This window comes from Cyanistes caeruleus, chromosome 21 (genome assembly GCF_971803275.1).
Source record: "Cyanistes caeruleus chromosome 21, bCyaCae1.hap1.1, whole genome shotgun sequence".
NCBI lineage: Eukaryota > Metazoa > Chordata > Aves > Passeriformes > Paridae > Cyanistes > Cyanistes caeruleus.
In genome coordinates, this window is record NC_141721.1 from 8,340,254 (window position 1) to 8,462,149 (window position 121,896).

Sequence of the window (121,896 nt, forward strand, 5' to 3'; positions counted from 1 at the left end):
GGGAAGGGCTGGAGATGGTGCTGGGCTGGCACAGCCCTGCCATGAGGGCAGATGTGTCAGCTCAGCCCCGTGCTGGTGTTGGCACAGCTGGCAACACATCTGGAGGCAGCACTGAGGCAGGAAGGACACGGGCAGGGCAGCAGCTCCATAAACCACGGGCTGGTTTCAGTGAGCTCTGCCGCTGGTTCCAGCACCAAGGATTCTTTGAGGTTTCTCCATCCTTGTCCATGGCTGTTTCCTTTGTGTGGGCCGGGAATGTTCCTGGGGCTCTCTGTGCTGCTGTTTGGTGCTTGATTAGGTGACTTTTATGTGCAAAAATGAAGTCTGTGATATTGTGGGGGCAGAGTGAGGTTCACTTTTAAGTTGCAGGAAGGACCTGTTTCCATGGTTTGGGTCTCTGTGTCTTAGAAATGACCCTGGAATTCAGCTGCTCCAGCGAGATTTTACCCACAGGACTCCGTGGAAAGCTTCAGTAGTTCAAGACCTGGAAAGGGAAAGCCCTTTTCCTTTTCCTAGGGATAACCTTTGCTGTATTTTGGGCACTTTCTGCTGAGTCCCCAGCTGTACATTTTCAGTGCCAGGGAAGGGGAGGTGTCCCACAGTGGGGTCAGCTGCCTGTCCCAGCCCCTGGAAGCTGTTTTCCTTCTCTACACACAGCAGAGATACCAGGATCTAATTTTTAGAGATGAGACATCTCATCTGTCAGGAGCTGAGTGAATTAGAATAAGAGTGTGCTGCTTTTTTTTTTTTTTTTTCTCTTAAAACAGCCCAAAGTTTTTATCAAGATGCCATTTATCAGCAGCGCTACCAGCCGCTAGCAGTAGGCATCCTGCCAATCATTTTATGGAAATAGGGAAGGACTTTAATGTTTGGATGCCCATCTGAATCGACTCTTGTTCATGTCAGCAGATCTGATGTGAAAGCAAAGGTGCCCCTATGCAGTCTAGTTACCATCAAACCTGTAAGTGTCAGCATTTTAAAGGCAAGGAACACAATGCTGATGGTGGGCAATGTCACTGGTTTAACCTGTTTCAAAGACATCAGCTCCTGCAGTCTTTGCCTGCTCCTTGTCTCTCAAGGATTAGTTGTGCCCGAAGTGCACCTGCTCCGTTAATCTCTGCAAATAATTATGGAGATACCTGCTTATCACCAGCTTCCCCTCTTAACAAATTCATCCATTCATCCCTGCTGGTTACCTGCAGGAGTAGCCAGCAGCCACCACGCTTGGTCTTTAAGCTCTGGGATCTCACATGATCCTTTAAAGCCGTGTTTGGATGGAGCTGCTGAAGTCACCGTCCTCTGCAGGGTCAGCAGGCAGCTCTCCCCAGCCTGGGGATGGCCCCTGAGGCTCCTGCAGCCCAAACTCCATGGGCAAGGTCCAAGTTCACCCTCAACCTGAGAGCAAACTCCTCTGGGGACGAGGTGAAGGGACAGTGCCCAAACCCGAGCCCCTCATGCCCAAATCACTGGGAGTTGGTTGAAGAGCCGGGATGGCACTGGCTGGACTGGGCAGTGTCATCTGCACTCCTTGGCCACCATCTCCCACCTCTCTGCCTCCTCCCCTGTGTGTTCTCCATTTCCCTGCTCTCCAAGCTGTGTGTGATTTAGAGCAGGGATTTCTGGTGGTGCCTAACACCGCTCTGTCAGCGTTTCCTTCTCCTGCTGTATTCCACAACATCTCAGGGACACAGGAGGCTGAGCTGGGCACTGCTGCTGTCAGGGATGGGGCTGTGTGTCCCCAGCATCCCTCTGCTCCCTCCCTGCCCTCTGTCTGCACGGCATTTCCATCATTTTGGAGGTCAGGGGTTTTTTGGAGGTGACCCCGAGGGATCCTGCTGTGGGTGGGCAGGAGGTGCAGGCAGCACAGGCAGCGTGGCCCCTCGCACAGGCACTGCTGCTGCTGCTGCTGTTGACACTCAAAGTGATTAACATGGGTAGGACAGTGAGAGGGAAATAAATAACATCCTAATCTCTGGCACCATCATTCCTTTGATGAGAACAAAAAATATGAAGACTGAAAGATCAAAATAACTGTATTAGAGCATGAAAAGGGAAATGCTCTTTTAACCACCGCTGTTCAGATATATCTCCTCAGATCTGACATGCTGTAATATATTTGTAACACAGATATATATTAGGGGGTAAAGCTAGTGATTAATTTGCTTTACCTTTTCAGAGCATATACATAAAAACCTACATTAGCAGAATTAGCATTTTACCTGTCTTTGAAGATCTTTGCTTTGAAATGTATAAAGTCTAGTTGATTTTATGTCTCTCAGAAGAACAAGAGTTGTTTTTTTCATGAAGCTTCCCCTGGCCCACCTCCTCCCTGGTTTGCCGGCGTGGTGCAGGCAGAGATGCTCGGGGTCTGTCTCTAATTACTGCATCAGCACCCTCCAGGGCATTGCTTTAGCTGCTGCCCATATTCACCCCTCTTGACTCATAATTGCTGTTGAAGCTTCTGAGACTAGAGATCAAAGTATTCATGTCATTCATGTTTCTGTCAAAGGTCTTATCGTCAAAGCACCAACTATATTTCGAGAGACATCTGCTTTTCTCAAGAGCAACACACAAACTTGGCTCTGCCTTTTATTTTTTATTTTTTGTTGTTTTTCCCTCCTCCTCACTGCAGTGCTGCTGCGAGGAAGTGCAGGTGAGAGGAGGAGGAAGCAGCAAGGGGCGGTCCAGGCTGCATCCCTGGAAATTCAGTTGTTGATTGTTAAGGAGCGTCATTCCAACCTAAACTGTTCCAAATCTCTTCCTTTGCCTGAGCTGCCCCCTGCCCCTGCCTGCTCGTGGGGGATGTTGGAACTGGAGCTGTCTCTGCAGTTTGGTGCTGGTGTTTTGGTGGTACCTCGGGAGAGCAGGGTGCCTGCTCAGATTTCACCTCCAACTAAAACATCAGAGAGAAAAACTTGTTGTTTGTAGTTTTTAATGCAAACGAAATTTGGATTCAGGCAACTTAGCAGAAACACTGACCCTGATTTGTGGTGTTTTCTTTCGGGAAACAGGCCGTGGGTCGGGGTTCACGAGGATGCCCAATGGGCAGGGGATGACCTGGGAAAACCTGAGTGGGTGCAGGGTCTGCCCCAGTGCCCCCAGCCCAGCCACACGTGGGGAGCAGCAGAGCCTCAGCACTCCCTGCCCACAGCAGCAACTTCTGATGAGTTTCTCTCCGAGTCCTCAGAACTGGGAGCAGGAAAAGAACTTTATAAAATTCTCCACAACCAGTCGAGCGGAACCTATTTTCTCTCACAATGCAATTAACGGCACCAACATTTACAAAATATGATTACAAGCACTTTGGTTAAGTAGAGGAAAGTATATTAGATAGCAGCGAGGGGTTGATCTTAATGTGCATTTTTTCGAGAGACTTGCATTTTCTTTGTGCAAATAAAGAGGCCCTAAATTCTCCATAGGCACTAAAATCAATGCAGTGGAACCATGATAACAAACACAGGCTCCACTTTTTGCTACATCCCCCAATTAATTAAGCCTTTCACGGGCATGTAATTAGGAACATTAGCAAGTCATAAAATTGCCGTGAGTCTCTAAATTATGTGCTGGCCCTCAGCAATTTGTTTTTAATTCCTTTTGAAGACAATGGCACTGCGGGGTCCCATAGATCTTCATAGCAGCCTACTGTTTACTTCTTTATGGCTCTATGAAGATCTAACTGTTTTCTACTGCTCCCAGATGCACCCGCACTATTTTCTTGTGCGTTTTCATTACCTGAGTTAGATTTAAAGGGAACCGGGCTCGGCTGCCCCGCGCCCGCCCCGCCGGCACCGGGAGCGGGGATGGAGCGGGGATGGAGCGCAGCAGAGCGGGGATGGAGCGGGGATGGAGCGGGGATGGAGCGGGGATGGAGCGGGGAAGGAGCGGGGATGGAGCGGGGATGGAGCGGGGATGGAGCGCAGCAGAGCGGGGATGGAGCGGGGATGGAGCGGGGAAGGAGCGGGGAAGGAGCGGGGATGGAGCGGGGATGGAGCGGGGATGGAGCGGAGCAGAGCGGGGATGGAGCGGGGATGGAGGGGGGAAGGAGCGGGGATGGAGCGGGGATGGAGCGGGGATGGAGCGGGGATGGAGCGGAGCAGAGCGGGGATGGAGCGGGGATGGAGCGGAGCAGAGCGGGGATGGAGCGGGGATGGAGCGGGGATGGAGCCGGGATGGAGCGGAGCAGAGCGGGGATGGAGCGGGGATGGAGCGGGGATGGAGCGGGGATGGAGCGGGGAAGGAGCGGGGATGGAGCGGGGAAGGAGCGGGGATGGAGCGGGGATGGAGCGGAGCAGAGCGGAGCAGAGCGAGGATGCTCGCCCGGAGCCCGGGGATGCTCGCCCGGAGCCCGGGGATGCTCGCCCGGAGCCCGGGGATGCTCAGCAGCCGCCAGCCAGCGCCGCAATTTACGCACTTCCATGCAGACTGGTGCGAAAAAGGCAGATAAATAAATAAATAACCGGGAATCATTTCGGGGGAAGGTTTATTTCCCTGTTATTGTGATTTACTCCTCCTTGATGAGAGCGTCTCTTCGGCAGCAGAGGCGCTGGGAAATGTTTGCGCGCTCGCGGGGTCAAGAGCGGCAGAAAGAAGTAAATAGCGGAAGCAAATTGTTTTTCCTTCCAAAATATCTTGGCTCGTTCACAGCTGAGGGGTCACCAGGAGAATACCTGGACACGTGTTGTCATAGCAGGACCGTGCTGCGGTGGGGACACGGGCACGGCTGAGGGTGTTAACCGAGCTGGGGATTATTGCCCCAGTCTGGGGGCAGTAGGAGAGGGTGCAGAGCTGCCCAGCACTGTGCAGCTCTTAGTCCTGCCCAGCTCTCAGTCCTGTGCAGCTCTCAGTCCTGCCCAGCTCTCAGCACTGTGCAGCTCTCAGTCATGCCCAGCCATGGGCCTGTCCCGCTGCTGCATCCCGGAATTCCGGCAGTCCCTGGGCAGGTGGTGCTTTCCAAGCGTGGCTCAGCACACTTGCTGCTTCCCCCGAGCGCTGGGGATCTGAGCCAATTAATGCTGCTGAATTACAAAACAGGTTTAGTGGTAATAATAATAAGCAGAGATTGTAGTAAATGAGGTGAATTCTGGCTCGTCTCCATCCAGCTGCCGTGACACCGATGCTTGTGGCCATCCCAGGACTCCTGGCTGCCTCCTGCACTGTCCTTTGTCCCTTCAGGCATCCTGATGCTGCCCTTCCCTTGGAGTGGCAACAGAACCTCTGTGCTAATGTCCTTCTTAATGCAAAGTGGAGAACGTGTTATTGCTGGACCAGGGGATGTGTCAAAAAGCAGCAACCCAGAAGGGAAACCATCCCCAGAATCCTTCATCTTCACCGCTGCTCTCACTGCCTGATTAAGCTTTGTTTTGGGGCTGGAAGAAATATCAAGCTGAGCATATTATAACACTGTGCCTTGTGGTATAAAGCAGCAGCTGGACAGAGGTCTCTGTCAGTTGTCAGCAAGAGAGGGAAAAGTGGGAAGTGTTTGCAGCATGGAATACCAGGATAGTCAGGAATAGGGTGATGCTTAAAGGATGCCCGAAGTGCAGGAAGAGGGGAGCCCAACAGCTCCCCGTTTAAAATCAGTTTGCATTTCAGTGAAATCCTGACTCTGGTGGGGTTGCAGCCTCCAGCTGGGGCTGGAGGAACAAGTTCTTCCCTCAGCTGCTGCCAGCACCTCGTGCCAAGCCTGGAGGAGGGGGAGCAGTGTGCTCCCTAGGTGGGTTTGTTTCTGTCTGCTGCCTTGGGAGCGGCACCGCGTCATGTGCGAAAATTCCAGCTTCCAACATGAAACATTTTCTGTGTCCCTGTGAATTTACTGTTTGAAGAGGGAAGATTGTGCATGTGAAGGCCCAGCAGAAAATAAACTCCAAAAACAAGACTGAGGGCCCAGTCCCATGACCGTGACACCGACTTTCGACCGAGACCACTCCCAGCTTTACGCCTTGTGTGTGCGCCCTTTGGATTTGAATGACACAAAGCCCTGGATAGATGGGATAAATGGGATAGATGGGATAGATGGGATAGGTGGGATAGATGGGATGGATGGGATAGATGGGATGGATGGGATGGATGGGAGAGATGGGATAGGTGGGATGGATGGGATAGATGGGATGGATGGGATGGATGGGATAGATGGGATAGGTGGGATGGATGGGATAGATGGGATGGATGGGATAGGTGGGATGGATGGGATGGGTGGGATAGATGGGATGGATGGGATAGGTGGGATGGATGGGATGGGTGGGATAGATGGGATGGATGGGCTGGATGGGATGGGTGGGATAGGTGGGATGGATGGGATGGGTGGGATGGATGGGATGGGTGGGATGGGTGGGATAGGTGGGATAGATGGGATGGATGGGATGGGTGGGATAGATGGGATGGATGGGATGGATGGGATGGATGGGATGGATGGGATGGATGGGATGGATGGGATGGATGGGATGGATGGGATAGATGGGATAGGTGGGATGGATGGGATAGATGGGATAGGTGGGATAGGTGGGATAGGTGGGATAGATGGGATAGGTGGGATAGGTGGGATAGGTGGGATAGGTGGGAGTGGTGCAGTGCTGTGCTCAGCTGCCCCAGGCCCCATCCATGGTGCTCCGTGCTCCTGCCAGCTCCCCAGCCCTGTTCCCAGCAGTGCCAGCAGCAGGAGCAGGGGGCTGAGCTCCTCACAGGCTCTCCTGTTATCTCAGCCTGCAGGGCCAGCCCCAAGCTCACTGAGATCAGCCTGCTGCCCACGAGGCACATCCCAGCCTGTCCCCACCATTGCTAAACACTATTTGCTTTAAAACCAAATATTTTTGTCTCATCGTGGGCAGTGACCTCCTTATAACCGGTGTGAGCAACACTGGTTTCCAGGGCGGTGCTCCAGGTGTGGAGGTGCTGTCAGTGAGCCCCGGGACAGGCAGTGCTCCTGGGACAGACAGTGCTCCTGGGACAGACAGTGCTCCCCAGGACAGGCAGTGCTCCCAGGGACAGGCAGTGCTCCTGGGACAGGCAGTGCTCCCAGGGACAGGCAGTGCTCCCCAGGACAGGCAGTGCTCCTGGGACAGGCAGTGCTCCCAGGGACAGGCAGTGCTCTCTGGGACAGACAGTGCTCCCCAGGACAGGCAGTGCTCCCAGGACAGGCAGTGCTCCCAGGACAGGCAGTGCTCCCAGGGACAGGCAGTGCTCCCCGGGACAGGCAGTGCTCCCCAGGACAGGCAGTGCTCCCCAGGACAGGCAGTGCTCCCCAGGACAGGCAGTGCTCCTGGGACAGGCAGTGCTCCCAGGGACAGGCAGTGCTCCTGGGACAGGCAGTGCTCCCCAGGGACAGGCAGTGCTCCTGGGACAGGCAGTGCTCCCCAGGACAGGCAGTGCTCCCAGGGACAGGCAGTGCTCTCTGGGACAGGCAGTGCTCTCTGGGACAGGCAGTGCTCTCTGGGACAGGCAGTGCTCCCAGGGACAGGCAGTGCTCCCAGGGACAGGCAGTGCTCCCCAGGACAGACAGTGCTCCTGGGACAGGCAGTGCTCCCCAGGACAGGCAGTGCTCCCCAGGACAGGCAGTGCTCTCTGGGACAGGCAGTGCTCCCCAGGACAGGCAGTGCTCCCCAGGACAGGCAGTGCTCCCCAGGACAGGCAGTGCTCTCTGGGACAGGCAGTGCTCCTGGGACAGGCAGTGCTCCCCAGGACAGACAGTGCTCCCCAGGACAGACAGTGCTCCTGGGACAGGCAGCCCCTGCCCAGCCACAGCTCTGCTCCTGCCCTGGGGAAGCTCCCAGGGATGGGCAGTCCATCAGCCCAGCCCGTTCATTGGCATGCACAGGCAGAAACAAAGGCACACAGAAGGATTCTGCCGTGCCTCTGCGAGTCCAGGCGCCAGAGTGGAGTTTGCCTTATTTCACGGACGCAATCCCCCAGGATAGAGGGAATGGTTATTAAAAAGCCCAGAGAGCAGTGTCTAACCTTGAGTAAGTGTTTTCTTGTTGTCATCCCAAGATCTAAAGAAAATCCTGAAGAGAATACATGGTGAAGACATATATTATAGTTGGAGCTTTTTATCTCACACATGTGACTTTGCCTATCATGAACTGTGCATTTTTATTCTCACTAGTGGGACAAAACTATATCCCACTGCAGCATATATCAAGAGGAAGAACATTGTACCTTCTTTGCATTAATATAAATAGCTGTTTAGGACCGATTCCTTGGCCAGATACTACCATCTCACCTGTCCTTTATCTAAGATATTTGGCATGTAGCTCAAGTTTGGTTTATTTAGAGTCAGGATACAGCAGCTTTTACATATTAAAGGTGCATTTTAAAAGAGCATTTTCTATTCTAATTTGAGGGGAATGGAGCTCTTTAGGGCATTCAGGGAACGATGTCCATCTGATTTACATTTCCCTTGTTGGAGCAGAGCTGCGTACGCATATTAGGATGTAAATAATAGTGATGGATACATGTATCTTTAAAAGATCCATTTTCTCTTTTGACTAAGGCATCCAGGAGAGGAAGGAGAATGTAGATCACTTTTACAGGTGGAAAATCAATCTTCTAAGACAATGTGCATGACACAGGATCCAACCCCTCTTTCCAAGGGACTCGGTGCCAGGGTAAGAGGTGCAAAGTTCCCCAAGGAGTCGTGTCTGGCATCCAAGGAGGGACATTTGCTGGCCATTTCCCTGGCCTCTGCTCTCCCAGATGCCCACCCACCAGAGTTAGGCTTGCCCAGCACACATTTGCCAGCACCACCAGCATGCTCAGGTCTGATTTGGTCTTCCAAGGGCTCCCAATCCCCATTGTCTGAGCTGGGAAATGAATTCAGTGCACAGGCAGTGAAATTACAAATTGTAATTGGGGTCCTGCTAAAGAGCATTATTTCTGGTGTTTTACTCCTCTGTGGGGGCTTGGCAAGTGCAGGTTTGTGTGCTCCCCATTTTATTTTATTGTGGCTTGAGGAATTTCCTGGGCTTCTCCCACATCTCCCTGCCAGCATCAGTGGAATGCCAGGATTCATCACATCCCTGAGGCAGCTGTGCAGCAACACGAGCAAACACAGCAATGAAAAGTTAGAGAAAAGGTTACCCCAAGAGAGGCTGAAATGGAGCACGAGTTGAGCTCTGCCCTGGCTCCCTGTTTTTCTGTGAGTTCAGCAGCAAATTGCTTGAGGAAAATGAGAATTAGGATTTCTCCTCTGTGTTGGCATTCCAGAGATGGCAACAGGAGCCGTGTAGCAAAGGCACTGCTGGATCTCTGTTCTTCTGGGAATGCTTGTGTTGTGCTGAAGGCTTTGCTGACATTTACTGACCCAAAACGAGGAGCACGAGTTCACTTCTCAAGTTTGCTGCTTGTAAAACTCCTGGGAAATGTGGGTGCCCTGGGAATGGGGGGTTGGCTGGGGTCTGATTTCAGGAATACAGGGTGGCAGGTAATCATTGGCTGCAGCAGGGAATGTGCCTCTCGGGCTGGTAGCACTTCTGCTCCCGTGTTGGATTAACCCAGAAACTCCTGCAATAAAACCTTCCCTGGCCAAGGTGATTTGTGGGGAAATCCGGAGCCTCCAGTGAACTTTCTCATTTGTCTTTGGCTCTGGCTATTTTCCCTCCAACTTCAGAGGTACCAAAAGGGGAAAAAAAAATAAAAATTAAAGTCCCTTGATCATCACAAGGGGAAATTAAACCTCTGGGCTTAGCCCTCATTTCCCTCAGCCTTTCAGATTGTCCAGTAATGGGAGCAAAGCTCATTTCCTCCGGGATCCCCTTGGAGCTGGTCCCTCCAAGCTGGAGAAGAGGGGAGGGAGCTGGAAGGGTGAGTGATTGCTGCAGGAAGGGGCGTGAGGAGATGGGCTGAGATACCGGCCTGGTGTCAGAGGGGCATGAAATTAAGCAATCAGGAGCTGGGGGAAATTGGGGCTGTTTACAGACCCAAATAAACAAACTCTCAGCTCTGGAGGACAAGGCAGGAGCAGGGCCCAGAGATTCTTTAATCTCCTTCACACCTGAGAGCACCCCCAGCCTGTGTGAGCGGAGGAGGACTCGCAGAAGCCTCACTTGGAGGGGAAAGTGCACACAAATCTCACTGATGCTGTTGCTTTGAAAGAATTTGTTTTCAAAACATCTTCAGTTCAGTGTTTCCTGCCTGTCTCTGCCTCACACCTTTTGTGGCTGGCTGTCCCCTGTCCTTGAGCAGGACCCCAGGCTCTGGTGGGACCAGAGTGGACAAAGACCCTCAGAGCTCTGCTCTGGCTGCTCTGGGTGATTGCTCATGGGCTGGGCTCGATGATCTTAGAGGGCTTTTCCAGACAATTCTGTGACTGTGAAGTGAGAGGGACTGACCAGGAGGAGAGGGAAGGGGAGGTGTCAGCTGTGTCCCAGAGGAGCAGCAGGAGGCAGGAACAGGGTCCATCCCTGCTGGTGGGAGGGAAGAGAAGGACACTGGGGAACAGCAAAGATCTCGTTCCCTTTGCTCCATGAAGCAAACCCAGAGAAGGAGTTGAGAAGGGTAGGAGAGAGCTGGGCTCGAATCTGTTCCTTGCTAATTGTGTGTACACCAATATGTGTCAGCTACAGGGGACTCTGCTGCCTCATTAACCCCTGCAGGGCTGGTTTTGGCAGCCTCCAGCACACCCGGGAAGGTGCAGCTCATTGGGGTTGGATGAGTGAGTGAATGCTGAAGCCAAGACACTCTTTCAGCTCAGTTTGAATGTCATTGTTTTCATTATGTATTTACCTTTGATCGTGCCCCAGTGAACACTTAAAACCCAAACAGGCAGCTCTCAGATGTGACTTCTGAAATCCAGCCTGGGCAGTGTTTGCTGTTCTCAGTTCCCTCCTCTGGAACCAAAAGCAGAGGCCAAGAGCTGTGGGAAGGAGGGAGTGGGATTTCAGAGCCACCTCCCAAGCCATTTCCTCCTTTCCTCCCCTGGGCTTGGTTTGTGCAGGGAAATAGCTTTGGGTTTGGGGAATGGGAAGATAAGGAACCTCAAACTGCAGGAAAGAAGGGAAAATGTGTCCCTCCCAGTGAGCAGAGCCACTGGCAGAGCCTGGTGGGCTGAGCTGGGCTGGAGCAGGATGGAGCCAGGCCGGGAGCCACGCGGGCAGCAGTGACACCAAGGCGAGGGGACATTGCCCAGGGGCTGAGTGACAGCGCCAGCGAAGCAGATCGACGTCAGGCGTGAAGGCAGTGCCTTCCTCTGCTCAGATCACAGTCACACAGGCTCTGAATCATGAGCTTTGCAACCAGCAGGCATAAATTTATACTATACAGATGAGAACTGTGCCTGGGAGACAGAACATCTATCTCCTTTGCACTTATCTGCCACCGTGACACAAACAATCAGAGATGATTCTCTGGCACAACAAACAGCAAAGTGTCTTCTTTGTCTTTGCCTCAAAGGAAAACACTATAACACATCTTTTTGGCCCGTGCTTTTATCACTTACTTTTGTTCAATAATCTCCCTGCCCAATATACAGGATTTGGCCGCGTGTGTGCGTGTGTGTAATAGGAAATCTGAGCAGCGGCGTGGGGAGGAAATAAATACACTGTCACTGGGGCTTCCACAGCCTGCACAGCCCATGGCTCAACCCCAAATCTCTGCACTGATGCTGGATTGTCTGTAGTGCCACAGAGCCTTGGCTTGCTGGGGATGTGGAAGAAGGAGCCGTAAATGACTCGGAGGAGCCGCGAGTCGGGAGCTGGGCCGGGCAGTGCGGTACCCAGGGATGTGGAGAGAGTAATTCCAGTGTCACCAGGGCACAGCAAAGGGGAAAAGCACCCACGGGTGTGTCCTGCCCATCGCTGGAGGGCGGGATGTTGATTCTGGAGCCTCAGGACAGACAGTAACACAGCTCACAGGGACACTGCTCACCCAAACGCCGCGGTGGGGCTGTGTGGGGTCGTGGCTGTGCTGGGACCTGACAGAAGGACTCTTGCTTTAGGTGGAGGGGGGATATGCAGAAATGGAGTAAAATATTTGGGGTCTCTTTCAGTTCTGCTCAGAAATGTTTCCTGAGGCTCCAGCAATGGATGGTTTGACTGGCAAAGCTGAGGAGGAAGGGCCAGGCCCTCTGGTGAGGGGTGAGCTCCAAACCCTGAGCCGATCCCAAAGGTCACAGCCGAGAATCGGAGCAGCAGCAGGCACAGATCCATGTGGAGCCTCCCAGCCCTGCATGCCAGGGATGTGAGTGGCCTCAGCAGTGCAGCCAGGCAGGCACAGCCCTGGGGATCCACACACTTAGGAAGAAAAATTGCCTTTCCATTTTACATCCTGCTGGTTTGAATAGGGAAAAGAGCTCCCCTGGCCTCGGGCAGTGCTGCCGCAGAAGGCTTTGGGATGAGGTGGTGTGGGTGCATTCCTGAGTCAGGAAAATGGTGAAAATCAGGAATGATTCCACCTGGGCACTTCTCTGCCGTGGCACAGCCCCCTGGGCCAAGGGAGCTGTGGGCTGAGCCCTGATTTTTTCAGGCATTAGCAGTAGATTTGCTGTTCTCTATTTCAAAAGAAAAAATGGAATCTGATTGCACCTTGGATGCAGACAGTCCCTCACACAATATTTCCTGCACCTCCTCTCCAGATAAGGCACCTTTTAAGATGATGTATGGTAGCACTTACCCGTTACAGTGTTCCAGCGAGCGAGGGCTGGGGAGATCCACTCCGGGTTCAGTCACAAGGAAACTGATCCATTTCAAACATAAAGTTGGATGAATGGGGCAGCGAAAATGGGAGCCAAGCTCCTAATGGGAAGATTTCACCCCCTAAAGTGTTGTGATGGAGCATTTTGGAGGGGAAAATCAGGGGAAGAACAGCCGGAGGTGGGCGGTGGGAGTAGGGGACGGTTTGCTCTTTTTTTATTTTCCCCAAAGGCAAGAAGGGCGGGGGGGGGGGAATGATTCTGGTGTTTGTTGCATCCCTTTTAGATTGAATTCCAATTTGTTATTAGCATTTTATATTTTCCCTTCAGCTGATTATGTGTGCAGATTAAAAGTGCCTTATCTGCGCGGCGCCCCAGCCCGCGCTCCGCGGGCTAATCCGGAGGGACGCTATCGTTTACACGGGGTGCTGATAATACGGAAATCTCATTCACTGGGGGCTTTATATTGTGTGCTTATTTATTTGGAGGCGCTGGGTTTAGCGCTGCTCATCATCTGCAGCTCTGTAATCTGCATTCCACCATGCAATTAGAGGGATTCTCTGTCTCTCTCCACGCCACCCCAACATTGTGCATCCATCACGCGCTTCCCGGGCTCCTCTTCCAGCAGAGAGCACCGATGCAAATCAGTCCCCTGCAACCCTTATTGATCCAAATGTTTGTTGATTTACCATGGGTTTTAACCCTCAGGAGGTCTGTGGGGCAGAGCAAGAAGGACTCAAGGTGTTTTCACTGCTCACCCTGCAAACTGCTGACCCAGCTTAGCCCTCGCACCCTGGGGCCACCCCAGGAGCAGCAACGGGCACCCCAAATTCCAGCTAAGCACACAAATGAAGGATCATTTCCTGACTTCCCCGAATCAATACCTACTTGATGGTGACTTAAAAACACCAGACAGCTTTCCTAGACCGAAGCCCTTGGATAAATGAAGTTGTCATTGACTTCTGGTGTATCTGGCTGGTGTGAGATCCTAATTAGGACAGGATCACAGTGACGGGGGGAGATAATAGACCCATTGGATCAGGTCTGTCTGTCTGCAATTGCAGAATGTCACCCCCTGGTATCAACTGGACCCCGTGTTCAGGAGGGGACTGCTCAACTCACGGGTGGATTTGGCTTGTGATTAAAAAAATGTACAAAACTACTGGAAGTATTTCCTGGGAATTTATCAAGAGGGCTTTCAGGTTCCTTTCTGGTGTTCTTTCCCTGCTCTACTAAATAAAAGACTTTCTGCTGAGAAATCCAAGTTGCTGAGGAAAATTGTGTTTTTCCACTGGAGAATGGTGCTGCTGCTGCTGAATGTATCACAGAATCACAGAATGATCACAGCACTGGTGCCATCAAACCTTGCAGCCGGGCTGCCTGGAGCTCAGAACTCACAGGAATAATCCTTGCAGCAGCTTTAGTTCAAGTTTGGGGAGGTCTGAGCTGCTCTAAGCTCATTCCTATCATCTACATTATTCCCTCAAGCTGTGTTTTGTCCCTGCATCCAGCCCAGGCTGCTGCTCCTGCCCTGGGAAGCCTCAGGGATCACCTGGAGCTGGCGATGCCCAGCAGGACTCAGCAGCCTGGGGAGCTGCTCTGTGCTGCCCACAGATGTTATTAGATGTTATTTCAGAAGCAAAACCTGCTGACCCCGAGCGCTCAGAGCCGGGTGCCCCTGGCTCCTGCGCATCCCCAGCACTCCCACCGCAGAGCCCCGGCAGCCGGAGGTGTTGGGAGAGCTGTTTATTCACTCTGCGGGTGCACAAGGCCCTGGACACATGGAAAAGACTCTTTGATTAACGTCGGCTTCCTCTTGGCACTGTTTGACGGAACAAGGCTGAGACACTCCATTTCAGTGAGCCTGTGTCGAGCAATGTGTATTAGAGAGTCCTCAATTTCACACGTGCTTACTCCTGAGTGAGTTTCGCATAAAAGGATTAAGGAGAGAGGAAGTGCAGAGGAAATGGGATGTTAGACACCTTGTTAAACGGGCTGTCAGGGTTTCTGGAGCGTTCATTCTAACTCTATTCCACTCTACATAGAGGCCAGGCCATTACCCGGGGATCACAGGGGCCTCTTCGGCGCTGCGAGGCACGAATTACTTTTAAAAAGAAGAAAGCAAAAGTAGAGCTGAAAATAGTAACGTGTGATTGTTGTCCTTGTTGTTGTGTTATTCTGGCAGATGTTTCTGCCCGGGGGGAATCTGGGATGCGATTTGCAGGAGCTGCAGGCAGCAAACCTTTAGCTGCCCTTCCCCAGTTTAGCTCAGTGCCTGGAAGATTGGCCAGGGGGAAAGGGGGAGAAGAAGCCCTGGGGCAGGTCAGGAGGGTGTCCCGAGGAGAGCAGGGGGCACCGGGGCACCTCCTGTGCCAGGCAGAGCCAGAAACCCCCTCTGCCACGCTCAGAAGTTCCCAGAGCGATGCTGGCCCAGAGGAGCTTTGCCCCTGGGGTTTCCATGCTGGGATGGGCTCTGGCAGGTGCAGCGGTGTGTCCCTCTGTTTTCCACATCTCACCGCAGCCTGTGTGCTTTAGACAAGGTTTCCATGAAGAAGGGGGCTGTGTTTCCCAGAGCAGGACACCTTTTCCAGGGCCAGAGCACTCCTGCCCAGCCTGGGATCTCTCAGGGCGGCTGTCAGGGGAACTGAGCTCTGTGCTCAAGGTTTATCAGGAATGCAGCCTCACATCAGCTTGTTTCCTGTAAGTCAGATCTGTTTTAAGAGCTGTGATGAAACAGAGCTTCAGAATCCACTCTATGAGCATCCAAATTAAAAGCTAAATAGGATGTAGCTTTCAGTTTGGCTGTATCTTCATATGTCAACACTCATTATCCTCATATGTCAGCCTCAGCAGCCTTCCCTCCACAGCTCTGCTCTCCCTGGGAGCAGGGACAGCCTCCTCCAGCTCCCATCCCACTCAGCCCAGTGCTGGGAGCCACTGGACAGTGCTGGCTCATGGCAGGAGATCCACGGCTGTCACATCTTTTTGTTCCATCCTTTTGGGCCTTGCTTTTTGTACAGAAACCCCTGGGGCTTGCAGTCAGGAGTGATTTGCCAGCATGGCCCAAGGGGCAGCAGCCTTTGCATGGCTTGTGGAGAGAGCAGCCAGGTCCTGGTTCTTCCTCCCAAACCATCCTCCTTCCCCCAAACCATCCTCCTTCCCCCAAACCATCCTCCTTCCCCCAAACCATCCTCCTTCCCCCAAACCATCCTCCTTCTCCTCCAAACCATCCTCCTTCCCCCAAACCATCCTCCTTCTCCTCCAAACCATCCTTCTTCCCCCAAACCATCCTCCTTCTCCTCCAAACCATCCTTCTTCCCCCAAACCATCCTCCTTCTCCTCCAAACCATCCTCCTTCCTCCCAAACCATCCTTCTTCCCCCAAACCATCCTCCTTCCCCCAAACCATCCTCCTTCCCCCAAACCATCCTCCTTCTCCTCTAAACCATCTTCCTTTCCCCCTCCTCACAGGTCTCCAGGTCAAGGTTGAGGAAGGAGAACAGCAGTGGGGGATTTGGGCAGCAAAGAGGAGCTCTGACTCCAGCCAACAACTTTGGGAAGGGGCAGGAATGTCACTCATTCCACATGGCTTCAGGAATAAGATGTATTGATAAAAGGTGGTGCTATGTACAGCATGGCTGAGGAGTAGGAATGGTAAAAACCCCTCAAGTGCCCCCCAAACTTCCCTTCCAGTGGGAAGAGGGGACAACTCAGGCATGGGACATCCCTGGGATCCTCCAGCATCCCAGGGCTGCTCCCTACTGCAGCTGCCCCTGTGCTGTGCTCTCCAACAAAGAAACCTGTCAGCTTCCAGGCTGGGTAGGAAGACAGAAAGTCTGGATAAAATTATCATTCCTGACTTAAAACTGGTGGTGGGGAAGAAGCAAGTTTGGCCATAAATAATCCCACACCTGGCCTTTTAATTCAGTTATCTCCTGGTCGGGAAAGTCGGATCTGCCGTGTGCTGTGGTGGTGCCAAGTTAATTACTTGAAAATGAGTGCCTGGGGTTGGACCAAGAATTTCTCATCAGCATTCAGCTCCAGTGCCATGGCGTGAGGGAGAGCCCGGCGCATGCTCTGCAGGAGGATGAAAGGGAAGGGGAGTGGGGCACTGCTGGGTTTGCTTTTCTTCTGAAGAGCCTGGAGCTTGGGGCGATTGCAAAAGCCCTGGGCTGGTGGATGCTGGGTCTGTGGGTGCTGGGTTTGGGGGTGCTGAGTTTGGGGATGCTGGGTTTGGGGATGCTGGGTTTGGGGATGCTGGGTTTGGGGGTGCTGAGTTTGGGGATGCTGGGTTTGGGGATGCTGGGTTTGGGGGTGCTGAGTTTGGGGATGCTGGGTTTGGGGATGCTGAGTTTGGGGATGCTGGGTTTGGGGATGCTGGGTTTGGGGATGCTGAGTTTGGGGGTGCTGAGTTTGGGGGTGCTGAGTTTGGGGGTGCTGAGTTTGGGGATGCTGGGTTTGTTGTCCAGGCTGAGTATGGGATATGGGACTGGTGTTGCTGGGGCAAGGCTCATTTTTGGAGTGGGACTGGAGGGTTTGGGGTCAGCAGAACCAGAGGGAGGCTGAGGTGGTTGACAGCACCCTGAAAAGCAAGAAAGGGCAGCAAGTCCAAACCACACCACTGACAATCTGCTTCTTCCTCTGGGTCTGGAAATCCCTCTCCTGGTGCCTTTTAGAGGTGGTTGTGCTGTGTGTTTGGGATGTGTGGCTCAGGGTGCTGCTCAGGGCCCTGGCAATGCCCAGCCCTGTCCTTGCCCAGCCCATGGCACCGGGGCCATCGGTGCCCTGCAGCCTGAGCCAGCCCTGGGGCCAGCAGGGCGAGGCGGGTGGGCTGTGGAACCCTGAGCCTCTCCCTCCCCCTCCCCACCCCGGAGCTCATCAGCTGAATACAAATGTGGATATTACAGGGCAGGCAGGGAGGAGAGAAGGTGCAGCTCCAATACTAAATAGCTGGGCCCTTTAAGCCATTTGGCCAGACCTTATCGTTAAAAAGGAGGAAAAAACCTCGTCTCTATAGGATTCTTTGAGTCATTGCTTCTTATGTGTAAACAGAGGGCGGCAGCTTACACAGCAAACTCAGCCCGGAATAGCTTGAGGTGATTAACAGTTGTTTGATTCCTCGAAGATTTCCACATGCTTATGCCAATCCAACTGGGAAAGGCAGAATAAATATTTTGAAATATGCCCCTTCTTTTGTAAATTAGGCATGATGAGTGCTGCTGAACTGTTTAGCTCGGAGTTCCAGCGTGGGTTTTGTTCAGCAAACAGCAGCAGAAGGGCAGCGCTGGCTGCCGGGAGCTGAGCCAGGGCCAGAGGCTGCTGGTGGCCAGGAGCCCCCAGGCCAGGCTGCTCACTCTGCCAGGGATGTTCCCTGGTGTCCACACCCCAATTTACAGAGGGAAGCTGCAGCTGGAGTGATCTGGCAGCATCCTGCTCCCCAGCACGGCTGTCTCACCTCAATGCCCCCATGATCTGGGTGCCAGCCTTGGGAGATGGTGTCAGGCTGTAAAAGGCAGCAGAGCTTTCTTTACCAGAGAAAGCTCAACCCCCTGTGAGATACCTGGGGGGCAGGAGATGGATGGATCCTGGAAAGGGCTGCTGGGGATTTGGCTTGGAGGGGTTGTTTGGGGTCACAGGACCACCAGAAAAGGGAAATGGGAGAATTAGGATGGATGTGTGTCTGGCACCTGCCTGGGCTGCTCCCCATGCTGGAGCAGGGTGTGCAGCAGCTCTGCCCCTTCCCCAAGAGCTTCCCAGCTGGTGCCTACCCAGGGCAAAAATTTAAATTTCTGTTTGTGGTAAAATAAAACTTTTTCTTTGAAATGAGTTCTGGCATCCATAGCTGCTTTTCCCTTTGCTTGTCCCAGGTGCTGGGGTGATAAACCACAAAGAAATACGGGATCACTGGAACCATGGAGGATCTGCTGAGCACTTGCTCTGTTCATTCCCATTACAGGCAAGGAGAAGAATATCTCAGATTTAGTCCCAGTTTTATAACAACACTTCCCAACCCACCTGGGGACCACAAAAACGCTTTACATTCATTAGTGAAACCACCAGTGCCACCTCTGACGGGACATTTGGGTTTTATCTCCCCTTTGCACATGGCCAGACTGGGAATCACCTCCCTCAATGGCACAGCTGGGATTTTAGCCAGTGGCTAGCGGGTGCTGGGGTCTCAAATTCCCATCCTGATGTGCCTGAAAGAAACCTATTGCTATCCTTCACTTTGATTTTAAAAGTTTTGTTTTACCTCAATCTTCCTTCTCCCGACAACCAACCTACTCCCAGCTTCCCTAAAATTGCACTTTCTTTGTGAAATCTACTCTCAAAAAAGCCTCAGAACTTCTGGACCGTACAGCAGCAGAAATATTAAGGCTGAAGGGAAGCACTTTATTTGCCAGATAAATAGGCTTGGTGACACTTTGGATATGTAGAAGGTGGTGAATAATTTCTTCTGCTTGGGCTATATATCCTTAGAGGACTCGATGAATTTTTCATTCTGGAAGATGTGTTCAGGTCATTAATTGCAGTTTGCCACAGGTCTGTTCCACTTTTGTCTGGGTAAAGCCTATCTCCTTCAACATACAACTCATTTACCCTTTGTAAGCTATGTAACATTTGCATTGTAAATTGGTTCGCTTAACTTAATACACGAGTAACCCCAGGAAACCCCTGCAAAGGATCCTACGTGTGCTGGTAGAGGAGACAGAGCCTTTTCCTGAGCTGGGGCTGGGGGCTGGGGATCCTCCCTCCCCACAAACCCCTCCAGCTGGAGCAAGCAAAGCCCCCGTGCTGAGGGTTCCTCCCCCTGGAGCTGCACTCAATTCTGTTCCCAACCCACTCCCAGCTCCCACTGGAGCTGTGCTGGGACCCAGTGCCTGGGAATTGGCCCCTAAACCCTGCGAAGTTGGTGCCTCCAGGGGATGCTCGGGGCCGTCTGGAGCTGTGGCCTCGTGCCCAGCCTGGAGTTTTGCTGGAGCTCTGCCCCAGGGCTCAGGTGCCAAGAAGTGATGGCTGGCAAGATGCAGGATGCTCCATCCGCTGTCTCAGCTGCCCAGGGAGGGGTCACAGAACCACAGGATGGTTTGGGTTAAAAAAACTCATCTTGTCCCACCCCCTGCCACAGGGAGTGACACCTTCCACTGTCCCAGGCCGCTCCAAGCCCCATCCAGCCTGATCTGGGAACACTTCCAGGGATGCAGGGGCAGCCACAACTTCCCTGTGCCAGTGCCTCACCATCCTCACAGATAAGAATTTATTCCTAATATCCAACCTAAGCCTTTTTATCAGTTGTGAGCCATTCTCCCTTGTCTTATCACGCCATGCATTTGTCCAAAATCCCTCTCCAGGTCTGTTGGATCCCCTTTAGGCATTCCCCAGGCATCAGGCAGGACTGCAGGCAGGATCCCTTGTGCTGCCCCATCCTGCTGCCTGCACTTCCAGCAGCCTCTATTGGCATAAAACAAACCCAAATAATTTAAGCTGCTCCAGTGTCACTAATTCCTCAGAGTGAGTAACATCCCCGGGGTTCCCACAAGCAGAGCAGAGAGGAGCAAGACACAAGAAGTATAAATTGAGTGAACTCCAGAGATTGGAATAAGAGCTGTGAAATATTGCTCAGGGCCCGAGAAGCTCCTTCAACCCATTTTCTGAGCTACCTGAGGGACAGGGGCCGAGACTGGCAGACGACAGCGCACAGGAGTCGGGAGCAGCTGAGCCAAACCTGCTGTCCCAGTACTTGTGGCCTCGTTGGAGGCAGGAAATTTCTCAAAGTTTCTTCGTGTGAGGTTTGCTGCCCCACTTTTTAAACAGAAGCAGTCTGCAGGGTTCAGCCAGGCAGCAAAGCTTTGGGAATGTTTCCCCTGTGGGAGACAGCAGCGTGGGGTGTTTGTCCCCCAGAGCAGAGCAGGGTGCCTGGCTGGCACCCCCGGGCTGTGGCTGTGCCCAGGGGGCTCGGTGCCACTGCTCGGAGCCAGCTCTGCCTCCTTGAGCGCTCCCTGTCACGGCAGAGGATGGAGAAGCAGCCACGCAATGAGGCTTTGTCTCCCGGATTCCCAGAGGGATCCCTCTGGATGAAAGCTGCCCAGGGAAGGAGCTGCCCACCGCCCAGCTCTGTGGTACTGCCCTGCTGGGGATGTCCTGCCGGCCCATTCATCACAAAGTGACCCATTTGTGTTCATATTTACAGAAGAATCCCGTGTGAGCACTGGCACGGGCTCCCCCCCGGTGGCAATCATCAGCTGTGCCCTCGGGGAGCCTCCCCGAGCCGGGCACGCCTGGAATCTCCTCCGTCAGAGGAGATAAAGGAACGGAGCAGCTGATGCGATGGGCCCGGGGATAATGGTTGGCATTCTCTGCCTTCAGATAAGAGCTGGGGCTGGGAAGGAAATGTCTCTGCGAGAGGTTTTGTGTTCCGAGGGCCGGAGCTGTCCCCGGGCCGCTCCTGCCTGGGCCCTGCGGCTCCGTCCTGGGCGGGGGTGGCACCGAGGTGGCCTCGCTGCTGTCCCCGCTGTCCCCGTGTGCTGCTGACTGTGGCCGAGCTCGGCTTTGCTGATGTTTGGGGCTCGCTTGTTCCCTGCCCGCGCTCCTGCACAGCATCCCCCAAATGCATCCCCACCTGGAGCTGCAGGCGCTCCCTGCCCTCCCTGCAGAGCCACGGGGAGGGAGAACACCCAGGATCCTGGGGCTGTGCAAACCCCTGTGTGTGCGAGGAGAGGTTTTCCATCCAGCACCAAGCACAGACGTGGCTCGGGAGCTGCCAGGTGCCACCACCCATTGCCAGTGCTCAGAACCAGCCTGGCTTTTCTGGGAGCCATCCTGTCCCTGCAGGCACACCTGCTCTCACCTGATCTGAAAGGTGCTTCCCTCCCATCACTGCTCAAAACAGGCTTTGTTTCCACCCTCAGCGTCCCAGGGACACAGCCACGTCCCAGCTTTCACGAATAGAATCCTGATGGAAATCAGGAGAGCTGGAAAAGACCTTGAAGATCCCCAAGAAGCAGAGGAAGAGATGGGAGCTGTCACCGGGTCCCTCTCTCCCTTTCCCTCCCTTTCCCTCTCCTCCAGCGCTGTCCAAGTGGTGACAGCACAAACCCCACTGCTCATGGCTCAGGTCAGTCAGAGCAAATCAGCCTCACAGCTCCCACCCCTAAAACCTCTGAAATATGCAGCAAAGAGCAAACTTAATGAGTATCAGGGAGAATCCGTGGGGAGCTGTAACATTCTCAGTGTGTACAAATCACCATTTAGGACATCTCAGCCCCGGTGTCCTTTTTCACCTGGATCACTGCCCGCTGCAGGAGGCTCAGCCACTGTGTGCTGGGCTGGACATGGGCTCAGTTCCTGCCACTAAACAGGGGGAAAGGGAGGATTTAGAGCAACAAAAATCTCCTAAATAGCTGTTTTAAGTTCCTTTTCTTAACACAAACCCTATAAGCATACACAGGCTGGGCAGCTGCCTTTGTTGCTTTAAACATTTTATTGCCTTGCAAACCCGAGGTGAAACAGAACCTGGATCTCTGCCTCCACAAATGTGAACTGAAACCCAGGAAAGACACGCTGCAATTTCTAAAAACTGATATGGAACCAGCAGATGACCTGCTTTGGCATCTGAGTCAGCACTGTCCCTTGCAGAGATGTGCAAATCACATCCCTGCAAAAATCTGGGAATTCGTTTTTTGGGGAGTCCTTTTCTCCTCAGTAATAGATAATTACTGAAATGCTCTGATCAGTAATTTCACTCAGGGATCCTAAAGCACTGTGGAAATAGAGATCAGGATTCCTGGACCTCTGTGGCAACCACAGTTCCCTGCAAACCAAGGGTCAAAATCCAAAGAGCTCAGCCCTGGAGCAGGCAGCAAGTCCAGTCCTCATGGCTGAGCTGATGCCATCAAATCTGTATTTGCCATGAAGAATGAGATCTCCAAGAGGCTCAGAGCTGTGTGTCCCCCCTTGCTGCCCATCCCTGGGATCTGTTACGGGATTGGGATGGGAAGGAGAGTCTGGAAGGTGGAGAGCAGGGGAGGGTGTGTTAAGTAGTACCTTTAGCTGAATAAATCAGGCAGACCAGCAGCCTGCCACAGTAAATATGCATGTTAAATCAAATCAGGTCTGCTGCAATAGGAAAGATTTAATGGTAGGGGTTTGTTTGCTCCCCACCATAAACACGGAGATGTGAGCACTTCATGGTGAGAACATCTGTGGACTGGGCAGGAGGTGTCAGGAGCTGGATCTAACATGCAAGGCTTCTCTTCTGTGGCCAATTAAACAAATTGCAGCAAAACAGCATTTTATTAGTATTTGCCCATAGCAGTCGCCTGCTGCAATAAATTTCCTTCAGGCACTCTGGAGAAAGGGGAGGGAAGGATTGGCAGGGAATGGTGGGGAGAGCTCACTGCGGCGCAGCCTCCGGGGCCGCGCCGTTCCAAAGTGCCTGTCTCCAAAAACAACTGCTCTGCTTTATCATAAACATGGTGAGTTATGAGCTGCTCTGCAGAGAGCCCTGCACAAATAATAATAATGAGGAGGAGGTGGGAGGCAGGGCTGCTTTCCCAAAGCAGTGGGACCTACAGGTCTGGGAACAAAACTTATCCCAGTGCCTCTCCGCTCCCCCTCGGTTTAATTACAGCTTAAATTCTTTTAGAATTTATCCTTGCCCATTTGGCCTATCCCATCCTCTTATTCCCATGTGCTTCTGCTTTTAAACACAACTTTTGTCTCTTTTGCAGTTTCTTTCCTTTTATTATTACTGCTTTTAAGGCAGAGCTTGTCTTTATTTTTTTCCCACGCAAACGGGGGCTGCAAAGTCGGCCAAATCCATCCCCAGCATCGCTTTTCTGGCAGTCCTTGGGATTTCTCAGGTCTGAATATGCCAACACATTTCTTGGCTGAGGGCCTGGCACAGTTACAGGCAGAAGCTGATGTTTCTCAGTGTGGTATAGCCGAGACACCTTCTGTGTCTTACATTTATTGGATGATGGAGAGCTCGAATGAGCGATAGATTTGATTTTTTTCTTTTCCCCTTTCCCTTTTCTCTCTTTCCCTTTTCTATTCTCTTTCCTGGGCCAAAGCACCACCATCCAGTTGATGGATGCCCCATCCCCACTGATAACCAGCCCTCTCATCTCTCTCACACTCCAAGTGAGGAAGCACTTCAGAGCAAACCATCCTCTCCAGAGAGGTCCTGGGACAATGGCAAGCACCAATAAATACCCCAAATCGCCGAGGTTACAGCAAACAGATGGTGTTCTGCTGCACAGACACTCTCTGCCGGGGAAGTGCTGCAAGAAATGACCTATTTGTTGCTTGGTTATCTCCATATTTTACGTTGGAAGCACCATTCATATCTAAGTAGTGTCACCGTTATCCCGGGAATTCCTCATTTCCCGGGGAGTTATGGACAGCCCCCGTTCCCAGCAGCCTCCTGTTGCTGTTTGCTCTTCCCCTCCCAGCTCTCCAGCCTGATCAGGTGAAGAGATAAATAACTCCACCTGCACTGCTGATTGATAGCAAATTAATGTTCAACAGTCGCCTCCTTCAAAATGCACCACCTAAAAACCACCTCAAAATACAGAGGTTTTCTCCTTTTCCTTTCTCAAGAACAACAAAATCAAGGCAGCAGGTTATCAGTGGACATTAATTATCTATTTTTAATGAATTAGCTGACCAGCCTGGCTGCTGATGGATTACACCTATGAAATTATATTGCTGTTGAAATACAGAATATGTTTAGATGGCATCAGCCTCTTGACTTAAGGATGGATTTGATTTATACTTCATTAACATAATTCCTAACACACTGCTTCTTTGGGAAAGAAAATTAGTGTCTAACCAGGAGCTAACAAGTTTAATGGTTTGCTTGAAGGAAAACATAACCATTGACTGTGAATAGGCAACTAGAGCATTAATATGTTGTTGTTGTTGCTCTTGGGTTTATGAATCTATATTTGGGAACATTCCTGCAGTGCTGCTGTGGATAGATGGGAGAGGGTGGAATTTCCTTGTGTGTGTCTAGCTTTGTGTCAGGCAGGGAGGTGTTGGTGTTGGCCAGGCTGCTCGGGGGGCAAAAAGAGCTCCCCAGTGCTTCCCAGTGAGCTGTGGTGATGCCTGGGATGGGAGGCCACATCCAGCATCCTCTTGGCTTTGGGTGACAGTGGCTGGATGTGGAGAGGGAGGCCTTGGGCTTCCAGACACAATTCTCGTTTATTTCCATTTTGCAAATGCTGGGTTTACTGCTGATTGCCTGCTCAAGTTTTCTATCACAGAAGGCTTGGTTAAATAGCTGCTGAGCCTCTCCTCTCCTCTCCTCTCCTCTCCTCTCCTCTCCTCTCCTCTCCTCTCCTCTCCTCTCCTCTCCTCTCCTCTCCTCTCCTCTCCTCTCCTCTCCTCTCCTCTCCTCTCCTCTCCTCTCCTCTCCTCTCCTCTCCTCTCCTCTCCTCTCCTCTCCTCTCCTCTCCTCTCCTCTCCTCTCCTCTCCTCTCCTCTCCTCTCCTCTCCTCTCCTCTCCTCTCCTCTCCTCTCCTCTCCTCTCCTCTCCTCTCCTCTCCTCTCCTCTCCTCTCCTCTCCTCTCCTCTCCTCTCCTCTCCTCTCCTCTCCTCTCCTCTCCTCTCCTCTCCTCTCCTCTCCTCTCCTCTCCTCTCCTCTCCTCTCCTCTCCTCTCCTCTCCTCTCCTCTCCTCTCCTCTCCTCTCCTCTCCTCTCCTCTCCTCTCCTCTCCTCTCCTCTCCTCTCCTCTCCTCTCCTCTCCTCTCCTCTCCTCTCCTCTCCTCTCCTCTCCTCTCCTCTCGTTTTTTATAATTTAAATTATACCTCATGAGCAGACAAACAGCATGAGAAATCAAAGCAGTCCAAGACATCCAGGCTGGGTGCAGGAGTGAAATGAGCTCAGCCAGTGGGACACACTCAGAGGAATGAGCACTTGAAATACTGGCATGGAGAGGGACAGAGGGAGGAAGAGGATGGCTGCACTGAAACCAGAAATCACAAACCCTCCAGAACTTTGTGCTTTAGACTGTTGGTGGTTTTTAGTTTGTTGGTGATATTTTAGGGAGTTTTAATTGCATTTTGTACCTGTCTGATCCAGAAGGTTCTGGCTCTGGAGGACCTTTCCACTCCCTGCCAGGGCCTGGCAGGTTCTCCTCCTGTGTGGCATCCTGACACCTTGGGCAGTGATTAATGAGGTGCTCTTCCCTGCGCCGTACGGATCCCTGTTAGATTTGGTGCTTATTAATTACAGCACAGCACCGTCAGCACATTTCCAATTGGGGTCCCTGCTTTTCTAATTCCCTTCTTATTTCACGTTCCTTTTTCCCCGGTTCCCTCTCACCTGTGTCTCCTCCTGCTCGGGGCTGGCTGATGGATGAGGTTTCAGCAGCAGTGGATTCCACGCTGGCTGAGCCGAAGGTCAGCACTGGGAATGGCTCCAGAAAAAGCAGCTGCTCAGCAATTCCCACCTCAAATCCAGTGTCCAGCCCCCTCCACAGCCTCTCTTCCCAAGCCAGCTCCCTCACTCATGCCCAAACCCAGGCCTTCTCCACCACTGCATCCTGCAGCCCTCCTTGATCTCATAAAACCTTTTATCCTTCAGACTTGGTTCATCCTCCGAGTTAGAAAATCCATGCTCAGTGCTGGGCCCTGGGGTATCCCCAGAGAGGGGTCAGATTTTATCTGTAGTTGCTCTGCTGTTGTCACCACTCCCATTCCCCTCCTCACTGTTAGCTGGGTTGGAGGCAGGACAGTCCCCAGTTTGTATTTCTTCCTAATCCTCCTTTATCTGAAAAAAAATAATCCCTGTGATGGGAAAAAGTGAGCACCTGAGGACAGAAACCAAAACACTGATGGCTTTAATTTGGGCTGGGGCAGGTGTGGGTTGTGTGCTGAGCACGGGACAGGCAGTAAGGGACACAGTTTGGCCAGTGAAGGGCACGGTTTGGCCACTGAGGTGCTGTAGAGGCTCTGTGCAAGCTCTGGCTGTGCCTGTCCCAGCTCAGACTCAGCCACAGATGGGAATTCAGGGTGGCTGCAGCCAAATGACAGGGACCAGGCTGTGTCACCAGCCCTGTGGGCACCGGGGGCTGTGGGAGGATGGCAGTGCCAGCAGCCCCAGCAGTGGCACATGGGGCACTTTCCTGTGCCTTCATCTCTCTCAGAGGGCAGAGGTGGGGACAGATGAACACACACATCCCTGCCTGGAGTCACTCACCTGATAAACCCCGGCAGGAAGGGGCAGGCATGATAACCATGCAAACACAGCCCCCTTACTGTGGCTTTAAAACTTTTCCCTGATAACAGGATTGCTGCTTTATTCCCAGGCACTGTTTAGCTCCTTTACATGACCGAGGTAAACACCACAGTAATTTATACTGTCCTCCCCGATCAGCTTCGCCCTCTTTTACATCTTGCCTTGCAAATAATAAGGCAGTCCACAAAGCCATTTGTTTCCTAATGACAGGGGTTTCCATAGTGAGCAGATTAAGGAGGAGGAGATTAGAAGATTATACACCAGGCAGGACTCACAGGTTTATGGGGCATTGGAGATCCAACGATTAATGCATTTCATAAATGAAACTTTCCTTCGTGACAGTAGAACGGAGGGAACCGGGTGTTTTAATTGGCAAAATTTATTTAGCAATTTTCATTGAGGATGCTTCAAGCACCCAGACAAGGCTGGTACACTGTACAATTATCAGGTCCTGCTGCTCTGATGTTGATGAAGGCTGGTAGATTTTCTCCATCAAATTTGCTGTGGCTGAATCTTGGATGAGCTCTGTGAGCTGTGTCTGCCCGGGCTGAGCCTAAGCCCTTTCTTGTAAGGGTGCCAGGGTGCTTTCATTAATTGCTTTCTGTCTTCAGTGGAGGAAAGAGAAAAACTTCTTTTCCATCAGAGGAAGGAGCTGCTTTTCCATGGGGGCTGTAGGTGCCAGACGTGGTGTTGTTATTTATCGTGGCACTGTGATCGCAGCCCAGCATCTCCGTGCTGGGCAAGGGGTGCCAGGGGATGCTCATGATCAAAAATCCAGCAGGGGAGGAAATGGAGATAATGTCAAGGATGTGTATGAGGGCAAATATCTTCAGTGGAAGGACTAGGAGGTTCTGGAAACCCCAAATCCTCATCAATCCTATGGAAAGCAGCATGGCTGCTAGGGGTGAGCACAGCAGTGTGTTGGTGTCCTGGAGCAGAGGGGTGCAGGTGACCAAGGAGTGCTTGCAGGGTGTTTTGATTCCCCAGCAGAGAATCACAGGTTTGCATCAGGAAGCTGAAAATGTAAAACCTGAGAAACTGAGGGAGGGACCCAAAATATCTTTTATAGCCTTTGGCCAAAAGAAACTAAAAAGGAAAAAAAATTGGGAAAGAAACTGTGACAGTGTTCTCTTTAATTTTCTGATGAAAAATCAAAACAGCAGGGAAAGAAAAAGCACTTGCTTTCATTTCGTTGAAAACCCAATTTTCCATGAAAAGTAGGTTTCAATGGAAAATTTCCACCTCTCCCCTCTCCCTCATGAATTGTTTCAGCACTGGCCACCCTCTCCCCACCACAGCCTGTAGGAGCCACCTGGCTCCCAGGGCCACCCCAGAGCTGGAGGAGAAGGATGCAAAGAGCCATTTCCAATGAGCCAGGAGGACAATTCCTTGTGTAGGTGCCTGAAAGGGGCCGGGGACACTTTGGATTCTGGTGACCTGAGCCACGTCCAGCCAGGCCAGGAGCTTGCCTGGGTTCCTCTGTGGTGTCTGCGCTGTGGCACCAGCACCTCCCTGGCTCTGTGCTCACCTGGCAGGGCTCAGGGCAGTGTCCTGGCCTTGCTGTGGCTGAGGAAAACCTGAGGCTCAGGAAATCAGGGGCTGTCTTGGCATCAGCCCAGCTCCTCCTTGAGGAGCCGCTCCTCCTCCTGCCAGAGGTTCACAGGGAAGGGCTCAGGGCAGCTCTGACAGGCTTTGGTGATTGGGGCTGATTTGTTCTTCACCTGGTCCCAGAAAAGCCACAGATCCCAAAACTTCTTTTGGAAACCGCCTTTCCTCTCTCCCTGGAGGTTCCTGCAGCCTGTCTGTGCCAGGAGAGAACTTCTCCATGACCATCCTTCTGCTTCCTTTCCCATTGCTGAAGTTGTTTTCAGTTGCCTGTTTAAAATGAACAAAAGGGTTTAACCAAAGGCAGTCTGGGCTGTTTTAAGCCAGGGGAGCAGCCCAGAGCAGAGGCTGCAGCTCGTCCTTCCAAGACGACTCAAACAACTTTAGCTCCTGGAACAATCCCCCAGCCCTGCCAAAAGGGACAATGGAGACAGGGCTCCTGAAGCCCTGGGCTGGGGCAGCCCTGTCAGCCTGGATTACAGGAATGCTTAAGAGTTAATTAAATTACAATTTGCTATGCTGCCAGTTCACACCAAGCTGCAACATCTGTGGAGGGACAGAGGGCTGGGGGAGCTGCCCAGGGAGCTGCTGTCCTGCCTCTGGGGCTGGGATCTCCACCTGCTCTCTGGCAGGAGAGAGCACAGCATGAAAGGAAAGAGCTTCATTTCTGTTACAGTCATATCTGTGGCTATTTGCTTTAGTTTTAAAATTCTTCAAGTGGAACAGGAGCTGAATGGGGGCAGCTGTTTGCCCCAGGTCCCAGGAACTAACTGGCACATCAGGTAAAGTTCAGCAGCGCCAAATTTGTAAAATAATTTTTAAAAAGACACTAGAAAAATATTTTAAGGGACTTTCTGCATTTTCTTTAAGCTCTTGAGACTCAGTTTTTTAAAACTTTCCTCTGTGACCGCTGGTTTTACACATCTATTGAATTTTCTTATTTCCCCTTGAATCCAGGGGCAGGAGCTTTAGGAAACTTTGTTTAGGAAACACAAGGGGACAATGGTTCGAAAGTCCACAGGCAGGGTTGTTGTGTCTCTGTATCCCTGGATTTCGCTGCTTTTAAGGCAGAGGGATCTGAATCTGTCAGTTTTTTGAATCTGTAGGTCAGTCTCTCTGATTTCTCTTTCTGTTTTCCTGCTTGCAGCCAAATTATTAAAGGCTGAGAGCAGGAGCTCCGCTCCAGACAAGTGCAGGCACATGCTCACAACCTGAGGAGTAGCAGGCGAACACTTCTGTGGTAATAAGCTCCATGCTGTGCTCAAAAAGGGCACTTAATTTTTCATTCTTAAATGCTGTGATGTTCTTGTCTTCCGGCTTCACCAAAACTCCTCCATGGAGATGGATGGGCCATGCAGAACACAGTTATCAGAAAGATTAAGCCAGGACTTGTCATTTTTTATATCAGTGAGCAGTCAGGTTGACGAGTGATGTCCTCTTAGCTCCTGGGATGCGTCCGGCACCTTTAGTGCCAGTAGTAAAAAGGACTATAAAAAATACCATAGAAGAAAGGGTAATGATGAAATTTAACTGCTCCCTAGCACACACCTGGGGTCTAGTAATCTGGAAATGGGGGGTTCAGGTGCTTCATCTTTTACTGCCTTGTCCTTGTCTGTAAGTTTAAGGTCCTTCCACTGAACCATAACATATTGTGGTCACTGCGAAGAGCCAGTCCTTGCCCCCCGGGCAGGCAGGCAGGGACAGCTCGGTGCAGGCAGGGCATGCTGAGCACTTCTGCCTTCAGCCAGCTGCAGGAGGAGGGGCTCAGCTCCGAGGGCTTCACCCCAAACTGGGACATTTGTGCCAGGGACATCCTCATGGCAGCTTCCTCCCTCTCACTGGCTTCCCTGAGCGCGGTCAGAGCTGGTGGGTGCTGCCAGCTCTGCCAGGGCACCCAGGCTGGCACAGACACCTGGGCAGGTGAGTCCCTCTCATGCCTGAGGCAGCAACCCTCAAAGGCCATGGAGACAGCCCGGTGTGCTGTACATACCCAGTCAGCATTCCTCTGTCATATCTCAGGACTGCGGCCTGCCCCGGTGTTATTAATCTAAGAAACAACTGATACTAAATGATCATGCTACATTAAATTTATAGACCCTTGCATATAGCTGCTATTGATCTTTTCTCAAGCATCATAAATATGTGATGGAGTGTGTATGGCAATGCTTTCCCCCCTCTCCATTAAAGGTGGTTAAACTTTTCATCTCTGGGGCGGAAATGGGCGATGGGTCTCTGCGGGCAGGGGCAGCCCGGCCAGATCATTTGTGTTTTAATTACTGGGAGGTGCAGAAAGCTTCTGGAAGGGAAGCCTCTGAGGGAAGAGCTATTGCCTTCCTGCTTTCCCTAACTTGCCTCTTTTCCTCTCCTTGCCCAGGATCTGTCACTTTTCCTTATCCGTCTCCTGTCTCCAAAGGGATGCAGCGATGTGCTCGGTTTTAACCCCTCATTCCCAATCCTGCCCCGCTGCTTCCAGCAGCACAGCAGAGCAAGCAGATCCTTCACAGGAGCCCAGCCAGGGCTTGTCTTGGATTCGGGAGAGGAGCTTTCCCTCACACAGGTGCTGCCCAGCACCTCCCAGGTGGTGTCAGCACATGGCACCCTGCCCAGGGTGGGTGACACACCAAGGGACAGCTCCCCAAAGGGCAGGGGCTGTGCAGGGGCCTGGGACAAGGACACCTGGGGGAAACACCCAGACCCTCAGGTACTGCTGTGACACAGCCAGGGAAGGGAGATTTGCAAATCATCCTTCGGCATAGCCTGGAACAACTTATATCCTAGAGCCATCTAGGGGCGAAATCCCGGCTCCATGGAGGCGAGGGGAGCGGTGCTGTCGGGTTCAGAGGGGTCAGCGCTGGAGAAGCAGCGAGGGTGGCACTCTCACATCACCTTGTGGGTCCCCCAAACCCCTGCTGAACGATTGGTACAGTGAATATCTGTCTCTTGATGCTTCTGCTCTGGTGCCAGGGAGCAGCAGCACTCGGAGCAGGGGCTCTGCCAAGTCTGAGCTGAACAAAGGCCCTGGAAAATCGGCTGGAAATCTTTTGGCTTTCTTGCTTCTGCTGATAATTTGTGATGCTTTTCAAGTGCACATCAAGAAGTTGGTGCTTGAAAGAGCCTTGGCAGCATGAAAGGTACGAAGCCCAGAATCCGTATAGAAAAGAGTGTGTAAAGAATATCTGTAAGTTTAGAACCAAAAGAGATCCTTGGCTGAGCAAGGCAAGGCCAGGGAACCCCTCTGGCTGTGCCTGGGTGGGCAGGGGGGCAGCAGGGGCTGCCCTTGCCCCGTTCCCAGGTGTCCCTGGCAGTAACTGAGATGCCCAGCCCCTCTCTTTCCTGCTCCTTTGGCTCTTTTCCCTGCACATTCCCCGGGAGCCTGAGCTGGGATTCAGAGACATCCCACAGCTCCATTGCACTGCTCGTGCCTCAGTTCCCCGTCTGGAAAATGGGGTCAGTGGTGCCTCTGCAGAGCAGCTGAGAACTCAGCTGAGGGGCCTGGGCACCCAGGCCAGGAGGTGCCACCCGTGTGCCCAGTGTCCTCCTGGCAATTAGTTCCACTTGTGGTGGCAGAGAGGGGATAACTGGTGAGCAGAACAATACCCTCAGTCTAAATTATTCCTCCTCCTCCTCCACAAATGTCATAGCAGAGATTAGCCATCATGTGTCCTTAAGTATCCCATTTATCCCAAATGACTCTGAGCATGTTAACTGCATTTAGATTAAAATGAGCCTTTATACCCACAGCATCTTCCCAGGCTGGCCCAGCCCCTGCCTGGCCCCTCGCTCCTCATTACAGAGCTGAGGATTGGAGCTACCTGGGAGCACAGCACTGTCACAGCAATTCCATTTGCCCACATAAACATTGTTCCAGGACAACTTTAATCCCTGCAAAATTCTCTTAATTTTGATTTGCCAATCGTGGATTCCTTTTCAATTAACCTCCAAAAGCACCAATTAAAGAGAATAGTGCCACAATCACGTAAGAATAGGCTACACCAAACCCTCTAGAAGTGTTTTAGCACCAAAAATTAATGATGAGGGTCAAAAGCAGGTTGCAAGGCAGAGTCAGCTCTGAATGGGAAACGCCTGAATTAATGTAAGCACGAGCTCAGAAAGTCTGAGGAAAATTTGAGGTAGATTTAATTAAGCTCCTAATTATGCAGCAAAGTTTGTCTCTGCTAAAGAGTTTCAAACGTGTTGGAGTCTCAATTTGAAGGCAAAGTCTGCAAGTTGAACCCCAAGATCTCCCTTGGCTTGTGACTCCCTCCAGGTGGGATTTCTGGCTCCCCCTGGTCCCAGCCCCAACACCAGGCAGAGAGCAGAGGGAATCCCCGTCCATCCCAGCCAGCTCCATCATCCCAGCGGAGCATCCAACTCCCACAGTGACCCAGAGCCCAGCTGGGATCTCCCACCCTTGGGACCACCAGCACAGCACGGGGAGGCTCCCAAAGGCCACCAGGCCTCAGGGAAGTCTCGTCCCTGTTCCCTGTCCCTTCCCTGCCACCCATCCCGTGACAGCCGGGCCACGGCGCGCGGTGACGCCGCAGCTGGAGGGGACAGCTCGGTCCTGGCCACGTCAGTGCTGTGCTGGCGTGGCTGAGTCACCAGCAGCAGGCACAGAAGCAGGTTAGAGAGCGGAACGTGACACAACTTGGAGGAGCCTGCTCTGCTTTTCTCCTCTCGTTAACGTCCCCCGGGGCCCGCGGTCTCTTTAGTACTAACACAGTAACGAAGGCCACAGCCTATTAATTGCAGTGACAATGATAAAGGAAGAGTCAGAAGCAGCTATTTGTCTTTCATGTAACCTCGTGCATCATCACAAGATAAATGAAAACTCATTTTCTGCTTTGATTCAGTCTAATTTTTCAGGGCCCCCGAGGCAGGTTACAGGAACTGTGTCGCTTCATCCCCATAAAAGTGCCGGCCCTGGGGTTCAGGGGTCAGGGAAAGTGCACTGCCAGGAGCGCCTGGCTCTCCCCTGCTCCCAGGGGTGGCGTAAAAGCAGGAAGGGGTCTGCTGCTCATCATCATTAAATCCCCATTGGAAGGTGTTGTCCTGATGGATGAGCCACGTGGCAAAGGGACTCCCTGTCCCCAGCACCCCTGGGCACCCTCCCTGGGCACCTCGGCCACACCTGGGTTTTGTCCCCATGGTCATACACACAGGGCAGGGGGAGCCTGGGGAGGGATTTCAGGGAGAACACCTCATCCCAGCCATATCCCCAAAATCCCTGTTCCCAGGGATGTGGGAGGTTGGGATAGAGAGTAGGACGATGCTTTGAGGTCACTGATACTTTGAGAGTCAAACACACTCAGGGTGCTCCATCTGTGCTGTGACCTGCTTAGCCAGGGTTTGTCATTCCAGAAACTTTGGTATTCGTGTGAATGGAGCAAAATGCCCCAAATTTGCACCAGCTGCTGTCCCCATCTCTCAGCCAGTCCAGCTTTCCTGCCATTTCACGTCCCCTCTTCTCCCAGGACATCTCCTGTGGGAGCACAGAGCCTCGGAGATTCATCCTGTTGGCCTCAGGGTTTGCTCCAGGCTCGGAGCACCCTGTTCATCCTGAGTTTTGCTGGGTCAGACCCTCACTTTCCACAAAGGCTGGGAAGGAGTCTGAGTGTTGGGCAGGAAGGTTTGCCAGAAATATGGAGCAAAATATCTCATTGAGGCAGAGAAATTAAAAAAAAGATAAAGGGGGAAAAGGCAAGTTTTGTAGGGAATTGTCCCATTCTAATCCAGAGGAATCAAACCCCCATCACACATACTGGTCATGCCTCTCCTGAAAATGTTAGTGTTAACAGCGTACAGTACATTAACTTGATTAATCAGAATATAATCTTGCCTGCATGCTGCACTGACGTCTTCCCCAGCAATCCCCAAAACAGCTTTCCCCTTTTACACTACGTAACACACGTTTCCCTCCTGGTACCAGGAGAGCTGAAAATAACCTCAGCCTGGGCCTGCTGGCCCGGGGCTCGCAGTGGCACGGACAGGGGCTCCCATATGTCCAGGTTTCCCAGGCTGGGAGCGGTGGCCAGGCAGGACTCGTGGCCGGGCGCCGTGCCCGGGTTCCGGCCATCCGTCAGCACAGCTCCCGCGGGGGCTGGGACAGAGCCCTGCCTGGGAAGGGGGACACGGCTGAAGGGAAGGTGCTCGGGGCTGTAGCCACCCACCACCCCCAGCCACACACGGGCCAGGCTGATGGTCCCTCTGCCATGCAAAGAACCCCGGATTTTAACTCATAATATCATTTACTTCCTAAATGCTGGATAAGAAAATATCACCAGGGCATTTCCCCAGTGCTGATTTAGTGGTGCCTGCTCCAGCTGAGGCCAGCGAGGAGCCTAATCTGGGGGAGATTTGAATGTTATTGGCATTCATGAATTTCTGCTTTGTGATTGTTTTGACTTTTTTTTTTTTTTTAAGGCAAAACAAAACTTTGAAACATTTTAAACTCATCTGGGAGTATTTCATAGCCTGGGATTTGAGGACAGCAGCTGAGCAGTTGGGTTGGAGCTTCTCCCTGCGGTGTGGGCACACCCCTGGCCTGGAATGGGGCACCTCCAGCAGTTCCCTCTGCAATTCCTGCCCCAAGGCTCCATCAGGACTTGCCAACTCAAGTTATTTAACAGCTGTGTCCTGCATGAGAGGTGCTTTAAGGCTCCTTGCTCAGCTGAGATGCTGAAATGGTGAGTGGCACATGGCCATTCCCCCTGGAACAGGAGCTCACCTGCAGGAAGCCCCAGCCTTGTCCAGGTGAAAATCCACCCCTGCTGAAAGCAAGGGTTTCCTCTGGGGCTGGGATGTCACTCATCCATCTCCTGGGCAGGAAAGCTCTGGTTTTCTCCTGGAACCTCCCATGCAGCCCCAGGAAGGGATGTGCAGGGAGATTTCCAGGAGGCTGGAGGTCTGGTCAGGAGGAGGAGCAGAGCCAGGGTCAGCCGTGGCTTCCTGCATCCCCAGGCTGTGCCGGTGGGATGCCAGAGCAGCAGCGAGGGGCTTGTTCTGAGGTTTGTTTCTATCAAAGCCCACAAACAATTTCAAGAAGAAAGCCTAATTTCCCACACTGGCATTTCCTGAGGGGATTGTGTTTCATTTGGAGGACTTTTGGCTTTGCTTTTCACCCTTTTGAAGTTAGTTATTATCAGGGTTCTGCGGTTCCTTAATTATTCTTCTCAGAAGCACGGAGAAAGAGGCATTTTTCATCTGAAAATAAGGCAAGAGCTGCTGTTATTTGGCTTTTCTCCTTTGTAACTTTTATTTAAAGACACAGAGAGAGAAGTGGGGCAGCAAAAAGGGTGTTAGGGAGCAAAATGAGAAATTAAGACCAAATAAACACAAATTCTTCAGCAGCAGGATAGGAAATGTGTATTTCTCTTCCGTTTTCTCCTGTTCAGGAGGGAGGGGGGAAGGCTTTGCTAACACATTCAAATGAATTTGATATTCAATCAATGAAGATTAACTTGCCCAAGGTAAGATGGTTTTTACATTCATAAGGAAGTCAAATACGATTATGCATATGAGGAAATTATACAGAGATGAGTAGAGTATAATGTATGATAATTATTTGAAAGGATATACTTACACACTGATTAGCATATCTTGAAGACCAGACAGAGATGGAAGAATAGAAGGTAAAGAGATTCCTCAAGATGAACAAACTGTATAAAACTCACTCCCCAAAAATCACAGAAGTTGGTTAGAAATAGCATTTTCTTACGGATGGCAACCTTAAAAAAAAAAAAAAAAAATCCCTCACAAGTTCACCTCTTGATTAGAAATATTTTAAAAAATTATTCAAATCAAGCATGTGGAACTTGGCTGAGAATATCCCTCTGCAGTGGAAGGGTGGACACAAAGAGATGAAAGGGGAAGGCCAGTAGGACATCCACGTGCCTTTCCCAGTGTCAGAGCACACACTGAGAGCTGCCTCTGCCACTGGAATGAAACAGCAGGAATTCCTTTCCCAAGGGAAGGCAGGTCCAGCTGTGCCAAGATCCAGCACCATTGGCTCCATTGGCTGAGAATGGCCAGGTCCTGCATTTTGGCATGCTCTGGTTTTTTCCTTTGTGGCTGGTGCAATGGGAAAACAGCATTCCCATCTTTCCAGAGACAAAATAGTTCTCCCTTCTCAAAAAAAAAAAAAAAAAAAAAAAAAAATTAAAAAAAGAGAAAAAAAAATCTGTTCTCTGAATTTGTCAGCAGGTTGCTGGGTGCATGGATGTGCTGAGGTGGGGTTTGTGTTAAATCCAAGGCAAATATTGGGGCTGCTTCAGCGAGGGCAAAACACTGAGCACAGCCCCATCAGGGAGCTCCCCTGGCATCCAGGATCCCAGGACAGGAAGGATCCTCCAGGCAAAGGGCAAGGGGGCCTTTGAGCCCTCCCACCTCTCTAGGGCAGGAAAGTACATCCTGGGGTGAGAATGTTCCCGTGTCTGGGGGATGCTGTGTAGGGTGATGCTGTTTGGCGTGGCAGTGCCCTGGGAGGGGATGATGCACACCCTGTGGGACAGTGGGAGATGCTCTGACAGTGTTTGGGATTGGGGGATGTTTACCTGAAGAGCCCAGACAGCATCTGGGGAGTTGTGGGTGCCAGGGGCTGAGGACTGGCAGCAGCAGATCACCGCAGTGCCGTGGTGGCTCTGCCTCCCTGACCACAATTCCATGGACATGGAGGAGCTTCTCCCCTGTCAGCCAGCAGGACAGGCAGGACAGGCAGGACAGGCAGCAGGACAGGCAGGACAGGCAGCAGGACAGGCAGGACAGGCAGGACAGGGAGGACAGACAGGACAGGCAGGACAGGCAGGACAGACAGGACAGACAGGACAGACAGGACAGACAGGACACCCAGGACAGACAGGACAGACAGGACAGACAGGACACCCAGGACACCCAGGACACCCAGGACAGACAGGACAGGCAGGACAGGGAGGACAGACAGGACAGGCAGGACAGGCAGGACAGGCAGGACAGACAGGACACCCAGGACAGGCAGGACAGGGAGGACAGGCAGGACAGGCAGGACAGACAGGACACCCAGGACAGGCAGGACAGACAGGACACCCAGGACAGGCAGGACACCCAGGACAGGCAGGACAGACAGGACACCCAGGACAGGCAGGACAGGCAGGACAGACAGGACACCCAGGACAGACAGGACACCCAGGACACCCAGGACAGCCAATCCTCCCTGGCGTGGGGACACATCAGCCACACAAGCACAGGGATCCCCCTCCTCTGAGCCAGCCCTTCCCGCAGAGCTGGGGTCCCTCTGTGGCTGCGTCCCGAGGGGTTTGTGCCACAGCAGGTCCCGAGCATCCCTGGCCAGGGCTGTGCTCCTCCCTGCAGGTGTGTGGGCTGCTGTGGCCGCTGCATCTGTGCCGGACCTGCCGTGTGGTGACAGCTGCAGCTTGAAGGAGAACCCCTGGCTGCTGCTTTCCAGCACCAAACTTGTGTGAGGAGCTCCGAAAAGCTTCCCTGCGCTTTCTCAGCGGCTGCAGGGATCGAGCTGGGTGTTCCAGGACACAGGTGCACTGGGAGGTGTCCCAGGGCTGCAGGGGCTGTGGCACCCCGAGAAGAAAAGCAGCACATGGGGACAGCAAAGTCAGCTGGCAGCGGTCCCAGCCCAGCATCTGCCCCGGCGGAGCAGCCTCCACAAAGGCCGGCAGGGATTGCAGCCAAGGCAGGGGGCGGGGAGGGAGGGAAAGGTGATTTTATAGAACTTGAATACATTTGTCTGGCAGACATTTCCTGGATCCTGCTTCGGCTTTTAAGAGCAGCACTGTAAATTCATCAACACCACATGATTTTGTCAATTCTGACAGCTAACTTCAATGTTACGACAAATCTGGCCCCAGAGGATATTAAGCAAAGACGCATGAGCCTATAATTTTCTGCTTCCACGTGTGAGATGCTATAATGATCAAAAGAAAATGACTTTCTAACTACCACATCTCTTTGTGCTGTTTTCTCCATGCCTGCTGCACTAATTGAATCACCCCAGAGCCACTGTATCAATTCTAACTTCTGTATTAGGATTTAATCAGGCATGGGGACAGACCAGCTTGGAGAGGTGAGGGGCCTTTGTGAGGTGCCCATCTGCCTCTGACATTAAAGCCGCTTCCATTCAATGCCGAGCAACTTGAGGGAAATCAGGGATGGCCGGGGAAGCGCGGGGAGATTAGCTGGGACGTGGCTGGGATGCTCACCTCGGAGCTGGCCACACCAGTTTATCCCAGCAGCCGGGGCCAGCCCACGGGGCAGCGCTGGGAATGGGAGCCGAGGCTGGCTGGGTGTGCAGGGCAGGCAGGGCCCGCAGGCTGGCACTGAAACACAGCTCGGGGAGGGCACAGACAGGGCTGGAGAGCGAGACAATGTCCCCAGAGCCACCGACAGACGGCGGCTCCAAAGGCTTCTGCCCCAACTGCTGCGGCAGCTGCGGGGATGCTGCGCTGGGCTGAGCTCAGCTTTGCTGGGCTGAGCTTTGTTGGGCTGTGCTGGGCTGAGCTGAGCTTTGCTGGGCTGAGCTGAGCTTTGCTGGGCTGAGCTGAGCTGTGCTGGGCTGAGCTGAGCTTTGCTGGGCTGGGCTGGGCTGAGCTGAGCTTCGCTGGGCTGAGCCATGCTGAGCTGGGCTGAGCCATGCTGAGCTGGGCTGAGCCATGCTAAGCTGGGCTGTTCTGGGCTGGACTGGGCTGTGCTGAGCTTTGCTGGGCTGGGCTGGGCTGAGTTTTGCTGGGCTGAGCTTTGCTGGGCTGAGCTGGGCTGAGCTGGGCTTTGCTGGGCTGAGCTGGGCTGGGCCGTGCTGGACTGAGCTGGACTGAGCTGGGCTGGGCTGGGATGTGCCATGCTGTGCCATGCTGTGCCATGCTGTGCCATGCTGAGCCGTGTTGTGCCATGCCAGGGCCTCTTTCTGCCTTCTCAGCCAGCAGCAGGGCTGTGGTGGCCAAGCACAGCTTGGTGCGGGTGAGCGCCGCGGGCATTCCCGGTGGGAAGGGACAGGCCAGCAGGCACAGAGCTGGGACACTCTGGTGAGCCCCATCCTCATCCCCTGGCAGCGCCTGCCTTGGTGGGCAGGCAGGGCCTGGCAGAGGAGGGGAAACACATTAATATCCATTTTTTCATTAAATAAAGAGACAGGGACACACTCCCTGCAGATTTGCCCTGCGTGGGGCTGCTCTGGCCATTGCAGGAAGGGGTTTGCTCTTCAAGGCACCATGGGTGGGATGGTGGGAGCCATCCAGGGGTTAGGTACCTGCTGGAAGTGAGGCAGCCTCCCTAAATCCCACATGGAATCAGGGCATGCACCCCTTCATCAGAGCCAGCAGTGGAACGGGATCTGTGGAATGGGAACTGTGGGGTGGGAATTGTGGGGTGGGAATTGTGGGGTGGGAATTGTGGGGTGGGAATTGTGGGGTGGGAATTGTGGGGTGGGAATTGTGGGGTGGGAATCAGGCCCGTGCAGTTCCCTATCAATGTTCTGACTCTGGCCCTTCTCCCAGGGCAGGAGTGGCTGGGGACTGGGATGGGACAGGATCCTTTGGCACTGAGAAAGTGGCACAGGACACTTCACAGGTCACATCCCTTCACAGCTGGCTCCTCCCAACCAGGGGATCTCAGGTGGAAATAATCCAGAGTTTGGGGTGCTGGGGTCTGCAGGGGGACATGGCCAGAGCTGGCCCCCTCCTCCCACCCTGCCCTGATCCAAACCCCACTGGAAGCCTCTCATCAAACGGGAGCTTAACTACCTGATTAAATCTCCCCAGCCAAAGCGGGGCAGGCACTAATTTGAGGCTGGTTCCCAAACTGGGGATTGTGTTGTTACTTTATTTAAAATGTACCGATGAATAGAGGCAGGCAAGGAGGAGGGTGATTATATCTGCCTGCTCAGGATTGAGGAGAAAAGAGTGGAGAGTCCCAGACCCCAGAAACATCAAAGCCAGAACAAAAACCCTCTTTCTTTGAGAGCTGAAAACCTTCTGCTCCTGAAAGGGGCTTTAAGTGGTGGCTCCTCGTAGTTCTTTTACGCCAACAGCTTTTCTGCTTGTAAAAGGGCAGCTCTGAGGGCAGGGACAAGCCCTGGCTAAAGGGTGGGCTGGAGGGAGAGGAGGGATGTCATGAGCTGGGAGAGAGCTTCGGGAGCCGAGGAGAACGGAGTGGGAAGTGCAGCCAGGGTTTTTTGGAACTAACCAGCATGAAATTGAGCCCGAGCGAGCATCCCTGAGACGACACGAGCGGCTCATTCCCGGGGCTTCGGGGAACATGGGAGGAGGGCAGAGGGATAAAGAAAGAGCTGCACGCTCGGCTGGCTCGGGGTGCAGATGGAGCAGAGCCCTGCTCCTCCTCCCGGGCCCTGTGCAGCCCGGCTGGAACAGAAAGGCCATAAAGGGAGCTGAGAGAGCCATCACTTGCCGCTGCCCTGAGTGACAGGCCCTTGAGTGAGGCACCATATGCCGGCTCATGCCTCCCCATCCCGAGTTTTGTCAGCGGGCGCTGGCTGCACAAATTGGCACAATTCAGCTCTGGAGCTCCTCAGCTGGTCTCCACACCCCACTTGACATGGCAGCGACCTCTCCTTTGTGGGCCCCGGGGAGAGGGGAGGGGGGACCCCGGCGTGGGCACGGATGAATCGGAGGCTGCTCCCCCTCGCATTCAGGCAGCCCTCGGAGCAGGGGAGTGGGGAACAGGGAGCAAAGGTGCCCAATTAAATGCACATTTATAGCCAGTGCCGAGTAAACAGCTGATTGCATCTGGGGGAGGCAAAGCAGGGCCTGGGCACCGGCACCAGCTCCATCCTCTGTGCCGGGCACGCCAAAATGCCACCTTCACCATGGAAAACATCGTCACCGCTTTAATTCCTGTCTTTAATCAGCCCAGGCCCAGGGGCTGGCAGGGAAGGGGCTCTCTGCTCTAATGTCTGGGCTTCTTTGTGAAAGTACTCTGCAGGAAGCAGATACTTTTAGTAAAAAAACCAGTGTTTTGCGATAGAAAAACTTTCAGCAGAAAAAAATCGACTTCTCTTTCTGGTGCAACTTTGTTCAACACAAGGCTGAGCCAAATTCCCTCCTGCTGCATGAGCCCCTTGCTGTCAGCTTGCACCTATGAGAGTGCAGCTGCTGTAGCATGGACTGGTGTTTAAAGCCTCCCCAGACTGAGAATGCAAGAGGTTTGTTGGTTTGTCTGTCTGTTTGTTTGGTGGCTAAAGAGCAAAGCATTCTGACCCACTGACACCAGTCCCTTCCCTGATTCCCTGCTTGGCCCAGGCAGAGCTCCCGGCACGTCGAGCTGGTGACGGCCAGGTGATGCTGCAGTGCTGGCAGGGAAGGATTTTCCATTCCAGCTGCTCCTGCCATCTGGGGAAATCAAACAGGGGGTGGATTGGATCAGCTGGTCGCATTAAAAAACGTGAAACTTGTTTCAGCTGGGTTGTCTAATAGATTCAGCGCGAGGTAGATCAGCCACTGTTTTTGCTTTGGAAAGGAAACAGTTTTTAATGTGTTATACAATGGGAATGCCCCACGGGGGCTGATAAGTCTTGTCATTTAATTATCCTTTAGGCTCCTGTGTGTTGGTTAAAAACTCTCTTCATTTGGTTCTTTGCCATATTGTCCGTACCCATCCAGTGTGGCAGGGTGATAACTCCAAGGGAATACGAGTGTGGAGAGGAGGAAGGGGCTTGCCAGGGCTGGGTGGGTGCAAGGGGCTGTTCCTGCTTTGGCTTCTCCATCTGGGCAATGGGAGAGCAGGAGGTTTCCCCTCCTGCAGCTGGCAGGAGAGGGGCTGTGGATGCCAGGCTGGGTCAGCATCACCAGACACCCAGAGCATTTTGGATACTGGGTCTGCATTTCTGGCCTCCTCTTGGAATGATGTGCAATGCCCTGTGCAGACACTGGGCTGCTGGAGAGCAGACACCCCAGGCAGAACAGGCTTTCACCTTTCACAGAAACACCCAAAAATGTGACCAGCAGAGGGATGAGCCGGGGTGCAAGGACGTACCAGTGACCAGACTGGCTGCTCTGGGTGGGATGGGGAGAGCCGGAGCAGGGAAGGAGAGGCACAACTGCGACTCCCACTCGTTCCTGCCTGCACAGGGCTGGCTGCCAGCAGCTCCCTGGCAGCAGCTCCAAGGGGAAGCAGGCAGGGAAAGAGAGAAGGGAGGCTGCAAGCTGGTTCAGCACCCAACAAAGTGCTGGTGTGGGAGAGCGGGATGCTCGGGCAGGGGAATGGCCCAGCCCGTGCTCCGGGTGGCTTGAGCAGGATTTGCTCTCCAGCCCAGCCAGCCCTGGAGCTGTGTCCCTTCTGGCAGCAGGGAGGGAGCAGGAGCGAGGCTGCAGCTCCAGCTCGGGCCCATCCGGGGAGGGAAAGGCCTTGGCCCCGCTGCCTTTGCGGCACTTGGTGTTTGGCTCAGACAAAGGCTGTTGCTACATTCGTGGCATCTGTTAGCAGACTACTGCTGTCATTAGCTGCAAGCAGGCATCTGCTGCTCCAGCCCAGCACGGAACAGATGCCAGTTTGGAGCAGTGGGGGCAGGGAAAGCCCGGAGCTCCAATATTTCACTTTGCTACCGACGGCCCTTCCCAGTTGGCAGCGGTCGCACCTCGACAGCCCCAATGCTCAGAGAGCTCTGCCCCTCCTGCAGCCCCCTCCCCACGGCCCTGCCCGAGCTCCTGCTCCCCCCGGCCCCAGCTGCAGCCCGAGCCCATCACCCCTGACACGGATCCTTCAGATGCAAATCCCGGAGAGCTTTGGGCATGTGGTGCTCGGTGCTGGCACAATCTGAAAACCACCGAGTTGGCATCACCCTGCGCCAGGCTGGGAGAAGGGGCAGATCTGGAGAGTGAGGGCTGCTCCAGGACCAGTGTCCAGCCCCTCAGCCCCTCAGCTTTTAGGGGATACTGGAATCTGAATGATAATAATAATGGTAATAATAATAATAATAATATTGATAATGATGATGTAAAAGGAATGGTATGGTACAAGGGCTTTTTCACATTCACGTTTTCCAAGTGTGTTCTGGGATGGATGAGGAGAAAAGGGGACAAGTGCTTGTCCTGTGGGGTTTTCCCCCTAATGCCATACAAATGGGAAGATGAGGACCCTGTGCTGATGGGTAATGAGACAATATCAATGTGATGTGTTGTTAGCACCGTACCAAATAGGCTTTTAATTTTCTGGGGAGGTGTGGTGCCTCTCTGCAGTGCCAGCATCAATCATCGTCAGCAGGGCCAGGTCCCGACTCTCCCGGGGGCTTTTCATTGTAAAGGATTCCCTGTCCCTCTGACTGGGGGCTGTTCTACCTCTGTGGCGATGCCTCTCGCAGACTAATTGCTGATTTGTTCTTCTTATGATGATAGAACTCGTGTCACCACAAAGCAGAACATTAGGATAAAGTCTTTAGAGTGGCCGTGCAGCTGGAAAACTCATTTGCAGTCCCTTCTGGAAAAAAAAATAAATTTAAAAATAGCGGTGTAGGTAGCAAGGACATTGCTGGTGCCATTTGGGGTTGGGAATGAATAAGGGTTTGGTCAGAAGCTGCTCAATGCCCACTCAGAGTGGCCCCTTCCTCACAAATCTCGACTCCTTTTTTCCCAGATCTCTATTACTGACTTTTCCTTTGGTTTGCTCTGCCTCCTTGGAGAATTTCTTTTGCTGGGAGCAGAGGCTCTGCTCACACAGATGGGAAAATCCTTTCCTACCTTGCAATTCCTGATCCTTGAGTTCCTCAGCCCTGGCCCAGCTCTCCTTCCCCACTACAGGCCACATGTACCAGGACATTTGTTCTGTTCCTAAAGTGTCAGGGGCACGGGGACGTTAGGGAGACACTGTGTTCCAATGGGAATGGCCCTTGTCTTGCATGGGACCATTGGAAATCAGGTCCTGATGCCTTTGGAGCCCATTTCCCAAAGCACTGCAGTGAGTAGGAGCTGGGCCCATGGAAAAGGAGGGGATTTGGGCACACTCAGGGAGTTTGGGAAGCGCAGGAACGCCCAAGGGGGAATGATGGGCACACTGATGTTTGAGGCATCACACCTGGGAGCTCCCAGGTCACACTGATGTCACCTCAGCTGCTGCTCCCCCAAAATAAGGAACTTTTGAGGGTGATTTCTGAGCATGAGGTTTCTCAGGAGGGTTAAATCCCTTTTTCCTGCAGCGAGGTGCTGAAGTGGAGGGGAGCACCCACCCTCCAGACCCCTGGCTCTGCATCCCCATCACCCTCCCTGCTCATAGCTGGCACTGGGGACGGAGCAATGCGGGGGGAGAAGGCAGAATAAGGGAAAAAAATGTTTGAGAAGCGACTTGGGGGAAAAAAGTATCGTTAAAAAAAGAAGGTGGCCAAGCAGTGGCTGCGGCCCCTTCCCCAGATGCAATCCCACTGCTGTAATTTCTGGGGGAATTGGTTCATCTTGGGTGCAGATATATTTGTGTCAAGGTGCAGCTGCACAGATAGCCTGACTCTATGCATAGTAAGAGGCTTTCAGAGAGAGAGGTTATGCCCAGAGCAAGGCCTTATCAGAGCAAGCTGCCTGCCATTTATCTGCTTCCCTATCAAATATGAAAACAGGCCTCAATCTGCTGCTTCTATTTTCCTTGTGAAGGCTATGGGTGGAATAATAATTTAGGCCAGTTTTTTTGTTTCCAGCACCAACCTTCTGCCAAACTCCGCTGTTCCCAACTTCCCCAGGCTGGCACTGGCACATTCAAGGGAAACTAGCCGAGCCCAACCCTTCAGGGAACGGGGTCTCTGCTCACTGGGGGTTTTTGTGTTGTTTCGTGCAGGGCTGTGCAGTATCTGCCGTTCAGCAGTTTAATAGCGCAGTAATTATTCATTATTTGTATTACAGTAGCCCCTAGAGGCCTCGCCAGGGCCGGGCTGGGTCTCTGTGGGGTGGCACAGGGTGGGTGCAGCCCTCACCCCATGGCACATGTCCCCCACCCTGACCCTGCACAACTTCAACATGAGCTCCCACGGCCCCGGGAGGGCTTGTCCTGCTCCACTGCAGGTGCAGGATGTGGGGTGACCTCGAGGGTGGCACCCCTGAGCCAGGAACTGGGAGGCAGTGGCAGAGGAAAGTCTGAGGACAAACCCCAGCCCTGGCCTTGCTCCTCCATCCCTCCCTCCTGCCCACCCTGCAGGGCCTCCCCGCTGCCGTAATAAGGCCTGAAAAGCCTCTGCTTACATTTTTAATTCCATATCTGTGTCTAACTGCTGATGCTAAACTCCGATCCCACAGCTTCTGAGGGCAATGCGATCCACATGTTAATATTTTAAGCCAGCCACTAATATTTTTATGTGGGAAATTGAGATTTTCTACGGTTGCTGGATGAGCAGGCCATTTTTCCACGCTGGAGTAGGAAAACTGTAGCTGGGGAAAACATTATTCTCCATATTTGTATTTCTCATGGCTGGGAGGGATGGCCATGGCCTGGCCTGTCACTCGTCCAGCTGCCGCGCTGGGGCACGGGGATGGCATCAAAGTGGGGATTTATTTATTTCTGTTCTAAGAAAGTGGCTGTTTCTCCTCAGAGCTGTCTTTGAATGCTTTGTATTCTTAAATACCCAAGAGCAGAAACCTATTTGTAAAACTCAGGTTCTTTTTGACAAGCACAAACAGCGAGGATGCTGTGGCCAGGGCTGCTACAAACCTGGGGAAAAATCAAACTGGAAAAAAGGGGAACTCTGAAGATATTTAGCCAAAACACACAGAGATATTTTTTTTTCTCAATCACAGTTTTCAGCTTTTAAAGAAACAAAAGCTGTGGATGTTCAGTAAACTGGAAATTAAAGTGCTGGAGGAGCCAGGAGATGGAGCTGGCTCTCTTGGGGCTCCTCAGACATGAGGTGCCACAACAAAACATTTTAGGACAAGAACTTATGGAAAGTCTCCCTGCAGAGTGGCCTCATTCTGCTGCCAAACATTGGAAGCGTTTCTGGGCTGTGAGCACGCTGCAGATGAAGGTGGACAGAGAGGGAGGCAGTGCCTCTGCAGCAGTTAAATGTGCATTTTGTGTGTGTGGGCCTCGAGGAGCGCTGGCAACGCTGCCCCTGCTATGGATTACTGTGAGAGAACCTGCCAGGCCCACATCATTGTTTCAGACAAGTCCATGATGCAAATTGGCAGCCAAAGCTCTGAGCAGTCAATACAGATTAGAATTAAGTCTCTCCTCTTGTCCACGAGCAGGGGCCTTGCATTGATCCGATCCCAACGCCAGGAACCTGCCCCTTGCCCAAAGTGTGGGGAGGGAGCAGAGCCTGCCCCAACTGGGACAGGACCATCCCTTCACTCCCTGCTGGAGCTCAACCCCAGCACCCCCAGAGCCTCCCCCAGCCAGGCAGGCACTGCTGGTGCCACTCTGCAGGGAGAAGCACCTTAAAAACTCTGGCCAGGGGAGCACAGAGGGCCCAACACTGTTTTTTTACTCAGGTTGAAGATTAAACTCACACCTAAACCTGTCCTGCCCCAGGGCCTCTCCCAGCGATGCCAGAGCTGGCAGAAACACCCAGCAGTGTTTTCCTTTCCTCTCTCCGCATTTCCCAAGGTGTCCCCACTCACACCCTGCTCTGCCTCTTCCCCCAGTGATCACATTGTGGGATTTTTGCCTTCACAGAAGGGTTTGTTCCTGCAGAACCCCAGGCAGATGTGCTTGGAGGGTGTCCATGCATTGCTGCCAGCACAGGAAGGGTCTGCAGGAGGGGAATTCACCTTCCTGAGGGACCAGACCCTACCTGAGCAATGCCCATCCCCGGGGGCTCCATGCCCAGCCAGCCCATCGTGCAACTTGGGCCCACCAAAAACTGCCTGAATGCTTAAGAATAATGAGCACATTGACAAAAATCAAAGTTTGTGCCTCGTCATTTGTCTCAGAGAATGAAAGGTGATTTTTGTGGGGTCCCTCACTCCCTGTGGGTGCTTTGCCTGGCTCTCATTTCAGCTGTAGGTCAGCATTTACCTCTTCCCACGCTGCCAGCAAATACACCCAGCACTCACTGCCCACCCTGCTTTAGGGGCCACCCAAAATGAAATCAGTCGGTGTTTGGTGTTTGTGGGAGCACAGCTGGGGTGTGACACCAGCCCTGTTTGTTGAGCAGGGAGGTAAAAGGATTGGGCTTAATGATTTCTGTGGAGGATTCAGGGTGTCCTGGAAGGCCGTGATAGCAGATTTCCTCCTGCTGCAGAATTACCCCAGAAATGCAAATATCTCTATCAGTCAGGATCCAGAGCAGCAAACCCACAGCCCCGAGTGACCCCCAGCCCTCCTGCTCACAATCTCGACCTCTGGGGCATTTTCTTCTCCAAATAATTTATTAGATAGAGGCTGCATGAAATAATCTCTTTGTTTTTTCCCATTTGCGGTCTCATGCAAATGAATTCCCACGAACTTTTAGTTTCTTTATTTCCCAATTATCATGCAAAACTCATCTCTCTGAACTGTATCTCCTCTTCTCCACTTTCTGCCTTCTCCCTGAGGAAATTCCCTCTGTTATGGCCAAGGGCAAAGCTGTTTCTGCACGAGGCCACAAGCCATCCTCACCGCCGTGGGGTCTGTGGGGTGAGGAGCTGTCAGCCCCTGCTCACTGAGAAAACAGAGTTAAAAGACTCCCACAAATATCTGCAAGGGCAGAGGGTCCACAGGAGCCAGGTCAGGTCCAGCCTAAAAGCCAGATTAAACTCCAGAGCTGAGCTTGCTGAAACATCTGGGCTTAAACCAGTGGGGACAGAGTACTTGGGGCTCTGGCAGAGCTGGATTTAATTTACAGACTGTGGTCTTGGACACCCTGTGGTGTCCTTGCTCTTCCCCACTCAGCATCAGCCTTGCAACTAACCTGAAACTTGATTTTCTCAGCCCAAAATTGCAGCCAGAGAGCCTCTTTGTGGGGGTCTGTGTGTGCTATAATTTTTGAGCATCACTGAAAGTTTGGGGGTGAAAATGAAAAACACCAAATTCCTGTTTCTTTTCTGGTTCATAAAAGCAATCCATATTATGGTTTTTAGTGGGTTTTTTTTCCCATGAGGTATTGCTGTTGCTTGAGACTGGGAGCTCCTGCTTTCCATAGAACCACAGAATGGTTTAGGTTGGAAGGGACCCCAAAGTTCCTCTCATTCCAGCCCCCTGCTTGTCTCTGAGCAGGATTATTCCATGCTGGAGCAGCAGCTGGGCTGCCTCCCTGCCCTTCTGCTGACCAAGTTTACCCCATTCATCCCCTCTGGGAATAAACTACCTGGATAGGGCAGGAAAAGGTGGGAAAAGCTTCCAAGCAGGCAAATTGTGCATGTAGAGCTAAACCTTGGGAGAGCCCCCGGCAGCAGGGTGGCCTTTGTTCCTCTCCCTCGCCCCGCAGAGCCTCCCCTCTCCCCGCCAGCCTTTGAATTTTTATGCCGGTGCCTTTCTTTGCATTGACCAGAGTTTATCACATATCTCTGGTTAGGATCCTGCCTAGCTTAGCATAAGACAAAAATGGGGAGGGGAGGGGGGAAATCGGCTGAATAATAGGACGGATTTGTAGCAGCTGAGGATTTGCATTCAAATGTTCGCCAGCCTCCTCTGAGCTCGAGTTTTATCATGTCTTTACAGCCAACAGCTTGTTTATGAATAAAAAATGTGGCATGAAACCAGAGGAGTGAGTTGTCTTTGTTTTGTCAAGTGTGCTGAGACAAAATGCTCGCTCCTCACAAGTCTTCACTTCATACAAGCCTGGTGGGACGGGGGCAGCTGGCCACGGGCTGCTACCTGCGCGTTGCCATGGCCGGGGGCACCCGGGCACCCTCCATATGCATGAGCCCCGTGTGGGACCCGCCGAGGCACAGCAGCCCCTGCTTTGACAGGCAGCCACTTTATTAACTCATTAAGCTCATCTTGTTCCTTTAAATGCGGTATAATTACAAATAAAGCTGTCACACTTTGTTTGCAGTTATATAATTTAGCTAAGTGCCACCGCGACCTGGGCTGCCAGGAGGGGAGGGAGGGAGAGCTGGGGCTGCTGCAGGGGAAGAGCCAGGAAAGTTTGGGGCTGTCCTTTGTGTGGCTTTGGTAGGTCTGGGTCGGGGTCTGGATGCCAAGGAAGGGCGTGGTGGCATCATGGGATCTGGTGCATGGGCACAGGGAGCACCCATCTCTCTCTCCATCCATCCAATATCCATCCCTCCATCTATCATCCATCATCCATCCATCCATCCATCCATCCATGATTCCATCCATCCATCATCCATCCATCATCCATCCATCCATCCATGATTCCATCCATCCATCATCCATCCATCATCCATCCATCCATCCATGATTCCATCCATCCATCATCCATCCATCATCCATCCATCCATCCCTCCATCCATCATCCATCCATCCATCCATCCATCCATGATTTCATCCATCCATCCATCCATCCATCCATGATTCCATCCATCCCTCCATCCAACATCCATCCATCATCCATCCATCCATCCATCCATGATTCCATCCAACATCCATCCATCCATCCATCCATCCATCCAACATCCATCCATCCATCCATCCATCCATGATTCCATCCAACATCCATCCATCCATCCAACATCCATCCATCCATCCATCCATCCATCATCCATCCATCCATCCATCATCCATCCATCCATCATCCATCCATCCATCCATCCATCCATCCATCATCCATCCATCCATCATCCATCCATCCATCCATCCATCCATCATCCATCCATCCATCCATCCATCATCCATCCATCATCCATCCATCCATCCATCCATCATCCATCCATCATCCATCCATCCATCCATCATCCATCCATCCATCCATCCATCATCCATCCATCCATCCATCCATCCATCATCCATCCATCCATCATCCATCCATCCATCCCTCCATCCATCCATCCATCCATGATTCCATCCAACATCCATCCATCCATCCAACATCCATCCATCCCTCCATCCAACATCCATCTATCCATCCATCCATCCATCCATGCAACATCCATCCATTCCTTCTCCCATGCTGCTGCTGCAGGAGAGGGAGCACAGGAGCAGGGGAGCCCCTGGGGATGCCGTGGCCCTCCTTTGGGAACTCCTCCCTCACTCCTGTTAGCAAAGCTCTGGCACTGGGGTTCCCTGGGACAGGAATGTGCCGGCCTCTCCCCAGCCTGGTGCAGGAGGAGCAGCGCCGGGAGCGGCTGGGCCAGCGCTGCCCACCTCTGCTCCAGCCGGAATGCCGGGCAGGGCTGGAGTGTCCTTGGCAGTCAGGGCACAGCCCCGGGAGCAGAGGAGGTGATGGCGTTCAGGGAACGGGAAGGGAGCGCTGGGGGAGCCACAGGGAGAGAAACTTGCAAGGGAAATGCTGTGAGCTCTGTCTGCCTGCGGTGGGGAGGCGTGAAAGGCATCTGCCACTTCCCAGTGTTGGGAAAACACTCCTTGGAATGGGAATGGGGGCTTAGTGACAGCCAGGGGCGATGCCCAGCGAGGATCTGGAGGAGCTGGCAGCGCTGATGGAGGATATATCCCACTGAAAAGCATTTGGGCTGTTGAAGAAAAGACTTTTTTGTGTTATTTCTCTCCTTTCTGGAGGGAGGAAAGGATAAACATTACACAGGTGAGAATGAGGAAAATTATGCAAAGAGACTTTTGGACAGCTGAGTGGGATGCAGCCGCTTTCTGTGTTGGAAAAGGAGATCTTCAGCCACAGTCCTGGCACAGGCCTCTTCCACTGGCCTGGCTCTTGTGCTCCATATCTGCTCACCAAAGTGCCTTTGGAAAGGGGGCTGGTATTGTACTGGGTAGAGAAAAACAGAGGGATCAGCTTTGGGAGAGACTCCAGCCACAAACACTTAGGTGAGGTCGATAGAAAATGCATTCACATGGAAGCATCCCTGACTTCTCTGCTCTGAACAGACCTTCCCAGGCCCTGGGGAAGGAGCAGAAATCCTCCTGTCTGATCCTGGAGGTGGCAGGGAAGGTCTGGCATGGTGTCCCCAGGAGCTTGGCTCTGCCTCCCCTGGTGCTGCAGGATGAGGCTCTGCATCCACACAGACACAGGCTGGTATCTCCCCAAGGGCTGAGCAAATCAGCACCTGATTAAGGTCCCAAATGCCTTTGGGCCTGCTGCATAATCCTGCTCTGATGGAATTAAAAGGTGATGGGATGGGCCTGGTGGCTGATTTGTTCCTGGAAGGAAGAGCCCCTTTGGAGCTGGAGCAGGATCTGCATTCCCAGGGCATCCACTTGGGATGGAGCCCGACAGGGAATGTGGCACAGAGGGACAGGGAATGTGGCACAGGGACAGGGAGTGTGGCACAGGGATAGGGAGTGTGGCACAGAGGGACAGGGTGGGTGGCACAGAGGGACAGGGAGGGTGGCACAGGGACAGGGAATGTGGCACAGGGACAGGGAGTGTGGCCCAGGGGGACAGGGAGGGTGGCACAGAGGGACAGGGAGGGTGGCACAGCCCTGGCATGTCCCACTCACCTCCTCATGGCACAGCTGCCCTTCCTTGGCCACAGCTGGGACTAAACCTGCCCTCATCCCAGTGGGACCAGCGAGGTCCTGCTCTGGCTGGGCCACGTCCTGGGGGACAGGGATGGCATTTATCTCCCAGCACACAGCAGGGATGGTGTTTGCCACCCAGCACACCACAGGGACGGTGTTTGTCACCCAGCACACAGCAGGGATGGCATTTATCACCCAGCACATGCTGCAGTGAGGAGCAGCTCCTTTCAGAGCCCTCCCAGGGAAACAATGGGCTGCGAGTCATTTTCCTGCTTCCTGCAGAAACTCCTCCAAGGCTGTGTCCTAGATTTAGCTCAGGTTCTGATAAGGCTGAGAGAGATAAGTCCCAGATTGTACTGCTGTGCCCAACAGACTGGTTACATCGTGCTTGATGACACTTCAGCCCCGTTGTCATGACCCCATATAATCCGGCATCCAGGACCATCTGACACACATTTACACTTAACATTTTGTTAGAGACTCTATAAATGAGATCTCTTTGACCTTCAATCCTTGGCTAATTGCTAGTTTCATGTACAAGACCAGCCTAATTTTACGTGATAATTACCTGGAAGTGGCAATACATATGGCATTGCATGTTTGAAATGTCAGAACTGGAAAAATATCAAGTGGCTGGAGTCTTAGGCAAATGGAGGGAGTGGAAGGGTCAGAACAATATACTTTACTGCTCAGCTGATGGAGGAACACCATATATCACTGCAATCCCCAGTAAATAGGATCCATCTGTAATAAATCCCGTGCATAATGTTTGTTGAAGGGGTTGTATGGGCAGAGGGATGCTGAGGCTGTCGTAAAACAAAAAGAGATGTCGGATTTGCAAGCATTTAAGTAATTTCATCAACTTGTTTCTTTTCACCAAGGAATCCCCACTTGGGATTATTGTCAAATATTCCTGAATTTCTCACACCTTGTTTGGTACAAGTCTGATCACCCCCCACCTGGTGAGGGGTCAGAAGCCAGAGTGAGCCAGAGCTGAGGTCGCATTTGGGGAGTGTTTGAGGGAAGTTTTTGACATTTTGGGCAGTCCCAAGAGAAAAAAAAAGACCATTTTTCTGCAGGCAAGTGGGTGGCAGGGGGGTTTACCTGGCTGAGCAGTACCTGGTGAGGAGGGGATGGAGAGCAGCAGGTAAGGAGCACCCCAAAAACATCCAGCCCTTGCAAGGACACACCTGGAGCAGCAGCAGTGCCCCAGGTCCTCCCTGGCTGCTGCTCTGCCTTGCTGGAAATGTGATTATTTCTCTTGTTTGCTTACTGGGGTGTAACCACCAAACAATGTCGTGTCCCTTACTTGGGTTTAATTAATTGCTTGATAAGATTATCATTAATGAAAATAAATTAAAATCACTTCTGTAATTATTTCACTGTAAACATTATTGACAACACTTCCTAAATACTGTAAACTCTGATTTAAAGCCCTGGTTAGGAGTCCTGGGTCGTGGGATCAGTGTGATTAGAGGGGAGCTGGGACTGGATTACTGAGTACATCCTCACAGAGGGTCAGGCTGTGTGCCCATAGATAGGAATATATATGTGTCTGTATTTTGATGACATTTTTAGCCTATCAGCTTTCTGATTCCTCTTTAAATGTCTCACTGATGCTGCTCTTTTATTAAAATCATGAAAAATACATTTTCAGGTTCTCAGATGTCCCTGTCCCCCCTCCCCAGCTGCGGTTGTTCGAAATTTCACAGCCCGTTTTTAGGCACTGAATCTTGGTTGTTCCCCAAGGGGCTCTGTGCTGGTCCTGCTCCACATCCAGGCTGGGGACAGGCATTTTAACATTCCTGAATTCCAGAAAAGGTGAGGGCATGAGGCTCCATCAGCACTTCCCTCCTGTGTCTGTCTTGGAAAATTTACAGCTCTTGGAGTGGTGGAGAAAGCACAGCCATAAATCCTCCAGTTCTGCCATGGTGTGGTGCTGGGATGGCCCTTGGGGACTAAGGGAGGGTTTGGGTCACAAGCCTGGTCCCAAAGCTCTGCAGCTCCTGGATGGGTGTTGGTTCTTTGGGACATCACAGAAGAATGGGATTTGGGCTGCAGCATCTTCCCCCATCCCTTTTCCACTCTCTACCCTCCCTTGGGCAGTCTGTGATATGAGCAGTGAAAATACTGCAAAGGGGCCTCAAACCCTGGGGTTTAATTGTAGCCCTCAAATTACGGGGTGGGGTTGCAATCAGAGGCAGAGCTAATTGTGTGTCCCCACTCTGTGCAGGGAATGTTTGTAGGAGCAGGGAATGGACAGCACATGGACACAGCCCCTCGTGCTTCCCCCTCTGCCAACAAATCCTGTTTGAGACAAGAGACGAAATCCAGGGAATTCACAGCACATCCTCTCCCTGTGGTGTCTCAACCACAGCCTCTGTTTTCCCCAGTTTAGAAGCTAATCCTTTTAAAACATGTAAATTGGGAAACAGATCCAGTGTCAGCCCAGACCACGTCTCCTCCCAGGTGTTAGCTGGGATTAAGCACTGCGCTTCTCCATCCTTCCCCACAAACTGATAAGCAGTTGTTTATCAGATGATAAAATGGTAAACAGCAGAGTAAACAGGCCAGCAATCATTTCAGAGCAAAAGGTTTAGGAGAGCAAGAGGTGTTTGAACTTGAGCCTCCTGTGATGGCCGTGTGGACATCCCCAGGTCTCTCCTCGTGGCTGGCAGAGCAGACAGATCCCGGATTTCCATCCCTCCCTGGGCTGGGTGGGCTTGGGGCTGTCCTGGCAGCCCAGTGGTGGGGCTTGGGTGCCAAAGGCCAGTGAAGGACCCACTCTTTAGGGAAATGCCCTTATCAGGGACTCTCCTGGTTTTGTTTGCTTGTAAATTGGCAGAGAGAGGAGGGGTGCTGTGCTCACCTCCCCCTGCAGCACTCCCCGGAGCTCTGGCGGCCAGGGATACCCCGGGGGTCTGCAGGGCAGTGGGGGCTGCCTGGGGCTCTGTCCTGGGGGGTCTTTGCCATCACGGTGCCACTCTGCTGTTCTTCCCTTGGGGCTTCACTCCTGGCTCCAGGCTGCCAGAACAGAGCCACAGGATCCCCAAGGCTGGAGAAGACCTCCAAGTGATGTTTGAGCAAACCCCTGCACCCAGCCACTAAAGCATCACCGAGTGCCACATCTGTGTGGCTGCTGAGCAGTTCCAGGCTGCATTTCCAGGGGTGGGAGCCCAGAGCTCCCACGGAGCTGCCAGGGGAGCTCCCAGGTGCTGCCTCCTGGCTCATCCTTAAACCCTGCGTGGCATTTTGTGCTGACTGAATACAACACGGATAGTTGTACTTTCCAAGTAGCTGGCAACCCTTAATCAATGTTAATTGGCTCTAATTAGCATATGTTAATTAATGATATTTACTACAAATTAAAGGTATGAGTGCTCCCAGAGGGTTTCCTGTTCATCCAATTAGTGCCAATTAGTTGCAATTAACACGTGTAAATGAGATGCCATTGAACCCAAAACAAACAGCACAGAGGCTGCTGTACTCACTGCCAGTTGAACTTGAGCAGGGGAGGGGAGAGGGGCTGCAGAGGGCCCTTAAATACCTGCAAGGTCTCTAACATCTATTTAAGCTCTCTCATTAGGGCTCATTCTGTCTCTCACTCCGGGGCCAGAGAGTTGGAGGAAAGTTGAGCTGCAGAAAATTCCTTGGCAGAGTGAAGCTGTGGGTTTGTGGGGCTGGGACGAGGACATGGCAGTGGTTTGGGAAATGTCCTGGCTGTGTTTGCACCTTGCACTGGGGATGTGCAGCCCCAGAAGTGAGGCTGGAGGGACTCTGCAGATGTTCCAGAGGAGCAGGAGGAGCCCACAGCTCCCCCAGGAGCAGAAGCAGCTCCCCAAACTCCCCCTGTGGCTGCTTCCCCGACAGTCTCAGCTCCTTCACCCAAAGTGGCACTTTCAGGGCTGCTCTGCTGGGATTTTTGGCCTGGAGGGAAACACAACCACAAAAGTTTCCTGCCCTGGGCCTCGATTGCACAGGCAGCCTGGCAGGAGGCAGAACAAATTGTCATAATTGTGTTTAATTAAAAAGCGTAAATGGATTATCTTCAGGTAAGGATGATTTATTTAACTAATCAGTCTGATCACGGGGAATGTGCAGTCTGGAGATGGAAATCATTGGGGGGAAATGGGGAATTCCTTTTCTCATCAGTCCCCAAGTGTGGCAGGGTTTCAGCACCAAATCCATCCCAGAGAGAGGGGCCAAGCTGGGAACTGCATCCCCAGGGATGTTTCTGAGCATCCTCTCACACAGGGCTCTCACACTGGAGCTATTCTTTTCTTTTTATTTTGTGTTTTCAGACTAAAACAGCTGCCTGGGCCCCTTTCTGCATGTGGTATTGCAGCACATACCGGGTTTGCTGTGGGTTCTGTGCAGACACAGCCCCTGGACCTGCAGAGCCCAGGGGCTGGGGAGGGGAGCCCTGGCTGGGACAGAGCTGGCAGTGCCACTGGGGCTGTCCCTGCAGCGTGGGGGACACAGTTGGGACCCTGAGCCCAGGGCCAGGCACCATAAACACCAAACGAGCATAATTAATTGACCATCTGCTTGAAAAGCCAAGAATAAGGCGGCGCTGGGATGTGACTGCCACGTCAGGAGCCTCCAGAATATCCCTGGAAATTGAGAGCTTTGGAGTCTAACTCAGACACCCTGAGCTGCCCCTTGGATTTCTGTGAGTGCTCCTCGGATTTGGGAGGTGGAGATGCCCCATGGGAGGCTGCAGAGCCTGGAGCTGGGGGCTTGTCAGGGATTAAATCCCATGGGAAGGTGCCAAGCAGCCCCTGCTCATCCCCAGAAGGGTCTTTGCAGCCCCCAGTCCCCACCTAAGCACAGAACAACTCCCTTGTTGTGGGTGTGTGTTTGGGGAGTTTTTTGAAACCATCACATGAGCTGGGAAATAAGACACCTGTGGTGTTTTCTGTTATTCCTAAGAAAATTCTCCTTGTGTTTAATAGGTGATGTTTAATAAAAATGAAAATGAGCTTATCCTGAGCAGGCATGCACGCCAAAAGCTGGCATTTAAATTAGAAATTATGATTTAATAACTTGTCAAGAAACTCACCAATGTAACAGCGTGATAATTATTGAAAAGAGGCTTCATAAATACCGGAATGCCGTGATCCAGGGTGAGAACCGGACTGGGAAAAGCTGGGTGAGCTCTGCCTGGGACTGGGATTGGGCTGCAGCCCCTGGCCCTCACCAAGACAAAGCTCATGGTGAAGTCCTGACAACAAAAATGATGAAAAATTAAATTTCCAGATAGCCTTGGGAGGTCAGGATTGCTGCCTTGCACCCCTGGAGCCTCCTCTGCAGCCTGCACTGATTTGCTGGGGAAATTCTCTTTGGTGAGGCCTTATTGTTTGAATCATGGCCCATCTCCTAATTTAAGCAAAATGTTCACTTAAGGACTTCTTAATATATATTTTAAATTACAGTCCTGACTTCCTGTTGGTCGATTGTGGCTCTCAGTTGGAAGGCCATTATTTCTGCCATGATTTACAAAGCAGTCCAGGAGAAATCTGTGTCATAAATATTGAAGTGTTGTAATAGATAATTCCATGGATTTGGATGTGACAGAGCCCTCGGCACAAGGCTGGGCTGGCAGGGAGGAGGGAAAAACCCAGACAAAAGCAAGTGGCAGCCTCAGGGTTCTGCTTCAGCCCCACATCCCAGTGGTTCCCAATTCCTTGCTCAATCCTCTCCTTTTTTTCCTTACAATTCCCATCCTGGAGGAAGCTCTTGGGGATGAGTAGAGAGAGGGAAGGGAAAATAAGGAACTATGAAAGTGATGGGGAAAGATTGCTCTCCTGTTTCTGCTAAACCAATAGAATGTCAAGGAAAAACTTTCACACAGAATTTTCCAGCATTTTTCAGTGGCAAATACGTTTCCTTGGAGGAATTTCGGGTTATTCTGTGGCTAAATAGTGACTCTGTTTATTATTCTGTCTGCTGCTCCAGGACTTCAGGTTTTTTATTATTTTTTTAAGTGAAAACAACTTGAGAGAGAGAGAAAAAATCTCTTTGACACTAAAATCAAGTAGCTGCATTTGGGAGAAATTGGAACGGCCTGGGGGGGGAGGAAAAAACCCCAAACCACCTCTTAGTTGGTAATTTTGAATTGTAAAATGACTGATAGGAACTTCCATCATTAAAAAGTGCTGCTGTGGGGCAGAGGCTGCTGTGCCGGGCTTGTGGCACTTCCCAACCCCCGTGTCACCCCCTGCATCCCAGGAAGGGACCGCAGTTTGTCCCCAGCCCCGGGCGGCTGCCGCATCTCTCACCTCCCGTGCTGGGCGAGCTCGGGCCGAGGTGAAATTCAGGTCAGCCTTCAAAATTCAGATCAGCCTTCAAAATTCAGATCAGCCTTCAAAATTCAGATCAGCCTTCAAAATTCAGGGCGCTCGCCCAGCCCTGGGAGCATCCCTGGGGACCCCGCGGGCACCGGGCTCGTCCCGGGAATGTCCCCGGGTCCCTCGGAACAAACAGAGCCCCGGAGAGATGGATGGGCACCAACTGCGCCTTTGAAGGGTGACAATGGGATAAATCACCTTATCCCAAAGAGCTCTCGGGAACGCCTCCCGTGGTGCGGGGGCTGCCCTGGGGGCTGGGCCGGGCTCATGGGCACCTCTGGCCGGTGGCCACCGGTGTGTGACACCCCCAGCCCCTCCCTGGCTCCCCCGAGCCCCTCCTTGGCTCCCCCAGGTCAGTTTTCCCCGCAGCTCCGGAAATCTGGGATCGGGGTTGTAGCCCCATCCAAGGGGTTATCCCAGGATGGGATTCCCAGGATTTCTCCTCCTGGTTTTGTCCCTCTCTGCTGGGCTTCGTGGTCCTTCCCCAGCCCTAAAGTTCCTGCGGGCTCCGGGTTCCCGTTTTGCAGAGTCCCGGGCTGGAAGGGATCCCCGGGAATGATCGAATCCAGCTCCCAGGATTTGCCGCAGGATGCTGGGCTGGGGTGGATTTGCCCCTGTAAATTCAGAGCCCGAGGCTGGATTGGGCTGGGGATGGGCACAGCCCTTTGTTATCACCAAACCCCCAGCAAATGGGGCTGCCCTCCCTGCTGAGGGATTCCCAGCTTTTCCCTGGACAGGGTGGGGACAGGGGATGGAGAAGGACAGCAGCAGGAGAGGCACCTCCAGCATGGGGCACAGGTTTCACTGCGGCTCCAGCAGCAGCTCCCAGCCCCTGGAAACCCTGAACCCACAGAAAGTTCAGCGGTGCTGGAGGGATCAGACCTGGGCTGTAAAAATTGGATCTTTTTCCAATGGCTTGAAAAACAGGGATGTGGCCACTGATTCCTGCGGGTTTAGGGCCAGAGGGCTCCGAGCCTTGCACGGCCTTTCCAATAACAAAGGAGACAGCAAAGAAAAGGAAAGGAAGGGAGAAAAAAATGTGGAAAAAAAAAATGAGGAATGGTGAAATGAAGTTGTGCTCATTCAGCTCTCTCCGATGCCCAGATCTCTGTCATTAATATTAAGCAATGCCTGACAATACCACTCTGCATTTTCCAAAAGAATAACTATCAGCCTGGTAAACAAACCTGGGGCCGCACAAAATTCCGCAGGATGTCTCATCTATAGAGACTTTATGATAAATGTAACAAGGCAACAGCCAGGGGAAAAAAAAAATTATTAAAAAAAAAATTAAAATGTAGAGAATTGACATTTGGAATTGAGCTGGGATGTGCTGGGAACGCCGGAGTCTTATCGGCAAGGGGGGGCACCTGCAGCCCTTTCCTAAACCCCAACCATCCAGGCTCATTTATATGCAGTTATTCACGTGTGCAGTAAATTCCAATTATGTTTACAGATGTCTGCTTAACATTTATGGAAAAGGAACCTCAGCATGGCTGAAATATCCTTATAAGGGTTTGGACCAGGCTCTCTTTTTTTTTTTTTTTTTTTCTTTATTTTCTTTTTTTTTTTACCATCACCAATTTAATTATATTTTGCAGATTTATGAAAAAAAATAAATTCCAGCTGAGTTCTCTGATAGAAGGTTTAACATCTAATGCATATATTTGGTTGTATGGCCATTTCAGAGTTGTTTTAACTGTAATTTTCATGTTTTCATATTAAGTCAGGAGTTCTGTTGATTTTTTTTAAACACACAAAAAAAGCAGAAATGCATCAGGGCAATGAAAGATGAGCAGGTTTTCATGTGGTTTCCTGCTGCAGGTAATTTTTATTCTTTATCTTGGAATTTCTTCCCTGCCCAGGCACCCCTTCACCTGGGCAGACCCCACACTGAGCACTCACCTCCAAAGGTGCATTTCCCAGTTCCAGAGGTAATGTGGATTTCCTGATTCTCACAGGAATAAGAGAATGGGAATTTTCAGGTTCCAAATGATTTCTCCATTTCCTACCCTGGCTGTGGGCTCTGGGAGGAGCTGCCTGGCCCAGCCTCACCCCCTTTCCTGGCATGATCCTCACGGGGGGATCCCCAAGGAGAGGGATGTTAATTCTAGAATGATAAAACTACTCTTTTCAAACAGTTTTTCTCCTCTTTCTCCCTAAATTCTGAACGCTCATGGATTATTGCAGCTTGTGAGCAGCAGCCTGGTTCCACAGGTGTGTCCATGTGGGGACAGTGTGGGGACAGTGTGTGGCCAGGTGGGCACTGGCACAGCCCTGGCGTGCCCAGGACAGGGTTTTCCACAGAAACCTGCAGGGTCTGGGGGTTTCACTGGCCCTCAGCTCCAGCTGCTTTTCCTCTGGGCAGTTCCCTGCAGGGCAGGTTCCTTGTGAAGGGAAATGATTGATTCTGGGTGAGGGAAGAGCAGGGATTGTGCGCAGAGCCCGGAGCTGCTCCTGCTCACCTTGGGCACGGAGAGCTGGGAGAGCCACAAAGGGAAGGGAAACTCCTCCCTCTGTGAGCTCTGGAGCAGCTCCTGTGGTGCTGCAGGAGCAGAGATAACAGGGAATAACCTCTGCTGTGTGTCTGGCTCCCCTGGGGAGCTTGCCCTGCTCCTGGAGCCCATCGAGGACTCCCACAGGCCTGGGCTGGGATGAGGACCAAGGCCCATCACTGGGGTTTGGGGACCTTTGGGATGTCCCAGAAGGATGTCAGGCCACATCCAAGGACAGCAGGGCTCAGGGGCTGGGCTGCTGTTTGGGCAGGGCTGCGTGTCCCTGATCTCAGCACAGCAGGAGTTAATGAGGGAGTGCAGAGCAGGAAGATGATGCTGTGGGGAGAGAAACTTATTTGATCTGAGGGCGTTTGTGGAATAAATACACCAGATTCTAAAAACCAGATTTGTTTATTAGCACACCCTCAAGGAAATAAATTGTGCATCATTAGGAGCGGCGTCTCCTCACCAGCCACCGCTGCTGTTATTAATGCATTTATCTAATAACCATGTGGACTTCTCTCAGCCATTTATTCTGCAATCTTAGAGGCTTTACAAATATTGACTAATTACAGCTGTGTAGATTTTATTTCAACGACTGAAAGAGCCACGTTGGTAGGGGATTCTGCAGACTCAGTTTCTGAGCCTCAAGTTTCCCTTCTCATCCATAGGCAACATCACCAGCACAGACCTCCCAGCTCCTGCAGCTGCTTGTTCTCGGTGAAAATGGTGACATTTCACAGGCAGGAGGAAGGGACTCGCTGAATCTGTCCACCAGGCTTTAGGGAAATAAGGTTTACTTGTTGGGAAGGGAAAATCTCGGGTGCCTTCACAGTGATGCAGGTTTGGGGGTGGATGGCTCGGAGAGGAGAGGAGAGGAGCACCCCAGGGGCTGGGCTGGCACGGAGCTCCTGGGCCCCAGAACTCAGTGATGCACTGTGGAGAGCCACAAAATGCCAAGAATGGATTTTTTTAGAATAATATTTGTTTTTTAAAGTGTGTGTGACTCTCCTGTGTGGGGACTTGCCCGGGGGCACAGCATGGGACATCCACGGGGATGGAGCTCAAGCCCTGGAAAAATTAGCGGGAACGAGAGAAATTTCACATTCTAGACCAAAATGATTTGGTTTGTTCTCATCCTGAACACGGCATACTGATGCATCTCGGGGTAATGGGATTGTGGCTGTGCTGAGATGAGCTGTGTGTGCCTCAGCCACGCTTGGAGCATCACTCAGGGCTGAGGGGAAGGAAACAGCGGCTCTGAATGTGCGAGTGGAGGCACCCAGGAGTTTGCTGGGCTCCAGCTGCACTAACCCAGCTGCCCAGATTGTGTGTGGGAGAGGGAAGGGCAGGCTGGCCAGAGCCTCCATGGCCTCTCAGGTCCTTTAAAAGAGAAAATCATAGAAATAGGATATGATCCAATAGAGTAACAAATGACAGAACCTGCAGACAGAAGATCAGTCAGGACTGAGCTGACAGGTACAAACACAGCCAGGAGCTCTGGACTCACCTGGGAGGGGAGGCTGGTGCCGTGGTACCTGAGCCAGGTGATGCTGAACCCAGCTCTGCCCCTGCATCTGCATTTTTCTGCCACAGTCCTGTTTTGCTTGGATTTCAGTTATTTTTCCCAAACCTTCTGCATGACAGTGATGTCAGCACCAAAAACTGATATTCTGCTGATGACAAAAGCCCTTCTGTGTTGAGAATCCTCACCTGAGAAGGACGTGTGATGCTGCAGCCCTTTTTCCTTACGGGCGTGGGGCAGGGCAGTCCGTGTGAGCTCCTTCCTCAGCAGGGAGAGCTGCTCCTGGGGGGAAGGAAGGCGCTGCCCACTCTCAGAAAGAGCAGAAACGAGGAATTTGGCCAGGGACACGCAGCAGGGCAGTGAGGAGCAGAGGGAAAGGTCTGGGCTCCCGCTGCCGAGGAGCCGCAGGATCCGCGTGTCAGAGAGGGGAGATTGACTCTCACTCCCAGGGAAGTTCAGCCACTGTGAAATTACTGAATTACACAGGCCCACACAACTTAGAAAAACAATATAATCCTGGGGGTACTGAAATAATTAATTTCCTAATCAAGTACACCTTGCTTTTTTAAAATTTACAAATAGCACTGTGCTCTGATTCCCCATTTCAGCCACCCCAAGGACGGAATATTTTGGGCAGCGAAGCAGGGGAGAGCCCCCCAGTCACCCCGAGGGCTGCGGGGCGCTGGGAAGAAGCGGCCTCGGCGCTGCAGTGACCCCAGCGAGGGCCGGGCGATGCTTTTGGGAGAGGCTTTGCCGTGCTCCGGATCCTCGAGCTGGGAGGGAAGAGCCGGAGCCGCAGGGCTCCCGCAGAGGTTTTGTGCTGGGCTGTCTCCTGCTCTCGCTGCACCCTTGTTTGCTCTAAATCACTTCAAATGCGGAGGCTGTCAGACAAGACAATTAACATGGGGAAGGGGGAAAGTATTACCATCCATTATTTGCCATAACATGAATTTAAGCCAGGAAGTCAAATGATAAAATATGTGGTGAAAAGTGTTGGTGGTGGGAGTGCCTAAATGAGTAATAGCCCTGGGCTTCTGAGCCTTGAACTTAACGTGCTAAGTAAATCCCCGAGGTCAAAAAAGTATGAAAATTGTTGCAGCTTGGGGAGATATATTTTAACTTTGGAAAAGGTCCGTGTAGATCCGCTGTAGATCGGGGGCGGGAGGCAGGCGCTGAGCAGCCGCAGCTCCGGGAGTTGGAGCGATGGTCGGGGGATGGGTGCTTGTTTTGGGGAAAAAAACAAAACCAGAATGAAATAATGAAATGAAATCAGGCGAGGAGGTTGTGGGGAGGCGCCTTGGCCGGGCGGGATGAGCCGGGAGCGCTTTGTGGCTCCGGCAGCGGCTCGGGCCGGTCCCGCGGCTCCTGCGGGAGAAGCGATGGGAGCTGCGAGCTCCGGAGCCCGGCGGGACCCCGGGGCCAGCGGGGATCCCGGGCCGGTCCCGCGGCTCCTGCGGGAGAAGCGATGGGAGCTGCGAGCTCCGGAGCCCGGCGGGACCCCGGGGCCAGCGGGGATCCCGCTCCGCTCCGCCGCGCTCCAACTCTTCCCCTTTAAAACTCCTTCTGCCGCTCGTGCTGACCATGCGGCTGGATTTATGGAGAGAGATGTTTTAGCAGAATCCCCCCGAGTCCCCCATCAGCCCTAAATCCCCAGCCCGCGCTCCCCGGGAGCCCTCCTGACACAGAGCATGCCAAAACAGCTTCGTTTTGCCTATGCATTAGCAATCTATTTTACCTTTTTGACATCTCTCACACATAAAACCGTAAGAGAGAAATAAAATATCTGTCTCTGGGCGAAAATAAAGCTTTGCCTCCCTCCTGATCTATAGGATATAAAATAAAGCCATGGCTTTGATAGTGGCTTTTCCTTAGACCGGAGTTGCTTTTGCACACACGGAGACAATGAAGATGGATGAGCCGGGAGCGCTGCATCCTCCGGGGGTTCGCTTCACCCTCTTTTTTTATAGCCCCCCCCCCCTCGCCCCCTCTACCTCTCCACTTTTCTTTCTTTTCTCTTTTATTCGCCTTTTATCTGTCCTTTAAGGAGTGCGGGATCCCTCTCGGCTGTCCCACAGCCGCAATCCCCGCCGGGCTCTCCCCGGAGCCCCGCGCTACCCCCGGGCCCCGCTCCCGGCCGGGCTCGGGGACCCCCCCGGCCACCCCCGGCCCCTTCCCGGCCACTCTCCCGTCAGTCAAAGGCAGAGCCGCACACCTCGGATTTGTAATTATTTATTAACCATATTTCCCATAAACAATGCATGAGCTCGGAGTGTAAGCGACAACATTTAGCGACGTGGGAAGAAACCCGGGAGGGCTAATCACGGGGGAGGGGGGCAGGAAAATAAATAAGGAAAAGGAAAATAAACAGAAAAGAAATAAAAGAAAAGGAAAAGGCGAGCGGAGCCGGGTGGTGTTTACCCTCAGCATCGACCCGAGTGTGGCAGGATAAACTGGGACCTTCTAATACATAATTTAAAGATTTTTTTTTTTCTTTTTTTTTTTTTTTTTTTTCAAGCTCTTTTAAAACAAACCTGGGGATGGATCCTGTCCAGCCGTGGGGTTTATTTTGCGGGGATGTTCTACAGGCTTAATTACATCTTAACTTCAATATTTGGATAGTGCATTAACCGCATATATATTTAATCAGGCGGAGGCGCTCTTTCTGCGGGGGAAAGTGCTGGGGACGGGGGGAGAGAGAGGTGTGACCCCCACCTTCCCTGCGGGCTGTCCCTGCACAGCCTCCCCGGGAGAGACCCCCGGGCCGCGCTGCAAAGCGATGCGGAGGGGTCGGAGCTGGAGCTCGGGGCCTCCCCCGGCCCGCCGGGGAAACTCCGGGCACCGCTCCGAGCCCGGCATCATCCCCGAGCCCGGCATCATCCCCGAGCCCGGCATCATCCCCGAGCCCGGCATCATCCCCGAGCCCGGCATCATCCCCGAGCCCGGCATCATCCCCGAGCCCGAGCGCCGCCGTGGAGAAAGGTTAAAAAGGAGGGAAAAAGAAAAACAGATTAAAATGAATGAGAAAAGAAGGAAACTCGGTGCTGTCGGGGGGATGGATGTGGTGGTAAGCGTCTGCCAGTGCGTGGGAGGGAAGTTTTTGGGCGGCCGGGGATGCGGGGATGCTCCACAACCAACGGCGGTGGTCCCCGGCCAGGGGGCTCGGGGGTGGTGCAGCACCGGGACCCCGTAAAGGAGAGAGAAATCCAATTACTGAGAGCAGCGGTGGCCAAAGGGGATGATAAACAGGGTGATGTTAAACTAAAAAGACGGGAACGACACCCATAAAATGCAAATGTGAACCCGCCTGAAAGGGATTTGTTTTTTTCCTTCGGTATTAGATTTAAAATTAATTGGAGTTTGGGTTTGTTTGCCGTTTGGGGGTTTTTTACTCTTTATTTTCCCTCTCTCTTTATTTGGGTCTTTTTCACTATTTTAGTTACACTCTCTATTTTTAAAATTTTTCCCCCCCTCTTTTAATTTCCCTCCTTTTCTTTTTTTTTAGTTTTTAAATTTCCGTTTTTAAAACATCTGCTGATTTCCATCTTTTCTTTCTTTCTTTCTTTTTTTACTCTCTTAATGTCCCTCCTTTCCAGCCCTGGGACCAGCCGGGGTTGCTCTGGAACATCCCCGCGAGGTTCGGGTGGGCTCGGCCCCGCCTGGGGCCTCGAGCTGGGAACGGACCTGGGCGAATTGCAAAATACAGTGAAAAATAAAACAATCCCTCCCGTCCCAAGAGCGGGCGCTGAGGGGGCGGCACACGCTGCCCCTCGGGGGTTTTCCCCCCACCTCGGGCTCCCGGGGCTGCCCCACGCCCGGGGATGGTGGGGGTTTGATTTTCGGGTCCCGCTGGAGACGAGCGAGGGCATTTTGGCCTCTCAAGCGCCTGCTCTGGCTCGGGGTCCCCGCTGGGAGGGGCTGAGGCAGAGGGGCCACCCCTCTGTCCCCACTGTCCCCTCGGGCTGCGCCGCCTCCTCTCCCGAGCGGGGCTTTGGGGGTTCGGGGCCCCGCCGGGACCCGCAGCGGTGCGGGGGTACCCGGGACCCCGCGGGGAGGGGCTGGGCACGGCCCGAGCCCCCCGGGGAGCGGGGGAGAACCAGATGCTTTCGCTAACGCCTGGGAAAGGAGAAAAAAAAAAAAAAACGCTGTGAAAAAGCGGTGCTTGATGGACACGAGATGCTCATCTCCTTCCCCTCATTCATCCCCACCGACACATGGCACCGGGGGCCGCGGGGAGCGCTCCCCTGACGGCAGCCCGCAGCTGTCGCTTCCCGGGCGGCGGAGCCCGGCCCGCTCCGGCCCCGCGGCTCCGCATGAGAAGCGCCCATGTGCGGGCACCGGGAGGGGCGAGCCCCGGCCCCATCGATCCCCGGCGGCGGCCCCGAGCGAACCGACAGCTGCGCGGGGGGAGCGCCCGGTGCGCGCCCGGCGGGGGCAAGGCTGGCAGCGAGGCTTTCAAACCCCCGCAGGAGCTCCGAGGGGCCGGCTCGGCCCCAGGACAGCCCCGGAACCGCCTCTCCCGGCCCGGCCAGGCTTTGCATCCCCGCCGGTCCCGGCTGCCCCCTGCGCGGGGCGGGTTTGCTGCCTTCCTTTTCCTTTCTGTCTGCCAATGTATGCCTTCCCCGCTTTTTCTTTATTTTTTCCTTTTTTTTTTTTTTTTTTTTTTTTGTGTCCCCTCAAGGACGAGGAAAACAGGCGTGAAAGAGAGCGAGGGTGGTGGGTACGGACGGGGGCCTCCCCCAGACCCTTCCATCCGCCCTTCCCCTCCTAATTCCCCGGCCGGGCTCAGCCCGGGGGCACCGGGGCCGGGGCCAGGCGGTGACACCTCCCCGGAGCGGTGGCTCCCGACGGGCAGCAAAGCGCGAAGGAAAGAGAAACCTCGTCCCTCCGCACCGCCCCGGTACCGACCGGCCCCTGGAAGGTAAAAGCGAATTAATTTTTATTTACAATTTAAAAAATTAAGAAGAAAAATATAAAGAAGGTACACGGCGGTGGCCGGTGCTCCTCGGTTCCGGACGTGCGCTGCGAGCGCCGGTAACGGAAGCACCGCGAAGTTACCGGAGCCTCCGCCGTGCCCTCGGCGCTCGGGCCGCCCCCTCCCCACCGGAGAGTCCCGGGCCGCAGCCCCGGCCCCGCCGCACCGCTCCTCCCGGGAAATGCAGCCGGCCCCGGGTTCTCCTCGACTCCGGATCCCGGAGGATCCCCGCGCCCTCGGGCCCCGCCGCCTGCCGTGGGCTGAAGCGGGGTCTCGTTTGTCGCCGGTCCCCGGCGAGGCGCACGGCTCGCTCTGGGGGATCCGTGACCCCGCGGGGGTGCCAGACCCCACCGAGCGGCCGCGTCTCCCCGCGCTCCCTCGCACCTACCGCCGCATCGCGCTCGGGGGCCGCCACGGCCGTCGGCGGTCGCTCGGTCGGTGTGTCCGTCGGCGGTCGGTGTGTCCGTCGGCGGTCGGTGTGTCCGTCGGCGGTCGGTGTGTCCGTCGGCGTGTCGGTGTGTCTGTCGGCGTGTCGGTCGGTGGCTCGGCGGGCCGGCGGGCGGAGGCGGTGGCGGCGCCCCGGCGGCTCTATAAAGGGGCGCGGACGCCCCGTCCGGCGGCGGCGCGGCGGGCGCGGGGGGGCGGCGGCGGAGGCGCGGATTGGCCGCGGCGGGCGGTGACGCGGGCTCGCGGTGCATAAGGCTGCGGCGGCGGCGGCGCCGGGACCATGCAGAGCCCCTGCGCGGCCGGACGGCGGGGCCGCCCCTCTGCCCCGCGCCCTCCGCCCGGCCCGCCCGGCCCGGGCCCTGCGCTCCGCCACCGCCGGGCCATGCCACGCCGGGGACACGGGCGGCCACCGCGGGTAGCGATGCGCGGGGGTAGGTAGGACTGACGGACGGACGGACAGACAGAGCCGGGCGTGACGGTGCCGCCGAAACGTCGAGGGAGAGAAAGAGAGAGAGAAAGAGAGAGAGAGAGAGAGAGAAGGAGAGCGAGCGGCGGAGCGAGGAGCGGCGGAGCGTGTCCCCGTCCCCGCGTGTCCCCATCCCCGCGTCAGGACGCAGGGCGATGTCGCCGCGGCAGCAGCCACAGCCCGTCTGACCGCCACCGCCTCTCCATGTCCCGGCTCGTTATTTATTATTATTATTATTATTGTTATTATTATTATTATATTTTTTCCTCCTTTGATTTCTCATTGGGAAAAGCACTTTGACTCCTGACTGCTCTACCTCAGACCTTAGAAAAACTCACCACGCTCGCTTTTTTTGGCGGTTTTATTTTTAATTTTTTTAATTTTTATTTTTTTTGAGCGCCGAACTTTATAGCCGTTATTGTTTTATTGTTACTATTATTATTACTATTATTATTATTATTATTATCCGTGTGGTTGGTAGCGGCCGGGATCCTGCGGCTGTGTCGAAGCGCTGGGCAGTGGGGGTTCTCCTGTTGTACCCCTCCTAGGACACTCGAACGAAGATTTTTTTTTTATTCTTCCTCCCTTTCTTTTTCTCCTCCTTCACTTCTCCACGGCTTTTAAAACATACGTACACAAAAACAAGAAAAAGAGAGAGAGAGAAAAAAAACAAAACAAAAAACAAACATTCGCCGGTGTTGTCGTCTTTCTGAAAAAAAAAAAACAAAACAAACAAACAAAATTTGTTGTTTTTATTTTTTTTTCCTTGGTACCTGGGAAACCGCTGCCCCCCTCAGAACTAACCAAAGACAATGGTTCACTGTGCAGGCTGCAAAAGGCCGATCTTGGACCGGTTTTTGTTGAATGTACTGGACAGGGCTTGGCATGTGAAGTGTGTTCAGTGCTGTGAATGTAAATGCAATTTGACAGAGAAATGCTTTTCGCGAGAAGGCAAGCTTTACTGCAAAAACGACTTCTTTCGGTGAGTACCGGCCTCCGCCTGCCCCCGCCGCTCCTCTCCATTCGTTTTCCACCTCCATTTTTTTCCCTTTATTTTTGTTGTTTTCCCCCGTTGTCAGCAGCACCCACGAGCGCCTCTTCCCTCCCCGTGCCTCGCGAACATCTCCAATCGCGGCTGTTTCTCCCGCTGATCTCGGCCCGGGGGTCGGGCCCCGGGCCGGGCCCGTTGATGCCGTCGCTCTCCGCGTCCCCGGCCGAGCTCGAGTTGCCCAAAGTTCCCTCCAAACTCTCGACCGGCGGCGCTGGGGGCCGGGCCCGGCTCGGGGAGCACGGGCAGTGTCCCGGGCCCGGTGCGGCGGAGCGGCGCTGCCCGGCCCGGAGCCCGGCGTTGTTCCGTGCGGGGAAGGCCCGGTGCGGGCTCTCCTCGGGTCCAGCGCATCCCGGCCACCGGAGCCGGGCCGGCCCGAGGGCAGCGATCCTCCGCCGGTGGATGGGTGGATGGATGGGTGTGATGGATGAAGAGGGAGGTGGGGACCGACGCTCGCTCGCCGCCGCTCTCCCCGCGCATCCCGGCCCGCTGCGGCGCCTCCAGCAGCCCCGGGCTCGGAGCGGCCGCCGGTGCCGCTGCCCCGCCGGGCCCCGCCGCCGCACACCGGCGCTAAGGGCAAGGAGCGGCTCGGGGCCGGGGTGGCCGAGGAACCCCCGCCGCACACCGGCACAACGCCCGGCCCTCGGCCCAGAGCCCCGCCGCCGCTTCTCCCGGCTCACGGGGACCGGCACCGCTCCGAGCTCCACCGCTTCTCCCCGGGAATGGGCCCGGCATTGCTCCGCTCCCGGTTCCCAGAGCCCCGCGGGGCTGAGCGGGGCACGGGAGGCCTCCGGCCCTGGTGCGGGTCCGGCCCCGCCGTTCCCCGGCTCCCCTCGCCGGCCTTGCCCGCACCGGCGGCTCCTCCGGCAGGAGCGCGAGCGAGGCCGGGACCGACACACAGAACGTGTAGAATTTCTGCGAGCTGTCGCTCAGAGCTCCTTTCTGCAGGTGTCGGGGCGCGGGGACACCCGGGCAGCACAGCAGCCCCGGCGTTCAGCGATCCCGAGCGGTCCCGCGCCCGCTGCCCAGGCCGGGATTGATTTTTATTTTTAAAAGCTGTGATATCGGGAAGCAAGAGCGCTCTGCAGGGACGCTGTGTTTTATCGGATCCCGTTTTGCATGGGCGAGCAGGGTGTGCGGAGGCCGCGGCTCGGGCCCCGCGCTCCGCGGGCGCTGCTCACCGCTGCCCGGCCTCTCTCCGCAGGTGTTTCGGGACCAAGTGCGCGGGCTGTGCCCAGGGCATCTCCCCCAGCGACCTGGTCCGCAGGGCGCGGAGCAAAGTGTTCCACTTGAACTGTTTTACGTGTATGATGTGTAACAAGCAACTCTCCACCGGCGAGGAGCTCTACATCATAGATGAGAACAAGTTTGTCTGCAAAGAAGATTACCTAAATAACAGCAATACTGCCAAAGAAAACAGCCTGCATTCAGGTGAGGGAGCGCGGCCGGGGCGATGAGGGCGGGGATGCGCTCAGCGCCGGCTGCTCCTTGGGATGAGACGCTCCTTTCGTTCTTCCTCCTTTCTTCTCTTCTTTCTCCTCTCCCTCCTTTCGCCCTTCTCCTCTCTCTTCTCCCTTCACTCTCCCATCCCTTTCTTTTCCTCTCCTTCTTGTCTCCCATTTTATTTTTCTTCTTCCCTTTTTCCTCTCCCTTCTTTCTCCTCTCCCCCGGTCCTACCGCTGCCCGTCCCTCGCGGTCGGTATTTTCCCCCACGGCAGAGCTTGACCCGGGTTTGTTGTTCCCCAGCCACCACCGGCAGTGACCCCAGCCTGTCCCCCGACTCTCAAGACCCCTCTCAGGACGACGCCAAGGATTCGGAAAGCGCCAACGTGTCCGACAAGGAGACGGGGAGCAACGAAAACGACGACCAGAACCTGGGGGCCAAGCGGCGGGGACCCCGCACCACCATCAAAGCCAAACAGCTAGAGACTCTGAAAGCCGCCTTCGCGGCCACCCCAAAACCCACCCGGCACATCAGGGAGCAGCTGGCACAGGAGACCGGCCTCAACATGCGGGTCATCCAGGTACCGCCTCCGGGCACCGGGCACGGCTCCGGGGGATGCGGGGCAGAGGAGGGGCCGGTGCCCGGCACTCTCCGCACTGCGGGGCCCGGGGAAGCCCCGGCAGCCTTTGAAATCGTTATTACCGAGGCGTCCCGGGGCTTCCCGGGGCTTCCCGGTTGCCCAGTCCCGGCCGTTCGGCGGAGACAGAGCCGCGGGTTTATTCGCAAAAGTCCTAAAGAAGCTGCAAACAGTATCGAAATTAATAACCAGAAATGTGAGGGGTTAATGGGTAAATAAGAATGACAACGCGCTGGAATTATTAAAAGGTTTATAAACCCGCAGCGCCGGGGTAATGGGGGGTTAAAGGACCATTACAGACGAGGTTAGATTGGAGAGGCTCAGTGTGAGGGTAATTAGCAGTAATCTTGTCAGGGTAATAAGAATTAACTCAATCATTCTTGACCCGCAGTCGGTGGGGAGCGGGGCCGCCGTCACGCGTGGGTTCGGCCGCGCTTGGAGCGCGACTCGGGGCACATCGGGCAAGAGAGACCGGGAAAGAGGAAAAGCGCAGCCCCGGGATGGAGATGGGGATGGAGATGGGGATGGAGGGGAAGGGGGGAGCGGGGCGGCGGAGGCGCGTCTCGGGCTCCCGGGAGCGGGACCCGAGGCTCCCGTGGCTCCGGTGACCGGCGCCTCTCCCGCCGCCCCGGCAGGTCTGGTTCCAGAACCGGCGCTCCAAGGAGCGGCGGATGAAGCAGCTGAGCGCGCTGGGCGCCCGGCGACACGCGTTCTTCCGCAGCCCGCGCAGGATGCGGCCGCTCGTGGACCGGCTGGAGCCCGGCGAGCTCATCCCCAACGGGCCCTTCTCCTTCTACGGAGGTGGGTACCGCTCCCCCCGCCCTGCCTCGCTCCGTGCCGGGATGCGGGGCCGCAGCCCCGGGGCCGCCCCGCTCCGTTCCCCGCCGCTCGTGGCGGGACTTCCCGCAGCCGCTGCCGGCGGGATCCCGGAGTTCTGCCGCTGTTCTCCCGGTGTTTTCGGGAGCGCCGCTTTGTGTCGGTGTCCCCGGTGCTGTGCGGGAAGCGGGTGCCGGTGCCGCCGGAGCCCGGCCAGCTCGGTCACGCGTTTCCCCTCGGCTTCGTGTGTGACACCCAGAGCTCCGCCCGTGTCCCCTCTCGGGTACCTGCCCGCCTGTTACCTTCCCTCTGTCTCTCTTTGTCCGCCAGATTATCAGAGCGAGTATTACGGCCCTGGAAGCAATTACGATTTCTTCCCGCAAGGACCGCCTTCGTCTCAAGCGCAGACCCCCGTGGATCTCCCGTTCGTGCCCTCCTCGGGGCCGTCAGGGACCCCGCTGGGGGCCATGGACCACCCCCTGCCCGGACACCACCCCTCGAGTGAGGCTCAGCGCTTCACTGACATCATGTCGCACCCCCCGGGAGACTCGCCCAGCCCCGAACCCAACCTGCCCGGGTCCTTGCACTCCATGTCCGCAGAAGTTTTTGGTCCCAGCCCCCCATTTTCGTCGATATCCGTCAACGGTGGTGCTAACTACGGCAATCACTTGTCCCACCCTCCAGAGATGAACGAAGCAGCTGTGTGGTAGCTTTAAAACAAACTGGGTCTAAGTAAGTGATGATCATCTAGTCTGCTTATTGTTATGGTGTACAGAAATGAATTCATATAACATCTCTCCCGCCCTAAGACAATTTTACCTTGGGAACGAACTGAATCCAATCGCTCCAAGGCAAGCTTTGCTCTAGACCAGGACAATCTCCATGTTATGGTTGTATCAAACAAGCGAGGGAACTTTTTTGTACCATTGACAAAGAAACTGGGGAAGCTGTACAGTAAAAGTGCTGCCATTCCGTAGGATGGCGTAAGTTTGATTACCCTGTTGGATGTCATCCTAAGAGCCACAATCCTTAGAAACTTCTCGTTTAAAAAAAAAAAATAAAAAAAAATTTAAAAAATAATTGAATGAAGGAGAGGTCAAAGAAAAGGGGAAAAAAAAGCTTCAAGAACTCTCTATAGCGTTCCCGGTTAAGGATGGTTCTGGCATTATGAATCTGTTTGTTCATTTTTGTCTCTCAGAAAGTTCGACAACAAGAAACTCTTTTTAGCTTCAGCCATTTCAGCCTGCTGACGATCAGGTGGGACAACTTTTCCTTTTTCCTTTCTTTTTTTCTTTTCTGTTTTGTTTTCGGTTGGTTTGGTTTGGTTTGGTTTTTTTTTTTCCAAAAATAGCAAATACTAAATGTTAAGCCCTCAGCACCAACTCTTCTACCTTCACAAAGCTACACGTACAAAACCTCCTCATCATAGCAAAGGTCACCACCCAGACCTCTAACGAAAATGACTTGAAAAAACAAACAAACAAAAAGTATTCTACCTTCACAGAGAGAGAAAAGCTAAACAAAAAAAGACTCTATTGAACTAAAAACAGTCAACTGTTTACGTCTAATGTTAAATTCAGGAGCTCAATGTTTTACTAATAAATCCTGTTTTAGAAAAACCTCTTGTTCAAAAGCAAAAGATTTTGAGCAGCCAACCAAAATAGTTCATTTTCTTTTCTGTAGATGTTCTAACAGATTGCAGGGCTTGTGGTTCACTGTGCTAGTTTGTAAAAGGTGTTGTTTACAGAAGGCAAAGAAAAAAAAAACCCCACAAAACCCAGACAGTTGCCAAATAAAGTAAATATATAGCACAAATACTGTAAGGTGCTTTGCACCAGCAACCCGAGAAGGTGTTTAAAAAGTGTTACAAGGTTAAAAAGAAAAAAAAAAAGACAAACATCTTTGCTAATTTTTAGTCCTGTTGAACATTCATGGAATTGTTAATATGACTTATATAGACCCACACAGGTTTTATTTTTGTGTCTTTAAAATAAAAGTCCAAAATATTTAAATTTTATGGTCAAATATGCAGTCAACAGCTGCTACTTTTTTCTTTATATATTAAATTTCTCATATGTCTTTTATTGTTCTAATGAACCTAAGCTTGTGTGACCTCCAGTGCATATTAGACCATTCACTGTATGAAAGAAAACATGTTGGATAAAATTTGTGCGTTTTTAATAAAATTAGAAAATCTGATGTTTAGATAACTTGTGTTTCATTTGATGTTTTAAGCAATTTTTGGAAAAAATTGATTCTCTTGAGTAAAATAGTCCTGAGAAGGAATAATCCACTCTGCTGCTAATCCTGGGCAGCTCTTTGGCTCTGGTGGAAGTCTAAGCCCTGGTGTCAATGCAGACAGCAGCCAGAGGCAGCTCCAGCCTTTCTTTCCATCTCCAGACTCAGTTGTTGAAGTCCAAATACCCTGTTCCACAGCATTTTAAATTTTAAAATTCAGAAACAATCAAATTATTCAATATCTTCAGTTATTTGTGCTCTGTGCTAAGAGAGACCATTTGAAATGCTGATCTTATGCATAAACAAAAACGTGTTGTAAACGTAAAACGCTTGCAAAGATACGGTTTGCAATTGGTTTTAGTTAATTCTCCAGAGGTAATTTTACTGGTTTTTCTCCTAATTGGATGGTTTGGATGCAGCATAACCTCAGCGTCCTGAATGTAATTTTAATCCTTTTTTCTTAGAGCTGAGGCAGACTCGATGCTTTGACGGCGTTTGGTCGTTCTGGAGTTCTCTAAAGGGCAGCGGGGGAGAATATTTTGCTTTGCCCTCGGTACAGCCTCATTCTCTTGGAGAAAAATGAAACAAAAAAAAAATCCTGGAGCCTTGCAAAATGTCAGATTTCACGTTTTAATTATCAGCCGTGGCAGAATCCTGAATATTCAGTTCTTCAAAAGCAAAAGTCCCGCTGATTCCGAGAGGACTTTGAGCTGTGTTAGGGACAAAGAGTCGGGTTCGGTTCTGCAAAGTCTCTGGTTTGAATGTTCCACCTGCTGGGTTAATGGAAAGGGATGAGCTGGGATTGCATCTCTTCCTTCCTCTCTCGACTCACCAGGGCTTGGGCCGGCTTCTCTTTTATTTGATTTAGACACAGAATTTTATGCTAAACCCCAGACTTCCCCATTCCCAGTGATTCCATTATTTCTCTCATTGGACTGGATGTGGGAAAAGAACCAACTCCAAATGCTTTTAAGTTGTATAGTTTGTAATTTTCAATGGTGATTTTTGATTTTGTTCGCTACCTAATTTCTATGCCCAATAGAGGGGCCACCTAGATGAAGCAATAGTTCACTTTAAACACAAAATGTCTTATATAATAACAATATAAAGATAAAAAAACTATCTGCAAGGGATCTGTTAGTGTTTCTAAAAAAAATAATTCATGCTTTATTAAATACAGGGGAGACTTCTTAAACTCCTGGACTCCGTGTCTAACTCATTTGTTTGTCTTTTGTGCTATTGCCATGTTTTGTTGCTCTGGTTTGCATTTATATAAGCGGAGGAATGGGTGATTTATTTATTCCAAACTTCTACTTATCTGGGAAAGATAAATACTGCTGTTTGTGCTGCTGGGCTGGGCTGCTGCTTTATTGTTGAATCAATGATTTTAAATGAGGATTTCACCAAATAGGTTTGTTTTGTAGGAAATTTTGAGGGGTTCTTCCCTTTCTTTCTTTCTCTCTCTCTTTGTTTTGGTCCTTGTACAGTTTATTCTGTGTTGATTTAGACAACGACACAGCTGGGTTTAGGTCAGTTTAGGTTGTAAAAAAGCGAGTTTGTCCTTTTGTGGCACTCCCATCGCTTCCTTGGGGCTCTGCTGGGTTTGGGGGAGCCCAGGAGCCGTTCCCATGGCCGAAGCTGAGCCCCAGCCCTGTGGAGATTGGAATTCTGCGCTCCTCAGAGCGAGCTCGGTGCGTCTGAAGCCCCTAATCCAACAACAATTGCAGTCAAAACTGCTTTGGAAAGCATTGTCACGTTGGGTTCTTGTAAGTCCTTGTTTACAAGAGCATTTCCATTGACTCCAGCGGCGTTCCCGTGGATGGATGGATGGATGGATGGATGGATGGATGGATGGATGGATGGATGGATGGATGGAGGGCTGTGGAAGAAGGGCCGGAAGGGATCTCAGGATCCTGAGCTGCCTCTGCCGTGCAGTGCCCGGCTCTGTGTCCGTGCAAGGCCTCCCCAGGAGCCTTTAGGGAAGTAACTGCTCTCTTCTGATCTCTCCTGCCTCTCCTGCTGCCGTTACCGTGACCTCGGGGCCGCGTCCCAGTGAGGGCAGCAGGTGATGCTGCCCCTGCCCCTCCTGGTGCTCACCCGGCTTGGGCTGGCCGGGGATGCTGGGCCGCGCCAGGGGCCAGGCTGAAGATCTGTGTGCAGCCACGTGTCAGACCTGCTCCAGCCCCAGGAGAAGGGCTCCAGGCACCTCCTGTGAGTACTGTCTGCATGGAGCTGCTCTGTGTGAAGTGGATTTTTGCAGGTTGATCAAAGTCTGTAAAATGCCATGAGTTTCCAGCAGCCAAACCCCCGCTTTTGGCCCAAATGTCCCACACTGTTCCCACCGAGGCTCCTCTCTGTCCATCCCCTCCCTCCCCAGGGTCTGCTGGGATCTGTTTGCTTGGGGATGGAAAGGGATTTGGGAAGATCTGTGTCCCAGGAGTAAGGATGTATTTAAATGATGATTTATAGACAAATGATTTGTGATATTTTAAAGCCGGTACTCAGGTGATGAGCGATGGGTAGAGGATACAAATTGATAAATAAATATAATTTTAAAATATCAGTGATGATAGACATACTTTTGCCATCCTGGGCAATGGCAGATATTGCAGTGTCCTCTCAGGAATGGTTCTTTTTGCTATAGTCTGGATTTTTTATCTTGAATAACTGTGTTGTCTTTAAGCTTTGTATGTTCTTACAATATGAAATTGAAGCATTTGCAATCTCCCTTTCTGTTCCTACCCCTAATAGATAAATTCATATGAACTGAGTTTAAACAATTGATACAAATCCTTCTGCGCTGGTGAACCGGTAACAAGGAATTGTGATGCTGGAGCAGGTTTTGGAAGGTCCTTTCTTTGTCTCTGCCATGGCACTGGGGTGCTCAGCATTCCTCATGCCAACAAAACACCCATGAAGTTATAAATTAAATTAGTGGGCCCATTAAAATATATTTTGATATAAATCTGGGATTTTATTTGTTGATAGTACTTGTGGTGGTTTAGCTACAGAACTGGTGCTTGGAAAGTGGAGTTTGGTGTGGCCCAGAGAGCTGCTCACTCATTAAATGCAGAATTGTAACACAGGAATTGGAGAGGAAATGTGGCCTTGTGGTGAGGTGGCCTCCAAATCCCTAAATCCATGTTCCTGTGGTTGCTGGAACAGTGGTTGTGGGGTGTTCTTGGGGTGCTTTTAGGGTGTCCCTGCAGGGCTGCTCCCATTGGCACACGGGGTCACAGTGCTTGGCTTTGTTGGCATCTCGTGGTTTTGTTGTGGGAACGTCCCTCGGTGACACTGCTGGGACAGGGGGTGACTGGGCCCTCTCACAGCTTCTGCTCCAGGATGTCACCAAATTCAGGGACAGCTCTGCCTCGCTGCCGTTAGGGCACTGCTCACAGTTTGGAAATTGTAAGAGTTAGGGACATTTTTGCTGCTTGGTTTTACTCCAAGCTCCTCTCCTGAGGAATCTGACCCTGCTCAGAAGCTGCTGGGATCCCACGTGGTTTGGGAGAAAATCCTTGGCTCTGCTCGCCCAGGAGCCCAGGCCTGTCCCAGGTCCCTGGACAGTGTGAGAATTGTGACACAGCACAGACTGAAACCTGGGCTGGAAACCCCTCCTGGGTTCCTCAGAGCTGGAATGAGAGGAATTCCCGAGGGTTTTGGGGAATTTCTGGGAGTGAAGCCCATGGGAGAGGCTGCCTCAAACATTTCCCTTGTGCCTGTCTGTGTGCTGGCATGGCCGTGCACAGGGGAGCACATGTGTGCTTTGCTTGAAAATCAGACATTTTGCTCCTTCTAAAACCAGTTTTTGTCTAGTTTTTAAATTGCCTTTGGGTGGCCTTTAAAATTCTTATCTGCTGGAAGCATCTTTGGGCTGTGCATCTCTTCAGACACACTCTGTTCCTTCTATTTTTCAATGTAGGAACCATTAAGGGTTGATAAAATCTTTAGAACAATTGTGTTTTTTGAGTGAGGGATGGGTTAGGAATAGCAGAAGTACTCAAGTAAATAAAAGCACAGAAGAAAAATACTAATAAATATTTATAAGGAGAGTTTTTTATGTACATAATCTAAATTTTATGTAATTTGTTTTAGTGGATGGGGTTTGCTTGTGTTCCTTTCTTCTTCTCCCCAGCTTTTTCACTCCTTTTTTGTCTCCTTTTCATGGATAAATTGTGTTGCTGTTTTAAAAAGAAAATTTTAACTGAACTAGCATGACTGAAATGATAAAGGTCAGTTTGGAAAAGGACATTTGCTCGCCCAAGCGTTGACAAGATCAGCCCCAGCTGTGGCTATTTTTGGCCAGCACGAGGCCCTCTGTATATGGGTCAAATTTTGCTGTTGATGAAGTAACTCAATTAAATTCAGCAGAGGCGACTCCAGGGCGGGTAATTCCCGTGGATCTGGCTGGGAATGCCATTGGAAAGGGTTCCTGCAGCCCCCGTGGGGCCGGGGCTGAGCTGGGCGTCCCTCGCTGGCAGTGCCCGAGAGGCTCCGCGCTTCCTCCGCCGCCCACTCCTGTGTCCTGCTGAAGGAACGGCTCTAAAAGATGGATTCATATTATCAGCCTGTAATTATACAGACACTGAGTGTGGTACAGCCCTGCCCTGCCAAAGCCTCTGTCTCATCTGACAGTTCCCCAAAAGCTGCCGAGCCACATGGATACGGCAGCGAAAGACGCCGAGAGGGAGGAATTGGAAGCTTTTTGTCTAGCCCAGCCTGTCCCACGTTCCCTTGTTTATCTGCTCTGTGTTTAGGGTGTCAGTCCCATTTCAGCAAACAGGAGTGTGAATCAAAAAAGTAAAATAAAGAGGGAAAATGCCAAAGAAATTATGTTAGTGAGGTTGATGGAGTTTCTAAACAGGCCAAGGGTTTTACTGAACCCACCGTGAGGCATAAAAAGCCTTTCATGAGCATCTTAAATGAAAATGTATCGATACACTTTTTGTACAAATATTCCCCTGCTCTATTCTGAGTCCCAGGCATGGCAGCACGGTTGGAGGGCATGTGAACCAGAAATTAAAACCCAGCCCTGGAGTCTGATTTAATTACCCTGCTAAGTGAAAGGCAGAGGAGAGAGAATAAACAGCGGCGAAGGCGACTCTGTGGGTGAAATATTTTAACAATCCCCGACTTTCATAGGCTGCAGTTACTGTTTGATGTGGCTTTGTATTGACTGCATCTCCCCCTGAAAAATTGTGAATTAACAGGTCCTGTGGCTGTGGGAGTGAGGTTGGGGTGACCCAGTGGTGTGGGGTCCCCCCACACCTGAGCAGGTTTTGTTCTGTGCGGGTGTGAGTGATGGATGTGGCACAGCAGAGGAACAGGCGAGCTCTGCCAGGACCCCTGAGTTTACAGCTGTGTGCACGTGGATTTGAATGCATTGCTGGCTTTGGGATTTATATGGAGCAATTGTCCCATTAGTCTCAGTGGGTGAAATCCTGATCTCAGTGGCCTGAGTATCAAAAACGCTGCGACTTCAAGGAGCTCATTTTTTACTCCAAAGGACTAATGCAACTCACTGGTATTTTTTATTAATTCTACTGGGTCTGTTTTATTTAACCATCACTAAAAGCCTCTCTCCCTTCATTAACAGGGCAATCCATTATTTGTGAGGGTAGAAAATATCCCTTTTTCACTCTAAGAGCACAGAGGTTTGAAAATGCAATTATGCAGGGGAGTCTGAGCACTATTCTTTGGTTGTGTGAGTGGTTAGTTACTCAGAAGTAACTGCACAGGTAAGCACTTGTTCCTGTTACTTAACTTTCCACAGATTTATTTCTCCAGTGTCCTCCCTTTGTTTATGGTGGCATCTGAGAACAAAATACCAACAAACTCCAAGGGGTAAAAAAAAAGGAAAACCTAGAAGCAAGACCAGGGACACACACCATGTGTGTGTGTCTCCTGGTATATAAGTTTCCTGTTTTTTCAAACCATGTCTTAGTAAATAAATAAATGAATAAAATAAAATAAAAATCGGTGTTTAATTTCTCATTGCTGGAGCAGAGGCAATCCCCCATCATCGATTATGCAGAGCATTAGAGCCATCCATCCCGCCGTGATAAAATAAATACAAACTACAAAACTGAGTTGGATTTTATGACGTTGTGTATTTTAAAGTTGGGGGGTGGGGGTTTGCCGTGAAAATGTGCGTTTTCAGTAAACACTGGGTTTTATATAAATCCAGCTTTATTTTGTCATCAAGGTACCCTGGCGGGGAGGGTCACAGCAGGGCTGAGAAGGGGAGGGCGATGTTTGGGTTTTTCCAGGCGGTGCCTGCCGGGTTTCTCCCCGGCTGGAGGCGATGGGAATTCCTGATATTCCTCTGCCCTCTGTAGGAGAAGCGCTCGCATGAGCCGTGCTGAGGGATGGATGCGGCTGCACCCCGGCACCGTTCTCCCGGCACAAATCACCTCCTGCTCGCTTTTGTGGCATTTGGAAGCACCTCGGGGGCAGAGGAGACTGGAAGGGGGTGAGCCTCAGCCTGCTCAGGTTCGCAGGGGGCTGCTGGAACCTTCGCAGGTGGAATCCCGACGCTGCTGGATGTGGGAAGCCCAAATGCAGAGCCCCCACCTACATCTGCAGCTCGGATTGGAGAGGCTGAGTGGGGCCCCTGCTCCCTTGGGACAAAATCCGTGCCAACCTCGACTGCTGTTCCCCAATTCCAGGCAATTCCTTGGGTTCTGGGGCCACCTCAGAACCACAGAAAGGGGCCGGGAGCGGCTGTCAGGGCAAACCCAGAGAAGCTGTCCCTGCTCGGGCTCTCTGCAGGTCACGTCTGCATCGCTTGGCTGCTGCTCCTCGGCCAGAGTTTGATCCCAGGAGCCAAAATTCCTGAATTCCCTGTGGCTGGTGTAACTCAGGTGTAACTCAGGTGTAAGGATCTATCTGTGTGCCTGACCTGAGAACCCGGCTTTGGGACCTCGCTGCTGTGGGAGGGACTCAGGCCACAGAATATTTAACACAGGGAGGGGAAAGAATTAATTCAGCTCTGCACCGCTGGAGTGGCTGAAAGAGTTCGACGCTGGTTTAAAGCAATAGTTGTCATATTGTGCATTATTAATGGGATTTCGCTGCTGTGCTGCCGCTATCCGGCACCGCGAGGCCGCGGCTCCCACAGCCCCGCTGCCCACACGGACCGGGAACGCCCCGGGAACGGCGGGGGCCGAGGCAGCGGCGGGGCCTCGGGGGGCTCCCGGCTGGATCCCGGGTTCATTCCCGGTTGGATCCCGGCTGGATCCCGGGTTCATTCCCGGTTGGATCCCGGCTGGATCCCGGGTTCATTCCTGGTTGGATCCCGGCTGGATCCCGGGTTCTTTCCTGGTTGGATCCCGGGATCGACCCCGCCTGGATCCCAAGTTCATTCCCGGTTCGATCCCGGCTGGATCCCAGGTTCATTCCCGGTTTATTCCCGGTTGGATCCCGGACTCATTCCCGGCTGGATCCCAGGTTCATTCTCGGTTCATTCCCGGTTCATTCCCGGTTGGATCCCGGGTTCATTCCCTGTTCATTCCCGGTTGGATCCTGCCGGGACCGGGCGCTCCCCCCGCCCCGCCCCGTCCCCTCACTCAGGCTCCGCCCCGGCCCCGCTGGCCCCGCCCCTGGCCCCGCCCCGCGCTCCCGCGCTCCCCCAAGATGGCGGCGCCCTTGGCGCTGCAGCTGCAGGAGCTGCTGGACCCCCGGCCCGGGCTGCGGGACCCCGAGGATGATGCGGAGGAAGGTGCGGGAGGACCGGGACAGGGGGGTTGGCACCGCGGCCGGCGGGGGCGGGAGGGGCCCGGCGGGGGCGGCCCGGGCGCTGGCGGAGCGGCCGCACGTGGCGGTGTGGGTGCTCGGGCTCCCGCTGTGTCCCGGCCCGGGGTGCTCTCAGGGGTCGGGGCTGTGTCGGGGCTTGGGGTTCATCTCGGGGATGGAGCCCCCTGTGGGATCGGGGATGTGTCCAGGAGCGGGGTTCTCGGGGATTGCGGCCACCTCCGGGTTCGGGCCTGTGTTAGGCTTGGCGTGGTTCTTTCCTGCAGTCTGTGTGAGGGCAGTAATGTCTTGTGAGAAACGTCTCAACAATCCCTGAGGGTTATTGAGGTGGTCAGCAGAGGCGTTTTCCCATTTTAGTAATCACAGTTTTGTTCCAAACTTCGCAAAACCCCAGAGTGGTTTGGGTGGGAAGGGAGCTCAGAGCCCATCCAGAGCCAGCCCTGCCATGGCAGGGACACCTTCCCCTGTCCCAGGCTGCTCCAAGCCCATCCAGCCTGGCCTTGGGCACTGCCAGGGATCCAGGGGAGGATCTGCCTCTGCCCCTCCTGGCCAGCCCCTCCTTGTTGCCCAGCATTTGGCATCCTCTGCTGGCTGGACTGGCTGGACTTAGAGCAGGTTTTGTTGCTTTGGTTATGAGCAGGAGATTGTTTTGCCTCTAACTTTGATTGCCGGAACAGAGCTAACCCTGTGATTTGGCACCGGGTGCCTTGCACATGATTGAAGGTGGGGAGGGAGGATGGTGGGATGTGTTCTCTGGGCTGGACTGCTGTGCTCTGTGTCCTGGGGAAGATGGGGATGAAGGAGGGCAATAACCACATGAAATTTATGTATTTGTGTGGCTTGTATATGTAGCGGGAGAGCAAAGTGTGTCTGAATTGGAGTTTTAGTCTGCAAGCATGGAGTGAGTGAAGGCACTGCAGCTTTGCAGAGTCCTCCACACAAAGGACTCAGAGACCTTCCTGCATCCTTGGGAGGGCTTGGATGGGCTTAGTCTGTGTTCTGCTTCATGCAGGAACCTCTACCTCTTGCAGGAAATTTTTTGTGTGCCTTTCCTGCACTTTTCAAAGTTCCTGTTCCCCTGGGCAGTGCACTGTTGTTACAGAGTATGAGGAGCTTCCCAGGGCTCCTTCCAGACTGGAATTTAGTTCCTTTTCAGATACCACTTCCCTTTTTGTTTCCCCCCTAACACAGCTACAGTTGCTAAAGTGATTGACAGATTTGAGGATGAAACCACAGATGATATTCTGCCTGTTGGCCATATCAGGAAAAGAGCTTCAGCCTCTCTCCTGGAAGCTGATAAGAGGTACAGTGGGAAAGCCACATCTCGGAAAGCTCTGCAGGAAGAGCTCTGGGGAGATGCTCTGTCTGAAGAAGGATCTGGTAAGAAATCTCTTTTTTTTTCCCCCTTTTTGCTGTCAAACCATGATGTCAGCACATGACTGAGCATGGCAAACCTCAGGGCCCTGTTCCAGGGCGAGAACAGCTACAATTAAGTTGGACATCAAACAGCCCAAACCTGAGCTGTTGCTGATGAGTTTTTCTGCTAAGTAAATAACTTTTTTCTCTCCTTTATTAGCTGAAGAAGCATTAGATGACTGGTACAGTGACAGTGAAGGCTCAGAAGAGGAGGACAATGTTGGCCCAAAGGCCAGGGAGAAGCCCAGCAGTGCTGGCAGTGAGCAGGAAGATGATGAAGAGGATAAGGAAGAGGAGGAGCTGCCTATCAAGGCCAAGGCACCAAAGTTCAGCTTCCAGAATATCACAGACTTTGAGAAGTTTACAGAGGGGATGGATGATGCAGGGAGCAGTGAAGGGGAGGATGAAGATGAGGATGAGGATAAAGATGATGCTGACATGGAAGAAGGGAGTGAGGAGGAGGAGGAGGAATTTGGGAGTGAAGACCACGATGATGAAAAAGAAACCAAAGACAGCGAAGATGATGGGGGAGTGCTGACCTTCTCCAGAGGACAGGAGTCTGAAGAGGTGGAGAAGGGCAAAGCTGTGAGGAACCAGCTAGGTTTGTGCATGTTTGCTGTGTGTTTGCTGGTACTGTGAAACCAGCCATGCTGGGAAACCCCTCAGCACGGTGAGGTGCTGTCAGCACCCTGCTTGTGCATGCTGCAGCATCCCCGTGTGTGTGCAGATGTTCTGTCTGGTGTCACTGCTGCTGTAGCAGCTCGTGATGTGAAGTGTATTTACCCATTAGCTTCACTGAACCAGTGCTGAATATCCTCAGGGGACCCTTGGGTTTGGGAACTTCCTGTGCTGGTCCTGCTGTGATCACTTTGTTTCTTTCCAAAACACAACTCCCAAAATGCCATTCCTTCCTGTCTGAGCTGTTAAACTATCAAACTTCTGTTTGCAGGCTGTCCTTTGAAACAGCGAAGCAAAGGGATGGTTTGATCTGTGGGTCACAGAGGTGCAGTTGGGATTTGCTTTGTCCAGAGACACTTTGTGGCACCCATGTTGTGCTGGTCAGTGCCTGCCCTGAGCAGGAGCGATGCAGCCCAGAGCAGAGGGCCTGAGCTGTCAGGTCCTTCACCAGGAACAAGTGCTTTGTCTTGCTAACTGATTCTTTTATTTCCTTTTTGTTGTGAAGCCCTGTGGGATCAGCTGATGGAAGGGAGGATCAAGATGCAGAAGGTGCTCATGACAGCCAACAGGCTGCCCCAGCCAGACACCTACCCCAGGTTCAGGAAGGAGGGGGGCCAGGACTTTGACAACGCTGTGGAGAACTGTAAGTGATGCCTTGAGAAGGCTGACCTAGAACAGAGTTAAGAGTAAAGTGGGTGTTTATTGAATGGCCTTAAAGGACACACCTTGGGCAGTACAAGAGCCTGGCCAGGGCTGCACCCAAGATCGACCAAAAATGGTCACAAAATGGACACAACTGGTCATGAGGTCTCACATTTTTATAAGTTTTGGTCCATCTGCGTATTTGAGTTAATTGTCCAGTTACAGCTTCAGGTTATGAAGTCCCATCCTGCTTGTTTTCTCTCTTCAGCCCACCCTTGTTTCTGCTTTTGGGCCTGAAACTTGTCATGATTGTCCTTGGTACCAAGCTAGAAAAGGAATTGTTTTGTCTCCCTACTCTGTAAAGGGAGCTCACTGGCACTTAACATGAAGCTCAAAACTACACACCTAGGCAGGGCAGAATCTGAAAAACAGGAAAGCTAAAACTTTAAGGCACCATAAGAGCCTTTTAATCTTTCTCCTTTGCTCAGACTCTTATAAACAATTGCTTATTGCTGTTCAGTGCAGAGCTGGGGTGCTCTGTCCAGAGATACCTTGTACCAGTTTTGTGCTGGGCCATTGAATGCAAAGCTTTGCCCAAAGGAGGAGTAAGGCAGCCCAAAGGAGGGTCTGTGCAGGTGAATTCCAGCATGGAGCTGATTCATCTGTTTATTCCTGAGATCACTGATCTGATGAGATCTGTAGTAAATTCTCCCATATGAAATCATAATATGCAGGCTCCAGTTGGTAAATGCAAGGTACTGGGCTTCCAGGTGGTGTGGGTCTGTTCAGTTTTTATATTTGGACACCTTTTTCCTGGCCTTGAGGTGAATGCATGGGGAGGGAGATGTGTGGGTCATCAGACATGACCCTGAACCTTGGCCCTGCAGCAGGTTTTGGCTGGGATCCTCTGCCTTACCCCTGCCCAGGACAGGGCAGTCAGCCCACCTGCAGCTACAGGTGAGCTGCTTTCTGCTTTAAAGTTGGCTCTGCTGCTTTAAATGAAGTGATTAAGGACAAAAAGGCAAACTCCCACCAATGCTGTGCTGACCTTTCAGTGGAACACACGTTATTAATGTCCCTAATGAGATGCATTACAAACTGCCCCAGCTCCATGTTTCATTACAGGTCTAAGATGCAATATCATTAAAGACCTTTAACAGAAACAATGCTTGACATTTTGGTATTTCCCATAAGCAAAATACACCCAAGAACATGGAGTGTAATGTCCCCAGTGCTGCAGAGGCTGATCCCTGACTTGTGCAGAGCTCTGAGGGAAACTCCACTGCTAAGAACTGCTGAATGATCCCCTCATCACCTTCCCCTCATCACCTGGGCAGGGAGTTGTGGGAGCTCTGATGTTCCTCACAGCTTGTGTTTGTGCTTCATCTGTGGAGACAGAGCATAAAGCTGGAGTGACTGTTAGCAGAGGAAATCTCAGGCTGACAGATGGGAAATACTGAATTTAGGAACATCCCACTACTGCTGCTACACTTGTCTGTGATGAGCTTCAGCCTTTGACAGAATTTGGGATCATCATGGCATGGACATTGTTTTGGCCTGGATGATGCTCTCCTTTCAGGGAGGCCCCAGCACTTCTCTCCAAACCCACAAAATAAATCTGGCATGTTTTCATCATCCTCATTGAACAGGAGGGAACAATTTGGTGTTCCAGTTGCACAAAAGACTTGGTGCCAAAATCCCAGATTCTGGGTGAACCCTGCAGGATGCTGAAGTCACAAGGTTCCCAGTGCTCTCAGAGCTCCTGGACCAGAGTGTTTCCAGTAATTTTTCTCAAATCTTTCCATTTCTCATGAAATTTCTGCTCTGTGCTCAGAGGAAGATTGAATTTTTTGAATTGGAAAATGGTCCTTTGTGTATTTTTCTCTTGGGTATCTCCTACTGAGGACAACCCTGTTGTGGTGCTGGAATTCCCTAGGGGCTGGAGTGTAATTGTGTTAAAGAGTAGACAGCAATTCTCCATCCATTTGCAGTTTTAAAGCCAAACCTGGGTGAAAATGGCAAGGTCATGCTCATTTTCCAGGTTTTGAGACCCAAGGTTACAAACCCTAAAGTGTTTAATTTATTATTTTTGTAATCTTTTATGATTTTTTTTTTTTAAATGTTACAACGTGCTTTGGACAATCTTAGATTCCTGAGATCTCAGGTTCTGGTAGATGATTTACTGCAAAATTGCTTATAAATTGAAGTAGAAAATGTTTTGCAGACCTGGCAGCTTTCAGGCTTCACACCCATTTGTCACCCAGCATTTCCCTTTGTGTATAGAACAAGAATTAATTAGGCTGCACTGCAGGAAAAGTTTATGGCCATAATTTATATAGGATGAATTTCTGTTTAAAGAGACAGCATTGCTTTGTTTGTGCTGTCTTACTTTTTATTTCCTTTTTTTTTTTTTTTTTTTAAATAATTATATTTGAGATTTTTTTCTGTCATCCTTTTTACATACAAATGGGAGACCAAACTGTGGTCCTGGAGCTCATGTTTATTCCTGTTTTGCACCCACTGAGAAAGTCTGGATGGTTTTTAGTGCTGAGATCAGAGTGGCTGAGCTCTGAAAGCAGCACAAATGTCCAGGGTTTAATGCCCTGCACACACAAACCCTCCCAGCTCACAATTCCAAGGTGCTGCTGCCTGGGCTGGGCTGTTTCTCCAAGACAGATTTGTATTCCCCTGCACTGCATCTTCCAGTCTGGCCCAGGGCTTGAGATGTTGCCTCTGTTTGGGGTCTTGCACGTTCAATTAATGTTTTTCATAATCAATGCGAGTCAGAATTTGCAATCTGCTCCTGATTTGCACATTAAAGAGACCCATTAATTAAAAATTCCAATCCCTGGCATGTTCCCGCAGGATCCCTGCATTATTTACATAGAAAAGGAGTGCAAGGTGCAAGTTTCTGTGCTGTGGCTGTGCACAGATTGCAGGCCTGCCACTCATATTTCCCTGTGCTGGGAGCTTGGAAGGGGATCTCCTGAAATTGTCTCCAAAAATCACCTCAAGGGCAAGGAAGAACCAAAGCAGAGGTGGGATAAACATTGGTAAAGCCACATCCAGTGTCAGGAATTCAACAGTTCCAGGGTTTGGGGCTTGTTGTGTTAAATCTTGATAGAGTGAAAAAAAAAAAACCCACAAATAATCGAGGGACAAGGAGGTAACAAGGGCTTTAAGGAATTAAATCTCTTCATCCTCAAAGGTCCTGAGCTTCTCAGTACAGGCCTGTAGCTTTTTCTTTCTAATTCTAGGTAAAAATACTAAACTGGGAACATTTCGGTGACTAATAGTTTATGCTTTTCAAAAAGAGCTGGGAATTGCAGCTTTTAAAGAGCAGATTGTGTTATTTTCACTTTATAATTGGTGAGTTAAGAATGTACAAAAACCCAGGTGAGGAAGGCTTTTTTTGCCAGAAACTGATGGAAATTGCAGGAGTTTAAAGGGACAAGTGGCTGTGCTTTTCCTTCTGCAAGAGTTCAGGAGGTCCCTGAAATAGAAACTGCTCACTGCATTTTTGTGGGATTTTGGAGTTTTTTTGGCTTTGACTCCATCTGTCAGTGGATTAAGAGAAAATACCAGAATCCCACATTTCTATTCCTCAGCATAAGCTGCAGATAATTTCAAGAAATAGAGGAAATTGTGGGTTTGGTAGAAGTAGATATGCAGGGTGTGTGGGGATGGATTTGCTCAGTGGAGGAACAAAAGTGGGGACAACAAATATTTACACTTTGGAAAGCTGTGGTGAAGTTCCACCAAGGTTTGTGATCAGTAATAAAATAAACCTGAATAAAGTGAATCAGATAAACAAAAAAAAACAAACCACAGGGCTTTGTTGCCTTCTGGGAAATTAAGACATTGAGTTTTTATTCCTAAAATTTTGAGTGACCCAGAAATGGCTGTTTCTGGAGTGGAAATTTGTGGTGGGAGAGAATTGTGCTCCCATCTGGAATAATTCCCTGAGCTGGGCACAGCAGGCTGAGTACCTGGTCCCATGGCAAATTCTGTGACTTGGGACTCAACAGCACATTTAGACCTCTCTCTCTGGGAGCTTCACACTGGGTATCTTCATTTTCTTCTGGGTTGGTTCTGCAGTATTTTGACATTTGAGAGAAATATTCTGTTTAGTCTCAGTTAGTGTATGAGTATGTTCTCAGTGTCTTTTTAATGAGGATTTTTGTTGGGCTCTCTCAATCTCCATCTTTAAAATAATATTTTTACATCCTCCACAAAATCCAGGTAAGTCATGTTGAAGACACTGATTAAGCAGGGACTGATTTTGGATAAAATCCCGTCTGCTGTAGGTGCCAGAGAAGCTGTTCCACTTCCTGGGAGAGAGGATGTGCCTGGCAAGGCCTTCCCCTCTCCCCCTCACCTGGACACACCGGGGTAGGGAATGGCTCTCTGATGAAATGGGATTTACTGACACAGGCTTGGAATTTTTAAGGGAAGCCTGCAGGACTCAGCTGCCAAGAACTCCCTGGTAATTTTGTTCTCACCTCTATTCCTGGATAGCTTTTAGAGCTCCAGTATATCCACACCTCCATCTGGAGATGTTAATGCATTCATACAGAGCAGGGTGAGTGTCACAAGGAGGGGGAGGAACTGAGGCACAGGCAGATTACACACTTTCCAGAGGCATAGAGCAGTTACAGGATTAATTGGTGCTAGGCAAGATCATGGACTTAAATATATTCTTGCTTTGAAGATTTTACTGGGAGCCTGCACAAATGTGTGACAGCAGAACTGGGTTTCAAGCCTGAGTGTAAATTATTGTGATCAGATCTAGCCCACTTAAAACTGGTAGTTCATTTTAATTGAATTGTATTAGTCTGGACACTTTATGAATACCAAAAGCATCGGCCCTGACAATTCCTGCAGGGTTGGTTGTGATTTAAATGGATGTGGATGCAGGTGTCCCCAAATTTCTCCTCTCTGATCTCATGGAGAATCTGTTCAACTCTTTTTGGGACTGAGCCAAAGCCTGTTGACATTAATGAAGACTCTTCTCTCAGCTGAAAGAAATGAATGAATCAGATCCTTTTTTTTCTGAATTTTGTGGAATGTGCCACAGAGAGCTTTTGGTGAGGAGTGGGCTCAGTGAGGATGAACAACTCCAGGGCCATTCTGGGTGTTCTGTCTGTGCCAGTGGGTGAGAGGGAAGAGCCATGGAGTGAGAGGCTTCAGACAAGGCCTGTTTTGTTTTAGGGCTCAGTTTTGGAGCTCTCTTGTTGCTGTGTGAATGTGAAGTTGGGCCATGAGGTCTGTGATGTTTGGGGCATGTGCAGAATTTGGGCTGTGAGAGGTACCAGGAGGGTATTTAGTGGTCTGTCATTACTCTCTGATTTTCTCAGGAATTCTGTGTGGGAGGTAGTGGAGAAATTTATTTAACATACAGTTTTGGGCTGTTTCCAGAGAAGAAAAACCTGCCCTCAGAGTGCCAAGGCTTTTAGCTTGTGGTGTTCAGTATTTCTGAGCAGAATTGTTGTCTCCTCATGGATGGGTGTGGTAAAATGGTTTTACAGGTGATTCCACAGCCACGTGTGTTGTTCAGTGGTGATGTCTGAGGTTTATTTGAAATCTGCCTTAAGTTTTAGTACAAGAACTGCTGGGACAGTCCCTGACCTGATCCCGCTAAACTGCAGCCCGTGGGATTGCACCACACTCAGACAGCTTTGCCTACACCTGAGTTTCTTAAGATTAATAGCTAATTAAACTGAATTTAGCTAAATATTTGTGCATGTTGGTCTGTGTACTGCACAAACAAGATGCAGGGAAACAAAGGCTTTAAAAGTGTCCAGACAAGCGTGTGCAAATGTCAGCTAACTCGGATTAATTGGCAATTGGGTACCTTGAGATGGAAGCTCGGGGCTTGTCATGATAAATATAATTAATGGCCTGGTATTATGTGGGGAGGTCAGTCTGGATGGGCTAATGTTCCCTTCTGGCCTTAATATCCAGATGTAACTATGAAATTTCATATTTCCTTTCTTCTCCTTGCCCATGTACTTGGGGACTCCAGGCTGGCAGAGGCAGGAATGTGTGCTGTCAGCTTCTTTGCATTTCCAGTAATGTAAAGCATCAGTTTTTATAAATCTCATTTTTGCCAGCCCCATCCCCTCCCTGGTTTGGGCTGATATCAAAAGATGATGGTTGAGGCGAATCAGCAGAGCATGAACTTCATGGAACTGTTTCTCTTTCTCTCCTCCTCAGCTTTCCCCCTCCCCCAGTGCCCTCTAATAAACCCCTGAATACCCAGCCTTTATTCTGTTGTTCAATCCAGTTATTTTCTTTACTTTTAGCAAACTCATCTGTGTCTGATCCTGTTGTCCTCCCTGTCAGATGTAGTAATATTGGAGTGAAAGGGCTAAATTGAGGCTGTTCTGGAACTCTTTGGGAGTCAGCTGAAGCGCTGCTGTGGAAGGGGGGTGCAGCCCTGGCTCCTTTGTGCCCAGGGAATACAATTTTCCCCTCTGCAAAGACTCTTGCATCATTTGCATTCCAATGGAACCGGCAGACTGGGTTTGGGTGTGGAGCAGACCTTGCTGTCAGCAGCAATTCGGCCCTTTTGCTACTGTCATTTGGTAAAATTCCCCAAACTCGCTGTTTAGGAAAGCGTGGAAGGTGTGTTGCTCCCATCATTTCCTAAATTTGGACAGATTTCCCAGGGCTTCGTGCTGAAGTCTGTGAGAAATGGGAATGTAACCACACCACCTGTAAAAAAATCCCCTTTAGCCTATCACTGAGTCTGGGCTGGCTCTTGGAGCTCCTGCCTGAGGCTTACCAAACAGAATTATTTCTTTTATTTCTGTGCCACGTGGATTTGGGACCCCAGGACGCTCAGGGCTGGAGCTGCTGGGATCCTGCAGTGTTCCTCCTGAGGTTCCTTCCACGCTGGGAATTACATGCCAGCTTCTGTCCAGAGCCCCACGTCTGAGATGTGACACCTGGAGGAATTCCCCCTCCTTTTCCTGGCTGGGAACGTCTTCCTGCTGCTGGGAATATAGAGCAAGCTCCAAAAGTAATACTGACAGACTTCAGAATTATGATACACCGGCGCTGCGGCGTAATTCTTTGTTGAAGAAGTTAGAGGCCTAAAATGTTAAGGCTTATTGTTATTCCGAGTTGATAATCTCTGCCTTGCTTTAATAATTTTTCCTCATGCCTGGATAGCCTGCGAGTTGCACAATAATCACTCACACAGCTTTGTAATCAATGCCCAAAGTAATAGGATTCCGCTGGCCAACGGCAATTAATAAATTTGTGTCTTTTTTAAAACACTAGCAAGTCGGGCCTGAAATACGACTGACTGGCTTTCCTCATTTGCATATTTATTGCAGTGGAAAAATTCTTGCCGAATGATTGATGTTGAGCCTGCCTCTTGAATTCCAAACAGCACATTATTATGAAATGAAAAATGCCGGCCATACAGTTGATTAAAGTTGAAGACAGTGGAATCGGTGTTTTTTAAGATTGTGGGAGAATTAAAGGCATATTTTAATAGATGTTGACAAGAAGTGAACTAACAAAAGCAAAGCAAAGGATTTGCTTGAAAAGATTTAATCAAACGTGTTTGGTGGGGGATTAATTGCTGGGGATGAGGAGTGCAAGTGGCTGGCAGCTGGATGTGAATGGGGAGCATTGTTCCGAGGCCAGCACATCGAGGGCCATTTTGACCTGGAGTTTAACTCCTGTCCCATGGCCCTTTGAAAGGAGGGAAGATTCCCCTTCTCCATCTGAGTGCTGGGATGCTAAACCTGTGTACCAGGATCCTCCTCATTGTGTGCAGCCATCGGAATGGGAGGTTGGATTCCTCTCCTCCCCTGGATGTGCGTGATGGGAGCTGGGCTGGGGGCACGGGGGCTGCACGGGGCCCTGGGGACTCTCCATGGAGGCAGGGGAATCTCCCACTTCTGTGCAGCTCAGCTTCTGCTCTGATCCCCCCCTTCCCAATGGCAGCCCTGCTCCAGCTGCTCTGTGTGAGCGCTTCCCCAGCCTGTGGAGGTGCAGGGAGGATGGAGAGCATTGCGTGCCTCTGATAGTCCAGTGATGCCACAGCCTCAGATTTAATTGAGGGGAAAAAGTCCTTTATTTCCAGTGCAGGCACGGGCTCTGAGGTGGAGCTGTGTGCTGGGTAGGTGGTGGTTCCTGCTGGTACATCCCAGGAAGGGTTTTTCCGTGGATTCAGCGTCCCTGCACGCGGCTGCTCCCGCTGCTCCGCGCAGCTGCTTGGGAGTGTGAAATGAGACCCCGTCTTCAGAGGTGATGGAAAGGAGGGCAGGGCTTTTCCAGTGTGGGAAGCTGTGGGAATGCAGGGCTTGGAGCGTGGGTGAGCCCAGCAGCCCGCCTGGCAGCCCATCCCCACGGGCACTGTGTGGATCCATGGCAGCTCTGGGATCAGTCCCTGCAGCCGGGTCCCCCCGCTCCAGTTTGTTCACTGGCATGGACAGAATTGATCTTGTGTGGTTTGAGAGCAGCAGGACAGCTTTCATCTCTGGTGGGTCTCCTGACACCCTGATCCATGGCAGTGCTGTCCCTGGATGGAGCTAAATACTCCAGGGCTACCTCCAGCCTAGCTGGAGGGCTGGATAAACCAGGGATGTATGAGGAGCACCGAGAGAAAGGCACACTTTGATTTACTGCTGCTGGCTCCCAGTGTTCTGGGTGGATTGATCTGCTGCCTGCTGGATCTGGAACAACTTTTTCCCTCCTGGACACAAAATGGAGGGGCTTCTGTGGACTCTTCAAAGTGGCTCTTCCAATGCAGTGTCTTAGCACTGACACTCTGAGTCCCATCTGAGTCCCAACCACGTTTGTTGTGTTGTTGTTTCAGACAAGCAGCAGCATTACAAAGTTCCTGCTGGTGGTAGGAGGGTCAGTCAGTGTCCAGCCTCCTTTCAAAATGACCCAGTTTGCATTCATGGAACAGTTGTGGCTTGTGCTGCCTTCATTCACAAAGGAGGCCAGTCTCTGCCCCGAAGCAGATGTGTAAAGGCAGACAGAGGGAAGAGGAGATGAAGAGGAGACTGGGAAGAAAACAGCCCCTTCTGGAATTAAATGTGAGATGGATAGAGCAGGGCTAGATGGGAAGAGAGCAGAGGAGGGTGATATTTGGCTTCTGAAGTTGAGTTTACAGCACACTTAAGCAGCCAACAGTAGAAGTGAGAAGGGCATCCAGTAATGCTATTAAATACACAAGAACTGGGAACAGGGAAATTACCCAGCTGTAAGAGGCTCATGATGAAGCCACTGCCTGGAATAATTATCCCTCCCACCTGGTTAGACACACGGTCATTGTCTTCCCTGCCCTCCCCAGCCCCTTCACTCCAAATAAAATTGTTCCCCATCCCCACTTCTGCTGGGGTCTGTATCTCATAGCCCAGGGCAGCTTGAGCCTGTCTTTATTTCCTTGCCTGCTCACCGTGGCCCTGCTGTACCCCAGAAGGGCTGGAGTGCTACTCCAGTTGTAATTGCCAGGATCAAAGCTGCCTGGGGTGCATTAGCACTGCTGCTGGAGGAGAGGCAGCGGGGAGAAAATAAACAGTTTGGGAAGCTCTGGGGACATTTGGCTGCGTTGCAGGCAGTGGGAAGGATTTTGCTGGTGTAAGCTGTGCACTCAGGCTAGGGTGGGGGCACTTGGCTCCTGCAAGTGATGCTTTAGCTGCAGACACCTACAACAAATGTATTTTTAAGGGCTTTTGTCTGTTTGTCTGGTGGAATTGTTTTGATGCTCACACACGTCTGATTTACAAGTGCAGCAAACCTAATCCGTTAATAGGTTTATATAGAGGAGCTGTCAGAGTGTATCTAGAATGAACCATGGGCTCGGGGAGGGCGAGTCCAACAGCTGATCTGCAACAAAAATCTTAAAGCATCTTCTCCTTGACATTGCTGTTACTGAGGTCAGGCCATAATTTATCTGAAGGTGGTGACGACCGAGCAATATCACAGTGGGAACACACGGCAGATTGAGACCTCTGAGTGTCTGGGCTGATTTCTGCCTCTGTCTGCCTGAGGAAGATTTGCTGTTCACTCTACCCATGATCTCTGTGTCCCCCACTGAAAAGCAGAAATAAAAAAAAATAAAAAAAAAGGAGTAGGGGAAAAGCTCTCCCTGTTCTTTTTGTGCCATGTACAAAGGGAATTTTGGGAGTTAAGCAGAGCAGCCCCACGTGCTCTGTCAGCCAAAGTTCAGTTCAGGTTTTTGGCTAGGGGTGTGCCAAGTGTTTCACCTGGGAGAGCTGGCCCTGTGATGGATGTGCAGAGGGACAGTTTGTCAGCCTGGGCTGACACTTGTTTTCTCTCAGAGAGTCCTGCAGGGAGGCTTGTTGGTTGCCACAAAAGAGCTATTTTGGAGGAGCAGATGCTGTGGCAGTGTGCAGTTAACCTGTCCCATAGTCAGCTGGAACTGTGTGTCCTTGGAGAACTCACAGCCACTGGAACAGGCACTGCATGGACACAGGAAAACTGTTAGCTTCAAAAGCCTTTGGATACCCAGCATCACACCTCCCTTCAGGATCTGTGTGAACACCCTGGAGTGCAACTGCTCACCCCAATGCAAACCACATTCACACTGTGTATTGAGCAATTTACACTCCTCCACCGCATCTTTTCTCCCCTTTCTCTCTTCCTGAGGATCTCTGGGCCTGCAGTTCTTCTTTTCTGATCAGAATCTTCTCATTAAACCCGCCATGTCATGGTTTAAAGTTTCCTCCATAGATCAGATCTTGTCACTTGTGTCTCTTGTTCTGCAGGTTGTAAAGCCCTGGAAGCCTTGCTGAAAGTGCTGGTGGAACTTCAGGATGAGCTGCTTTATCAGTACCCAGGCACAAGGCATCTGGTCGATGGAAAGCAAGCAAAAACTGAGAGGTAAATGCAAAAAGAGATGGGATCTTTCTGAACCCTCTGGTCTCCAGCAGTCAGGACAATGCCCAGCCTTCCTGACCACCCTCACCCTGCTGCTCTCTCAGTTGCTGCTGTGTCTGGGTGACAGATACTCTGTTACTTAAATTCCTTCTGCCTGTGGGAAGTCTGGTTTATGATATTTCTGATAATGGAGCAGGGGCTAAACCGTGGGGCTTTTAGCAAAAATGCCAGTGTGGTGTGGGCTGGTGGTGGAGGGGCCATCGAGGACTGACACATTGCCTTAGGAGGGACAGGGTGTTTATCCTGAGCGCTTTTGTTCCAGTGAGGATGAAATTCCGAGCAGCAGCGATGAGGAGCCAGTGGAGAAGGTTCAGGAGAAGAGGAGGAGCCTCCCCAAACGGAAGCTGAAGTTTGAGGAGTACCCTGAGTTCATAGCCAAGCGCTACAAGGACTTCAGGACCTACAGGAACAGCACCCTGCAGAAGTGGCACGACAAGACAAAGCTGGCAACGGGCAAAATGGGCAAGGCAAGGCCTGCTTTGTGTGTGCTGACATGGCTCTCATGGAGCAGGGATCTGGGGAGCGAGTTCACACTGAAAAAGGGGAAAATTGGGTGGGATACATGGAATAAATTCTTCCCTATGAGTACGGGGAGGCCCTGGCACAGGGTGCTCAGAGCAGCTGTGGCTGCCCCTGCATCCCTGGGAGTGTCCAAGGCCAGGTTGGACGGGGCTTGGAGCAGCCTGGGACAGTGTAAGTTGTCTCATGGTAGTTTCTGTGTTCTGTCAACCATGCATCCCATCACAGCCAATCTCCAGCAGCAAATAATCTCCAGGAAAATGCCACTCCTGCTGCTGCAGGAGCTGTTTGTGGTTCCTCCCAGAAGCAGGGCCCTCTGAGGCTCTCCTCCTCCATGAAGTGTAGGCTTTAATACAATGGGTAATCATTCCACCCCGAGATCTGGGGTCTCCTCACACCCCTGAGTTGGTATTAATCATCGAGAAGTTAATCTGAACCAGAACAGCAAAGGCATTTTATTAAGCCAGGCGTCAACTCGCCTCAGGTTGGGAAGGGGGAGCGAGGGAGAAACAAATAAAAAATCCTCGCAGAAATCCCTGCAACGAGCCCCAGACCCCCTCCTCCTCTTGGAACTGCTTATCCAGTGACATGGAAAGATAGAGGAGCAGTGGTGCCTTGAGGAGAGGCTGTGTGTGTTATCTGACACTGCTTAATGCCGTGCAGGGCTTCGGAGCCTTCGAGCGCTCGGTGCTGGCGCAGATCGATCACGTCCTGCTGGACAGGGAGCGATTGCTGCGGCGCACCCAGACCCGCCGCTCCCTCTACACCGTGCTGGGCAAGCAGGAGCAGCAGCCTGCCCCAGCCCCTCAGCCTGGGCCTGACAACTCGGTAAGGGGGGGTTTATTTCTCTAACTCATCCTGGGAAACTGCAGAGCAATGGGCGCGAGCCTTTAGCGGGCGTTGTGCTTGTTTGGGAGATGGATGGATGGATGGATGGATGGATGGATGGATGGATGGATGGATGGATGGATGTTGGATGGATGGATGGATGGATGGATGGATGAATGTGTCTGAGTGGTGATTCCTGCAGTGTAATGGCTGAGTAAAGACGTTGAAATTCCAGTTTTGTGATGTTTGCATTATCTCCTGTCCCAGTTCCTGACAGTGGAAAACAAGGTTTGAGCTGGGATTGTGCCCCCTCCCTAGTGCTGCTCACTAAATCTGGAGGTAGCGGCAGCAAAACTTGGTTTTCACTCTGCAGTTTAGAGTCTTTAACCCAGAAAGCCCCTTTTAAAATCATACTGCATGTAACCTGCAGAATATGTTAGTAGTAAGCCCTTTATTAATTTAGTATTTAAGAATGAATAAATACTCAATTCTGAGAGATCAGGTAGAATTACTGGACTTGCAAGATGTATTTTTGCCATTACATTAAAAATATCTGTAGTATTTTGCCAGAAAGTCTTTGCACAGTCCTATTTATTTCCCAGTAAAGGCATCATAAATCTATTTTGGCATTGGCAGCGTTTCTGCTTTGCCTTTAAATGTATTCCTGGTCCTTAAAAGCTGGTTACGTTGGAAGTTTTTCCCCATTCCTTCATATCATCAAGTGTGTTTACAAGCTGCTGCATGTGATGTGTCTGGAGTTAGGGACAGAAATGCGCACATATGAGCTCTCAGTATTTCCTTGATGCTTCCAGGAAGTCCTCCCTCCCTCAGATTCCAACAGGCACCTGAAGGACATCGATGAGGAGATATTTGATGATGATGACTTTTATCACCAGGTAGGTGGTGGGTAAACGTGTGGTGGAATTATGGCTCCAGTTGGGTTTCAGTTCTTGCAGAGAAAGTGCAGTTGGTTCTGTGCTCCATATTTCTCTTTACCTGTAAAACTCAGTTACCTGTTTTAACACCCCAAATCTCTGCAAGTCCCTCAGGGCACTCTGCTCTCAGTTTTTCTCTAGGGCTGTGTGAGTTTGAAGGTGCCCTGTGCTTGGGAACTTGCTGCTGGTGCTTGGGTGTGTCAGGGCTGCAGGAGCTGTTCCTGTTGTTCTCTCTGGGGAACGCAGGAGGAAAAGCTCTGAATCCTCTCAAGGTGACAGTTCTCAGAGTCCCCTTAGGGAAAGCAGTTCCAGGAGATCCTCAGGAGCACTGAAAGTTGCTCTTGTCTCAGGCTAAATCATCTCATTTACCTGCGGGGACTGGGAGAGCTCCTGGGCTGCTCCAGCGCTTTTCTTGGAATTGGGCCAGCTTGGATCCAGGCCAGTAATTCCTTTTATTTGCAAAATTCTTAGAAGCAAGGAATCTGCACCCAGTGCAGGGAAAGCAGTGTTTGTAGTTTATTTAATAGAGACAGTGCCAGCTTTATGAAAACTGGAATTGTCACTTATTGAGGAATGTGTCCTGTGAGTCCTTCCAGTGTGTGTGAAAACCTGTGCCTGCTTTGGTGATCCACACAGAGCCTGAACCTCAGGACTAAACAAATATCATTATATTACTAGAAAGACAGATTTTTTGATCTGAATAGTTATTAGAGTGGCCAGTAAAGTGCTTGGGGAGTAGGAGAGAGCTGTTGCCATATGAAGATGCCAGGCTCCAAATGGTGATGGGAGATGAACTGTTCTGTTGGGATTGAAGGGGCCAAATCTGTTGAGATACTGCTGAGGTGGAATTTGGGGTCCAAGTGGCCAAGAAGCTCAGCTTTGGGGGCAGATTGGACCCCAGAACACAGAAGAAATGAAGCTGGTATAACAAACTCATGGAGTGGAGAAACAGCTGAGGTTGACAGTGCAAGGACCTGTGCAGAGGAGGTGCTTCTCAGCCATGAAATGTTAAATTTTTTAAAAGAAAACAGCAATGGATGAGTGTCCCCATCTTTCCCTCTAATGACTGTAACTGTGCTAAATTGTGATTTCAGAAATATGAGCAGGACCAGCTTAGCTTCTCCCCTCACTGGTTAATTGGGGTGCTGGGGTTAATCTAAATTAAAACTTAAACTAATAGAGGTCATTGAGGGAAGAGAATCACCTGAGTAAAACAAATGGGTCTGCCAGGCACAACTGTATCTTGGCCATTTCCCAAGAGGGAAGTGGCAGCAAATTGGAGCTGTTTGGGGCCCGGGCAGAGGTGAAGGATGGGTGCCAGGGGCTCGCACGGCCCCTCCGGAAGGCAGCGTTCCAGATTGCATTCCCTGCTGCTCCAGCTGCAGGAGAGGGAGCAGCCAGCAACATCTGGCAGCACAGCCAGGCATGGGTGCCACTTTGGGAACCCCATGGACTGGAAATCTGGTGCTTAGCCTGGTGCAGGCTTTAATCACTTCCCAGTCCTTGGCAGCGGCTCCGACAGCTTCTCCCGGCCTCGTACATCACACACAGACATCTGCTGAGCCGCTGGGCAGCTGCACATCCATTTTCCTCTCTTGCTGGGGGCTTTTGATCTCTCTGCCTCCTCCTCTCCTTCCCTTTCCCCTCTCCTCCATCCCCAAAATGCTTCCTGGCAGAGAGGATCCGTGCAGATCCCCAGGGTTTGCGGGGTGCTCCGCTGCCCTGGCTCGTGTCCCGTGCTCAGCGGGGTTTGGCAGAGGTTGGAGCTGGAGCCAGTTCAGGGATAAGGCTGAGGAAAGTGGCTCTGTGTTTTCTGTCACCTCCCAATTAAATTGGGTTCATAAAGTGCTTTCCTTTATTTGTCAGGGCGCTAAGCCTGAGCTGAGCGTTGCATTGAGAGCGGGGAGAGCGCAGCACAATGGAGCTGACAGGGCCCTGAATGGCTCTGCTTTCCCTGGGTCAGAACTGAGCAGTGCTTTTGTGTGTGTGTGTGTGTGTGAGAATGTGTGTGTGGCTGCATGTGGACATGGGAATAAAACCCAGGGAGGGAGCTGCTTCTCCAGGAGTGATCCAGCACCAAGCTGAGGGTGCTCCCAACCTCTGACCCCTGTGCATAACACTGATTGCAGCTTGCATTTCAGCACCTGCCTCTCCCTCCCTGTTTAAATCTCCATCCAGGCTTTCCTTGGGATTGTTTTCACTCTTCTAAATAACATTTTATAGTTATTAATTAATTTTGATTACTGCTTAAAAGGTAAACATTCAGATAAAGAACAGCACTGGAAAGCAGTTTCCTCTATGTGTCAGTGTGAAATTAGGCAAGTAAAAATGAACCCAATTTGATGAATGTGCACAAGTTAATGATAACAGAATAAGTAGTTCTACTGTTTTATTATAGATTATAATAAAAAACTCTTTAATTAATCTGTTTTTCTTCTGGTGAAAAACAATTTTCTTGTCCAGGTCTTAATATTCAGTAGAATTCAGCAGGTGGGTCTGGTGGAATTTTGTGATGATTCAGGATTTAACTCTCTTCTGCCTGTTCATCCCACTTTGCCTTTTCTCCTATTCTTTGCTTGTTTTATGAGCAGTTACAATTTTTATTTTGATGACCCCTGTTGGATGGTGATGGAAGGCTGAGCTGAATAATGCAGTGAAATATTTTTATTTGGGTGGGAATAGTTAAAGTGTTTCAGAAGGCTTCTCGTTACTGGCAGCAGTGAGAGGCTGGAGCCCATTTCCTTTTCCTTTAAACTCTCCTTCATACATGGATTTTAGGGAAGAAAAAGGCTTTTTATTTTTAGAAGTCATATTTACGTGGAATTCATTACAGCTGATATTGCAGCATTAAGACTTAAAATTCCAGCCTGCTACCAGGGAGCTGCTGCTCTGACATGCTACAGTGGAGATTTTATTGTTAGGTTGAAATACTCCTCTGGTAAAGGAGAGAGTGGAAATTGGTTTATTTCCAACAGGAATTAGGTTAGTGTTCATATGCTAAGTGTTCCACTGGTAGCAGCTCTTCCCAGAACAAATGTTCATCACTGCTGGCAGCAGGTATGCCTAAGGAGAATTGGGAATATCCGTAATCCCTTTTTTCCTCTGCTCTCCTGCTCCCTCCTGCCCTGGTTTTGGTGGTGTCGTGCATTTTGGGACAGCCCACGGCCACCAGTCCTGGCTGTGGGCAGCAGAGAGGAGGGGGAGCATCCAGGGAAACACCAAAGCCTTCCAAGAGGGGTTCTCATCCCCCCACAGCTGGGATTTACCCAGGTCAGCGTCCTTAAACCCCGCTGGGTGACTCTTTGGAGAACTTCACTGGGGGGTGAATTTCCCCTGGTGTCCCCAGCAGTTTCCTGGGCCCACAGTGTTGTGTCCTCTCCCAGGACTTTGATCATGCCATAAACAAGGAATTACCAATCCAGGGAACTATTAAAAGTCGATAATGGTGAAGAATAGAGAGAAGCCTGGCTTTGTGACAAGCTGGTTTACCTTAATTAAACCGGTGAGTGATTAATATGGACAGCTGATCTTGTGGCTTTAATTAGATGCATTTAGAGTTTTGTGTGAATAAGAGATGTCTCGAACCATCCCACAGGTTAATGGCAATACAATACTCTTATCACAGGCATGTATCTTTCAAATGGCTGGGTAGATGGTTAATAACACATTTTAAAGCTTGATTTGGAGCTTCTCTTAATGGGTTATTCGAAAATAGGCAAATCTGTGCATCTTACACAAACCTGAATTTGAATAAAATGGCTTGTAAAAAGAGGCTGTCCAGTGATTTCAGCTTGCATTTTATTAAATATAAAAAATAAGTTTTTAAAAAGGATTTCAAGGGGTTTAAAATAATATTTGAGCTGCAAACTTAAATTTTCTCTGGTGATGGTAGAAATCCAAATGTTACACGGCTACTGAGTAGGAGCTTGAAAGGATCTACAGATGGACCTTTTTTTTTTAATTTGATTTGCTCTGTAAGGTCTAAAACGAGTGAGCCTTTTGTCACAAGGCTGATTTCAGCTCTCCTTAGCTCTTTGTCTCAACTGGAAATTCTTAGGGGTCTGCAAATCAGAAAGGTCAGCGAGTGTAGGATTAGAAACACTGATAGATAGTGCATGAAAATGAGACCTAACCTCTAAAATGAAAATTGACCTCTAAAATGAGAAATGAGTCTCTGTTACCCTTGAACAACACCCTGATGGCATTTCCAAGTCCCTCTGACTCTGCCCAGTGGCCTTGGTGTGCATCTCGCTGCCTGGCACTGAGGAAACTCCTGCAGGGGAGTTGTAGGGGAATTCTTCAGTGCTTCCAGCAGGGATCTTGGCTTTGGTGTCAGGACAGCGTCTGGGCTCTGCAGCAGGAGCTCTCCTGGCAAACATCAGCACCTCCTGCCGAGGAACATTGAGCTGCCACTGCCAGCTTCCCTCTGCTCCCATGGTTTGTCCTCCTGCAGCTCGTGGCAGGAGCAGCAGGGACTGGGAGTGAGCTGTGGGATGGGGCTGTGCCTCCCTGCAGTTGTGTTTGCTGCCGTGGGAGACTGAGCTGAGGTTCTGCAAGTTCAGTAAGAGGTGAAGGAGGGAAAGCAAAACAGGATCTCTTTCAAATCAAAGCCTTTTGATGCTAGAATTGCCTGACTCTGTCTTCACACATCAGGGCTTAACGCTGATGGTGATTTACTCACACTTCCTAGTTAATAATTAGGCATTGGGAGACACCATATATCACTCCTAATGGAATATATGGGGTCTGATGAGAGTTTTCTGTTTTGACTAATAAATTTTAAGCAGAATCGCCAGGCTTAATGAAATATTACCGTTTGGGAAGTGGTTTAAGTCTTGTGCTGGGAAAACAGTGTTGCTTTATTCAGTAAATGAATTTATCATTCACTCTATATCCTGAGCCCTGGCTGGCTCTGGAGCACGGGCTGGATGCAAGACTCTGAACCAGAAAGCAGAAAACTAATCAAATCCTTAAAGACCAAAGGCAGCCAGGCAGGCCTGGGCTGACTTTTTCAGTGGTAGCCTCTGGCTACATCCACTTTTATTTTAGTAACCATTGTTAGCATGATTTATAACCTCAGCTCGGAGACGTTCGCTATTTAGATGTAACAAGATGCTTCACAGCTTTTATTTCCATTTCCTAATTTCCCTCTTGCTCCTGCTTGTTTTTTTTACTTCTCCCTCATCTTTGCCTTGCTCTGCTCTCCCAGGCAGCGTCCCCAGTCCCACTGGGGAACATTTGGAGCCCTGGAAGGCCTTGTCAGCCCCAAGGTCAATAGAATTGCTTCAGGGTTAGGAACCTGCCCCAAAAATGCACCTTGGAATCATGGAATGGTTTGGGTTGGAAGAAACCTTAAAGCTCATCTTGTTCCAGCCCATCACAGTCAGGGACACCTTCCCCTGTCCCAGGCTGCTCCAAGCCCTGTCCAGCCTGGCCTTGGGCACTGCCAGGGATCCAGGGGCGGCCACAGCTGCTCTGGGCACCCTGTGCCAGGGCCTGCCCACCCTCACAGCCAGGAATTCCTGCCCAATATCCCATCCCACTCCCACCAGTGGGCACAAGTGTAGGATCTTGGGGCACTCCTTGGTGTTTCAGTCTGGATTTCTGGGCCAGCAGGAGGAGCCAAGCCCTGCAGGAAATGCACTGCTGCTGCTGCTGCCGCTGCTGCCGCTGCTGCTGCTGCCGCTGCTGCTGCTGCTGCTTCCCCGGGAGCACAGGGTGGGTGTGTGTGACATCTCTGTGCCTCAGAAGAGACAGCAAACACCCCTCACTGCTGGAGCAGGAGGAAACCACTCTCACCTCTCCTCACCACTTGTGGCTGCTGCTCCAAACCTCCCTCCCACCTTGCTTTTGACAGAATATTGACTGGAAAGCAAGATCCCATTTCTGCTTAGCCTTAAGGGCAGCTGTTTGCAGAGTGGCGGTGTTACACAGGTTTACTGTGTCGTATGTCTGTGTAACACTGGATTTGGATCTTGTATTTAGCTGCCAGAAGTGACTGTGATGAAGTGGCAGAGATAAACTGATAGATTGTGTGCCAGAAAGATGTTGGGAATCAATCAGATAAACAGGGCAGAGAAGTAGCTTGCTGTTTTCTAGTGATAATAAACCAGTGGCCTGGCTCCTGGAATTTTTAAATGTAATTGCAGCAGTAATAATCTCCAAAAATAAGCAAGTAGAAAAAAGAAAATAGTGTCAGGTTTTTAATTATGTTTGAATCACTCTTTTTTTTCTGGTAATGTGATGTATGCCTCGAAGGAGAGGAAGGTACAGGGTGGAGGAAAAGCATCCTGCATCCTTTCTTCCCTGGAATTGCCTGGATTCTGGTTCCAGGTGGGTCTGTTTCAGGTGTTTCTGAGCTGAGGCAGTAATGTCTGTGCTTGCTGCATAAAGCAGTTTGTTCCCCTCGGTTTTGGAGGGTTTATTTCTGTTCCTTGTGCTGATATCTTGGCCAATACCCAAGGCATGGCACGCACGGTTTGCAGCGAGCGGTGATAAACACGCAGCACCAGTCAGGGATCCAAAAAGGCTGTTCACAACATCCTTTGGCTGCAGGAAGCAAAGAGGACAAACCCCAGCCCTCAGGACATGAAAGGAAATAGAAAAGGCTGCCTGAGCATTCCTGCTGTAGCTATAAAAATGATTTTGCTGTGCTGTTCCTCGAGCAAGCATCGCTGCCCAGCTCCTGTTTGGGAATTGTTTCAGCTCCCCCTGCCCTTCCCCAGGAGTTGGGGGGAGCCCTGTGGGGCTGAGCTTTTCCTGCACATCCGCCCCTGTTTCACCTGTGGGAGCTGGCTACACAACAACTGTGCTTATTTCACGTGGGATTTTTGTCTTTCCTGCAGCTCCTGCGAGAGCTGATTGAGCGTAAAACCACTTCCCTGGACCCCAACGACCAGGTGGCCATGGGCAGGTGAGTGGGACTGGCTGTGACATCTCTGCCTTCAGCCCAGCCAAGTGACCTGTGCCCTTCCAGTCCAGCTCATTGCAGAGGGCAAAATCCTGAGTTCACCTGGAAAAAGGCATTATGACATTAGGCAGGAAGCTCATCCTCTCCAACATATTCCTGAGTTATGGATCACACAGTCTGACTTGTCAGCTGTTTGTGTGTGATCCTCTGGAGATAATTCCCCATTGGAAAGATTTGGTCCAGGTATTTCTGTCTCTCAGTGGTTCCTGCAGCACTAAGTGGCACAAAAACCGTCTGCCCACTGCTGAAATTTGGCTTTGTGTCTTTGTTAACTCTGCTTTGCTGTTGTTTTAGAAGAGTGAACCTTCTGACATCAGCTAAAGCAATTCCTGTGTATCCCTCCTGTAAGAAAAGATCCTGTGCAATTAAAACAGTATCAGGGGATGTTCCCTGCATGCAAAAGTAAAATATAATTCTATGCAGTGAAGCTCTTATTTCTCTATTTAATTCTAGAGTTAGAAAGTAGTTAGAAATCTTCCAAATGCCACTTCATGAGCAGTGTACATTGAAATGGAATTTCTCTGATTCAGAAAAGTGTAAAAGCCAAGGAAAGCTGGAAAAGCTGGAGTTGGGCTCTTCCCTGAAACAGTTTTGGGGTGGGGGGGGGTTGTCTATCAGGAGGGGAAGAAAATGCATCAGGAAATTTTGTGATGGTGAAACAACTTTTCTCCTTTTAAAATATCACCCAGATTTTAGTGCAATGTGTCAAATTTATTTTGTGTATGTCTGGAATATTATGGAAAGCTATTCACTGTGATTTAAAACGATATAGACAAAATTACATTTAAGTGGTGATTGCATTGTACATTTATCTGACTTTACAATAAAATAGATTACAGTAATTAAGATTATATTAAGATTGCAGTAATTGGATTTTGTTAGATTTTTTCCCTGATGTCGAGTTTTCATTGTATAAATCAGGTGAGATGACGCTCATTTCAGTTAAAAAAAAATATTTATAACCAGGAGAAGTTTTTCTCTGCTGGAAACTTCTTTGACTTGAGGAAGTTCTGGCTGAGAAGTGGAACTTTTAATACAGTTGGGGATCAGAGAGTCTTTCTGGGAGTGCTGAGTGTCTCTGAAGTTGTGTTGCTGTTGTTCTGCATTCCCCAGGCAGTGGTTGGCCATCCAGAAGTTACGGAGCAAAATAAAGAAGAAAGTGGACAGAAAAGCCAGCAAAGGAAGGAGAATCAGGTGGGTGACACCTGCAAGCACACACAAGTCCTGATTTTTTTTTTAAAAAAAAGAAGGAAGTCTGAGAGCTCTGGGTGTGTTTTACCCCTGCTGGCTCTGGAGGATGTTGGCTGATTTGTGACTTTGAGGGCATTTCTGGGTGCTGATGTTCATGGAGCCTGCAATAAGAGCTTGGTGACATTGCCCCAGTCAGGTTCTGTGGAAACTCCAGAGAAGGGTGCTCACATGTCCCTGAGCCATTTGGGGCTGTAATTTCCAGAGAGAGCCAATAAACCCCTCGTGTGCAATTTATATTTCCTGACTGAGACGTGGGCAGCACCTCCAAGGGAAGTTGTGCAGAAATACCTCAGGTAAATCTCTATTTCTCACTGAGTGCCGGTTGGAATTTGGTGTCAAATCCCTCTTTGCTGGTAACTGACATCACAGCTTCCTTCATGTCTGAATCATTTCCCTCCTGGATCACTCATTTGGGTTGAACTCAGTGGAAGAATCTTCCACGTGGGAAGGGAAGCAGCCTGGAGAGCAGGGGGTGTTTCCCCTTTGCAGAGCAGCTCTCTGAGTCTCCCTGAGATCAGCATGATTTGTGGTGGAGGAGGGAGGATGCTGAAAAGCTGCTCTGCTTCCTGAAAAATCCACCACATTAACCATCCTTTGTGAGTAAACTATAAATCCTGAGTTTAGATGGCATCTGATAGAAAGTCAGTGGAGTCAGTCTGGGTCTGGCCTGGCATAGCAATTTTTAAGATAGATGTCATAAGATAATTTATTGAAAGAGGGAAGAGCTACTTTGTTGGCCTGAAAAGCCTATAATTATTGACTATCAATATTCTTTTCTGTCAGCATCACACATAATTGGATATATTCAGGATTCAGTCAAAACTCCTGACAACATCACACAACTGAGGCAGCCTCGTAAACCTCCAGGAATAATGGGGAGGTCTCTCATTGTGTGCAGTCTGTGCCTTCAGCAGTCCTGGGAGAGCAGCTCTCCCCCCCTAGTCTTCCATCTTAGGTGCCTCTTTTGGCTTCTTTAACTAAAAGTTGTACTGACCCTGCAGGGAAAATAACAATAAAAGAAAGAAAGTCTCATTGTCTGTGCTTGGGATTAAAATGCAGTTAAGCTCCTACATTTTTCAGAATAGGAAAGTAGAGCCTAAATGAATGTTTTTAAATAGTTGGTGCTCCCACTGAGACTTGGTGTCACCCCAGGCAGATCCCTGACCCTCTGTTCTTCCTTCTCTTTCTCTAAAATTGGGACAGCAGTGCTTAAATTTGCCTTCATCACTTTGAGATCCTGGAGAGCCAAGTATATAATACCAAGTTTCATCTTTCTCCTTAATTCTTCATTTTTAGCAAAGCTTCAGTATTACAGACAGTTTGGATGCAATGTGCTGGATTATTGGAGGGGCTGAGGATCTTCAGGTGCTTCCAGAAGCAGCCAGTCTTCCACTTGGCATGAGGGAAATTTGGGCACTAAGAGGGGAAAGAAGTTCATCCAAAAACCAAACTTGAGAAACCTGCTGGAGGGAGCTGTGGAGGAGGGATGTTTGCACACCTCTTTCACATGTCAGTGTTTTCTGATCTGTGCTGCTGCAACTTGGGGCGTCTTTCCCTCCACTAAGTGAAATATTTCACATCTGCTGAACTGGGGTTTTCAGAGCCCTGATTTAAAAAGCAGTCAGATGTGGACAAACAGCTGGTGCCAGAGGCTGAGTGGCCACAAGCCCATGCCAGGACAGCCCTGGCTGTCCCCTGGAGCTCTGCACAGCCCAGGCTGTCCCCTGTAGTTTGTGGCTGCTCCTGACTCCATCCCTGCAGCATCACACCAGGGCAGCTCTTTCCAGAGCCAGGACAAAGGCTGCAGGGTGCAGAGAAGCCTGGTGTGAGGCTGTGCCTGCTGAGCCTTCTGAGAGGGGCTGTGAGCTCAGCATCAGGGAAGGTTCCTGCACAGGCAAACAAAAGGGAGTGCAGAGGTGGCACAGTGGAAAGGTGATGCTGGGCAAATGCTAGTGAATCCTTTTGCCTGCTATTTGTCAAGCTCTAAAAATAGCAGCAGCCTGGATGGAACACCTCAGGCTGGGCTAGGCAGGCAATGCACACAAACACCTGGGTTTGGAATCCCCTGCCCCTGCACACAGGTTTAAAGCCTTCTCATTCAGAGGTTCTCAGTACCCTATTAGATTTTATGTCTGGTCCTTGAATATAAATCACGAAATCCCTGCAGGCTCCTGCCCAGGGTGGCAAATGGGAAGGAGATCCTCTTTCTGGAGGGGTAGGAGAGCTTGCAGCATTGTTTGGGTGATGAGAACACGGCCCATCCCATCTGTGCACAGGCCTTCTCCTGTCTCCTCCTCCCCTTGATTTAACATGCTCTGTTTGCAGGTTACTCAGGGTAAGATTTTCCAGCTCTGGAAATGGCTCCAGAGTGGGATTTTGGTGTCCTTCAGGGCCCTGCAGAGCTCTGAGCAGATGGATGCTGGAGCAGGTCTGGTGCTCCTGCTGCCTGCAGTGGGCACAGGTGTCAGCAGGGGGTGAGGATGCCAGCTGAGGGAGGGCTGGGAAGGAGGGGCTGTTTGTCTGTCTGACCCTTCAGGGCTGTCTGTCTGGGGCTCAGTTTGTGGCTGCTGCTGTGCTGGCCCTGGCTGGGATGAGGAGTTTGCTGTTCATTGTGTCACCTGATTATTCCTGTTCTGAGAGGGGAGGGGGAATTGCCAGCTCCAGCTGGCCACTCCTTAGGGATCAGCCCCCAGGCCAGCCCTGCTTTCCCTGGGGGAGCTGGGCTGTTCCTGGGCAGGCAGGCAGCATTTCCTGCTCTTGAGCAGCTCCTGATGTGCTGCCTGCTGCTCTCCTCAGGTACCATGTCCACAGCAAGCTGGTGAGCTTCATGGCACCTATTGACCAGTGCACAATGAATGATGATGCCAGGTGAGTACAAGATTAATTATGTTTCTCAAATGGCTCCATGACAGCGTGGTATTGACCTGTTCTTCAGCCTGTCACCCTCTCCATTCCTTCTTATCAGTTCCCCATTTGTCACTGGCATCATAGCCTGGGTGTCTTGGTCACATCTGTCCTGGCAGCCTGGCTGAGCTTTCACTCTGTAATTACTGTGACACCAAATGAGAAGTTGTCATAAATCTCAGCACCTACGTTTTGGTTGCTGCTTTAGAACTCCTCCCATTTTGAAATTTCCCTGTTTTATGGAATTAGTTTGGAAATACTGGTCTACCTGGTGTCTTCAGGTAGAATCAGAACTTAAAAAGAGCTTCTCTTCTAACAGAAATGACAACTGTATTCTGGTTAATGTGCAGTTTCTTAGCTCAGTTAATAAATGGAATAATTCTCCAAGATTCACTCAAGACTTTTATGCTGCTTGTGTTTATCTCTGTTTAAAGAGTAAAGGATTTTATTGGAAGACTATAATGTTTTAATGTAGTAATTAGTAAAGAAAGCACCAGTGAAGTTTTGTGCATAGTCACCAGGCAGCTCTCCCACACAGCCACCCATATTTCTTTGGCAATGCACTTTAACCCCAAATCTGCTTGTGAAAAGGAGGTGGAATAATTTTTCCAGTGAATGGACAGAGAAAGCTTGAGAAACATCTTTCCCTTGGGTTGTGGAACATGTTTGTGCTTTGTGAGGGAGAGATGTTATTTGTCTGTTTGTGAAATGGAAACCAAATACCTGCTGCTCTCTTGCTGCTGCCTTTTGGGGGATTGCAAGAACTTATGGATGAGAAGTTTTGTGTTCACAGGACCTGTGCTGTCTCATCAGTGCATCTTTCTCAGAGTTGTTTTACTCTGGGTTTTTTTCCCTCTCCTTTTTAACTTTTTTTTTTTCAAAGCAAAGCCCCAGCTGCTCTGATTTTTCAGTCCTCTCACCACAAAAAGAAATATGGTGGGCTCCAAGCCATTCCTCCAGCCTCCTAATGTTTAGCTTAAATTTCCCTCTGCTGTAATTTAGGACCATAATTTCTTGAGGTGTTTCAGGTGGGAACAGGTTCTTGCTTCCTCTTTGCAGCAGCCCTTGCACATTTGAGTGGGAATTCTTGTGAAAAGCTGGGTGTTACTTTTTGTCTTCGTGCCCAGTTTCCACCATTTGTGTCTGCATCCATACACAAAACACATCCAAAACACTGCAGTGGGGTCTGAAAATGAGGACTTTTGGAGGTGTTTTGGTTCAGCTCTCCCCAAGTGAAGAGATCTGCTGCTCTCAGTCGTTTGTTTGAAAATCAGAGCTGCTCTCTGGGGTCAGCTCCACCTCTCTGGTTAAATGTCCCTGCCCTTGGCACGAGCCACAAAACCTCTGTCCAGCACACAGCCAGACCACACAGGGCAAGAGGAATTCAACATCTGCAGGTGAATTAAACAGAACAGGCCATGCTTGTGTGCTGGAGAGGGAAGCAGCAGTGATAGCAGCTTCCCTTTGTGGCAGAAGCAGATGATTTTATTGTTTGCAGGTATGAATTACTGGATTGAAAATGCACATGTACACTTCACAGAGTGTGCTCTGAGTTTTATTTTTTTTCTGGCTGGGCACTTAAAAAGCATGACCCCAAAATGAATACATCTGTGATCAACAGGGCACTGTGCTGTAGTGAGAGAGATTTCCCAGTGCCAGTGTATAAAATGGATGTAGAAACAGCTGGCAGAGCTTTCCCTCTGAGTTTTACCAGTGGCCACAGGGGCAGGAAGGCAGCAGTACATAAATAAATATGTATCTGCAGGTGTGGGTGAGCTTGGGGGCGGTGCAGAGTGCAGGGAGTGAGCGGTGCTGTGGTTCTGGTTCTTCCTTGGCTGTGCAAACAGAAAGAAAAGAAATCCCTGTGGGGAGAAGCAGCCTGAGCACTGCCAGGAGAAGGGGATCACTCCAGATTTTACAGCCTGAATTCGAGAAGGGAAGCACACAAGTCAAAGAGCTTCCTTTGTCAACATCCCTGCCACTTTCTGCCTGACTCTTGCTGCTGGTTGGGATGACAGAATTGCTGGAGGCATTAATCTTCCCCTTGCCCGATTTCCAGGCACCCCAAGCATGGGCAGGGCTCTTTAACCTCCTGCTCACATCTTTTATGTTGTAATGTGTGGGGCACTGGTGGCCTCCAGCCCTCCTCCCTTTTAACCCCTCTCTGGTAGTATTTTAAAACACACACTGGGCAGTGATTTTTATGGTTACCTTGGGGTCTGTGTTTATAGACTTTAACACATTTATTGTCCTCGTGGGCCGAGGTTTTTCTAATCGGCCCAAGGTCACTGCTGTGTAAATGCTCTGCCTTGGGACAAGGAACCCAAAGGCAAAGCTGGGAGTGTGGTCTGGGGTTGTCCAGAGGAGAGAGGAGCTGTCTGGGGCAGGACAAGGTTGGTTGTGGTTTCTCCTGGCTTTGAGGGTGGCCTCATGTGGTTTCCCCTTCTTGGACTTCCCTTGCAATAGGTTTTTGCCATCGTCAGGTCAGGGATCCTTCAGTAGCACCTTGAGCAGCAGGGTGGGAGCAGGCCAGTCTTTGCTTTGGGAAATGGGGCACAGAGAGGTGAAATGGGGCACAGAGAGGTGAAATGGGGCACAGAGAGGTGAAATGGGGCACAGAGAGGTGACAGCCTCAATCTCCACAGGCTTTTGGCTCCAGAGATCCTTGAGACAAGAGCCTCAGGGGATTCCTAAAGATCCCACCCAGGACTGGGCTGGAGCTGAGGTTGAACCCAGACCTTCTGTGCAGTCATTACCCTGAAGGCCTCCTCTTTTGGCAGCTCAGATGTGTGTGCACTTGCACAGAGCTCCTGTGCCAGATCCATGTATTTATTTCTGGACAAGCTGAGGCTCAGGATTGCCCCTGGATTGCCCCTGGAGACCTGCAGGCTGAGGGCAGGTGAGGGGTGGATCCAACTCCCAGGCCAGGCTGTGTTCCTGGCAGAGCTGGGTGTGCATTTGGGGTTTATCCTGTGGCAGCTGTGACACACAAACCCTCAGGTCTCTGCACTGGCCCCGAGTGAGGGGAGCAAACACTGAAACAAGGGCTGGTGTCACATCGCTGCAAAGTCTGATGAACGCCCTGATTTCACCTCTGGAGAACAGTAACTTGCAGGAAGAGACATCCTCTAAGGACACAGATGTTTGGTCCAAACACCTTTATCTCCCAAGACAACTCAGGTTATTCTGGCAGGTAAAACAAGATTGTGCAAATATGCAACAGTGATCTAATCAGCTGGAACAACAGCAATATTTTAACTGGCGCTACCTTTTAACAGCATCATTAAGGGCTCTCATTACTCTTTTATTAGAGGCTCACTCTATTTCTTATCAGATTACAGAATGAACATAACTCATGGCACTGATTTGATCTCTTGTTAAAGAGGATTACAGCTTTGCATTAGCTGGGATTGACACGGTTTATAATTTGCTGTTGATACCCAGGCAGGCGGTGTCACACGAGTGACCCCTCCCCGCACCCCCCGAGGGCAGGGGCACCCATACATCATCATTAAACCTGGCACCCAGGGCTCTGAGGGAGCCTTTTCTGCAGGAAAGTCAGGCAGGACACGAGGGACAAGCTGGAATTGCAGATGGGGATTTACAGCTGGGGGAAGGTGGGGGAATAGATCCCATTTTATACAGGTTGGTTTATGCCTCGGCAAGTGGATCCTCATTAGGGAGGAGGAATTTGCATCCTTCATGAGCCAAATCAGAGGGAAGAAGATGGCTCTGATGGGACTGTGCCAAGCTATGCAGTGTCACCACAACGTGAGGTGGGAATCTCTTCCTTAAATCCCACATCCCAGTGCTGGAAATGAACCCGGGGTCCTGCGTGGCACAGCAGCCTCCAGCCCAGTGCTGCTCCTGCAGGAGCAGAGTGCTGCCTGCTGGGAGGCTGAATTAACACCCAGATTATCCAGCTGCCAGTGAGGTTTGGATTAGAGCCTTTCCCTTGGATCCAGCCAGGCCCTGTGCATTTTCCCAATCAGCATTCTCCCTTTAGTGCACTTGCTTTGTCACAGAGCGTCTCGCAAGCAGAGGGGGGTACGTAGCAGGAAATCCTGGTATTAAAAGATTAATTTACTCATATGACATAAGAGTTTAATAAAAAAAAATGGAAAAAAAAAAAAGGTTGGTGAGATACCAGCCTTTAACTTGGCTCACTTTGTACTTGGGGTATTAAAACACCATGAGAGCAGATTAATGGAGGAATTTGGGCACGGCGATTGTCAATCCAGGGTGTTCACCACCACAGAATTCCTGGGAGGAAGCAAAGCCCTTCCAGATGGAAGAACTGAGCCAGCAGCTCCTGTGCTGCATGGCACAAACCCCACTGACCCTGCTGGTGTGAGCAAAATGCCTCCAGGTTTGTTTAGGCCCAGCCTGGAAGAAAGGATGTCCTGCTTTGGCTTTGCTGTAGGAAACAAAGGGAGTAGCAGGAGCATGGAGGGCACTCAGGAACCAAAGGAGAAACGTTGTCCTGTGCCACTAAACCTGCTTGGATTGATCCTGAGGCACCACAGCTTTGGTACCATAGAATCCCAGAATCCCAGACTGGTTTGGGACACCTCCCCCTGACCCAGGCTGCTCCAAGCCCCAGTGTCCAGCCTGGCCTTGAGATTTCCTCTCTTTGTGCCTGATTTAGTTGTATTTAAAATCCCTGCAGCCTATGGCTTGGTGAGCCCCTGGAGGTGCAGTGTGGCACCCGTGTCCCTCATCCAGGGCTTTTGGAAGGGCTGCACAGGGTCCTGTGGCTTCAGCTGCTGGCACTGGGCTGGAATCATCCTGTCCCCACAGCTGATGTTTGACATCCCTGGCAAGAAGACAGGCACCTCTGGTATGGAAATTTCTTTCTTAAAAGGGGAAAAAAAATAACCTGTTAAGGGCTGCGAGATGATTTGTCGTTTTTCCTTTGTGAGACAATTTGTCTTCTCCTGCATCAAATCTGTTATAAAACAGGCAAGCTGTGAAAGAGGGAAATCGTCCTCGGAATATGAGGAGCACAAAGAACGGTTCCCTCTGCACAGGGCACTTCCCAGCAGCATCCCAGAGCCTGCCCTGCTCAAATACCCATCCCAAACCAGCCTGGGAAAGCGACACTTGATGGATTTCCTGGGGAATTTGGAGCTGCTGGAGCACGAGCCAGTGGAGCAGCCTGGAGGTGTCTGCCCCTCCCTGTGTTTGCTGGTTCTCTGCATCTTCTGTGCTTTGTGCTACAAAAGCTCCTGTGGAAATGGGATTGGGACCAAAACCAGGGTGAGAGAGGTTCCAGCAGTGCTCCGTGTCTGTGAGCTCGGGGCAGGAGGCCGAGTGCTGCTGGAATGTTGGAATTGGTGCAGGGATGGAGCCCAGGCCTGGTTATGGCTGGGGATGGTGCCTTGAGCTCCATCCCTCTGCTGTCCCCCTCTCCTCACCCCATCCCCACATCCAGCCCCTCCAGATGTGCCTTTGTTTAGGGCCAGAACCAGCTCTGTGAAATATTTATAAACCCTGGCTGCCCCCAGGGGACGAGCCAGAGGTCACATGTCACCTCCCGTAATTTAAAGCTAAAAGCATCTGCAGAGGCACAAAGGACCCGATCCCGACCTGCCTGGGAGGGAGGGGATTGCAGGAGCCTTTTGTGAGCCTCCTGGGATTTCTGGCTGGAATTTTGGGAAGAGGGTGAGTGCCACCTCCTGGGGCTGCAGCAGCCCCACAGCCCCTTTAACCCCATCCCAGTGATCCCATCTGGGAATGCTGGGGCAGGGAATGTGTGCTGGGAGCTGTGGGAATGCACAGCAGAGCCCTCTTGCTGGGAATTGGGGCTGGTTCAACCTTTGGGTAGAAACTGGGAATAAATGATTTCAGCCTGTTTTGCCTTCCTGGTGTGGAGCAGCAATACCTGGGATTTGGAGTGGGTAAAATCCCCTGGGCACTGAGCATACCAAGTTCACCTGGAATTCCTGGTCCTTTCATTTCATTTTGTAAGAGAAATATTCATTTTTATTGAGAAATTTAAGGTTTCAGCTTTGTTTTGTCTCTTCCTGCTTGCTGGGCACTTTAATCTGAATTTCACACCACTGGACAAAACATTTCACAGAATGTTCTGAGTTGGAAGGGACCCACATGGGTCATCAAATCCAATTCTTCAGTGCATGATCCACCCATGGGCTGAACCCCCAAACCTGGTGTTACCTGCTCTGACCAGCTGAGCCAGTCTGGCACACAGAAAGTTTTCCAAGGAAACTTCAGATTCCATCAGGAGCTGTGTGTTTTCCACGGGTGTTTATGTTCCATCTTTTCCAGTTTTTGTGAATTAGAAATTCATAGTTCCCAGCAGAGGATGGCATTAGGAATGGGGGATGTACTCATTTCAGTACTGCTTGTGGCATATTCTAAATTGTCTTTTTTTGGGGGGTAGGAGAAGAGAAGAAGTAAAAGGTACTTGGGGAAAGGCAGAGAAGTTGGTTGGAGGGTATTTTTACTAAAGAGCACAGCAGTGACTGGAGCACTGTTGCTATTTTAATAAAAAAAAAAACACCCCCTAGAAACTGAATTGTTCCCCTTGATATTGTTCTTCTACTGATTTACAGAACTGTGTTTTAAAAAAGGAAATAACATGACTGTAATTACCCAGAACAGCCCAGCACTGGCTGCCCCCTCCCGTGTTTGGTTTCCTCTCTGAGTCTTTGGTGCTGCTGCAGGGGGGCAGAGGAGATTCCTGGGGATCTGCTGAGAGGTTTTGTGATTTATATTTTGATGCTTCATAGAGATTTATGAAATGTGCTGCAGCTATTAATATTCATCCAGGGCACTCCTTTCTCTCTGTTTTGCCTATAAAATGTCTGTGGTGGCAACACCTGGGATTTGGAGGGGGAAGAACCACTCTCAGCACCCCAGCTCACCACCTGGACTGGCTGGAGCTGCTTTTATTTCATTTTTAAAACTGATATTATTGACCTGGAAGCAGCAGTGTCCTGGTGGGGAGGTGCCACGTGCCATCCCCTGTCTCTGGAAGAGATGCATAAATAATTAAGCCAAGGTACTTACACACACATGTTTTATGGCAAATGGCTGTGTGGTTCCTGATCATTTTTTCCAGAAACAGGTTTTATGATAATACAGTAAAAATATTAAATTAGAAAATGCCTCACTAAGGGTGATAAAACCTTACTACAGTGGAAATAGGTAATTATCCCCTCTACAGCCTAAATGACAGTTTAAAAGAAATAAAAATGTTAGTGCTCATTACTTGCTTTTGTGGGTTGCAATAAAGGGTAAGTTAAATTTTAATTCAGGGAAGACCCCTGTATCGACCTGCTCTGGCTGTAGCTGAGGTGGAAGTTGTGTTAATTACCTGGCCAGGTTATTCCTCAGCACAGGCTGCACTCCTGGTGCTGAAGTCACCTTTCCCCCAGCTCCAGGTAGCACTGGGTGTTTCAACCCTCTGCCTCAAGTCTGCTGTTTAATATCTCTGGGTGGAGGAGAGAAATTTGATATTTTTTTAACCAAAATCCAAGTTCATTATGCATCGCCTGAAGGGGGCTGAAAGTATTAAAATCTGCACTTACCCTGGTGAATTGAAACACAGACAAGGTTAAACCTGGAGGATTGATGAGTTTTACTCTCTGCATGGTTAAATCCTGCTGAGGGGAGAGGCTGGAAGAGAAAGGGAGCTTGGCTGATGAGGAGAGGGGGGAAAGGGCTGGGTTATTTAATATTTCATATTTTATTTTCAGGGTGAAATATTTGCCCTGTTTTGGGGGTGCTGGGGTTACCTGATTTCTCTCCCTCTCTCATCTGTGTCTGTCCCTGCTGTGTCATTATCCAGGCAGATCCATTGGGATTTTATTTCATCCCATTCCTTTTGCCAGTGCCATTCCTGGGAGGGTGAGGGAATCCCCCTGACCCCCCAGCCTGGAGTTTCCATGTCACAGCCTGTCAGTGCCAGCAAACATTGCTCTGCCAGCAAAGACAAATTCTTCCTTGAAGCCTCCCTGGGCCCTGCTTGCTGAAAAATCGCTGTTTATTTCAAATCTGTGGGATTGGAGCAAATTCAGCGTCAATCCCTGAACTCCTGCACCCACAGGAGAACATCAAACCCACAGAAATGAAGACAAAAACCTGAGGAATTCTCCTCCTGGGTTCTCCCCCAGCAGGAAAGGCCAAGGCAGCTGCAGAGCAGCACCTTTGGGGTTTAGCTGCTCATGAGACAGACACAGAAGCTTTGCCCTCTTTCAGTAATTCCCATGGGGTTCCCCAAAATGGGCACCTGGGGATGGAAAAAACAAATGAATGTGAAAGGGGAAGGGCCTAGAGAGCCTGGAGAGAGGAGCAAGACTCCTCTGGAATTTCCCAAATTCCTTTAGGGTGGTTTTTGAGGAGGGTTTGAGGCTGTTCCCTGCGGGCAGCACAAAACTTTGTCCGTCCATCCTGCACTGCTGGCACTGAGACTTCATTCCTTCACTTCCTGGGGAAGTTCTGCCTTCTTTGCTGGACATGGAATTCCTCCTTTGGAAGCTGACAGGGAATATCCCATGGAGGTGTCTGCAAGCAGGGATGGGGCCCAAACCCAAATATTGCTGTGCTTGGAAGGGAAAACCCCATCTGTGCACCCACCACAGGCTTTAGGAGCTGCAGGTAGAGAAAATCCAGCTCTTGCCCTGCTTTTCCCTCCATGCCTGGTTTATAAGAATCCCTCCTTTCCCCCAGCTCACGTTCTCTGGTTCTAAAATTAAAGATAAATACCCACTTTTTTTTTTTTTTTTTTTTTTTTTTTTATAGGGAAATTTGCTCCTGTTATCAGAATTGCTGCACATGGGATATTAATTGGAATCTTGTTGCTGGGTCATTTTCATTGTTTTTCAAGTACTGTCCAAGAAAATGTATGAAAACTAAATTACAGCCCCACGTTGGCTGTGTGATTGAATCCTCCTCACAGCCCCGTACATCCTATTAAAATATTCAATCTTGTTTTCTTACTTGAAGAGCCTGTCTGTAAAGGGCAAACTTATAGAAACCCTCATTCTCTGGAGATGCAATATCCAGCCACACTGGAATATTTCCATATTTCTGTCCTGCCTGGGATTGGGCTCACACAAGTTTCCCCCCCCGCCTGTATTTATTAATAAAGATTCTCAAATGCATTTTTAATTACATGAGGCCTTTCCTATGGAAGGAGTGGAGGTTTTGTGGCAGCCTTTTGCTTCCATTCTGACCTTGAAAAGTAACTTTTCCCTCTCCATCTTTTTTTTTCCCAGGACGGAGCTTTATCGGTCGCTGTTTGGAAAAGTCAGGAACGGAGAAGAGCTGGAGCAGAATTAGGATCTGGGGTTGAGCTGCTGGTGTTCTCCCAGCTGGTTCTGCCCTCAGCTGCTCCCTCAGGCTGCCCAGGAGCAGAGCCAGCTCTCTCCAGCCTCTGCTTTGTCCCTAAAATCCTCCCTGAAGGAGCATCAAACCCTGTGAAGTCAGAGAAAAGAGTGAGCCTGGCTGAATACCCCCTGTCCAGCCTGGAGTGCTTCCTCCCAAAGACAATCCATTTTTAACTATTCCCTTTCAATTCCTGACCTTGATTTTTCATCCTGGGCACAGTGTGGGGGAGGGACACAATCCATCCCCTCCTGGTTGTGTTAAAACCTTGGAGATTTGGGGGCTGGGGGGGTTCAGTGCCCTGTTCTGGTGCTTGGCTGCATATTGGGAGTGTGTGACTTCATTTTTCACCAGTCAAGAGGATTTAAATGTCATTTCCATAATTAACATGGCCTTAAAACAGAGGAAAGGTGCTCCTGTGCAGGCACCAGGGCTCCCAGTTCCCGTTCTGGTTGCTGAGCACACACAGGGACGTTTGCTGCTCCTGACATGGGATGTGCCGGGATGTTGCTGCTGTGGGAAGCTCCCAGGGACTTCTCCAGCATGGGCAGGGTCCCAGGACAGAGGTGAGGGATGTGGGGGCTTTGCAGTAAATCCCCACAAAGGGAATTTGGGAGCTGCCCTGATCAGTCAGACCTGGGATTTCTCTGGCATCACTGATTGCCATGCCTTGTGCCAGAGTTGCCCCGTCCCTGGCTGGGCTTTGGGCACCCCAATTAAAGAGGTTTGGGAGCTGCTTGTCCCGGGGTGATCCGTGCAGGAATGGCCCCAGGGTCCCTCCTGCCCTGTGGGAACACATCAGGTTTCCTTCAGAAGGCCAAGTGCCAGGTGAGGATTGACTTTGGGTGGAGCGGAGCTTTCAGGGGTGAATAAATCTCTGCTCCCTCGCAGAGGAGCTGCAGCTCCCAGGGAAGGACATCGATTTCCCTTCCCTCTCCTCCCTCCCCAGCTCTGGCCAGGCAGAAAAGCAGCAGGATTTCAGGAGCCACTGGTGCCCGTGGGGGATGTCAGTGTCCCCCAGAGCCCATCCCAGCCCTGCCCCAGCTGTGCCAGCCTCCCCTGCCTCTCCCGAATCCTCTGCAGCTGCAGCTCCGGGGCTCTCGGTGCTTTTTGCTGTTCTCTTTCTGGCTGTAATGTTAAAAGGGTAATTCCAACCACTTTAAATGCGATAACTTCTCGCCAGCATTGTTGGAGGAGATAAGAGCCCGAGCCGCGCTAAGCACGGCTTTGGAATTCACTTATCAGTGTGGAAGCAGCCGGTTCTGCATCCCCATCCCTGCCAGCACCTGGGCTGGGGACACGGGGACATGGGCTGGGGGACACGGGGACAGCCTGGGCTGGGGACACAGGGACAGCCTGGCCAGGGGACATGGGGACATGGGCTGGGAGACAGCCTGGCCTGGGGACATTGGGGACAGCCTGGGACATGGGGACATGGGGACAGCCTGGCCTGGGGACATTGGGGACAGCCTGGGACATGGGGACAGCCTGGCCTGGGGACATAGGGACAGCCTGGGACATGGGGACATTGGGGACAGCCTGGCCCGGGGGATGTGGCCCCGCTGCAGCTCTGACCTTGCTGGAAAGGCCAAGGAAAAGGGGCCGTGGCTGGATGTGGAGGTGCTGCAGGGAAAGTGCAGCCCCGAGGAGCAGCGTGGTGGTGGCACCTGACAGAGCCTGGGGACAGCAGGGACAGGGGGCTGTGCCTCAGCAGTGTCCCCAGCACGGGCACAGCTCCCCGAGTGTCCCTGGACACACACAAAGAACCAGGGGTGATTTCCACCCACTTCTCCTAATGCTGCCAATTAACAGCAAGTGAGATCTTCCCTCCCCCCCCCCCACCAGAATATTAATTCTTTATTAATTCATGATACAGCTGCTAATTAGTACCTCCACAAATGGGCATTACACCTTGGCAAAACACTCGGAGGTGTTTTGGGGACTGGGGTGTGCAGAGGGAGGGACAGAGGGTTGTGTTAATCCTCTCCCCCCAGCCCCGCCACAGCGAAGAATTTCAACTTTCAGACAAACAACTTCATTTACAAGTGTGTCTCTAATTAGCTGCAGAATTAGTAAAGCAGAGTTTTCCCCCCATAGATCGGCCAAACCCCCGGGGGAGGCTCTGGAATGGAGAGAATCGCATTTCCAATTATTTTGTTGAATTGCTAATTTAGTTATTGTGCCTGGCGTAATTGTGATGGGTATTGGGTGTGCAATTCAATTTGTTTTAAATATTTGTGGGAAGGCTGATCAGTAATGGAGCTGACCTATTTCATGGCCCAAATTGAGAGAAGAGACTAAAACAAAAAACAGCTACAAAGCCCCAGTTTGTCTCAGTTTTTATTTTGATGTCTCTCATCCCTCTTAAGACTGTTGATGCAACAAAAGGTTTACATTAAAAGATGATGGCACTTTGATCTTGGGCTTTGGAGAGCTTACAGCTTTGGTACGTCTTTTCTTGGCATTTTAATATGGAGATATTTTAGGCTAAAGAGTTTTAAACGTGATGCTGGAGTTCAGTAGGGTCTGCCCCCTCACCACCCCCCAAATTTTAACTCTCAGGATTCTGGTTTGAGAAACATGAAGAATCAAGTGCAGGAGCTGTGGTGGCTCATGTGGGTAAATTTAAATCTCACCTTTCACGTGGAGACCTCCAAAGGGTGGTTGTGGATCTGCTCCCAGGGATATCCTTTAGCCAAAGTCCCTTCCCTGCAGGCTCCACTGACCAGGGCACAACGTGAGGCTGGAAAGGGTCTCCAAGATCATCCAGTCCAACCATCCCTGCCCATACACTGCCCTGGGAAGAGGGTCCCACAGGTCTCCCACCTCAGCAGCAGTCACTGAGGTCTGGGGGTTTTTCCTGTTTGTCCCACTCACTGTGATGTTAAAGATGACAAAATACATCATGGAGAATGGGGCTGGGGAGTGGCCACCATCAGGAGACCCCTGGGGGAATGGGGACCTGGGATGGGGCAGAGCTGGCCTGGAGGGGTTCCACAGAACCCTCCCTGTCCTGGCCTCAAGGAGAGCTCAGCTCCCCCAGCACAGGGGTGACAGATTCCACTCGCAGCAACAGAGCTGTAATTCATTCTTTTTATTAAAAGAAATTGAGGTAAGTGAAATACTTCAGCACCAGCGAGAACCGTTCGTACCCAGGGGGCTTCCCCCACCTGGTGACCCCCCCACACACCTGGGGCCATCACAGGCGCTGCTGCCACAGGGCCCCAGCAGGGCCAGACCCCCCAGGCCAGGGCCAGACCCCGATGTCACCCCACAGGTTTTTCTGGAGCTGTTTTAGCCCCATGTGAGCAGGGCCTGGGGCGGTGCTGGAGCACTGCAATGGGGGAGCTGCTCT

At 51.3% G+C, this 121,896-nt stretch overlaps 2 protein-coding genes and 1 long non-coding RNA gene across 7 annotated transcripts; all 3 read left to right on the plus strand.

The window, feature by feature from the left end:
- The first annotated feature begins 55,420 nt into the window (after positions 1–55,420).
- Positions 55,421–59,481, plus strand: LOC147649643 (uncharacterized). Its single transcript, XR_015278362.1, has 2 exons — positions 55,421–55,980; positions 56,485–59,481. It is a non-coding gene; the product is annotated as an uncharacterized LOC147649643 (long non-coding RNA).
- A 6,951-nt stretch (positions 59,482–66,432) lies between these two features.
- On the plus strand, positions 66,433–74,024 carry LHX1 (LIM homeobox 1). Of its 3 annotated transcripts, XM_086859366.1 has the most exons (6): positions 66,433–66,871; positions 66,977–67,216; positions 70,436–70,662; positions 70,978–71,255; positions 71,948–72,113; positions 72,459–74,024. In XM_086859366.1, exons 1-6 carry the CDS (start codon positions 66,510–66,512, stop codon positions 72,836–72,838), a joined length of 1,653 nt encoding a protein of 550 aa, XP_086715492.1. In that variant the 5' UTR covers positions 66,433–66,509; the 3' UTR covers positions 72,839–74,024. The 3 variants fall into 3 exon arrangements, with proteins under 3 accessions (XP_086715492.1, XP_086715491.1, XP_086715493.1); XM_086859365.1 differs by having other exon boundaries at positions 66,433–67,216; XM_086859367.1 differs by lacking the exons at positions 66,433–66,871; positions 66,977–67,216 and adding an exon at positions 68,104–69,165.
- AATF (apoptosis antagonizing transcription factor) lies at positions 74,006–120,958 on the plus strand. Of its 3 annotated transcripts, XR_015278486.1 has the most exons (13): positions 74,006–82,086; positions 83,310–83,498; positions 83,695–84,135; positions 84,718–84,855; positions 95,612–95,726; positions 96,046–96,250; positions 96,966–97,130; positions 97,943–98,026; positions 104,911–104,978; positions 106,149–106,229; positions 109,083–109,154; positions 118,433–120,227; positions 120,276–120,958. XR_015278486.1 is itself a non-coding variant. In XM_086859364.1 (12 exons), the coding sequence occupies exons 1-12, from the start codon at positions 81,429–81,431 to the stop codon at positions 118,494–118,496; spliced, it is 2,280 nt and encodes a 759-aa protein (XP_086715490.1). In that variant the 5' UTR covers positions 74,006–81,428; the 3' UTR covers positions 118,497–120,958. The 3 variants fall into 3 exon arrangements, 1 of the variants encoding a protein (XP_086715490.1); XR_015278487.1 differs by lacking the exons at positions 118,433–120,227; positions 120,276–120,958 and adding an exon at positions 111,794–113,323 and having other exon boundaries at positions 109,083–111,753; XM_086859364.1 differs by having other exon boundaries at positions 118,433–120,958.
- Positions 120,959–121,896: the final 938 nt, after the last annotated feature.

Excerpts from the sequence above, each read along its gene's own strand:
- LHX1 (XM_086859365.1), top strand. The coding sequence starts at position 66,510 with ATGGCACCGGGGGCCGCGGGGAGCGCTCCCCTGACGGCAGCCCGCAGC. Across the intron at positions 67,217-70,435 it reads TACCGACCGGCCCCTGGAAG|GTGTTTCGGGACCAAGTGCG; the intron begins GTAAAAGCGAAT and ends CTCTCTCCGCAG. Across the intron at positions 70,663-70,977 it reads AGAAAACAGCCTGCATTCAG|CCACCACCGGCAGTGACCCC; the intron begins GTGAGGGAGCGC and ends GTTGTTCCCCAG.
- AATF (XM_086859364.1), top strand. The coding sequence starts at position 81,429 with ATGGGATTTCGCTGCTGTGCTGCCGCTATCCGGCACCGCGAGGCCGCG. Across the intron at positions 82,087-83,309 it reads CGAGGATGATGCGGAGGAAG|CTACAGTTGCTAAAGTGATT; the intron begins GTGCGGGAGGAC and ends CCCCTAACACAG. Across the intron at positions 97,131-97,942 it reads AGCCTGGGCCTGACAACTCG|GAAGTCCTCCCTCCCTCAGA; the intron begins GTAAGGGGGGGT and ends TGATGCTTCCAG.